We start from the raw sequence: 144,179 nt of genomic DNA on the forward strand, positions 1-144,179 counted from the left end.
CAAACTCTAGTTTCAACCTCCACCATGCAAGCTGAATTTATTGCAGTATATGAAACTGTGTGTGAAGGACTTTGGATCAGGAATTTCTTGATGCAGACCAAAGTGTTAAGTCACATTGTGGCAGGCACACTTGTGATTTATTGTGATAATGAAGCAGCTGTTTTCTTTAGCAAGAACAGTAAAAGATCAAATAATTCTAAACACATTGATTTAAAGTATTACAGTGTTAGAGAAAGGGTTAAGCATGGTGAGATAGCTGTTTTGAGCATTGACACGAATTCACAGCTAGCAGACCCCTTCACCAAGGCCTTGTCAGTAGCAGCATTCCAGAAACATACAGCCAGCATTGGAGTTTTAGCTAATCTAGATGCTTAGGTTCAGTAGAGAGTTAATCCAGTTGGAGCAATTTAAATTTCTAAGGTTTTTTGAGTTCTTGTATTTTTTAGTTGTGATCTTTTGACTTTATTTATCACAACTTATTTGTAATGACAGATTTTATCATTAATAAATTTTGAGGTATTTTCAGATTCTGGTTATTGCTGCAGTTTTTGTTGAATGTTCTGAAAATTATCGATTTTGTGTTTAAAGTTATACTTGCTATCAGATGGCTTAAATCATGTGAAGCATGATGTTAAGGTTCAAGCAATATTTTTAAGCCATCAGTGTTCAGTGAATTTGCTTGAGTTTCTGGTTTTAGAAACATAAAGTAGGACCTAATATATGTTTACTTGTTGATACACATTAACATATATTGTATCACTTCTGGTTGAACATATGTAGATTGCAGAAGCTTGTGTTAGTGGTTTTGAAACTCTGCATTTTTGTTAAAATGTATACTGTTTCTTGCTCTACATAAGTAACTGTGATCTGACCATGTTGGAATGGATTTTCGATTTGAGTTTGTTATCTGGCGCGCACTTCAGTAAGTTAAGTAGGTTTTGATGTTCTCTGGTGCAAATCATCGAGCATGATATGTGTGAGTCCAAGGGGGAGATTGTAAGATCAAATATGGACATAACACATATCATCATAAAGTAATTGATGATTAGCTTAATATCAATCCTAGTTTAACATGGATACAAACAGTAAATCAATACTAGTGACTTAATGAAGTAGTGTATCAATTCATTAAGGATAGTAATCCATTGCTTAGTCGACAAGAAAGGCTACAAGTTGTGATACATTAGGAATCTAATAGTGAAACCTAAACCGACAAGGAATGCTTTAATGGGAAGCTTCTTGAGGTTTAAGTCTCATATATATACAGATGAATTGGTCCCTGATTACTACCACGACTATTGCATAAGTTCTGTCCATTGAGAAGCAAGTTGGTAAGTAACAGAAGACCACATTCAGTGATCGTGTTTAGCAGCTGCATAAGATGGAATCCATGACAGTAATTGCAGAAGGTAAGCCTTGATCCTTTTATGATTGTTGTGCATATGTTGTGAGCATGTAACTATGGTTTTACAATGCGATGCTCGACCACTACAACTTGGACCAAACAGAGAATGACGGCTTTCTTCCAAAAAACAAAAATCTTAGGAAGTGTATTCAACTTTCGCTGTGTTGAACCTATACATAAACTTTTAGATAGACAGGTACAAATTGTGCTATGCGTTTCCTTTGTTTTCCGTTTACTCGTCATCACCATTATTTGTTTCCATCTTTTGTTATTGATGAGATATTGGAGGAAGAGCCTTGATTTGTAGCTGGACACAAATTGAGATCATGCGAATAATCTCCAAATAGCAAATCTGTAATAAAATATAAATATAAACAAAAAGAGAGTAAGATAAAGACAGAGCCTGATTAGACAGAATTATATAGAAGTGTTTTAGATATAAAGAAGAATATCATAAGCATACATTCTTTGGTCTAATTAGGAGAAGTTCAGTGCAATTCAATCCCTACACAGACAAACGATAGTTGTATAACTCAATAGAAGAAGATTATGGCATGCATGGTGTTTTAATTTCCATCACAAATCAATACATTTCCAGCCTTATTGTCGTACATATTTTTTCGGAAAGTTATGTAGGTTCAGAATGAATGGCAAGTTAAGTTATAGTCTTTTCTTTGGAATTATATGTGCCCTGTGTTGCAAACTTGCCATTGCAATATTTGGGGAAATCAGAGATGGGTTTAAAGTATAACTTGGGGCAATATGTACAAAGATGTTAAGGAGGGTGACAACATGCTATGACCGCAAAGATATATAAAAATACCAGCATTAGGCAAGGAGTTGGGGTTTCAGAGGACAGGAGCTCTGGTCGATCTTTTGTGTTTCTAGACAGAAGAGGACTCTCTCTCTCTCTAAAACGTAGTTGTACTGAGAGTTGTCGGGTTTGAGTTCCACCAAGCTAGGTACACAAGTTCTCCTTACATGCCTTAGGTTTAGTGACATTAATCTATCTTGTAACAAGTGGTGTATTAAAGCGCATGCATTCACAACGTACTATTTCTTATCTAATATCATATCATGTTTACGCACAGATATTAATCTATGTTCAGTCTTATTATAGCGCATGCATTCATAACTACCAAACAACGTTAACTATTTCTTAGTGACATTAATCGATCTATGTTCATGCATGCTGATATTGATTTTGGACTAATATAGTTTCGATCACAATTTTCTGTTCTCATTGTCAGTCATATTTGTTTGAAGAGAGTATTTTAAAGTTTCATGGCGTTTTACAGCATGAACTATCTTCATGAAAGGCCATTGGAAGTGCAAGCTTGCAGCCATGACTTGCACACATAAAAGCTATGAATTACACCTTGGTAAATGACACTCAAAATTGTCGCTCAAAGTTTCACCTGTCTTGAATTTATATATTAAAGAACTTTTAGAAAGGAAAGTAAACAAATTAGGTTATGTTCAAATAAACCCTAATTTGTGTTTGGCCCAAACTCTAGGTTACTTGACCTAGTGGTAATAGGGTTTAATTAGAAGAATCTAGAGATTATCTTTCCTTGTATGATTCAGACTCTATGCATTGTAATCCTCTATATAAAGAGACCCCTATTATCAATGAGAACACACAGCAAATTTTTCTCAATTTCAGTTTCTCTACAACAAGTTATTAGCACGAAGCCCTAACCCTGAAACCCCAAATTCGTAGCCTTCAAATTCTAGAAACCACAGCCGCCGACCTTGAAGATCCAAATCCCAGGAAGCCAGAACCGGGCGGTACCACCGTCAGAACCGGCCGGAAAAGACCCAAACCGGCCACCGGAAATACCAAAAGACTCTCTGCCCGGTTCGAAGCTTTTCTCCCAACTTCTGACAACCATACTTCACCACCAGAAACAAATTGTTTCCAGATCCCCGGAACAGGAAAGCACTTCACCGGAACCGGCCTAAAGCTACCTGAACCGTCCATCAGAAACTACCTTGAACCGCCACCTGATCTTCATCCTTGCTTCAGTCAACCCAGAAGCAGACGAAGCCAGGCCCAAAAGCAGAAGGAGCAGCCGAGCCCAAGAAGCAAAGAAGCAGGCCCAAAAGCCCACTGACGTCAGCCTGCCACGTCAGGGCTCACGCAAGCGTCCAGTCAGCAGCCCACGTCAGCACCTCCGGTCAACGTCAGTCAACCCTCCGGTCAACGACCGTTCAACCTTTTTCCGGCCACTTTTTTCTGCCCAACTTTTCCGGTCAAGATTTCTGACAACTTTTCAAGGTAAATCTTTTCTAAAAGTTCCCGTTTTTTGAACTTTTTCAATTTCTTCTTCTTTTTCTCTGGGACTTCCAACATCCCTTCTTCTACCCCCCTTTATTCTTCATAGGGGAGACCAAAAGCCGAACTGTGGGGGTTCGTGCTCACTTCGAGCTTGGAACTTGTAGAGGCCTCCAAACTTAGAGTTTGTTGAGAAGAAAACGATCGACCACATACATCGTCGTTTCGATCTAATCCAAAAACCCCTCTTGGAATCGGATTTTCTTGGAAGCGACTACGCTTAGAAAATCCCTAATTTCTTGGAAGCGACTACGCTCATAAATTTTATAGTTTTTCGTGGTAGCCTTTTTCGCTCCGAAATTAACCCTATTTTCTTGTTGTTTTTCAGGATGAGTAACCTGAACAAGTTCAGCTTCGCTCCACTAGAGACAACACGCGCTAGATACCACAAGTGGGTCCGTGATGTGCGCCAGCATCTTAAGGCTGATGGGATCCTGAGTACGATCCAAGAGCCAAGTCAGGACGTGCGTACTCCTCAACAAGCTGCTGCTTTTGAAGCAAATAGAGCTACAAGAGAGGCTAATGAAGCTAAAGCCATCATTCTCATGACAAAGCACATGAATGACGCGCTCCAAAATGAGTACCTCAATGAGGAAGACCCAAGAAGACTATAGGTAGAACTCGAGCAGCGTTTTGGCAACGTCCGCGATTCCCTGCTTCCAGACTTAGAAGTGAGATGGCATAGCCTCCGCTTCTGTGATTTCAAGTCTGTACTTGACTACAATTCAGAAGCACTTCGTATCAAGTCTATGATGGAATTCTGTGGACAGAACATCACTGATACGATGTTGATCGAGAAGACTCTCTCCACCTTCCCCGTCTCTGTATTGATGATAGCAAAAAACTATCGGATTGATGTCAATGCTAGACGCATCACAAGATTTCATGAGCTAATTGGTGCCTTGAACGTAGCTGAAAAGCACGACAACATACTTGTGAAGAACTATAACTCCAGACCCGCGGGAACCAAGTCAAATTCGGAGTCTAATTATAGTCGCGCCTCCAAGGGAGGACGCAAGGAGCGAAACCCTAAGAGTAGGGATAATTCTGGACGTTCTGGTCCATATTCTTGCCCTAAAGAGGAAGGAAATCACCAAGATAGGCGTGCACGGAACCGTGGAGGCAAACGTGTGAAAAGAGAGAGGCCAAGCCTCCGGTTATGGTGGTAACGCCACCAAAGGCAATAACCGTCTTCAAAACGCTCCCAGAGCGCCTCGATCAAGGGAACCTGACCATAATGATGCTTGTCTCAGATGTAGATCAAATGGACATTGGGCAAAGAAGTGTACTGCATCCCAGAACGTTGCAAACGCATACAAGATGTATCGTGGAGCAAGGGAGGAAAATTACATGGAACAAGAAGATCAAGATGGAGATCTCGATCTAAGGGTGGAAGACTACAAGGATCAAGACCTAGAAACTGGCGATTTTGATTAAGTCTTTTTATTTTCCAAGAGATGTAGGCAATTGCCATATTATTTTTGTAGTAGATGCCAATGCTATTAGTCTTTCTTCAAAGTAAGCGTACTCAATGTGAGTGTGATGTCTAGGAAGGTTTTGAGATAAGTGGTACTTAAGTGAGTCTCGATCCACCGACATCTCTCTACTCACCTGGTCACATTTACATTGGAATTACCGAAAGGAGTTAGACAACTACCATTGTTTTGCATTAACTAGTTTATTGGATTAGATTTCCTTTGGTTAAAGAAACGATGATGTAATTCCGTTTGGCTTATTAATAAAAGTTGAGTTCTTTTCTTTATGACTCTTTTTTAATTATGAGCTTTTCTTTTCAAGGAATGGATGAACTTCAATGTCTTGCGGATAGTGCGACTACGCACACCATTCTACGACATAGGCAATTATTCTTGGAGATGTTGCCTACATATTCATTTGTGACTACGATGGCTGGGCCATCAGGTTTAGTTCAAGGACATGGAATTGCCCAATTCCTTTTGCCTAATGGAACCTTGATTAAAGTCACTGAAGCTCTCTACGCTCCTAAGGCAAATCGAACCTTATTGAGCTTTAAAGATATTAGAGCCAACGGATTCCATGCGGAAACGCATAGTGAGAACGGAATAGAATTCCTTTGCATTACCTCTAATGATTGCGGAAGAAAGCGCATCTTAGAGAAGCTTATGTGTCAATCTAGTGAACTTTATGTCACTACAATTCGACCTATTGAATCCAATAATGTCATAAGAGAAGATCTCTTGGATTCAGACACATATTGGCTTTGGCATGACCGACTAGAACATCCTGATCGTGATATAATGCTCCTTATACTAAAGACTTCTCACGGACATCCATTCTTTAGAGTGAGAAGAAGCAAGAATCGAAAATTGATTCCAGCACTTAGCAAGACCGCAACAATTGCAGCATCTGGCGCTGCAGCCGTCTTGGGGCGCCATAGGGCCGCCCAAGTCTTATGTGATGACGCCATCAATGGCGCCAACCATGAGCATGACGCCATGGTTGTTCCTCCCAATGGCGATGACGCCATAAACAGAAATTCCCATGGCTCGAACGCCATGATGGGAGATGTAGTCACACATTTTGCTTCTAATAGCGCTACAGATGCTCAGGCCCAACCAAAATCTTTCTTGGTTGCTTCTAAGTCCCCTCGCTCTTTCTGCAAAGCCTGTTCATTCGGGAAATTAGGACCGAGACCGTCCTACGCAAAGGATCCCAAAATACTCATTCCGTTCTTATAGAGAATCCAAGGGGATATCTGTGGACCAATTCAACCATCATGCGGACCTTTTAAATACTTTATGGTATTGGTTGATGCGTCGACACGCTGGTCACATGTCGCGCTATTGTCCACTCGAAATGCTGCTTATGCTAAACTCCTCGCCTAGATTATCCGTCTACGGGCTCACTACCTTGACCATCCTATTAAGTCAATTCGACTTGATAATGCTGGGGAGTTTACATCGAAAACATTCGATGACTATTGCATGTCACTGGGGATTGATGTAGAGCATCCAATTCCCCATGTTCATACCCAAAATGGTCTCGCAGAAGCCGCTATCAAACGACTACAGATGATAGCCCGGACATTGGTCATGCGCACCAATCTCCCTGTTTCTGCTTGGGGATATGCAATATTGCATGCAGCGACGCTAATTCGTCTACGACCCACTGCAACCCAATCTTACTCTACGTTACAGCTATTGACTGGGTACGAGCCTGATATCTCGCACTTACGCATTTTTGGGTGTGCCATTTATGTGCCTATTACGCCACCACAGCGTACTAAGATGGGTCCACAACGACGAATGGGCATTTATGTTGGATATGAATCTCCAACGATCGTCCGCTACCTTGAACCCTTGACAGGCGATCTCTTTACCGCTAGATTTGCGGATTGTCACTTTGATGAGACATTCTTCCCATTGTTAGGGGGAGATAAGAACACATATGTTCAACAGGAACGACAGGAACTATCGTGGTCTGTCCCCACTATGTCTCATCTCGATCCCCGTACAGCACAGTCCGAACTTGAAGTGCGAAGAATAATCGAGCTCCAGAACGTAGCAGACACTCTGCCTGATGCGTTTTCTGATGTTGCCAAAGTGACGAGATCACACATACCTGCTGCAAACGTGCCTGCAAGGATCGATGTCCCAAATACTGGACATCACGCCTCTCCTGTGACACCAGGAGATGGCGCCATTGCCCAACATGGCAATGATGTGGCATCTATGGCCGCAGGTCCAGCAAGAAAGCGCGGTAGACCGATTGGTTCAAAGGATACTCGCCCTAGAAAAAGTGCGAATGAGGCACAAACAAATCCTTTGATCATCGATACTCAAAATCCGTCCCATGAGAATGTTCCGGATTATGGTTATGTCCAAGAGACATCATTGGGGGACCCCTCAATGTCAGAACCTATCCCTGAGAACGTAGAGATCTCTGTTAATTACACTAGTGTACATGGGACGTGGGAAAGAAACTCCATCATCATTGATGATGTATTCGCGTATTCAGTGGCCCGTGAGATTATTGAGACCGATGACATCGAACCACGCTCCGTTGATGAATGCCAACGTAGAGCTGATTGGCCAAAGTGGAAAGATGCAATCCAGGCAGAACTTGATTCTCTAGCGAAAAGAAAGGTATTCGGACCAGTTGTGCCAATACCGCCCAACACCAAACCAATTGGTCACAAATGGGTATTCGTTAAAAAGCGTAATGAGAAAAATGAGATTGTAAGGTACAAAGCTCGCCTTGTGGCGCAAGGTTTCTCACAACGCCGTGGAATCGACTACGAGGAGACCTATTCTCCCGTAACGGACGTCATAACGTTACGCTACCTTGTCAGTTTGGTAGTTTCTGAAAAACTGAACATGCAGCTTATGGATGTGGTTACTGCGTATCTATATGGGGATCTAGATACAGAGATATACATGAAGATTCCAGAAGGAATTCAGTTACCCAAATCAAGTGGCTCTAAACCATGGAGCGAGTTTGCGATTAGATTGAAACGCTCACTATATGGATTGAAACAATCCAGACGGATGTGGTATAACCGTCTAGGTGACTACTTGATTGGAAAGGGATATGTCAACTATGCCCATGTGTGTTCATAAAAAGAACAAGTTCCGGATTTGCAATAGTAGCGGTTTATGTCGATGACATGAACATAATTGGCACCCTTAAAGAGTTAAGGGAAACCGCTGAACACTTGAAATCCGAGTTTGAGATGAAAGATCTTGGGAAAACATGGTTTAATTTGCCTCGGTTTAGAACTTGAGCACCGTAGAGATGGTATCCTGATTCATCAATCAGCTAATACCCAAAAGATGCTTAGGCGTTTCAACACTGACAAGATTAAGCCTTCAAGCACCCCAATGGTCGTCCGTAGTCTTGATCCAAGGAAGGATCAATTTCGTCCAAAAGATGACGATGAAGAAGTGCTAGAGGCAGAAGTGCCCTACCTAAGTGCAATAGGCGCATGATTGTACTTAGCACAATGCACAAGACCGGATATCTCATTCGCTGTGAACTTGCTAGCAAGATATAGCTCTGCGCCAACACGTCGCCATTGGACTGGTGTTAAAGATATCTTTCGATACCTAAGTGGTAAGATCGATATGCGCTTGTTCTATCCTTACAGAGAGAAGATGGATTCAGACCCATCAAGTGCCAGGGACGCCACACATGGTGGATTGCGTTCCCTCTCCCCATCCCAAAACGATATAAGTGTTTTGGAAGGTTTTGCTGATGCTGGGTACCTCTCTGACCCACACAAAGGTCGCTCCCAAACTGGTTATGTTTTTACCATGGGAAAGACCGCGATATCTTGGAGGTCTACAAAGCAGACCTTAGTCGCTACCTCTTCGAATCATGCAGAGATTATTGCTCTTCACGAAGCAGTTCGTGAATGTATATGGCTTAGATCTATAGTCACGCATGTTCGAAGCAATTGTGGTTTGAAGTCTACCACAGATGAGCCAACAAACATTTATGAGGATAATGCTGCTTGCATTGAACAAATGAAGCAAGGCTACATCAAAGGTGACAACACCAAGCACATATCGCCTAAATTCTTCTACAATAAGCAACAACAGAAGCTCCTCAAGATCAAAGTGAACCAGGTTTGATCTGAGGACAATGTGGCAGACTTGTTTACTAAGTCATTGCCCAAATCCAAGTTCGAGAAACATGTGGCAAGAATTGGCTTGCGGAAATTATCTGAACTCCCATGATCGTAGTCATCAGGGGGAGGCGTAGACATCAGGGGGAGATGTCTACATGTTCGTCTCGAAACGTGAAGGGTGTGTTGTGCTCTTTTTCCCCTTCGACCGAGGTTATTTTTGTCCCACTAGGTTTTTGTTACTCGGCAAGGTTTTTAACGAGGCAACGAGAGAAGCACCGCATTTGGGCAACACAAAGGGGAGTGTTCAAGTAAACCCTAATTTGTGTTTGGCCCAAACTCTAGGTTACTTGACCTAGTGGTAATAGGGTTTAATTAGAAGAATCTAGAGATTATCTTTCCTTGTATGATTCAGACTCTATGCATTGTAATCCTCTATATAAAGAGGCCCCTATTATCAATGAGAACACACAGCAAATTTCTCTCAATTTCAGTTTCTCTACAACAGGTTATGATTTTTCATTTACTTTGTTTTTCAGTTTATCTATCATCAATTAAGTATATAACAAAATTCATGAGATGTTGGTGGAAACTATGTTCCCTGCTCGGAAAACATACTTTACATTTAGATAATGATAGAGGAACTCAAATTAGGCCAGGCCTAGGCCTAGATCGAGTTTAGATCCTAATCATATGTGACATATTCATGTCAAGCTATTTTGACATGCAAACAATTTGCATAATTAGCTATTTTATGCTTGTATTTTCATTAAAATTTTATACTCCATTATCTCTAAATTTAGTATATTAAAAAAGCCCAAAAGCTTAAACCCAAAACAAGAAAAGCACAAATACAAAACAAATTATGAACAGGCCGCCGAACAAATTAAGCTATGTAAAGCTTTGTTTTTTTTGGTAGATATGTGTATGCAATTATTATCTTCTTTAGTTTTCCTCCAATCATATTACTTTAGCATATAAATTATTCGAGTTTGAGTATGCATATAAACTTTAATCAAATTGGTTCATTATTTTACAAACAAAGTAATTGGTTCATCATTTTACAAACAAAGTACTCCAATTGGGTTATGATTCAATTGAAAAAAAAAAAAAAAAAAAAAAAAATATATATATATATATATAATATACAGATCCTATCCAGAGCGAGGTCTCACTCTGAAATTAAAGTGCGAGGTTGGAGTTTAGGGTCACTTTTCGGTCTCATATCCACATCTCGACCGTTCAGCTTTTAAGTACTAATGTATAGATCGTCTCTGCAAAATTTCAGCCAAATTGATGGTCGTTAAGGCATTGATAACTGCTTTAAAGCTAGTACGGTTCAGGTTGGACAGATTCAATTCGTCCATTGGTTTAAGCGAGGTAGATACCTTAAAGATCATTAATTTGGCTGAAATTTTATAGAGATGATCTATACATTAGTACCTAAAAACTGAACGGTCGAGATGTGGATATGAGACCGAAAAGTGACCATAAACTCCAACCTCGCACTTTAATTTCAGAGCGAGACCTCACTCTGGATAGGATATGTATATATATATATATATATGAATGTGGCAGATTTGCTGGATAATTTACTGCTGAAGTGGCAATCAAGCGACCTCTAAATTAACCTTGAATTATGATTAGCATGTTATTCATAAAATCATGATGTATTAAAGAAATAGCGGTACCTTGAATGATTAGCAACCAAAAGAAATAGGGATAATGACCACTTACCCATAGAATACCAAAATACACCCAATACACTCCACCAACTTATTTTCAACCCCACTCACACAAAAGTTTTCTCTTTTTCTCCCAACTATTCATTTCACTTAATGTTTATCCCATTAGTACCCCTCTCTCTCTAATTCTTGCTTTTACTATTTGTTTCCTATTATTTTATTTTGATGAAACGTGGTGGGCCCATATTGGATTTATTTGTCTAGACTATAATTACAGTTAAAATTCATCCTCTATGCAAAGGTAAACTGCTAAATTTTACTATTCATAATAGCAACGATTGTTGACAGACTTGAATTAAATGTTATCTGTAAGAATACTAGCAAAGAATTGAGAAAAGAAAGAGAAGAACTAAGAAAATTGAAAGACTATAGAGAAGGTCTTAAAAGAGAAACTCCCAATTACTGGGATATCATCTTTAGAATTCAAACAAGAATTTATAAAGTTGAACAGAATATTGAGAACCTATTATATATGTTGAAAGAGGAACAAAAACCTCTTGATTACATGAGCATTGGTTAGATCCGCAAATCACTGGTATTAGAGCTTGCAAAGAGCTTAGTAGGGGAATCCCCAATGGGGACAATGTCTGATTTAATAATAGAGAAATTGAATTATCTATTAAAATCCTCTGATGAAAAATATCAGAACCTGCAGAAAGAATTATCTAGATGTCAAAATCATCTAGAGAAATTACCTGATATACTCCACCAATTAGAAAAATTGGAAAATAAACTGGATTATATCAAAGAACTTCCAAAAACGGAAGAAGAAAAACTAACAAGTGTTAGTAGAAAAATCAATGAACAGCAAAAAACGCTGGATTCTATGAAAAATATACTGAAGGACAAGAAAGTGCCTACAATAAAAACAAAGAAAGCTAATGGATTCAAACCATTAGAAAGACCAGAAAAGAATCCTGTTCCAAACATGATTTTTCTGGAACCATCAACTAGTTATACTAGTATTCGGTATGAAAATCCAAAAGAAACTCGAGATGTCAAAATGATGAGCATCTTCGAGAAAAAGAAAGGAGTACAACTCCTAAATGCTGAAGAATTCGAATATAACGAAATCGAGCATGAGGTAAAAAATGCCTCAATTCCAAAGCTAGATTTCAAGCAAATCTACAAAAGGGGAACGTTTGACCTGATGGATAGCCATCATTTCAAATTACTGGAATTTACAACCCCCTCTACAACAGGAGAAATAGATCTCTTACTGATCACTCCTGCTGAAGTTGTCAGAGCAAGAACAAAAAATTATCAATTTATGCACATTGGAGCAGTCCAAGTTGGCATAAAACTTCTTGCCCGAGAAGGCATAAACTGTTCAGTTCTATGTGTCTTACAAGACAATAGACTAACAGATTTTGAAGCTAGTCTGTTGGGAACCCTTGAAGCATCTTTATGCAATCAAGTGGCGTATTTCAATTGCTTCCCAAATTTCTCAACCAGCTTGAAAGATGCAGCTCACTGTCTAAGACTGAGAGTCAAGACAGATGGCATATTTATGAAAAACGATATGCAAGAACTCGCAATAGTATACAGGATATACTATAAACTGATGAGTACCACAATAGAACCTAAGACAAGGATATCCAATATCCCAGGTCTTACTACTGGATTCCTCACCAGTCAGAAGAACCATTCACAACAGATTCACAAGGTTACTTAGAATGAAGTAACTTTTCCTATCGAATGGAAATTATCTAGTCCGAAAAAACCAGCAGAAAATGCCAAAGCGGCAATATATGAAAGCCGAAAGACTGGAGATATCAGTCTAAAATTCGACGATCACAGGAAAAGTGACGTCTGTCCTGAGAATATCAGGGTAAACAAAAATCTTCTTAGAAGAAGCTACAGCATTAGAGAAGCTAGTGTTAGTGGTACAAAATTCTCCGTTGAAGAATCAACAGAGCCAATCACAGAAGAAGAATTAGAAGCTGATCTGAACAGACTAGTAAATATGCTTAGAGCACAAAAGCTCTATGATCTCTATGATGAAGCAGAATTCTACGAAAATCCTGAGCGATTAGAAAAACTAATCGAAGAAATGAAAAAATTCAAACCAGGAAAGGAAAGAAAACTCCTTCCCTATCAAGATGCAGAAATGGAAGAAGTAGAAAGCTTCAAAACTTTCATCATACGAGAAAAGGGAAAACTGAAACTCCCTGTACAGAAAGCCCCTACGGGGAAAAATGGAGAAAGAAATTCTCAAAGATTTTTCCTAGAGGACAAGATACCCAGAGTACCTATTTCCAACTATGGTATATGGCTAGATTTAGACAAAGCTCTAGACAAGAGAAAAACTCTTGACCAATGGGTAGACAGCCTGATGATGGCCTCTCCTCTTACCCTTGGAAAATTCAAAGCACCGGATCTTCAGATGTACTTTGAAACTACTCTCACTGGAGTAGCAAAAAAGTATTACTTCTCTTTCAAAGAGACAGCCCGAGGAAAAGAATGGCTGGAAGAAATCAAAACTTCGAAATCTCAGTATGATTTTGCAGTACCTCTGTATGATCAGTTCTGTGGAGATCTCTCAAATCTGAGTGAAAAGGCTAAAGAAACAGCCAAATCAAATATCTATGCTCTCAAAATCTGTGACATGAGATATTTTGAAGAATACTTGAATGAATTTCAAGAATATTACTGTACGATTGGTGAACTAGAAAATACTGATCTAGTAAACCTGTTGCACAGAAAACTCCCTGAACCATGGAGAACAGCTGTGAGAGAAAGCATAGCTGAAAAACTAATTGAAAGATTTTCAGTTGGAGGAATTGCCGACAGAATCAGGCAATTACTAAAAGAACAATGCAAAGCCAATCTTAGAGCTAAGATGGCCAAGAAACAACTCAAAGGAGTTGAAAATTTCTGTTACGGAATACTGGATATGCTAACCAACTGGGGATGTCATGAATCCAAGTTCCACATAAAATGAAAAGAAAAATATTACTCGAAAAAATTCAAAAAGAGTAATAAAAGGAAAGATTGGAAATTCAAGAAGAGTTCCAATTTCAAGAAACAACAGGATGAAGATCCTAAAAACAAATTATTCAAGAAAAAGAAGAATCACCATGTAATGCCCCGTACCTTAAAGTTTTTACTAGTTACATTTTACCGTGGTTGACCGAAGAGTGACTTTTTCTTTAGTCCGGTAAATTAGGAAATTTATTTGAGAATATCGTAGTATACAAAAAATCGAGTTCGTGGACACGTAGTTTGTTTAAATCGGAGTTGTATTGGGGAAGTTGTGGTAAAAAGGGGAAGTTACTATTCATAGTTGTTTTTAAAAGAATTTCAATTTTGGGATAGAGGAGAGAGAAGTCAAAGCTGCCAAATCGGGACAGACCCGACCTCCCCCTCCTATTTTCTTCTTCTTTCGCCGTTTTTGGTTTTCCGGCGATTTTGTCGCCGTCCGGCCACCCCAGGACGAACCACTCGGCATGGCATGATCCTCTCCTCCTTCTCTACCTAGTCATGTAAGTTTTTCACCTTGGGTAGCTTTAATTTTTGAGATTCGAAGAGGAATTTCCAGAAATGGGAAATCGGGATTTACTTCGATCTCAGGTTTCCGGCCGGATTTCTTGAGGGTTTTGGTTGTTTGTGAGGTGCTGAACGTGTTCCTAATCTTGTTGCAGCTTTGTACATACATGTACATTTGCAAGCATAATTAGCTATAATGGGCCACGCTCATTGTACCGCTAAAGGTACTAATTCCAACCAAAGGAATGACATACAGATACACCGCCAGGCGGGCTACAACCTCAGCGTCGGATCACCCCCAGATCACCGCCGACGCGCATCAGCCAAAGTAGCATCAGAAGTTTCTGAAACTGGGAACCGAAGCACATCAGTCCCACATCGAAAACAAGGAGGAGGTCAGCCTCCTCCTCACCTATAAAAGATTATCTCCTCTCTCCTCATTAATTACGCATTCAATACTTACCTACTGTTACTTTGTCAACATAAATACATTGACTAACTTAGGCATCGGAGAGTTGAAGACTGCCCGGCGCGGTCTCCTTCTGACGCCCTTTGTATTTTACTTGACAGGTAGCGGAAGCTTTAAGAGCAACACAAGTATCAATCCGCCCACCGGATTAGCGTTAACAAAGGTTCAGCTACCGCCGAACTTTTAGACATTAACATTGGCGCTGTCTGTGGGAATCCTTGAACAAAAGGTCATCCCACCACATCCACCATGACTAACGGTAGCGGAGGAAACGCTGAGGAACGGGCGGACCAGTCCACCATCCCCCAACCCTCCGACCCAACGATAGGCGTTTACCGCGCACTATTTACAACCCCGGCCAACCCCGGCGGCGTGGCAAACCCAAGCAGCAGCCGCCCGCCGGGCCAAGATCTCGTCACTATGTACGAGATAGCACTGGCGGATCTTCATAAGGCAAACAGAGAGCGTGAGGAGGAGCGTAAGGAGAAGGCTGAGGCCCAAAGACAGGTGGCTACGCTCTTGGCACGTTTTGAAGTGCTAAAGAGGACTCTGGAGCCCACCGCCCGCCCAGCACAAAGCGAGCAGTCACGCAGCACCAGGCGTAGTCGACCCGGCACTGGCACATTGGTACCAGGGCCAGTCATACAGATGCAGGTACCGCTGAACCCACCTGAATTGTTGGGAATGGGACCACCACCCATCCCCCAACTAATGATTGAGCAGGAGGCGGAATCACTGCCACATACCAACCGTTCAGAGGCTAGGGCAAGGACTGAGGCCAATCCTCCTGCGCCAAGGCGCAGGCAGGTCCAGCGGAGTACCCGGGCTGACACTGCTGGCGATGCAACCGCCCAGATATTGGAAAGGATGGACCAACTGGAGCAAAGGTTAATCCGGGCGGAGTCGGGCGCCCCAGCGCCAACCCAGAATCCACTTTTCGCTTCCAGACCTGGGCCATTCACCGCTGAGATTCTGCAAGCTATCAGACCAGCGTCTGCAAAAACCCCAAAGATGGCGCATTACGGCGGAATGTCTGATCCCTTTGTCCACATGGACACCTTCAAGAAAGTCACCAACAACAAGGGATTCGATGACGCCACCTTGTGTCACTTGTTCAGCGAGACGTTGGATGGCGAGGCAATGAACTGGTTCTTTGAGTGTCCGCCGGGGTCTGTCAACTCATTCCATGCACTATCACACGCCTTCCTCTCCCGGTTCATCCTATTGTCCGCCGGGCACCACAACACAAGTCAACTGTTCAGCGTCAAGCAGGGGGAGGACGAATCACTGAAGGCCTTCGTCACAAGGTGGCGGGCGGCAGCATCTCAGTGCCGCGACCTAGACAAAACAATGGCATCGGCGGCCTTCAGGAACGGACTTCTCAAGGGGCCATTCCTCTATCACCTCAACTACAATCACCCAAGTGCGGCGTACGACCACATCATGAGTGAGGCGGTCATCCACGCCCAGGCGGAATTCATTACGTATGGAGAAACCCCACCGCCACCAGCAACTCTAACAAAATCATCACATCCATCCCCCAGTCATCAGGAAGCCGCTAACAAGACCCCTTCAACACCGCCACCTGACAAGAAGAGGGAGTGGCAGCAGGGCCACCACCAGAGCAAGCAGCAGAAGGACCAGCATTACAAACAGGGTAACCGCCCAACCCACGGGGATAACCGCAACAAGCAGGCGGAGTCCTCACAGCGGTATGCAGTGTTCACGGTCCTCACGGCCTCATATGAGGACATCTACAATCAGGGCAAGGATCAGATCCCACCGCCACCCCCTCCAAAGTACCCAAAGACGGGCAAACCCAGGAACACCGGCAAATGGTGCAAGTACCACGAGGACAGTGGCCACAATACCAACAGCTGCAATGCTCTCAAACGGCCATCGAGACTCTGTACCGCGACGGCAAGTTGGAGCAGTTCAAGGTACGCCAACCGCCACCTGTGATCGCCAATGTTGAGACTTTGGGCCGCATCAACACCATCGACGGCGGTGCCCCAATCACTGGCATGTCCCACAGGGCAAGGAAGCGCTATGCATGCGCTAATCACCCAAAGGAAGTCTGCAACATCCGTTACGAAAGATCTGCCAAACTCCCAAAGTCAGGTTGGGAACCTATTACCTTCTCAGAGGAGGAGGAGCGCGGAGTCAATTTACCCCATGACGACCCATTCTTGGTCGACGCCATCCTTGGCAGATTTTCAGTAGGGAGAATCTTGGTGGATAGCGGGTCCGCTGTCAATGTCGTCTTCAGTGGTTGCTACGACCATCTCAAGCGGAACAAGAAACTACTCCAGGATCACGAGCCACTGCTCAGCTTCTCCGGTGACGTCACGCAACCGCTGGGGTCAGATTACATGAGACTGGTTATTGGCACTAGTCCATGTATGGCGGAGATACATACGGAATTCATCATTGTCGATTGCTTCAGTTCGTATAACGCCATCATTGGGCGGCCGGCACTCAACAAGCTCAAGTGCATCATTGCCGGATACATGCTTCTCATGAAATTCCCCACACCCAACGGCACGGGCTGTGTGAGAGGAAGTCAACAGTTGGCTCGGGAGTGCTATTCAACGACTATTGCGCGCTCAGCGCGCCGCCATGAGATCCTGACAGTGGGCAACCACGCACCGCCCTCGGATATTTTCGAGGATCCTCGAGATGAGGAGGAAAAATATGTAAAGAAAGAGCCGGTCAACCCGGACACATCGTTGAGAGTTGTCTGCATCTCGGATGAGCACCCTGAGCGGACAGTCCGCATAGGCGCCCAACTAGACCCAGGGGTAGCGGCAGAGCTCACCCAATTCCTGCGTGATAATGCCGCAGTATTTGCATGGTCCTACGCAGACATGCCAGGTATCTCTCCTAAAATTATCACTCATAAGCTGACCATCAAACCATCCTTTTATCCCATCAAACAGAAGCGGAGGGCCTTTGATGAAGAAAAATACCGGGCAATAGGAGAGGAGGTCGCCAAGCTCCAGGGCATTGGATTCATCCGCCAAGTCATTTATCCCCAGTGGATCTCTAATCTGGTTATGGTCAAAAAGCCCAGCGGCAAGTGGCGAATGTGTGTCGACTTCAAAAATCTCAACAAGGCATGCCCAAAAGATAGTTTCCCGCTACCCCGTATCGATCAGCTAGTCGATGCAACCGCCGGACATGAGCTCCTCAGCATGATGGACGCTTTCTCCGGGTATAATCAGATCAAGATGCATCCCGGCGATTAAGAATGCACAACCTTCACCACCGACAAAGGCCTCTACTGCTACAATGTCATGCCTTTCGGTCTGAAGAATGCCGGCGCAACTTATCAGCGGTTGATGAACGCCATGTTCGCTGAACATCTGGGAAAAATTATCGAGGTCTACGTGGACGACATGCTAGTTAAGAGCATAAAGGCCAGCGGACATGTGGCAAACCTCAGAATCATAGTAACTATTCTCCTGGCCTATGGTATGCGCCTCAACCCAGAAAAATGTTTCTTTGCGGTCACAGCCAGCAAATTTCTGGGTTACATCGTCAGCGAGTGAGGCATCGAGGCTAACCCGGACAAGGTACAGGCCATCCTCAACCTGGCGGACCCCAAATATAAGGTGGACGTCCAGTGCCTCCAGGGCAAGTTAACCGCCCTTTCTCGATTCATCTCCAGACTCACCGATAAGTGTGCCCCATTCTTCAAGCTCCTCAAAACAACTCACAAAAAGGTCATCAGCTGGAACCCAGAATGTCAGGCGGCGTTCCAGGGCCTGAAGGAGTACTTGGCGGCAGTCCCTCTCCTTTCTGTCCCTGTGCAGGGATAGACACTGTTCATATACCTAGCGGTCTCAACATCGGCGATAAGCTGTGCCATTGTCAGGCGGGAGGCTCAAGACGAGCTCCCAGTGTTCTACGCCGGTAGGGGCATGAACGGGGCAGAGACAAGATATCCTCCCTTGGAGTAGCTAGTCCTCGCACTCATCTTTGCCGCCAGGCGCCTCCGCCAATACTTTCAGGCTCACACGATCCACGTGTTAACCAATCAACCGCTGAGGCAGGTTATGCAGAACCCTGAACACTCAGGGCGCCTCAGCAAGTGGGCCATTGAGCTCAGCGAGTTTGACATAGAATACAAGCCAAGGACCGCCATGAAAGGCCAGGCGGTGGCGGACTTTATCGCTGAGCTCACCGAGCGTCAGCCAGAACCCGGCACCGAGGCGGAGCCTGGAACAGAAATGGTTACCGCGGAGGAGGCAGCTCCGCTGCACTCAGACTGGAACCTGCATGTGGACGGCTCCGCTAGTGCCAAGGCCAGCGGCGCCGGAGTCATCTTAACAGGACCCGGGGGATTGAACGCGGAATACGCGTTGAAATTCAACTTCAAAGCTTCAAACAATATGGCGGAGTACGAGGCCCTCATTGCCGGCTTGCTCCTCGCCATTGACTCAGGGGCTGACAGCGTCAACATATTCAGCGACTCTCAATTAGTCGTTAACCAGGTCAACGACAGCTTCCAGGCCAAGGACCAGCAGTTATCGCCATATTTGGGGTACGTCAAAACGTTGCTCAAAAAGTTCAAATTTCACACCATCACACAAATCCCTAGGGAAAAGAACGCTAAGGCTGATTCACTGGCGAGACTGGCAACCGCCCAACCACATCAAAGTCCAGCGGACACAAGAGTGGAGTGCCTTGACAAGCCGAGTATCACAAAGACCATGGCGGAGATCTTCAGCATTGCGGTCAGCCCCAGCTGGATGGATGAGATCATTGCATACAAACGCAACGGCACATTGCCGGAGGACAAAGTTCAGGCGCGACAGCTCAAGCGGAGAGCAACCCGCTACAACATCCAGAATGGTAAACTTTACCGCCAAGGATTCACTCATCCCAACCTCCGCTGCCTAACCCCAGAGGAGGGAAAGGCCGTCCTAGCGGAAATCCATGGCGGAGAATGCGGAAACCACTCAGGCGCCAGATCCTTGGCCAACCGCACAATGCGACAGGGCTACTTTTGGCCCACACTTGGCGATGACGCCAGGCGGATTTCGAGATCTTGCCACAAATGCCAACAATTTGCAGATCTCCCACATGCACCGGCAGAGCCGCTGTCAATTATCATCGGCCCATGGATTCACTCCACGTGGGGCCTCGATTTGATGGGAAAGTTCCAAACCGCCAAGGGCCAGTTCAAATACATCATCGTCGCCATCGACTACAACAGCAAGTGGATAGAGGCGGAGCCACTCACGGCAATAACTACCGCCAAGGTAAGTCACTTCCTCTGGAAGAACATCTATTGCCGCTATGGTGTCCCACATACAATCATTACAGACAACGGCACACAGTTCAACAATAAGGAACTCATATCTTTCACCGCCAACCTTGCCACCAAGATGAATTTTGCGTCAGTCGCTCATCCCCAAACCAACGGCCAGGTCGAAGCAGCAAACAAAATAATCAAGAAGCTGCTAAAAAAGAAACTCGACGACGCCAAGGGCTTATGGGCGGAGAAGCTGCCAGAAGTTCTATGGGCTATCCGGACAACTTCAACTTCCGCCATCGGCGAAACACCCTTTTGTATGATGTTCGGAACAGAGGCTGTCCTACCTATTGAAGTAACTCAGCCTACCGCTAGGGTCGAAGGCTACTGCCCAGAGACCAACATCGACGGCGTCAACCTGGATAGGGACCTCCTAGAAGAAAAAAGACACAAGGCCCATTTGCACAACTTGCAAAACAAACAACGGGTATCGTGTTTCTACAACGCCAGGGTCAAGGCCCGGAACCTCCAATTGGGGGACTGGGTAATGAAGGAAGTAATTCCGCCGCCAACAAAACTCCGCCCAACTTGGGAAGGTCCATACAAAATTGTGGAAGTCGTTAGCCCAGGCACCTTCTACTTAATGGACAAGGATGGCGTCACGTCGACCCACCCTTGGAATACCGAACACCTTCGGTATTACTACAAATAGTCATCCGCTACCCAGGAGTATCTTGACTTAGCTAAATTTTTGTTCAATATTTAGCTAAAGGAAGCTACCCAACGGGTACTACCCCACTTTTGTACACGCTGATCAATCAGCTATCAATGAAACGAGGAATTATTCAAACCATTGTTACCAAGTCTAGCACTGAGGGCAACTGGCAACGCCAGCAATCGTCAGCGGACCTCGTCCGCTACGTAGTGCACTTGGACCAATCTTAATTCCTTTAATGTTTCATTGATCAAAAAAAAAAAAAGAATACAAGTCAAGATACTAGCGGTGCAAACACATCATAGCAAACACAACGTCGAAAACTTCATTCCATTTCAAAAAAAAAAAAAAAAAAAAAAAAGGAGAATCTCTGGCGGTCCCAGCTGGCTTCAGGGGTTGCCCTCGGCATCTTCTGCTTCAGTGGGCGGCGGCACGATCGCTCGACTCGTTTGATCGGACACTCGAGCTGTCGGACTGGGGGTCTCTATGGTACCGTCCGCCCGGGTATGCGCCGCCAGGAATCCAGCACGCGATCTGACGGTGTGGGATTGGGGGTCTACTGGGACCTTTCCGTCGGATGTGCACCGCTTTCCCCACTGCCTGAGCGGGCACCTCCCGCTGGGGCAGGCATGACCTCTTTCTCCGGCGGGGCACTCTTGGCCGGCGGCGCATCAGGCTGTGACGCTTTGCGGAAGTAGATGGCGCCCTTCCGCTTCAGCATGTCTATGTTTGCCAAGGCCCCGGCCTTCGCGGACTCGGTCATCGCCTTCGCGTACTCTGCCGACTGCTTGAACGCTTCAACGGCGGCGGCCGCGGCAGTTTCCCCTTTAGCCCTCAGGCGGACAACCTGGCCTTCCAGCCGCTTCAGCTCCATCGCCCTAGCGATAGACTCCCGCTGCACAATGATAAGCTTCTTGTCCTTGGCGTCTATCCGCTCCTCCAGCAAGGCGATGTCCTCCTCCAACTGGGAGACGCGGTCATTCCTCTCCAGGTCCCGCTCGATGGCCACATTAAGCTTACCACGGACATCGGCAAAGTCACATTCCGCCTTGACCAGCCGCCTTTCTGTATCCGCCAGCTTCTCCCTCGCCTCCGCCAGATCCCTCTGGAGGCTTCGAATCTCCTCCCTCAGCTCCCCTTCGACCAGAGGCTGCTTCCTTGCCGCCTCAAACATGTCGTTGAGGCCAGCTGAAATCTGACCAAACGCCGAGCTGTAGGGCGATTGGTCAACCGCGGTTAGGCGTGAGATCCCCGTTAGGCCGCCAAACCCTAGCCTCTCGCACAGGTGGAAGAGGAACTCCCTCTCGCCATCTGTCATGAACTCCGCGTAGGCGGCGAAGGAGTCCAGGTCACTGGTGGCGGGCGCCTCCCCGTCCACTACAGCACCTTTGGGCAGGGCTTGCCGGGCCTTCTTCTGCTGCCGGCCCCTGACAATCTTCACGTCCTCCCCCTCTTCCTCATCGGGGGAGTCTATCTGCCGGCGCTTCCTCTCAAGCACCCTCGTATTGCCGCCAGCAGCCCTCGTCACCCTCGGCGGCGGTTCCTCCCTTGGGGCGGTGACAGTCCCTGCCGGCTGCACGGGCTTTTCTTTCTGGGAACCATGCCTGTTGGCGGGTACCCTCTCCTTCGTAGCAGCAGCTGTGGCGGCCCCTTTTTTGCCGCCTGCTATGGGGACCCCCGCCTGGACGACGAGCAGCCCATCATCGCCAAGGTGAGAGTGGAGCGGCAACTGCCACACCACCGGAACCTCTGACTGGCTCAGCGCCAGTGTCTCGGGGTTCACTACGGTCTGCTGGGCCACCAACCCCTCGGCGTACATTGTCTCCAGGAAATTATCAATCTCCGCGCGGTCCATGGCTTTTTCGAAAGCGTCCCGGCTCGATTTGTTACCTGGCGGCGTTTCTAAAAAAAAAAAAAAACTCAACCAGTCAGTCGGCTACTTAGTACAAAAAAAAGAGAGCAATATGGCGGCAATTTCTTACCAATGGACCGAGTTAATTTCTGATCGACTAGCAACTCCCAGCCAGTCAGAAGTCGGAAGTCCAGCAAGTTGCGGTTCCGCCAACAACCTCTAATCCGTGCCACGCGACACTCCTCCTCGCGCGTTAAGTTGTACCGCAATCCCGCTGCACAAGCACAAACCGATTAGTAAAGGTACATTTGCAAAATATAAACCACGCCAGCTACATTCAGCGGAAACTGGTTGCCAACCTCGAATAGGTTGGAACTCCGACTTAATCCTAAACGTCGGCCCTTCCTCGTTCGCCCTAGCCTGATACTCCCACCCATCCGTGGCGACGCAGAAGGTCCCCCGCTAGTAGGACATTGAATCCCTTAGATTCTCGATCAGCTTGGGTGCTCCCTGGCGGCGGTTCAGGTTCACTTGCCCTCTACAACCCTGGCGCTTCACGTAGACCAACTCGTAGAAGTGAAGCACTTCCGCCACAGTAAGCCCCTCGCACGCGGACAACAGCCACAGTGAGTTCATCGCCAGCATCAACCGCCACATGTTGGGGCAAATCTGACCGAAGGCAAGGCCAAACTCGCACACCAAGATTTGAAGATTGGGCACCAGCGGGAGTGTCACTCCTTGGCGGAATATCGCCTCATGCACCGCCGCAAACCCCGCTGGGAGAATCGACGCCTTTTCATCTACCGTCGACGGCCGTAGTTTCACCGACCCCGGCAACCGGAACGTCTTCTTCATTCGAGTGACGGCGGCGGCATTCATCCGCCCTCCTGCCTCGTCAACGGCGGTGCCATCCTCGAGGAACCACGCCGACTCAGCATCCTCCCCCGCTGTTTCTTCTTCCCCAGCGGAGCCGCTGGCAGCGCTATTGCTCGCCAAACGCTCGTCGCGCCTAGCTTTGGCAGCGGCGGCCTCACCCGCCCTTGAGCTCTCTGGATGTGGACCACGACCCATGGCTACTTCCCAAGGTATGGTCTGTAGCGGCTCTACCTCTAGCGGTTCCGGCAGTGAGGTTCCTGCATGGGCAGACGGACGCAACGAGTCAATAAATATCCTATCCGCCGCGCTGAACGACACGTCAGACCCGGAATCCTCACTGCTCGAAATCTCTATGACGTTAGCCATCCAAAACCCTAAAACCCACACCAGTTAGCACAAACACAGATCTAGCCTATTCTCATATCAGTTATAGCCAAGAACATCAAGAACAATTTACCCAGAAAATGCCAAAATAAGAACAAACACACTCAACCCAGATTCGACCATCTACCTCATCCCTAAACGCCAACTCCTTGCCACCACCATAACCCAACCCCAAGTCTCACTTCACACCTCAGACCACGCCAAATAATAGAAACCATCCCAAACCCAAAAACAACAGACCCATAAAACGGCAGATTCAATGAAACAGGGAAAAGGGGAACCCAGATACCAACCTCGGTGTTGAGGCCTACGGTGTGATGGTGCGCAGCAATCTTGCGAGTGGTGAGATCGTCGTTTCTCCGGGAACGGAATCTCAGGGCTCCGGCAATCTATTCCTTCGGTCTTGGACGAACAGAGCGAGAAGACGACGACTGAGTTTGAAGTTTTTACCAAAGTGTCAAATCTCGCCGAGTTTCCCCCCCTTTTATGTCAACATCAGCGCGTCCTCAGCCGTCCGCTCAAAAACGACATCACACAGCAGCCGTACACGTTTCGCGGATCTCCACTTACTCTCCGGCTTAACCGAGGCGTCGCCTCGGTTACGGAATCCATAATTACTATCATTAATGACGAGAAGACGGCCAGGCTTAGGAGACAAACCTCCGCACGCTAACCCTCTACGGGTTGGACACGTGTTAACCACCACCAGACGAAGCGTCTGGTGGAAGTAACCACTTGCGGTGACTTCCCCAACCGTCCTAAGTCTCCGCTGAGCGAAACCCCGCCAGCGGAACTTCTCCCTTGTCATCTTGCAAGCGGGGCATCTTCCGCTACACACCTCTAGCGGAGCCCCTTATCATCTTGCAGGCTGCGTACTTTGTTCAGCACAGTATCGCTCAATAAAATACCGCCAGGCACGTCTACTGGACGCTGCTTCCTGCTGCAATCAGCGGGGGGATTTCCGCCAGCGGCGGATCCCGAGGCCACGCCTCACTCTGACAACGACCGCCACGCGGCGTTACGGTCAGACGGTCCCTACGGGACACGGGGACTTGTGTCAACAGTCTACGACGGCCCTGATCATGCACGTTGACCCCCGTCACTTGGGTGCTAAAGATTGGGCTCGCTACCCAACACCCTCTGCTCCGCGCAGCTCCCCCTTAACAAACAATTTACAGACCATCCGGATGTCTATCTTAGCCGGGGAGTGGGGGACTCCCTGGGGGGCCTAGCAGGGGCCCACCCGAAAGGGTATAAAGCGTTTGCTCAGTAAAATCCATGGTTGACAACGCACTGACGCTAATTATGCTCTTGCAAGTCTAGCGGAAGAAAACGCTTCAAACCGCCGAACAACTCCCCAACCAAGATTGCCCTCCTTGACTGGGGACTTGGGGGACTTGTACATACATGTACATTTGCAAGCATAATTAGCTATAATGGGCCACGCTCATTGTACCGCTAAAGGTACTAATTCCAACCAAAGGAATGACATACAGTTACACCGCCAGGCGGGCTACAACCTCAGCGTCGGATCACCCCCAGATCACCGCCGAAGCGCCGCCACGCGCCGCGCCAAAGTAGTATCAGAAGCTTTTGAAACTGGGAACCGAAGCACATCAGTTCCACATCGAAAACAAGGAGGAGGTCAGCCTCCTCCTCACCTATAAAAGGTTCTCTCCTCTCTCCTCATTAATTACGCATTCAATACTTACCTACTGTTACTTTGTCAACATAAATACATTGACTAACTTAGGCATCGGAGAGTTGAAGACCGCCCGGCGCGGTCTCCCTCTGACGCCCTTTGTATTTTACTTGACAGTTAGCGGAAGCTTTGAGAGCAACACAAGTATCAATCCGCCCACCGGATTAGCGTTAACAAAGGTTCAGCTACCGCCGAACTTTTAGACATTAACAAGCTTTTTTTGGCCGGTGAAGGAAGAATTGAAGGTGATTGAAGGCGTGAACAGTAGCATGAACAGTAACTGACGAGTTCTTAGTTTTGTTTTGATCTTTCCGGCCAAATTGTTGGGTTTTGTTGGTTGTTGCAGGTACAGAAACTGTTAGGTGTGTTGTGGAGATGAGTTTGAGCTTGTTAGGTTGGCCGGATTTGGGGTTTGGTGTGGTGGCGAGTGTAACCACGCGCCACTGCTGGTGGTGGTGGTGAGGAGGCTCTGCCAGCCCTCCAAAACCCATTAATTGAATCTTTGAGTTATGTTTTAGATTTGAGGATATTTGGGTATTGAGACTTTTTGGAATTTTATGTTGGGTATGGTTGTTTTGAATATTATGGTATAAATTTTATGGGGTAAATCTCTTGGTAAAATGCTATTGGTGAATTATTTTGTTGAGAAATTGAAGTTGAGATTGTGAATTGAAATTAAATTGGTTAAGTTATCGAACGATCCTTGTGAAGATTAGAGATTAAGCGAGGGCGTTGATTAGTTAAGGAATTCTGAATTTGAGAATTTAAATCATAAATGGAAGAGAGGGAATGTTAGAGGAAATTTTGTGAATAACAAGCATTACTTTTCGAGGGAATGAGTTTTGATTCTTAGATTATTTTCTTATTGAGGTTAATTATATACTGCCAATTATTACAGGACGTACTGAGCCCTCGAGCGAGGAGGACACGGGCAGGCAACAGGATTAGCTGCGAGACTCACCTGTGAGTGGACTTTTATTTTATTTAAATGATGCATGCAGCATGACATTAAATTATAACTTGATTACTGTTGAAATAACGAGGTTTTCGTGGAAAGAAATGTGTTTAAAGAAATGATATCGGCTTAGTTATGTATAACTGCTCTGATAGCCATTTTAAATTTGGTGAATGTTAATGCTTGAGAATCTGTTATCGTATTGAAGTTAAGGTGACATTCGTGCTTTCGGAATGTAATATATACACTTGGAATGTATCTATGAGTGTGAGTTTAGTTTTAAGCATGTCCAGGTTGTGAATTGTTGGGTAGCCCATTTTAGGGGAGGTCCTGCCGATTTTTCGGCAAGATTTCACTTAAAGTGGGTCCCACAGGCTCGTATCCGGGTTTCGGGGTGAAACTTGGGTCGGGTTCTGTCACACCATGTCAATCATAAACAACCAAGCAAGAAAGCTTGCAGATGTTGGTTATGCAAAGCAGAAGGGCACTATGCCAACGAATGTCCGAAAAAGGGTAAGAGATCTACTAAAGCTCTGTTTGATGTATACGAGCCTATAGTAGAAACAACAAACATGAAAGGCTACGAAATAGCCTATTCTGATGATGAAGAAGATGACAGGTCAGTTTATTCTGCCTGGTCTGAAGAAGAAGAATCATCTGACTCTGAAACAGATTATGAAGTAGAGTACTTAGAATCTAGACAGATGAATGTTCTAAAAGTCAAAAACTGGGAAGAAAGTAAGACAGAAGCATTAATGTCTTCTTATCAGGTGAACCCTGGTACATTCGTTTGTGACTACTGCTTATGTCACGAAAAGGATGGTCTCCCTATGTTTTGTGAAGAGTCAAAAAAGACTTATCACAAAGAATGCTTCATAGCTGAAGCAAGAAGAAAAACCAAGCATGGCCTTATCAGCCAATTGGTCGAACAAGAATATGAAAAATATTTCTCTGAGCAAAAAGAGAAAGAAGTAGAAACTTTGTTCCAAGAAATCATGGAACCATCTTCCTCAAAAATAAAGGAAGAAGAAATCGATGAACAAAAAATCAATGAAAATATAGAACTGGTTGAACCACCAGTAATTGTTCTAGAAGAAGGTGAATGTAAACCATTCATACCTCAAGAACAAGCTCAAGAAAATGAGCTTCAACAATCGAAAGTCGTCTCTACTAGTAGATACAGCAACTACATAGAGATTGGGCTAAAATTCCCTGATCACAAGAAATATCATCTACATGCATTTGTAGATAATGGATCAGGATTCACTGTTGCAAAGAGATTTGCAATTCCAGAAGAATTCTGGAAGAAGATAAGAAAAGAACTGCTACTGGTGTCACGTTTGACGAAAGTCACCTTACCATGAACAAAGTAGCAAAAAATGTTCATATCACCATTGGTGGAGGAACATTTCTCATCCACAATGTTTGGCAATCTGAAGGCCAAGGATCTGACTTCTTGTTGGGAAATGATTTTATTCTCCAACAGAGATTCATCCAGGATGAAGAAGCGATAGGCTTCAGAAAAGGAGAACGGGTGTTCTGGGCAGACCGACTTACAGAAAGTGTAGTAGGTCCAAATTTTACTAAGCAGTATCAGAGATCGCAACAGAATATTGGTAATCTTACCTACAAGCTCAAATTCGAAACGATACTCCAAATCAAACAACAAGAAGAATTGCTTGTTGAAGAATCTATGGAAGAAGAAGAAACTAGTGAAGATGAAGAAGCTAGTTTTCTCCATGAACACAACCTCAAGCACTTTCAGAATAAGCTTGAGTCCCAGAAAGTTCCAACTCTTGAGAAAATCAAGAAACTACTCGAACAGAATATCGATGTAGACCCTCAGAAGTTTTGGGAAAAAGACCCAGTGGTCTGTGAATTAAGATTACATGACATGAATGCTATCTGTCATGTCAAAGCTATTCCACAGTACAAAGAGGAAGATAAAAAAGAATTCAGAAAAGACATTGAAGATCTCCTGAACAAGAGACTAATTCAACCCTCCAGTAGACTTCATCATACTCCAGCATTCTACGTGAGAAACCACGCATAAAACCTCAGAGGAAAAGCTAGAATGGTGATTGACTACAGAGATGTCAACAAAAAGACTGTCAAAGACGGTTATCAAATTGCTCAAGTACGAGTACTGATCAACCAGCTCAGAGGAGCTAAAGTCTTTTCAAAATTCGATGCAAAGTCGGGTTTTTGGCAAGTGAAGATGCATCCTGAGAGTATTCCTCTCACTGTATTTGGAACACCACCAGGTCATTACGAATGGATGGTAATGCCTTTTGGTCTAAAACAAGCTCCCTCAATTTCCAAAGAAAGATGGACAACATCTTTAAACATGTTGCGGAGTTCTGTGTCGTCTACATTGATGACATCCTTGTCTTCTCCAAAAACAGAGAAGAACACATGAAACACCTCCACGAGGTTGTAAAGCTGATAGTTCAGCATGGAATTATCCTAGGTGAAAAGAAAATTTTCTTTATCCTCGATGAAGTTGATTTCCTAGGAATAAACATCAAGAATGGAGTAATAAAACTCCAACCTCACATCCTTGAGAAGATCTGGAAGTTCCCAGATATAATTCCTGATGCCAAGAGTCTAGAGAGATTCTTAGGAGTCATTAATTATGGGAGAGATTTCATTCCCAAAATCTCAGGATTAACAACAATGTTATCTCCTAAGACAAGTTCCAAAAGAAAATGGAACTTCACAGAAGATGATGAAAAGATTGTGAAGCAGATAAAAAATCTATGCAAAAACCTCCCTCCTCTACAGCAACTAGAGGAAAATGATGATATTATCCTCCAAACAGATGCGAGTGATAATTATTGGTCCGATGTTGTTCTGGCGAAAACGCCTGGAACTAACATTGAAAAGATCTGTAAATTTTGTAGCGGCAACTTCAGCCCTGCAGAGCTAAATTATCCCACAGGGGAAAAAGAAATTTTGACTGTTAAGAAAACAATTTTAAATGCTCCAGCTTTTCTTGGAAACCCTTTACTGTCCGCACCGATTGTGCTAGAGTAAAGAATTTCAAAAATTTTAAACTTGATAAAGCTGCTGATAGAGGAAGATTAGCAAACTGGCAATTATTTCTTAACCAATATGATTATAATGTTGAACTAATTGCAGGAAACAAGAACTATCTTCCAGACGCCTTAACCAGAGAATTGGCAATGTTCAGTAGAAAAGATGACGATGAAGGTCGCAATCCCAGAAGCAGAAGAACTGGGAAAGAACATGAACCCGCTGAGGATCCCAAAGAAAAAATCTTCAAAAAGATTCCTGCTAGGTCCAAAAGGACTAGCCACAACTGATCAATCCGAGGGTAAAGGATTGGCTAGCCCGTCTCAAACGACAGACGATAAAGGCTCATCAAGACCGTTGACGGCTGTTGCTTTGCCAAAAAGCAAACCTACTCCAACTGGAGTAATAAATGTTTTTAATTATGAACTTCAAACATTTGACGCTCCTGTGTTTAGAACTGGCAGGAGGCTAGCTTACCACTAGAAAGCAATTCTGGATAATCTCCTATTTGCATTTCAGGAAAGAAGCAGTGGTCTGATGTTCCCAGCTCTCTTCGCATTAGCTGAAGAACTCTATGAAAATGCTAGACCACAATTTGAAGAAATTCATACACAGCAGAGTGCTGTTCGAAAAGAGAAAATTCACTTCCTCGAAGATCCAGAAAGTGCTAGAGTCCCTATCATAGCACTAAAAGAATCAGATTGGTTTGAAATTCCATAATCTGATAGGAAGTCATAATTCTGAGGCATGTATTCCTCCAACCCTCTTCATCATTGCAGGACCCTATGTTGGAAGATAACTAGTTAATGTTCAGAGTGAGCATCCTCAAGAACACAAGCATTGGCTTGTTGAAAATGGTTTTGTCCATAATCTGTGGACTAAAACGAATGATGATCTCAAAGGCTTACCCCCTATCATTGTCAACACAGTCAAGAATGTCAGAAAAAATGACTGCATGCTGAGACTGAAGTTTAGATCCACTCCACCAGAATGGATTCACAAAAAAAACGGTGAAGTTATATACATTTCTCCATATCATTATGTGAGGATTATTCAAAGAAGATATCTTCAGCCCGCCTGTGTTGGATACAATGGCCAGCCAAATTCAAGCATTCCATGGATGAAGGCCATGTCTCTAGAATATATCAAGAAGATCATCTCTGAAGACACAAAGAATACCTTCCTGGCAGCAGGAGAGAAAACAATTATCACTGCTTACGATTACCCTGACGTCGTCAGCAGTGACCTTTTCCTATCTCTCATAATAAAAGAGATAGACTCGACACTGGCATGCTTATAGTGGGTAGAAAAGCTTGAAACAGACAACCACTACAAGATGTATGTTGATACAGATGTCGAAGACAATGCAACAACTGCTCGAATGGCCCAGGAAGATAACAACTCGTTTGTCCTTGGTCACAATTTAGAAACAGACGAGAACATGTGAAGCAGCAGGTGTAGAAAGCACCGAAAGTACTTTTGGACTTTTCCCAAAAGTTGCTTTTGCTTTTCAAAAAGACAGGTGAAAAACATTTCACCTAAAGGAATCTGCTTTTCCCCGTCCGACCTCCACCAGCAGGAGCACTCAGGAAAGCAGGAAATCACGGAGTTGTTCTGTACATTTTTATGTTTTGAATTCCAGTTTGCGTTCTGCTCCCTATATAAGGAGCTTTAGGTTTCATTTGTAGGGCATCGAATAATCCTTCCATAAAAAATCTCCTCACTTCAAAAAATAGCTTAAGGAACTTGAGCAGAAGAGTCTTCTCTCAAGGAGAATGCCATAGTACCAGTGTGCTTTTCCCTTCTTGAGTGAAGTGTGCTTTCATTACAAGTAAGTACTGTAATCATTCTTATGGATAGCTAAACAGCTTTTTAGCTGTTTACTTGAGAATGAGGCTCTGAATCCTTAGCTTGTAATTATGTTTAAATAAATATTTTCAGTGTGTTCCCCCACTTCATCAAGTCTTAAATTCGCAAGTTATCTTATGTTTCTATCAATTATGTTTGGCCATTATCTTATACTACCTTTAAGTTCAGATTTGCTGTTTCTTATGAACATTTGCCTCAAACTTAGGATAGAAACAAGCAGCAGTGATTCCGCCTGTTAAAGTAACCGTTAGGTGAAAAACTTGGGCATGTTGAAGGCTAGTTTTGTTTTTCTCAGAAGTTTGAACATGTTTTTCTAAGAAAAAGTGAGTTTTGGACCCAAAAGTCAGCATTGGATATACTAGGCACTACTTTAGAAAGGACTACCTTGATAAGTCTTTTCCCCTAAAAGTTGTGTAAATCGGCAAAATACAAGGATGATGGATTGATTGGGCAAAATACCATGAGATTTTGGGCAGACGGGCACAACCCCAAAGAAATAACATTTACCCATAAATCAAAACGAAAATCAATTCTAATGAAGAAATTCTTGGCTTCTTGTTATCCAAACATAAGGTTAGCAAATCGAAGGCATACAAGTCTTTAATTGTAGAAGAAAGAACGTACACTCTCAAACTAGGATGCCCACAACGAGCAACCATGATCTTGGTTGTTGAGACATGTTTTCTTATTATTATTATTATTATTATTTTTTTTTGCGTTAGGGGTAAATTAGGATTTGTGTGGGAAAAAAAGGGTAAATTGGAAACTTGGTGCATGGGAAAAAAAAAGTGGTTCTATTCATATCTCCATATTCGCTATTTAGACCTCTATTAATTATTGCAAAAATTTAATTTCCATTTTATCCTTCTGGAAAATTTAAAAAAAAAAAAAAAAAACCTTTTCAAATTTTACATGATCATCATCTCTTCACTGAAAGACTAGCTTTATGGGGTTGTGGGTTTCTAGTTTGGGGTATATTCAAGTTTGCATCGACTTTTTTGAATGATATCTATTTAATGATTTGTTCATAATCATTCATTCACTACACCAAAAACTGCATCACACAACAGAACAGAAATCATCCGTTGTGTGTTTAAGTAAACTCTATTGTACAACGGTATTAGTGATGTTCTGTTGTGTGAATGTCAATAAAGTGATAACTTTTTTATCAGAACTACATTGCATAACGGAATTAAGTATTGTCCGTCGTCTGAGTCTTAAAAATTTAGCGGCAGATTTCCCTCCACTTTGGAGTCTTCGTTGCCTCTTGAAACACTGAAATTTGGGGTACTAGGTACAACGGATTTCACTATTTCCGTTGTATGATTGAAAAACTGAGCACCAAAGTTTGAGGAAGCTTGCTTGAATGCCTTCCCCTAGATAGGCCTAGTGCAAGCTGTAGAAATTATACAACAGAATTAAGATTTTATGTTGTGTGAACTTGGAACTAGGCGGCAACATTTTGAGCTAAAATGTTGTAGGCGCCATGTTTCGCTCCATGATTTCACATTTTGATTTTTAGTGTGGCACTCAGACAACAGTTGGTGAGGTTTCTGTTGTGTGAGTAACTTTGACAATTTTTTTCTAGGTTTAATTGCCATGCCACATTGTGGTGCAAAGAAAACAAAGAGAGAAGGAAAACAAAACCTAGCACGACATACAAAGACTCTCAACCCTCTCTCTTGAATAGCCTCCCCGAAACGCCTCTCTTTCTCTCTCGTGAAACCTCAATCTCTCTCGTGAATCTCTCAGTCCTCCGCAAAAGCTCTCTGTCTCGTGAAACCTCTCTCGGCCCTTTCTCCCCAGTTTCCAATTCCACACTTAATTTCAACCCTCTAAATCCCTAAATCCTCTACCTTTACAGGGAGCCGACTACAATGACCTCGATTCTCAAGCCGTCCAATGGGGTGAGATGGGAAGACGATGGCAATGAGCAGTAGCGGCGGCGGCATTTCGGGATAGGCAGAGGGCTTGCTTCAACAGTGTTTTGAGAGCTCTCTCTGCGGGAAATTGGGGTTCGAATTTGTGCTCGCTCTTCACTTCTCCAAACCCGCCTTCAACTCCGTCTACCTAATGGATAATTGAAGCTCTGCTTTGCATTACCCTCCTCTCTCTCTATGTCTAAAGATCTAAATCAATTCAAGGCTTCTAAATCTGGTAAGGTCCCTATCTCCAACAAATTTGCTGATTTCGGTTTATTCCCTTTCAAAATCAGTTATTCCATAGTAACTCCTCTCCTTTTCTCCTTGCTGACGACGACCTGAAACAAAACAAACCCAACGAGATCAAGGCGGTTCCTATTGCCAATGGCTTCTTCCACGGAGGGTCTGGTGCCCATGACCAGGGCTTTTCTCACTTCTCATTACGACACCTACAAATTCCTTCCTCTCTCCGATGACATCCCCCGCCTCTCCTCCGAGATTCGATCCCTCACCGCCGATTTGCTCTCCAACTCTCTGGCCACTCCAGGTACTCTAAATTACAACAATTTCTGAAATTCCCGTTCTCATTTCTGTTAAAGTATTGATCTTGAATAGTGAGTGAATCAGTGAGTTTGATTTTATAGGATAAGAGAGATTAGTAGTGGATGAACTAGAGAGTCCTCTGCCGCATAAAGTGGATGAGAGTATGTGGAAGAATCAGGAGCATATGGAAGAGGTAGTCCTTTTACTTGATAGGGGGTGAGCATTGATGTGAATGTTAAACAGCTGGTGTTACCTTACATATTTTTGTTTCTTATTTTTGGTGGTATGAGCAGCTTTAAGAGCCTTCGAGTCCCGAGGATGCTCAGCTTGCTATTGTTTTCACTTGCCTGCATCATAAGTTTAATATGATAGTTCTGTGAATGTGAGTGTGGTGTTTTGAATTTTCGTATTTTTCTGTTTATTGATGGTCCTGTGATAGGAAATTTCTTATCTTTGGAAGCAAAGATTTTAGGGTATTACTGTGTAGCCTAAAGCTTCCAGGTTTGAGTGAGAGTTTATGAGTTTGAGATTTTCAGTAGAGGTTTAGGCTTTAGAGGACTATGTTCTATTGTAATAGAAAAAGGGAAATAATGGGAAAAGAATGCTGGTTCTATTTTTTTGCCGTGAGTGTGGATTGTTGTATAACAACAGCTCGTCTTTGCATGTTTGATTACTTATTTTGTGTAGCTACTAAAATGGTTGTGGAATATAGATCCATAATATATGTTATTCAAACAATTCTTGATTTTTGTTCCAGGTACTCAATCATATTCTCCTTCAATGGTGAATATTGTTACTAGATTCCATGTAGTGTTTGGTATTTATGGAGTTCTTGTTGGGTGTTCTTGGAAAGTGAGCTGTCAAATGGCTTGCCCTTATGGGGAAGAGCCAATTTTTGGTAGACTATCAATTTCTGGTATTGTGATGTGAAAAGAGGGGCTTTTCGCTTTTTCGTTGTTAATTACTTGTATGGCACTTGGGTGATTTACATTGTGCTTGGTTTGTGAGATTTCAGAGTCGTGGAACTCAGCTCAAGGATATTCCGAGCAGTATGTTCTCTAAAGTTTAGTTCTCTAAAGCACTTTTGCACGAGCTCTGGAGGTTCATGTCCCTGTGTAATCTTTCGTATTGAATGGTTTCTCTATTTTTTTCTTTTGAATTGAGCAGGTATGTATTCTATATGTGTTTGAATGAGCTGTATTCTATACTTTTCTTGTACCAAGGATATATGAACTTGTTGGTGTTGATCTTTACTTATCTATTTTTGTGCCTTAATGGCAGAAATCCTTTGTATCTGCTGGTCATCTTCATTGGCTTTTTACTCTTTAAAGCACTATAGGTGTAGCTAGACATCTCGGCTGAATCCGCAATGGCACTGTGAGTGTCAAACTTTGTTCTAATTGTTTAGTGTTCTTGTCCTACCTAATCTATTTGGTTTGCTTACAAGAGGCCGGGTTTCATAGTAGAAGTTAGATATTCAGATTTGGTCAATCATAAGCTATCTAAATATACAAAATTGCATGCTTCCTGCTAATGCTTCACATCAAGTAGGGGTTGGGGGATTTGTCGTCAATGAAAATAATGAGGTATAGTTGCTTCTGTTCTGTTTGCTGCCTTATATGTAACTTTCCTAATTAATATAAATATCCTTCCAAATTGAAAGGATAGCCTAATTCTTATCGCTCCAATTAGATTTGCAATGTTCAAACGGCCAAGCTCTTAGTGACAGGAAGCTAGGACAAGTGATTATCCAACTTTTCGTTCAGGTCATTAGTGGGACTCATAGGCAATAGCCTTGGTACCGATTTCATTAATCAATGTATCAAATATTGATCTTAAGAATAAAATGTATATGTATGAAATTAAAACTACTGGAGGTCAGCAGGTTATCTGTGTGATTGATTCACTCATTTGATGCTAGTATTCTTTTATTTTATTATTTCTCTTCTTAAAAGGATTGGTGTTGCAGATCGTATTCAGGACTCGAGTCTTTTATTGCAATGTTGATTCTTTTGGTAATGTAAGTTTGGAAATCGTAAAGGATGGTTGGAGTCCAGCACTAACGATTACAAAGGTGCTACTAGCAATTCGGTCCATTTTCACAAAACCTGATCCTTGTAAGTTCTTCTATTATACTTTGAGCTTTCTTTGTGGTATTGTTTGTATGCATGTTCTTGTTCTTGGTCTTTGTATAGCAATAGTTTACTTGTAGGACTAAATGTTAGTATTTTGAAGGAACTCATACTGGTGTTAAACATCATCAAAGAAGAAAGCAGCACTCATTTTTTTTTTTTTTGTTTCCTGACTTGATCATTGGTTTAAGATAAAATATATTCCCCAATATCAAACTCGTTTAGCACCAACTCCAAATGATCTGTTGCTCGTACTAAGATAAAACGTGCACTTTTTTTTTAATTTTTTTTAAATATGGTGATTAGTAAGAGATAATGGTCACTGGAAGAAATATTTACCAGATTTTCTCAATATCTTTATAGTTTTGTAATGGTCTGAGCATAGTATGGTGTTCAGTGTTCCTTTTAATATAATATCTGGTGCAAACAAATTGCAGTGCCAACAAGTGCTTAAAGAGCTAGAAGCAAGTATCGGTCAATCTAGCTGGGGGTTTCTATATAGTCATAATTGCACTTACTTTTGATTAGTATATATTTGTTGGATTTGATCATCTGCTACAAGCTTGGCCAAGTGGTTGAGACTTGCTGTGAATATATGGGGACAACATCATTGCTGGTAATAAGGTGGAAGTCTGGGGCACGAGTTCTTGTTGTTGTTGTGGACTAGTGAGCTCACTCTCTCTTTTGAAGGCGGGGTTTATGTGTTTTTTGCTGTTATGCCCCAGAAGGTCACTCTGTTTCTTTCTTCCTTGTATATTATAAATTGTTTAATTCTAAAATGCTTGTATATTATGTACATATTAGTAAGGCATATATTATCCCTTTTGTTTTCATTGCATTTGTTAATTGTGTCAGGAACTATATGGTGGAATGTTGCATAAAGAGTCTTTGGGAGATCGAGCGTGGAGTACCAAGCAATGCAGCAAGCTATATTTTCTTTCATGATCATGTAAAACTTAACCAGGAAACTTAAATGTTTTTTAGTCTATGAGATGTATGAATGCTTTAGCAATGTTCCTTAAATTCAATATTTGATGAATTGATGTATCACAATGATTTTGGTACAAATGTTGATCATTTGATGGTTTGCATTCAATTTGTATTCCAATTGTTCACTATTAATTTATATCCATTCAAAATTTGGGTATTCACACAACGCAGTTATATATATCACACAATGGATTTCAATAAGTTACGTCGTCTAATTTAACTCATTCATAGATATCACACAATGGATTTCAATAAGTAACATCGTCTAGTTTTAAGCTCATACAACAGAAAATACTAGAACACAGTTGTCTTACTTTTAATCACACAACAGCTAAACTACAAAACCGTTGTATGAAAATTCAACCCACAACAGCATAAAAGCAAATTCTGTTGTGTGAACTGATGCGCACAAGTGCTGCGCATGGGTGCGTCCGGCATCTGTCGAGTTCTTGGACAACGGTGTTAAGAAATATACGTCGACTGACTTTGTATCATACAACGGTGAATTCACTGTCGTCTGATTTTTTATCAGACAACATCGAGATAGATGACGGTGAGTCTTCAAATCAGACGACGTTTTTTCACCGTCGTGTGATGCAGTTTTTGGTGTAGTGATTTTTTGTTTTTTGGCGTCTCTCTTTGAATGTGGAATTCAAGAATCAAGTATTCATCACTGTTAATTGGTATTGATTACCGTACCCCTTCGTTTTGATTTTAATCGTAAACCACAAACAACAAAACTGAAAAAAATTGCTTACAGTCTTGCCTCAAAAAATTTCTTCTGGCAACATGAAGTTATCTGATGGTCTAGATATTGATTCAACAACATGAATATTTGTTTGAGATTTTGAGCCCCTTTGTCTACTATGTACAACAAAGATGGGGAAGGGCAAAATTTAAGGGTTAGATCTGACGACCTCGACCTTGGTTGTATAGATGTGGTCGGAGGTGTAGGTAGGAGGTGGAAAGGTTGAAGAAGCGATACATGTATAGACCCAAAAAAATGTATATAAAAAAGGGGTAAAATAAAAAATTTAGTTAATTTTTTTTTGACTAAATACTTGTTATTCCCTGTACTTTGCTCCTGAAAACAGTTCAGTCCCTCACCTTTTAAATTAAACAATTTAGTCATTATTCTCTTTAATTCTTACACAATACGTCCAGAATGACAATTATACCCCTCATTTTTTTTTCTCTCTCTATTTTTAATTTTTCTTTCTTTTTATTTTTCTGCTTCTCTCTCTCAGGTCTTTCTCTATTTCCTCCTAAAAACAAAACCCCTAAAACTCTCTCTCTCTCTCTCTCCCCCTCTCCCTAAAGCTCCAAGGCAAAGACTTCGAGTACAACTCCGTAATCCTCGGCCGGAACTCCAAGAAATCAACGGTGGACGTCGACCTCTCCAGCCTCGGCGACGGCATGAACATCTCCCACTACCATGCGCACATCTTCTATGACCTCACTCGCTGCCGCTTCGCGCTGGAGGTCATCAAGAAGAATGGCTGCCTCGTGGATGGGGTTGTCCACCTCCCCAGAAACCTTCCGGTCAAGCTCGATTCACAGGATCTACTTCCGATTAGGGATAAAGGGTTTTACTTTTTGTTGCTGATAAGGAGTACTCTGGGTGGACCTATTGAGCCCAGGCATTACGCGATGGCGGTCGGGGGCGGTGGTGGTAGTTCTTGTCTAGCTTTCTGTAGAGATGATAATATGATGGATTAATGTTGGTGTAGCAATTGGAATTAGGATAAGTTTGTTTTTTGAATCATATGATGGCGGAGGAGTCGAGGGAGTGGCGGCCGATGGAGGAGTGGGAGTGGGGAAGGGAGCCGATGGGGTTGAGGAAAAGGGTGGACTGAAAAGATGTGGTGGTCTTCTCTCTGTTGTGGGAGTCTCCGGAGGGGCTTTAGACGTAGTAGACTGGGTGGCGGGGGGATCGGGTCGGGGATGATGGTTTGCACTGAAGGTGGAGTATGCCTACACCAACTGTGTGTGTGTGTGTGTGAGAGAGAGAGGTCGAAAACAAAAAAAGAGAGAAAATTAAAAATAGAAAAAGAAAAAAAAGAGGAAGTGAGGGTATAATAGTCATTTTGGACATGTTGTGGACCTATTATGTGAGAATTACAGAGAATAAGGACTATCCAGTTTAATTTAAAAGGTGAGGGACTAAACTGTTTTTCAGGGAAAAGTTTGAGGAGTAACAAATATTTAATCCATTTTTTTTTATATAGAGGTTTATATAGCAAATGTGGAGGTTTGAATAGAACCACCCGGAAAAAAAAAATCAAAAGATGTCCAAATATTAAATAAGGAGGTCTAAATAAAATCATCTAACTTAATTTAGATTTAAAATAAAAAAAATTCTAAAATCTAGAAGGACATGAACATGAAGTTGTTCACTGTCTTATCCAGATCTAAAATGTAAAAGACTGAAATCAACATGAATTTGTCTTTTTAACTAAAATCATTAAAAAATGTAACAACCTTGAATTGAGATGCGTAGGATAGTATTTTTCTCCAATGACATGACAAATAATGAATAATATGTATTTGACACAGTTAGTAATATTCGGGACAAAAATTAAACTTCAAAAATACGTACGTGAATAATTTTATAAGTTTTAGTGAGAAATACTTTGAAAAATTTGACTATAAAATAAGGAAACTACAAATTATAAAATTTGATACTTATGTGCTTAAAAAAAAATGTAATGAAAAATTAGGAACATAAAAATACGGATTGATATTCGTCATTTCTGGTACTTATATGTACTCATATGACTTCTAAAATATAAATTTTGAAGAAAAATTAAGGTGAAACATAGCTTTTCTCAAATATTACCATTTGGATATATAAAACGTCAACACATCTAAGTTATTTAATAAATAAAAAGTGTAAATAATACTATTAATTGTATAATTTTTTTTTTAATTATAACAGTTTAAAATTTGTCCAATACCATTTGGTCGAGTTACATAAGTCTCCCCTTTATAAGTGTAAGGTAGGTCGTGAGTCGAATTCACTACCTCCCACTTACGAAGGGGTGACTATGCCTCTACCCCAAATGGTATTAGGCTATATGAGTTGTTTATTTGATAAAAAAAAAAAGTTTAAAATTCAAAATTAATCTTAAACTTCACTTTTTTAATTAAAAAAATAATTAATTTTTACTTTTTCTAATGTTTGGCATTTTTTTTCAATTGAAAAATTCGGGAATAATACGTATTCGTGAATAATTCGGCTAACTTAAAAAACAATGCGAATTTTTCTGAATATTTAGGAATAATTCGCAAAACGGGTGTTGTTTTGAAAAATTTGTTAATTCGTAATTATTTGTGAATCAACTAACTAGAATTTGACATAACACGCCACATCAATTTAAAACCTTAAATTTTAGATCTATATTTGAGGCTAAGAATCTTTTTTTTTTTTTGAAAGGGTTTTGAAATCCAGCCTAGCTGGGAGGCTCAGCCCCACGCCTGGTTCCATTTATTGAAATAGTAGTAAAATTTTGCATCGGGGGGACATTAAAGAATCATTTTTCTTTATATACATTTTTCTTTATTTTCTTTTCTAATCAATCCGAGAAGCATGTACTTCCTACGGTTACAATTTAAGTATTTACTACTTTATTGATTTTACCAAATTACCATGTAACTATTTACCCCCAACAATTACCATTTTATCACTTGTGCCTAGGGGTGGGTTCGTGAAACCGAAAACCGAAAAAAACCGAGCCGAAAGCCGAACTGAATAAAGCCGAACCGAATAAAACCGCACCGAAGTAGAAAAAACCGAACTGGACAAAAACGACGTCTTTTTACTTCATTTTGACTTTTAAGTCAAAAACCCTAAAGGGGTTCCACAACTTCAGCTTCTCGCCTCTCTTTCTTCTCTCGACCTATAATTTCAGTTTCTCTCTTTCTTCTCTGGCCTCTCGCTCTCTCTTTCTTCTCTTCGTCCATCTTCTCAGTTTTCTCTTCGTCATCGAGAATTCGAGATCGTCAAGGAGATTGCCAAGAGCTGGAAGGGTTGTCAATCCTCTCAGTTTTCTCTTCGTCTCTAGTCTCCGCCGCCGCTCCTGTCATCTAGGCCCTCAAGGAGCCAGATCGTGACCGCAAGGTCTAGAACATCAAGCACAACGACAAGCTGGCAATGAGGACCTGCGCAGGACCGCCGCTTTACCCGCACCTTTATTCTTCTTCATACTCTGCAGATCCAGAGCGTTTCTCTCAAGTACTGTCTCCAACTTTCTCTATATCTGTATATATCTATAGATCTTTCTCCCTCTGTTTGATTCTAATTGATATTAATAGTTTTATAATTCATAAAAACTGAGATGAAGGTGATCGCTGCAGATCCAGCCTTATTGCCGAAGATATCAAGCAGCCCCGGTACGTTTTTCTTTCTATGATTCATTTGCTTATTGTGTGGTTGAACATATGCCCAAAGTTTATGGCTTTATAATCGATTACTGCTATTGATATGTAAATTCATGCTCTGTATTTCTACTTTACCATGTGGGTTTCGAATTTTGAATCTTAACAATAGTGTTTTCTATTCTGTAATTTTGGGTCTCTGCTTTTGATGAATATTTTGTTCAATTTTCTTCTGGGTTTGTTTTGATTTTGTGCTGGTATGAACGTAATGGCAGGGAATTGATGAGCTAAAAGATGTGTTCAAGGAATCTGGGGTTGTAAGGGTGCAGTCTAGAAAGAAAGCAGAGATGTTTTTAGTACGAACAGATGGGTTCTCTTGTACCTGAGAAAAAAGTGGGAATCCTCCCTGGCCTTCACTCATCCAAGTACTCAGCAACAAATGCTTATGTTGAAATCTACACCGAAAACAGTATTAGTGTAAGCCTGGGCATGAACTAATGGAAAAAGCTAAAGAGGTACCATATCACAATCAAGTATTTATTTGAAAATTATATTGTTAACATTTTCATCTGAAACTGGAGACCTGAACAAGATGGTTGCACTGCAATCTTAGTCTTGTCTCATAATTTTTGAGTAGGCTGTTTTGTCCAATAGGGCTTCGTTCTTGCTTTCCAAATATGAATGATTCTGGTTATGTTTGTGGGTTTTGCAGGTGGTGCATACTGGAAGAATTGCTCTAGTGCGTGAGTCAGGAGTTGATTCTAGATATCTCTATGGATCTTCTTTTCCTCCTTAGTTTGACAAGCTGCAAGGGTGAGTGTTAGTGTGTTGTAAATGTGTGCAAGGCAAATATGCATATTTCTTGTACATGCATATCATTAAGAGTACAATTACGACACTACTACAATAAGTTAATCAGACGACGGAGATTTGGAGTTGTGTGATGACCAGCCTCACTGTGGTCTAAACGAGTGTTGTGTGATTGAAAAATCACACAACGGTGAATTCACCGTTGTGCAATATTCATTTCCTCAACAGATATTTAGTTCTGTTGTGCGAATTCGGCGCAGGCATGTGCCTGGCATGGCATGCACGGGGATGCCTAGGCATTGACATGGCCATTCAGACAACAGAAAATGAAATTTAGCCGTTGTTTGAGATTCATAACACACAACAATTATATGGTTTATTTGTTGTCTGAGATTCATAACACACAACAGATAGAATTTTTTCTTTGTTGTCTGAGATAAGTAACAGACAACCCAATGAAATGATATCTGTTGTCTGTTGATTGATTCAGACAACAGGGATAATTTTATTTCTGTTGTGTGTTATGAATCTCACACAACAGAATTTTGTTATTTTCTGTTGTTAGTTGTTAGTTCACACAACAGCTATATTGTCTTAACTGTGGTGTGAATATTGTAATAGAATTGGCTAACATCTAGTAACTGTTGTACGAGAAGCCTTAATTTTGAATCCTTTTACAGTCAGACAACATATTATTCTGCATTGTGTTGTATGACTGAACCTTGGACAACAAGACAAATATTCACAAAAATAATGCTCAATATATTACCATATAAACAGTACTATAATCCATATAATTCAAGTACCATTATTCAGACATCTATACATTCAAGTAACTAGATAATGTACCAAACAATAGCATTCCTAGCTTTACATGAATCAAAAACATTCATATTCTCAATGGCTCTTATCCTTCAGCTCCCTTTGGCTTCAATAAAACCTGGAAGGATCTGCTCCAATTGCTTTATACTTTTTGCAGATTTAGGATCATTAGGAAGGAGATCAGCTTCCTTCATTGCACACAAGGCCCCAGTTTCTTTGCAATATATTTAGAAGAAGTAATCAGCAGAAGAACACCAGACCTCAATCTGTGAATATAAATAAGCTCAGCAAATAGCTCGATGATCTCCTGAGCTGCCATCATATTCTCCGCTCTAATAATATGGTCTACCTGAAATACATATACCAAAAAATTACTAACAACTAAGAACTTGTTCTCACAAGTAAATTAACCCCAATAAAAGTAATAATAAAGTTTTAACAAATATATATATATATATATAGCAAAACCTTTGATCACTACATAGTAACAAATACCCATAGCACTGAACATAAACCAAAAGAAAAGAATAACCAAAATATCACAAACTCATGTAGCCAAAGTCTGTAAGCATTACCTTTGTAATAAATAAAATGTCCACAATGAAAGTCCAATCTTCAAAGAAGAAAAGAAACCTGGAGTGCAATCAACCAAAAGAAAAGCTATGGTACCAGCAGTCAAAATATAACAAGAAACAAAAGACAATTTTGGCTGAATTACTTTTTGATGTTTCATTCACCTTACAAGAAGGAATTATATACAAATTACAATTGTGCCTAATAAGACAAGTACTACTCCTAAGGCAAGTAGTAAATCTAATAATACTACATATATTACAGAATATTACAGATCACATAATATTACAGAATATCTACATAAATAAGGTAAGTATGACTCACGCCAACACTCCCCCTCAAGTTGGCGCATACAGATCACGAATGCCCAACTTGTCAAGTGAGTCATGAAATGCCTTACTCGATACTGCCTTAGTGAGAACATCAGCCAACTGTTCTTCTGAGTGGACAAATGGAAAAGAGATAAGTTTAGCATCAAGCTTCTCTTTAATGAAATGTCTGTCAACCTCAACATGCTTAGTTCTATCATGTTGTACTGGGTTGTGAGCAATATCCACCGCTGCCTTATTATCACAATACAAATCCATGGCTCGTTTGGGTTTAAATCCCAAATCACGAAGTAAATTTCTCAACCAAAGTAACTCACAAACTCCATGAGCCATACCTCTATACTCTGCTTCAGCACTCGACCTAGCCACAACCTTTTGTTTCTTACTTCTCCAAGTAACAAGATTACCACCTACAAAAGTGAAGTAACCAGAAGTGGATTTTCTATCCGTAATACAACCTGCCCAGTCTGCATCAGTATAACCACTAACATCCAGATGATTATGCTTTGAAAACATCAAGCCTTTTCCAGGTGCAGACTTTAAATACCTCAGAATATGGATCACAGCTTCCATATGAGTTTCACTTGGATTATGCATGAATTGACTCACAACACTAACTGCATATGCAATATCTGGCCGAGTATGTGAGAGATAGATTAATCTGCCAACTAACCTCTGATAGCGAGCCTTATCTGTAAGAGTTTGATTAGGGTACTCAGCCAGTTTATGATTCTGCTCAATAGGAGTACCAGCAGGTCTACAACCTAGCATTCCTGTCTCTGTCAACAAGTCAAGCACATATTTTCTCTGACACAAGAAAATTCCTGAACTCCCCCTGGCGACCTCAATCCCCAAAAAATATTTAAGAGCACCAAGATCTTTCATCTCAAACTCTGATGCAAGCAGCTCTTTCAACCTTTCAACCTCCTCTGAATTATCACCAGTAATTATCATATCATCAACATAAATAATCAAGGCAGTTAATTTACCTTCATGGCGTTTCAGAAACAATGTATGATCAGAGTTACTCTGTTTGTACCCAAAACGACGCATAGCTTGAGAGAATCTACCAAACCAAGCTCGTGGTGATTGTTTTAGTCCATACAAGGACTTATTCAACTTACACACAAATCTTCCTCTTGTGCTTGCCTCATATCCTGGTGGTAGATCCATGTAGACTTCTTCAGATAGCTCTCCATGTAAAAAGGCATTCTTCGCATCAAACTGTTGCAAAGGCCAATCTAGATTAGCTGCTAGAGACATCAACACTCGAACAGTATTAATCTTTGCTACTGGAGCAAAGGTCTCCTCATAATCCACGCCATATGTTTGAGTATATCCCTTTGCAACAAGTCTTGCCTTATATCTGTTCACTGAGCCATCTGCATTGTGTTTGATAGTGAACACCCATCTACATCCAACAACTTTCTTTCCTTGTGGAGGTGGCACCAACTCCCAAGTATTACTCTTCTCCAATGCCTCCATCTCTTCATTCATCGCTTGATACCATTTGGGATCCTTGAGAGCATCCTGCACTTTACTGGGAACACATACAGAGGATATTTGATTCACAAATGAAGCATGGGATTTGGATAACCGATGGGTGGATACAAAGTTAGCTATGGCATACTTAGACTTAACATCTAAACTTGGTTCATATTGACGAGGTGGTTTACCACGGGTAGACCTAGGAGGCAAAACATACACACTATCACTATTATTAGAGTTAGAAGAAACACCACTAACCTCAAGATTGGGACGCTCCTCAGGGATTGGTTGACAAAGGTTATCTGTATCTGAGAGGGGTGTAGGAGCTTGGCCTTCTTGGACTGCTAAATTTCGGTCATCGTGTTCTAGTTCTGCTGGCGATCGATTGTCAGGAATGGAAGGATCGATCGTTTTGCTACTGGGAGCTTCTGCCTCGCTGAACGATTGATCGCCAGGAATGGAACGATCGATCGTTTGGCTACTGTCTTCTTCAATCGTTTGGCTACTGTCTTCTTCAATTACCATGTCTGGTGATCGATCGCTGGCATTCTGGTGATCGATCATTTGACCCGAAATTACATGACCATCATCTTCAATTGGCTGAATATTAATCCCACAAGACTTCTCTTCCAAAAAAGTGTGCTTCTCCCCCTGAAGTGAAGGATTGGTGGAAGAAAAATAACATGCATCCTCATAAAAGGTGACATCCATGGTAACATAAACTTTCTGTGTAGGAGGATGAAAACACTTGTAGCCCTTCTGATGAACACCATAGCCCACAAATACACACTTTAATGCCCTGGCATCGACTTTGGACCGTTGATTCTTAGGAACATGGACGAACACAACACACCCAAAGACACGAGCAGGGAGATTAGAAAACAGAACGAAAGACTTTAATATTGGCTCCAAATTGATTTTGAACAAGAGCAAAAAATTCTTGGAAAGCAGAGAAGACTTCATATTTGTGTTGCAACAAAGCGACCCAAGTAAGACGGGTATAATCATCAATAAACAAAACAAACCAATGTTTGCCAGACAAGGTTGACTCACGGGAAGGTCCCCAGACATCAGAATGAATAAGCTCAAAAGGAAAAGAACTCCTAGTAGTACTCAAAGGATAACTAGTACGATGACTTTTAGCTAAGACACATGACTCACAATGCAACTTAGACTCATCAATGCCCATAAACAAGGATGGCATAGATTTCTTCATGACACTAAAGGAAGGATGTCCCAATCTCCGATGTCATAGCCATAATTCTTCAACTTGATTAGTAACCCCAGTCGAAATCAAAGCTGCTTGGACTGCCTTCTCCGGCTTCATTCCGGCAAACATGCAATCCAGATGGAATAGTCGACCCCTCAGATAACCCCTGCCGATTATTTCCCTGGTGAGGAGGTCCTGAAAAATCACATACAAAGGAAAAAATGTTACAGAACACCGAGATTGAGTATTAAGCTGAGGCACAGATATAAGATGATGAGAGAGATCAGGGACATAAAGAACATCATGTAGTGTCAAAGAAGGGGTGAGACGAACAGACCCTATTCCTAAAACAGGAAAAGAATCACCATTGGCATTGACAACAGAGGAAATAGAGGGTGGATTGAGAAAAAGAAAGAAACTACGATCATAGGTCATATGGTCAGATGCTCCAGAATCAATTATCCAAGTATTGCCACCAGTAAAGCCAGAAATTTTTAAAGCAACTCCAATCTTACCATTACCACCGCAACTTACGGATGCGGTATCCTTACCAGCAAAGTTGGTGTGATCTGATTTTGTCACCGCATAGTAATCTTGGTCTTGAACAAGACGACCAGCAGCCTTTCCCTTAGGTTTGTTGTCCTGAGGTCGTGGCCTATCAAAGTAGCCTGCTGGAAAACCAACCAACCTGTAACAGTTTGCTTTGATGTGGCCTGGATTCTTGCAGTAGTTACAAGTCAGACTTGAGGAGAACACGGGGGAAGAAGGAGCTTTCACCATGATGAATATGCAGCGGAAGGAAAAACAACAAAGTACTTGGAAATATAAGAAGGCAACGGTGATGAAAGGATCAAAGGACAACGAACAAATCCAAGCACAAAGAACAAGAGTCAAGGATCAAAGGACAATGAGTCAGAGTCCAGGATCAGATCTCTGCTCTGATACCAAGTCAAAATATAACAAGAAACAAGAGACAATTTTGGCTGAATTACTTTTTGATGTTTCATTCACCTTACAAGAAGGAATTATATACAAATTACAATTGTGCCTAATAAGACAAGTACTACTCCTAAGGCAAGTAGTAAATCTAATAATACTACATATATTACAGAATATTACAGATCATATAATATTACAGAATATCTACATAAATAAGGTAAGTATGACTCACGCCAACACCAGCATATGCAGCAAAGCTAACCAGCAATAAAGCAAAATATAACAAGGCAAAAGCAATATAGAATAATCTTAACCAACCAATTGCTGAAAACTGAACCACCAAAATCAATACCCAAACTTAACAAATTCAACTTGTATAAAACTCTAGTAAGAAAACAAGGGGATCCTACTACAAATAAGCCTATAGAAGCCTACATAAGTTTTAACTGGCAGCACAAGCCCTTAAGACTTATTTCAGATTCAAAGAAGCTCAGACCGAGCAAAAAAAGAAACTAAGGAGCTGCTTCTTCAGTCCAGAACATATTCACAACAAATAAAAGTACTTGAAATTTAAAAAGCATGTTAGAAGTTTATTACTACGTTGTCCGGACTCACCTTCTTTATCCCATATCTGCAAAGGTTTGCTCCTAATTATCCAGAAAAATGCACAGGTTAAGCATCAAAATTACAACAAGTATGATAAACGAAAAATGAAAACACAAGAGCGAAAGACGATGAGGCATACCTAAGGCTGCATGGAATGGAGAGAAACCCAGATTGGAATGTGTTCTTGAACATATTTCACTTGCTTCTAAGTCAAGCTACAATGAAAGCCATTTACACAATGAACCATTTGAATGATAGAGAAAGGTAAAGAAAACTACAGTAACAAGGTAACAAGGTAATAGTTGGATCCAATATCCAGTCCATCTCATTAGAGAGAGAGAGAAAAAAAAAAAGCCATAAAAGGTGTCAAGAAACTGCCTTTGGGGTAAATTGCTACCAACCTAATCAACTATGGGCAACGAAAAGTACTAGACTCCTGTTGCTAGATAGCAAATTCTCTATATGTAAATTCCTATAAAACTATATCATCAATAGTTTTAAAGATAGAACTCAGCACACAAATTTTAATGGCCCATATCAACAATACTCTTATATAGTTAAGTGGCAAAACCATACATTTTTCATTTGTGTTTTCTGCAACGTAAAAGAGTTGTATAAAGTATCAAAGTATCACTGCAACCTAAAGGGCTGAGTGGTACTACAACTGCTTTTGAGAACCTGTATATCATCTAGGCCAAAGTTGCTTCCAAACAAATTTTCTTCTATACATTATATAGCATAAAAGTGAAGAAGAGTAACACTACGCCTTTTCATGCTCAACCCTAAAAGTAAGGCTAATGAGAATAGGGAAAAAGGGCAATTACATGTAACTATTAGCTAAATTGCATGTAACACTACGCCTTTCTTAAGAGTTAAAATGTCATCATAAGTATATAAAAGAGCAGCAAACTTATATTGCAATTCACCAGAAAACAGTAAATGGAAGAAGAAAAAAATTCCTGAAGCTCTTTAAGCAAATGATTGCAGCCAGTGCTTACTCTGAAGCTGATAGTGGGACTCCCAAGAGCTTGCATTTTGCTCAGATCTCTGTGACTAACTCAAAATTGATTTTGGACGAAGAAAATGAAACAAAAATGAGACAATAACAAATACCTGGCTAGGAGTAGATGATTCCACTAACAAATGGATGTGAAAGGTTGGAGAAATACCTGCCCAGCTCAATAGAATGTCGTCCCTCAATCAATGGCCTATTTTGAACAAATCCAATAACACAGCAATACTCTTTGATTCATTACATGAACACCAGCCCAGCAATCCAATTCTTTAACCACAGAGTAAATTATCCTTGTGTATGCATTCTTTGAGATCGGCCAGGTACAAACAAAGCATATCACCTGAAACAATGGAACAAATAGACTGAATTGATTCAAACCCCAAGTTAATTCAGCCAACAGCCCAACAGCAATAAAAAATCAACCAAGTCTTAGATATCCAAAATTCACAAACCAAGAAAGTAGAAATAAAAGACAATGTTCAAAATCATTCAATTCATGCATGATATCATATTAGTACAATGTTTCCAGGCCTATAGAACCCATTACTGCCTTACCCCACGATTTGTAGACCATTGGAATCACCGTCAGCAACTCCTTAAGAGACAAGTTTTTGAAGATTAGACCCAATGCATCGGGTATTAATTCATCCCATTGCCGAAAATCACTTGCCTCACTTGCCACTTCCATTTATTTCACCTTCAGAAAATGAGAGACCAGTAAACACTAATCAATTTCTCAGCTTAGCAGAACCATTACGAATAGAAAAGTCACAATGTTTCTATGAGCATCTCATGTAAAAAGTTTTTCAAATTCATCACAACCTATATATTCAACATGAGCAGAAATAAATCCAAGTTAATTTTCCACTAATCAACAACTGTTGAAGGAAAAACAAAATGGCCTTCAGCATACAAATTAAAAACAAGAAAACTAAGAACATGAACAAGAATTGTAAACACAAAGGAGTAAAATAATAATATAAGACAGAAAAGGCAGAAATAGAAAACACATACCAGCACTGACCACATAAAGAAAACAAACGGATGAAGAAGAACAACTATCTTCGATTCTAACGAAGAAACGAAACAGAGTTGGGGGAGAGAAGAAAAGCCAAGAAATTAGTAGTATGGGAAACAATACGGCAAGAAATCAAACATTAAGAGATCAAATTAAGACCAAAATCTTCTTGTAGATCCAACAAAATCCATATGTGAACAAGAACACCATTTAATGGAATCACAAACAAGGAAAAAATAAGCATAAAGACATAGATTTCAGACCAAATGAGAGCTAAAACAAAATGAGACTTACCAATCAAAGACCAAGATTCAGTACTTTCTGTTCAAAGGGTTCATTGAGTGCATGAACAACTCTCCACAGATCTAGATGAAAGGCCAAAAGCTCCAGTTTCTGTTGGTCATCACTCCTTAACTGGGTTGGTAAATCTCAAATTATATACAAGCCATCACATAGAACAGAACAAAAGCATTTATATCATACCGTATGTTCCGACTATACCTTCTCCTTCGTTCTCTTAGTCTGCAACAAGAAAAAACTATTTCTTAGAAATATGCAACTTTTGAAGATACCAAAACAATTTGAAACAACCAAATCGATTCCAAACTCGATCTCTACAACCCAAATGGTAAAACCCAGAATCCGAATTCCGCAAACATGAACCGCAAAGGGATTGATAGATCAAAAATTAATTACTAGTACTGTGGGACCACCATCAGTGATTCAAACACTCAGAGAGAAAATACTATTCTCACCTGGTGGTTAGATTCAGCAGGGTGAGCGGCGAAGCCAAGAATGAGAGTGAAAGGAGGAAGGAGGAAGCAATGCCTGTAGACGACGGGGGTCTTCTATTTCAAGACACGGACCCAAACGACGCCGCTTTTGGAGTACCGGAACACCAAGTCACTGAGCCAGAGGCACCAATTGAGGCGGAGAAAAACCAAGACCAGGAGGGGGCTCAAGCTGTTGAGGACGGTGACGGCGAGGGAGAAGAGGCCGAGGATGAGAATAAGGAGCGGAGTACTAAGCTTGAAATCGAAGCCATTTGCCGGAAAAGGGTTCGAAAGAGAGATGGGTCTTTCGTCCAGCTTTGTTTGGAATTTTCAATCTATGAAGGAGAGGACTGAGATCGAGATGGGTTTGTACGAGAGATGAGTTTCTAGGTTTAAGAGAGGACTGAGATTTAGTTCAGGGCGAGAGAGAGTTGAGGGTCGAGAGGAGGGCTTTGATTTTTTGTTTTTTCTCTTTTGGACACGAAGTGGCAATTAAACCTAGCTATAAATTCTCAAAGTTATTCACACAACAGAAACCTCACCAACTGTCGTCTGAGTGAAGCATTAAAAATCAAAATGTGAAATCATGGAGGGAAACATGGCGCCTACAACATTTTGGCTTAAAATGTTGCCGCCCAGTTTCAAGTTCACACAACAGAAAATCTTAAATCTGTTGTATAATTTCTACAGCTTGCACTAGGCCTATCTAGGGGAAGACATTCAAGCAAGCTTCCCCAAATTTTGGTGCTTAGTTTTTCAATCACACAACGGAAATAGTAAAACCCGTTGTCCTAGTAGCCCAAATTTCAATGTTTCAAGAGCCAACCAAGACTCCAAAGTGGAGGGAAATCTGCCGCTAAATTTTTTAAGACTCAGACGACGGACAGTACTTAATTCCGTTGTGCAATGTAGTTCTGATAAAAAAGTTAACACTTAGTTGGCATTCACACAACATAATACAACTAAAACCGTTGTATGATATAGCTTACTTAAACACACAACAGATAATTTCTGTTCCGTTGTGTGATTAGTGTTGTGTGATTAACTTTTTGTAGTAGTGCGACTAGCAGATTTATTGTGCTCAAAATTTTGTTGCCGATCAACTTTTGATTAGGTTATTAAAAGTTTGTCATACTATATGGCCTTATGTTTATTTTCATAATAATATTCAACTCCCAACACACATTTGCAACACACTATAAGAGCTAGTCTAGATATATAATTTCTGATCGAGGATCCTTTTCTTTCTAATAATGTTTATTAGGTATTTTAATTTGCCTATTTCAGCTGCTACACCAAGGTGAATTTATCTTTATCTGTAAAAAGTTGCATCCATCAAAGTTTCTAAAGAATAGAATCAATATAAGCACTCAACTCTGCTGTTCATACTTGTTTCATTATCTAATTTTATTTTCTTTGATTCTGCAGTTGAACAAATTTCATGAACTGTTATGATTCGATTGGATGTTTCGATTTAGGTTGATGGAGTCAATCAAGGCATGATGGGCTTCAACAATTGAGCCTTGATCAATATGATATTTTTGTTATCAACTCCCAACACACATTTGCAACACACTATAAGAGCTAGTCTAGATATATAATTTCTGATCGAGGATCCTTTTCTTTCTAATAATGTTTATTAGGTATTTTAATTTGCCTATTTCAGTTGCTACACCAAGGTGAATTTATCTTTATCTGTAAAAAGTTGCATCCATCAAAGTTTCTAAAGAATAGAATCAATATAAGCACTCAACTCTGCTGTTCATACTTGTTTCATTATCTAATTTTATTTTCTTTGATTCTGCAGTTGAACAAATTTCATGAACTGTTATGATTCGATTGGATGTTTCGATTTAGGTTGATGGAGTCAATCAAGGCATGATGGGCTTCAACAATTGAGCCTTGATCAATATGATATTTTTGTTATTGGCACTCTTTGGTGCTGAGCTTGCGAACCATGATATTTTCTTAACCTAATTCTAGGCCTTAGCCAAATAGCCGTTGATATTTGCTAGTTTTATATATGTGCGGCTCCAATGGCCTTCACTCCTAGTTTGTCAGAATAATTTTTGCGAGTAGAAATAATGTGGCCCAATAAACAAGCTTTGTTGTACATATTAAATGATTGTTATTAAAAAAAAAAAAAAAAAAAAACCGAAACAGTGCCGAACCAAACCGAACCGAACCGAAGTCCAATTCGGTTAGGTTTTCAGTTTTGGCCTCAAACCGAACCGTTCGGAACCGAACCCACCCCTACTTGTGCCAACCTTTTTGATAAAAAGATAGTATTCATATGAAAGGAAAGGCCTCATCTGATTCACGGAAAGGAAAGTAATTCCTTTGTCTTTCCCATGGGAAGGGAAATGAAATTTCCTAACAACTTTTGATTCCGATATTTGGTAATGTAAATAAAGTTATTAGAAAAGTTGTTAAAAATTTTGTAAATAATGTAATAAAATAATATGTTGTGAGTGATAAATCCAAGTAAAGAATGGGAGAAAGTGATTCCTTTGAGATCTGGAAGGAATCGAACCACTTTCCCCCTTATTTTCCCTTCCTTCAGGAAACTATTTCCTTTCCTTTTGCATCCCAAACACAGGAAAGGAACAAGCCTGATGCTTCCTTTCTGCGAACCAAACGTGGCCTTAGAGTAATGAATTAGTTACATACAAAAAAAAGAAAAAGTAATGAATTAGTTTAGTCAATAAGTTTGCCAAGTATATTTTACAACTCGTGCCCTTTTAGATATCATTTACAACTTGCCAAGAAATACATTGGCAAATCCTATTACTCAACAAAATCGATGATGTTTAGATTTTAGCTATGTACATATACTCACACAGCTTTATCTCTACTTTTATATAGGGAGGCGCAGACTTCAGTGTTAAAAGCTTCACCAAAAATTGATCTTTCAATATTGTCCATATAGAGAAAAAGTTGGACTAACATAAAAAGACATCAAGGAGGGCTAATACTGTAAAACACTAAAGAAAATGAAAGAAAATATAAATAAGGAAAATGCGGTTGAAAAAAGAAAAAAAGAAGATAAGAGAGTGACGATCTTCAGAAGAAAGAACAACCGTAATGCCGTACGATCTCAAGAGAAATAGAAACTGAGGATGACGTGGGAGTTGATCGGAGTAGATATGGCTTCATTACTATTCACCCTTCTGTCAAATTACAATTCATACAAAAGGAGAACAAGAACACCCAAAGAGGAGCAGACAATAAAACCAGAAGTTAAATCTACAGTACTAAAATTGATAACTTCTGGGCTCGCATTCTATCTTCCTTTGGTCTTTCTCTTAACCAATAAGTACTAAAATCATTATATACTTGCGACTTCTATGTATAATTGTATGGAGACCTCAGACCTGCACATAGCTAGTATGGCCGTTTGGTTGGGTCACATTACACAGCTATATAAACCCATCTAAACAGTTTTGGGCTTAGTAACTAACAGAGGATAGCTTCTATTGTTGATACCTACAGAGAAGACTGATAATTTTGCATATGTGTTCTAACAACCAAGCAATTAAAACATGAAGGTGTTTTACAACTAATCTGAACCATGGTAGTGTATGTGCAGTGTGCTGCAACTACTCTGGCCTCGTGCAAGCGCAATGTTATTGCTTTATAAAAATTTAAGATTCGCGAGTCCGAGAACCTTTCAAAGTATGTGGCTGAAACAAGTAATATCAATTGCCATTAAATTTCCCTTTTGCTGACTAATATACAAAACATCTCTGACAAAGAAATATTAGCAATTCTAACTGTTTCATTTTTTCAATATTTTTGTTGAATATTAGTTATTAGTTTACTAACTATGCATGCATGAGATGTTGGAAGAAATTAACTATGTCCATTGGCAAAAAGTACTAAATTAACAAGATTAGGAACAAGTAAAACCAGCTGGCAAAACATTAAACATTATAAGTTAATTATTGACGACCCAGTATTGTTTTTACAAATATTATAAGTTAATTAAATATTTGGGGCCAAAGTACCAAAATCAACAAAAAATGTCTCACTTACTCTAGCAACAAATTTTTATTCTCACTAACTCAAAATGAAGCAAAATGACAATTTTAGCCTTAATCTAATTAATAAATTACACTTGATGCCACTCTCCTCTCTCCCCAGCACAACTCTCTCTCCCCGATCTCTATCGGTCTCTCTCTCTCTCTCCCCCGACCCCTTCAAAATCCGATTCCGATTCCACCTCCTCGAACAACGCCTCCTCTCTAATTCGAATAAGATCTGGTGAGTCGAGGAGTGCCGCTGGAATTTTGATCCTCCAATCTCCGGTGAGTCGAGGAGCTGCATTAGATGGCTTCAAAGCCTTCCCCGCCGGGGGCGACCGCGACGTTCTTGACCCAAAGCACCAAAATCAATAAAAAATGTCTCACTTACCCTAGCAACAAATTTTTATTCTCACTAACCCAAAATGAAGCAAAATGACAATTTTAGCCTTAATCTAATTAATAAATTACACTTGATGCCACTCTACTCTCTCCCCAGCACAACTCTCTCTCCCCGATCTCTATCGGTCTCTCTTTCTCTCCCCCCTTCAAAATCCTATTCCGGTCTCTCCCCTCCAAATCTGATTCCAATTCCACCTCCTCGAACAGCGCCTCCTCTCTAATTCGAATCAGATCTGGAGAGTCGAGGAGTGCTGCTGGAATTTTGATCCTTCGATCTCCGGTGAGTCGAGGAGCTGCATTAGACGACTTCAAAGCCTTCCCCGCCAGCGGCGACCGCGACGTTGACGCAGTTGACTTCGCAGCTTCACGGCTCTTCTGTTTGTCGTTGGTCTGGCATTCGAGCCTTGCGTCCGGGTTCTGGCGGAGGCCGGAGCCAACCTCGATCACAGGGACGAGCCTCTTTCCCCTCAATTCCATGGCAGCCCACCGTAGAACAATAATCTCCGGCGAGATTTGGGTCCGATTTCGGGAAATTTCGAAGCGAGGATCCCCAGTCTCTTCATGTCCGGCCAACTCGACCATGGGCTAGTGGTGTGGTTTAGATATTCCCCGAACCAGTCTCCTTCTTGAACAATGAGAATATGTTCGGAAGGACAAGAAGGAGAAAGAGAAGTTACAGCCGCCCAAATCATTTTTTTTACATGTGAGAGACGTCGGCGACGAGCACCGGAGGTGCTTCGATCTGGTGGTTTTGGTCCGACACTTAACTTGGGTGCTCAGAGTATTTTCTGGGTGCCCAAATCAGTTTTTTATTTATTTATTTTGAATGTTTATTGGGGAGCAATAGGAGTCTATTAGAGGGCAATAGACATTTTTAAATTGATATAATCTCTTCGTTTTTTTCTTTGAACAAAGTTTTATTTGTCTAAATTTAGGGAGATTAGTTCATATTCTGGCAACCGAAAGTTTTATTGGGGATAATAGACATCTACTGGAGGGTAATAGACGTCTATTGGGGGGCAATAGACGTCTATTGGGGGGCAATAGACGTCTATTGGAAGGCAATAGACGTCTATTGGGGGCAATAAACCTTTCCGGTGAGGTTTTCAAAAAAGTCCGGTGGGCAGCGGCCGGTGACCGGAATTTGGCGAAAGTTGACCGGATTCCGGCGGCAGGTGACTGGAATCCGGCTCCGGTGGCTAATGACCGAGCTCCGGCGAAGTCTCCTATAGTTTCTTTCTCTCTCTCTAAGTAACAAAGGGCCAAAGGGGTAAGAGTAAAATGATATTAAATAAAAAATAAAAAACAAAAAAAAAATCTTAATATGGAGTATTAAGGAAGACCTCCTTAGAGTGTTTTGGGTAAGAGGGAATTTAAAAAACTTAATGGGGCAAGTTGGGAAAAATATCTAAAAATGGGGTAAATAGACAAAAACCCTAAATATTTATTGAATCCACATGTCAAAACATTACTGGGGCATCAAACCAGCTGGCAATCCTAGTTGGTTTGACGGGACACCTAAAAATTTCTCCATAATGATACCAATTATTATACAATATTTATGAAAAAAAAATCTAAAAAAATCATTAATTGTGTCCAACACACCACTAATGGTGAAATACTTATAGGGTCTTAATTGCGTCAATTAATATTGGATTATCAGTTTCTCTATACAAGCATCCAAGATTAGTTTGGTCAACAGTAGCTATTTTCACTTGAATTTTCTATTTTGATTAAAATCTTCTGGTATTTGATCGATAATGTAGCTTATAATATATACATGACAGCACCAGGATTATCATAATCTGTTTATAGCTCTTCACCGTTTTCATATTTGTGGCATTAGAGTAGGTTATCTGAGTTAGAACAGTTTCCAACCGTTGATGATGCATGCAATCCCCTATGGCTCTATCCACTATGTCAAAAAATGCTTCATACCATACCCCTCAGACGACAGAAGACGTTTTTTCTGTTGTCTGATTTTTTTGAACGTCTTCAGACAACAGATTTAACTATTTATGTCGTCTAAATGGTATCAAAATCAACACCAATTCAACTTTTTCAAGTTTGTTATAATTTAGAGAATTCAGACAACAGATTCTGTTGTCTGAGTAAAGGGAAAAGTTTATCGGGACAAAATTTTTTTTTGGTTGAACGTACTAAAACTTAATGTGAACTATTTGCAAAAAAAAAAAAAAAAAAAAAAAACAAACAAACAAACAAACAGCAAATGCCTAGCCTATACCCGAGTTTTCTCAACACTTGGTCAAAAAAACATAAAGTTTCTTTCTCAACCCTAACCACACGACAGCCGACCTCCTCTTCATCACCCTCATCATCCGCCTCCGCTCCCATCCTCCTTCTCCGGCTCTGACGCCGGAGCTCCGCGGAACTCCACACTCCCGATCCTGCTTCTCTCTCTCCTTAGAACTTCCAACCCGTCTCGGAGTGAGGCATCTCTGCCTTTCCGGTCTTTCAAGCCCCACCCAGCCCCCACCGCCGAGCTCCTTGGCCAGCAACCTGCAACTAGCAAACCCGTCTCCCGGTCTCCGATCTCCACCTCCAGCCCTCCAGACTCCCTATCCAGCTTCTCTCCTTTCAACTCTGCAACTAGCAAACCCGTCTCCGGTCTCCAATCTCCGCCTCCAGCCCTCCAGCCTCCAGGTATCTCTCTCTCCCTCTCCATCTTCTTCTCCTCCTGGACAGTCCACTCCTCAGCTCCTCTTCTTCTCTTCTTCTTGACTTCTTATTAATCTGAGCTTCTGATTCTGATTGGTTTCGTGATATGTAAATTGTGTTCGAAAACTTGTGTTGAAGAAGGAGGGTATTATAGCAGCACCAATGGTTGCAGTGACGGTACTGCAGTATCTTCTGCAACTAGTATCGATGATTATGGTCGGACATCTTGATCAGCTCTCGCTATCCAGTGTAGCAATTGCCATTTCTCTCACCAATGTCACTGGTTTCAGCCTTCTTGTAAGTCCTGATTTTTCTTATGTGCGCGCGCGTGTTGCATTACCAGAAGCTAGTTTCTTTTCTTCCATCAACTACACATTTATTTTGTGATGAATATGTTCTACTCATTACCTGGTCAAATTTTGGCTGCACTTGTCAACTTGGTCATATATGTTATATGTCTAATACACACACACACAACATGTCATCGATAGCAGTGAACTCATTTAATAAATGGGTTGGGATGCTAGGAACTTGACCACTATATTTGCACCGTTTTTGTTTTTTTTTCGTTGGTTCTCCTTTTCATGTGTATGCTGTTTTGAAATTTTGGTTAACAAGTTAAATTAGTACAATGGGATCTGATGAATCTGTTGAGTAAGAAACCCGGTGCAAATAGATACATCTCTTTTTAATTAGTCGTAACTCTTAACTAAGATTGACACCTTCATTGGTAGTTAGATAAGCTTTAATGAGCGAGTTTCTTAATTTGTATTCATTTGTGGAGAGCAGTTTGGATTGGCAGGTGGATTGGAAACCTTATGTGGGCAAGCATTTGGAGCAGAGCAATACCAAAAACTTGGAACTTATACTTGTACTGCTATGATATCACTTCTCTTGGTTTGTCCTCCAGTATGTCTCCTATGGATATTCATGGATAAATTTTTACCTTTGGTAGGCCAGGATCCATTGATATCCCTTCAGGCACGCAAATATTCAATGTGGCTTATTCCTGCACTATTTGGTGCTTCAATTATTAAACCGTTAACTCGCTACTTCCAGTCTCAGAGTCTCATTTTCCCAATGGTCCTATCCTCTTTTGCCATTCTTCTCTTCCATATATCTGCCTCATGGGCTCTTGTGTATAAGCTGGAATTTGGAAGTAAAGGTTCAGCAATAGCCTTCAGTTTATCCACTTGGTTATATGTGGTAATGCTGGGTTCCTATGCAAAGTATTCCTCAGTCTTCGAGAAAACCCGTATTACAATTTCAAAAGATTCTATTCTTCATGTTGGAGAGTTCTTTCGCTTGGCTATCCCGTCTGCTGTAATGGTTTGGTGAGTTTTCCTATTTTTTCTGTTTTACATTTTCATATCATTTCCCACTCATCCCACTATATATACACATCTTAATTTTTTGTTGTTGATAAAATTGTAGTCTGAAATGGTGGTCGTGAGAGCTACTTATTTTGCTGTCCGGCCTTCTACCAAATCCTAAACTAGAGACTTCAGTTCTTTCCATATGGTATAATTCAATTTCAGTACCAGAAGAAATAAATTTGTAAGATATTGATATACTGAAACTCACTTTTGTACTTTATGATTGGATAGCCTTACAATCTCTACTTTGCACTTCACTTTATCATATGGATTTGGAGCTGCTGCAAGGTATGTTCTAAACAAGTTCATTTTTTTTTTTAGTGCATTGTTGTTATGTTAGTAATGTCTTATTGAGCCACCAAGTTAGGTGTCTGCAAATACTCGAATCAATTAAAACTAAAACACCAATTATCTTACAGTACTCGGGTATCAAATGAATTAGGAGCTGGTAATCCACAAGCAGCTCGAGTAGCTGTTCAGGCTGCAGTGTTTCTCTCAGTCACTGAAGCGCTTATTGTAAGCACAACTCTCTTTTGCTGTCGTTCTGTTGTGGGAGGTGCTTTCAGCAGTGAGAAGCAGGTAGTGGACTATGTTGCAGTTATGACACCTCTGATTTGCCTCTCAGTTTTTATGGACAGCTTACAAGCAGTACTCTCAGGCATATTTCAGTTAAGAATGATCAACTGCATATAGGCATATTTCAGTTACTGAAAGTTACTGAACCTTATTATGTCCAGTAAATTTGAGAAGCAAATGCAGCAAGTAATATATGTATATATATTACATGATTTCGCAGGATATAGGGGAAGGAGTTCTTGCTTCATGTGGGTCTTATTTTAAGGTGCTTTTGATGCTTGTTTAATATATGCATATATCTACTTTTACGTTACTATGCACTAGACTGGAGTCTTTTAATCATGGTCAAAGGTCTATGTCTAAAATTTCTAGTTCGCTCTCCCTTTCATACGGATAGCCAAATAGAAATATATCTTTCCCTTAAGCTATTCTGTTACATCCATCATTTTTTGTTCTGTTCTATTTGTGCAATCTGAACTTGTTGTATGCTACAATGTGCTGATCATATTTTTTTTTTGCTGTTGGTGCTGTGTAGTGAAAGCTTGGAGTTAGGCTCATTAGGTTAGCATTGGAAGCGGATGATTGGCTTACACACATAAGGATATTGATGTGGTTTGAGCTGAATGGGCAAATCATGTTATGCAGTTCTAACTTTGGTTCTGTTTAAGGTAGATGAGTAGCACTTGGAACTGCTTTTGTGCATTTATATATAACTGATGGAAAGTGTTGATGAACTTAAATTATGCATGCAGTTGCTCTGTCTAGCTACTCTTTCTTTACCTTATAGGATTTTGACTTTGTGCACTAGGTAAATGATCGAGATAAGATGGTTTTTTGGTTCTCTTGATCATAATGTAACTGTTGGCTAGGTTTAGAGTTGGAACTATGGATTGTATTTTGGATGATGTTGATGCAATTAATGAAACGTAGCCATCATTTCAATGCTGATTTTAGTCCAATTTTATGGTTAATTTTGATGATTGTAAATGACTGATGTTAAAATGGTTGAAAGGCAACAGATATATGCAGGTTTATGTTGTATCAAGAAAATACAGCACAATTTATGTTGTATCAAGAAAATAGAAACAACAGAAACAAATGATCATATGTTGTTTCTACCAAGTTCAAACAACAGAAAAGTAGAGTTCAAAGAGCTCTCAGACAACAGAATTATGTGATTGATATGTTGTTTCTACCACGTTCAAACAACAGAAAAGTAGAGTTCAAATAGCTCTCAGTCAACAGAAGTAGGTGTTGATATGTTGTTTCTACCACGTTCAAACAACAGAAAAGTAGAGTTCAAAGAGCTCTCAGACAACAGAAGTAGGTGGTTGATATGTTGTTTCTACCAACTTCAAACAACAAAATTATGTTGTTGCATAGGAAATCAGTCAACATATAACTGTCATTGTTCTTCAAATCAGACGACAGAAGCAACAACTAAGCTTAATATTGGTTCAATCAAACGACAGAAACAACAAAAACGCCGTCATCTTACATTAACTACATCGACATTTATTTTTTGAATCCGTTGATGAAATGAATTTCCAACAACATTAATATGTAGTGGTATGGTGTTTCAGACGACAGATAGACTCCGATTCTTCAATATTAGGTACTTCAGACGACAGAACTTAAACTGAATCTGTCGTCTGAGTAGCTTATAAACGACGGAGAATATCTGTCGTCTGAATGGCTTAGAGACGGCAGCCACTTAGACAACAGATTTTTACTTCATCAGACGACAGATATGGTCTGTCGTCTGAAGCATTTTTTGGCATAGTGATCACTTCATAAGCTTCTAGATCATTTTCTTCTAGGCTATCTGTGTTAGAACAGTTTCCAGCCATACGTACATGTGAGATGCCATGCTAGCTAATGCTCTGCATGCAGTCACTATGGCCAGTCTGATGTAAGGGCGCCCATGCTAATGTACAAACGTTTTAGATGGATTGATGTGAATCATGTCTATTGTTCAATATCATTCTCAGTACAAGTATACAATTATATAGCAGCCTAATTGCTGCTGTTACACAAAGAGAATAAATGGTAATTACAGCAAAACTGATATGCATTTACAACAAGTATACAACTAATCAAAATTGATGCTAGATTCAAAACTGATGCTAGATTGTAGCCACTGCATTATTCTCTCTAATGAAGGTTGGTAAGGAGGCACAAGTTTGGTACGGAGGAGAAGATGACGATGCTTATGAAGTGGTTTTGTGAGAAGATCAGCAGGTTGATCTACCGAAGGGACATAGTTAACACGATGACTACCAAGTGCTACTTTTTCATGGACATGCAAAGTGATAATCTAACTCAATATGTTTTGTAGGGGCATGGAAAACCGGGTTAGATGTCATGTAGGTTGCACTAAGGTTGTCACAGTAAAGCAAGATAGGGAACTGAATATGAGCACCAAGTTTATATAATAAGAAGCCTAACCAGGTGGTTTCGGCACTGGCATGAGCATGGGAGCGATATTCAGATTCCGCACTCGAACGAGCAATGGTAGGCTACTTTTTAGAGCACCATGAGATTAAGTTGCTGCCAAGATAGATGAGGTAGCTAGAGGTGGAGCGACGTGAGTCCGGACAGCCAGCCCAATTTGCATCCGAGTAGGCCGAGAGATGAATAGGTTGTCGTTGAGGAGTGAAAGACAAACCATGATCCAGTGTTCCTTTGATGTAACGAATGATACGTTTGGTAGCAATAAGATGTGGAACACTGGGCTTGCTCATAAATTGGAACACGGGGCTATGTCCGGGCGAGTAATGGTGAGATATTGTAAGGAGTTAACCATCTCGCGGAACACAGTGGGATTGTCAAGTAAAACCCCATCATTGGTCTGAGAAGAGACTTCGTAGCTAGACATGGGTGTGGTAACGGGTTTGCTGAGTAACAGATCATGCTTGACTAGGATGTCATGTGCATACTTGATTTGATTTAGGTGAATTCCGTTGGAATGAGATGTGACCTGTAAACCAAGAAAGTAATGCAAAGGACCAAGATCCATGATATCAAACGCACGATCTAAGGCATCAATGAAGCACTGTAGAATCTGATCATTACTGCCCGTAACCACAATATCATCAACATATAGTAAGAAATATATGTTATGCGAGCCATGCTGATAGATGAACAAAGAAGAATAAGCCTTACTAATACGGAAACCAACTGATAACAGGAACGAGCTGGTCATGCGGTGGACTCTGATACCATGTTGAATATAATTTTCCTTATCATTCTCATTACAAGTATACAATTATATAGCAGCCTAATTGCTGCTGTTATACAAAGAGAATAAATAGTAATTACAGCAAAATAGAAACTGATATGCATTTACAACAAATATACAACTAATCAAAACTTATGCTAGATTTATTCTCAAAAAAAAAAAAAAAAAAAAAAACTGATGCTAGATTGTAGCCACTGCATTATTCTCTCTAACATCTATATATCCTCTCGACCCTTGAAGAATGGCTGAATCATAACTTAAAGTTCACATTAACTTCCACATATATATAGTACCTCTCAAACACAAACCTAGAATTTAGCTTATACGTTTTTCATTTATGCAATCAAAAATCTCGTAGGTTTTTTTGTCTTTCGCTATTTTATTTCTTGTTTATCCATAATTCCATATGTAGATCATAGATCGATGAGATGTTAGAGGAAACTAACTACGTGGCTTAGTTGGAAAAAGTGAATTGGGTACGTTTAATCCATGAAAACCTTCGAGGGACTGCAAATGAAAATTCAAGGACCAAATTGGACAAGTCCAGGTTATTCATAAGAGGAACATATCAGATAATGGTGTATCATTGCTTGGACCGCCTTTCAGATGCTATGCTATTCTACACCGAAGAGACTATGGAGAACCATGTCATGAATAACCATGCTATGCTGAAAATAGCACGCAATTCAAAACCCTTTTTGTTGTCAAGTTGTAGTAGTGAAAGTAAGGGGTCGTTCTACGCCAAGGATCAAGGGTTCACCTTCAATTTATGTAACCTACAAAACAAAGAAAACTAGAATATTAAACTACAGTATGAAACAAATTGAAAAACACAATTTGGGGGGGGGGGGGGTAATTGTTGATTAATTTTGCTGAAAATAAAGTAAGAACAAAAGATGAATCTCAATAAAGTTTGTGAATATGATGATGAGCAGTTAGGAGTTTGTTATCCACCACTAAACACAATCCAAGTTCCAATTTTTCTTCCTATGTTTATTACTAAGTCATGAGAAAGAGATTGACCAAGTCACAAAACTAGAAGCAAGCTAATAAGTACCTTATATTACGTCCCTATAATGTTCTAACAAGAACAAGCGCCGTTATTAGAACCTTTTGAAAACATGCAACATAGAGATCACAAGCGGCTCCTACATTTAGCAAGTTCTAAATTAAGCATTAAGCACATATGGAAGGATGTCAATCTAAGTGTACAAACTAGGACAACAAGCGTGTCTAGTTGCATTCCTCATCTTTGGTACACACCTTGGCGAGAGGCTTTACTACTTCGGTTAAAATCACAAAACTATTAGGTGAATTGCTATTTAACCTAGCACCAATTACATGCATATCCTATATGTTTGCAACCACATAAAACATACATATAAAAGACTCATCTAATCCAGAACCAAAGAACAATCTCATTGACAAAGTAACTAAAACATAGAAATTTATTATGAAACTTGAACCATATATAGTTTAGGGCTTCAAACTAGCCCCTAACACAAAAGTGTTTAGTTACTCATTGTTCTAAGGTAAACACACAGTAACATATTGAAAATAAGAAGACAAAGTCGCAGAAAAGAGAGTGAAGAGACACGGTGGATGTTGCTTGAAGATGGATGTTCACGGTGGTGGCAGATGGCGACTTTGGTAGCTTCTTTTCCTTATGCTTGTATGGAGCTTTGAAAACCAGAGAGCTAGGGGTGTTTTGAGGCGTGAAATCTGCTTCTTATCCTTATGCTTGTATGATATGCTCTGCAATGACGCAAAGAAGCCTCCTATTTTTATGGTTTACAAGCCCCTACACTACTACACAAAAGGCTTCACACGACACCTCTCAGACGACGTAACACTGTTTTCCGTGGTGTGAATAATTTCTCATTATTGAGACGACGGTTGTAAAATTTCCGTCGTCTAATATGAATTCAACCAACGGGTGTTTTTAATGCTGAAATTATGTATTAGTTCAGAAGACGTTTATAAATGGAAGCGTGGTGTGAGGTTAAATTGTCACAGAGGCAACAAGTTTCGCACCAATTGGCACCAGTTAAATTTACTCAGCATGTAGTGTTTATACGACGGTTACTTTAAAACTGTGGTGTGAATCTATAGATTTGCAAGTTAAAAAATGTTCACCGACATTCCCTCCCATATTTCCCTCCATTTGTCTCCCCCAAATTTAGTTCCCTCTCAGCAGGCAATATGAGGTGGGAAAATTGAAAATTTTGAAGCGGCATTCAGACAACGTATATGTGAAAAACCATGTCTGATGTCTTGTACATGCATATGCATCAACTAATTAATAATGCAATGGCCGGCTTCTCCATGTGTCTTAAAGCATGCCCCACTACACAATATATAGCATTCAGACCAAAAATAAAAAAATGCCCCAGCGACACAATTGCTATTTTGCTAGCATTCATTCTACAGCTACCCCGACACAATTGCCAGCATTCTCTTTAAAAAACTCCAGCCTACCTCGACCCCGACTCTCTCTTCGACTCTTCGAGCTACCCACACTCCGAAGCCTGAACCCAAAATCCACCTCCTCGGAAGCCCTGAACCCTAAATCCACAGCCTCCGAAGCCTAGAACTCTAAATCCCCGATTCTCTGGTACTAATCTCCGACTCCGAAGCCCTAATTCCGAGATTTGTCTTCGAATCTGGTAAGTTCTCGTCCTCTCTATTGGGTGTTTGATTTGGGGGTTTCAGGTTTCTCGTCCTCTCGTCCTCGACACTCACTTTTGATTTCGGCCTAATCCCTCAGCCTAATACCTAAATCTAGTTGCTAACCCTAATCCCTCATTCCCTCAGCCTCTATTCGAGATTTCGACTGACCCTGACCCTCAGCCTCTCTTCGACTCACTCCCTCTGTCCCTCAGTTTCAGTCGCCGCCGACCCACCGCAAAGTTCGACGGTTCGGCCTTATCTCTAAGCTAGCTCTAACCTCTCAGTCAGTCATCTCACTCCCTCAGCCTCTCAGTCTCAGTCTTCCTATTCGTAATCTCGAACCGCTGAACCGCCGACCCACAGCTTTGCTTCGACCCACTGTAAGTAAACCTTCTCTCTATACTTCATTGTTGGGATGTTGGTCTCCGACCCATCGATCTCCAGTTAATAGATTTGATTATTTGAAATTTCATCTCACAACTCTCAATCTCCCTCAGTCCCTCATCTGAAATTTCATGAACCCAGTAAGTCAAGTAACCAATTATTTCAATTTTCAACCCAATCTCAGTAACTAACTCTCTGTTTTTGATTAAATAGTCTTAAATCTTACTCTTGGAGAGTTGGTGTCTTGGGGAGAGCGGAGGCCGGAACTCAGGAAGACGAGCAGTCGGAGCAGACAGGAGGAAGGAGGTGAGAAACTGAGAACGTGCGGACTGTGAATATGTGAGTCTTCATTTGAAAATTGAAATTGCTTTGTGGGTTGTGGCTTCTTTGGTTAATTGATTATATATTTATATGCAGCTAAGCAGCTTGATCAGTTTTTTTTAAATTATAATTTATATGCTTGATTGCTTGGCTGCTTCGTTGAAAGACAGAGAGGGATGGAAATTGCTTTGTGGCCTTGTGGCTTGTTTGATTAATGAATAATGATTATATATTTATATGAGTCTGTGTCTCTGTGTATCAGTGTATGAAAGACACAAATGGTCAAATGGAATTGGTCAATTGGATTGGATAATTATGTTTGGTCATGGAAATGTTTGGTCAATTGGATTGGATAAAAATATATATATATATTTCTGCTTGTAGTGCAATGCCATCAGGTTTTTCACCACAATACTCATGGTGCACTGCCCAGCGTTTACGACAGGTTTGTGCTTGGAGCATTGAAGCCTTTTCGATCTTTTGTTATTTTATTTGTTTTAGTACTATATGGGGGCTTAGTGAGATTTATGGGTTTTTGGTGGTTTAGGGCTCGTGAGTTGTTCTACTATTTGAAAGGTGGGCGGGTCGATTATGGTGAAGAACACAGCAAAGCCTGTGGGCATTCCCAGTTTGGCCGTATGTATGAACAAGGTTGGTTCTGTTTTTCCTCATGTTCAATGTTCTGTTGTTTGATGAAAGAGCAAGAAATGAGATTGTTTTCATAATAAACCTCGTATCATAGCAAGTCTCAAGTTTTGGTTGTGGTTGAATTGCAGGGCACTACCCTGAATGGGATGAGGATCATCCTATTCACTTTGTGGGCCATTCCGCCGGAGCTCAGGTCGTCCGTGTTCTGCAGCAAATGCTTGCTGATAAGGTGAGTCCAATTTTGCAGAACCAAATTTTTGGAAAGAGTGAAGGAGCTATGAATTGGTTTAGATTGGTTTTGGACTTAAATGTTTCATTCATTTTGTTTTTAGGCTTTCAAGGGGTATGAGAATACTAACGAGAATTGGGTATTGAGCATCACATCATTGTCCGGAGCGTTCAATGGGACTACAAGAACTTACTTGGATGGAATGCAGTGAGTTTTATTTCTTCAGCTTATTCCTTTTCCTGTAGTTGAATTCTTCAACTTTGTTCATCTCAAAGTCTGACCGATGAAATGCTTAAAAGATATAGTTACCGACTTCACAAAAGAACAAAGTAGAGTATGTCACCTCAGATTTACCGTCTTTTTCTAAAGTAACTCATTCTAACAGATGCAAAAGAAAGAGTAGAATCAAAGCAACCAAAAACTGACATAAAAGCTGTAACTTGCTGATCACTCTCAAGCACTTGAGCATCAAATTTTCGTTAAAGTGATCTAGTGGATTTCTCAGTTTGGGGACTTTGTAGTGTCCTATAAGCAAAACCAATCATATTCTACAAATTGTAGTAAATTTATGTCATTCTCCATATGACTTTTATGTGCTAAAACATTAACTGTGGTTTCCATGTTTCATCAGGCCTGAGGATGGCAAAACCCTAAAGCCCATATGTCTGCTGCAACTATGTCGCATAGGAGTGATTATTTATGACTGGCTAGACATTTCCTGGCTAAAGGAATATTACAACTTTGGGTTTGATCACTATAATATCACATGGAAGAAAGTCGGTGTTTGGGGTCTCATTGATTGCCTCTTGGGAAATTCGGGACCATTCGCTTTTTGGTTGCAATCTTATATTTTTTGATGTGGAAAAATTTCTATACTGTTAGGCATTATTGATCTATTATACAAATTGATTACTGTAGTCAACTATATTTCCATGACTAATATGCATAAACCTTATTCATGCTAGGGTCGGAGAAAACGAAAACTTATGTGCAGCAATATCATGCAAGAAGAAGAAAGCCAATGTTTTCATTCCATTAATTGGAGTAGTTGGTGGACTTGCTATAGGCATCTGACAAGGGTCTGGTCTAATCACTGAGCCTTGATCCTTGTCCACCTCATCTTAGGCCTTTTCGTTTTGAGGCTATGCTATCATGTTTGTAGCATCAATGGTTATATTATTTAGCATGAGAAAAAGAAACAAGGTAATGAGCTCATGGCTGCAAAGTCTGCTGAAGCTCATGGACTGGAAGCTTTGAAGTGCAATAGGCTTGAAATTTATTTTTAGGGCTGACCTGACAATTTTAAGTACATTTTTGGATGTATTTTGCAATGGGGGTTTCTTAGATGTGCTCCATTTGTGTATCAATACTAGCATATATTGTCAAATCCATTTAGGTACATTGTTGTGGATTATAACAATCATATATATATTGGTAAATTACTATTTATTTGGTGATTTTTGATTCTAGCATTGAATATGAATCATTCTAGTAGGACAACAAATGAAAATGTCGTCTGATAAGGATTATAGGGTGGATTCAAACAAATTTTCAACAATTCACACGACGGTTCTTACCGATATCATTGTTGGATGCACACAAAGACGACAAGTATTAGCAAAAACCATCGTCTCAAATGTCACAATACAACGGTTCGAGTTATATCTGTCGTGTGAAGGCACACACACTGAACCGTAGTATGAGTAGAAGTCACACCACGCTAGAATCCTAAAAACCGTGGTATGAGTAGAAGTCACACCACGGCATATTTATGTCGACAGCTTGTCGACAGCATGTCGGCAGATCTGCCGGTCCATCAGACGACGGATTCAGCTGCAAACCGTCGACCCAATGATCGGTATACGACGGTTGAAAACCATCGTCTGACAGCGTTTCATCAGACGACGCCTCGATAGACCACGGAAATGTAAAACGTCAGACGACAGTTTTAAACCGTCGTGTGAAGCCTTTTGTGTAGTAGTGCTAGCTTGTCTCCTCAAAACCGGGTTGAGTTCTCCTTATTCTTCTCCAATTCCACTTGCTTAGCTGCCACACAATCTTCTGAACCTTCCTTAAGTCTTTCTAACTGTCTCTTGATAAGTATAATGCAGCAAAAATCCAATAATATTCGTCCCAAAATCTGCCAAGAATATCTTCAGAAAATGTAGCCTTTAATTCACTTTCCTTAATTTCTCAACTAGGATTGATTTTCCTCTCCATGTTTGACAAGGGTTCCTAGCAGATTCGAAGATGATATTCTGCCACATAATACTTCTGATGTCACTCTTCAAAACAGTGCAAAAACCTTCTAAAAATCTTCTTGAAAAGTGGCCCAACGACGGTCTTGAAAATGCTTCGCAGAAAGACTTGTCAGAAATTCCAGATTTTCCTTATCCTCTGCTCATCTTTCCAGCATCATAAATTATGCATTCCACCACCTTTCTGGATGATTCTTGATTTTGAACTGCTCTAAAACATATATTCTTCAAATCTGGGTAGAGAACTTCATGATTTTCATCCTTTAAGTGCAGTAGAGAAGTCCTTGAAAAAGCTTCCTGAAAAGCTTATGGAAACTGTCTTCTCGAGGTACCAATTTTGAGCATAGCCTCCAGCTTCCTCTTTATCATTTTGGACCAACTCTTTTCCTGTAGTTAGAGCAGAACATATGGTCTTCAAATATTGCTAGGCCTTTCTTCATAACTCCACTCAAAAGTTCTTCAAAACAGCTTCCCAATATGGAAGAAAATAAGGCAGATTCTAATACTCTGTTTTCTGCTTCTCTGCAATTGTTTTGCACAACAACTTTCTCCATCTTCTCTTGATTTTTATGACCAACTGAATGATCAGAATCCATCCTTTGTATCACTACTTCATGTGAAGTGCCTTGATTGCCCCATTGTAGCTCTCTTTTCTCCTTAATTGCTTCTCAAAGTACCTAAGAAAATAACAAAGTTAAATTGATCTTTTTAAGGAATAAACTAAGCAAAAGTATAAAGGTTTGAACTATTTAAGAATGAGAGATTCGAGAGAGATTGATGAGAGAATTGTGTATCATTATGGAGAATAGGAGCCCTATATATAGGGATTACAAAGTACATATTCTAATGTTACAAGGAAAACTATTCCGAATAAGACTAGGAATTCTAGAACATGCTCACCTATTACAATCATGTAACTAATCCTAGTTTGATTAGGCACACATAAGTCGATTTCCTTCAACACTCCCCCTTGTGCCGCTCAAACTTGGTAGTGACGCTTCATCCGTTGCCTCGTTAAAAACCTTGCTCGAGTGAAAAACCTGTTTGGCTCCAGTTTTATTGCAGCTGGTCAACAGTCTCTTTTCTGTGTGCGGGCGTGCCAGCACTGTCGGGTGCGGTCGTCGGGGATGTCCCTTGACCTGACTTCTTTCAAGTGATTGTGGACGAGGAGAGCACCAACCTTGTCGCAGGGGTCTTTGTGCCTCGTGGTGAGGACTTTTGCTTAGTTTCTTCAATATCACACAATCGATACTCGACGTCGTAGATCGAGCAGAGCGAAAATCACCGGGAAGTGGGGAGAACTTGCTAAAGCGTGACTTTAGCTTGGCTGGTTTGCGAGGGCGTTACTCTTGCTTAGCTGGTTCTGTAACCGTTGTGGTCGCGGTACTACAGTTGGCTCTCGAGGAGATTAGGACCGAAGCACGTTGACAGGGAGTTTGGTGGCACTGACAGTCGGCTCCTGAGAAGACTAGGACTGAAGTGTGATCACCGGTAAGAGAAAGATAGGGGTTGCTCTGAGAGGGGTTGCTCTCGAGAGGCTTGGATGATCATAGAGATTCTTTGATGAATTGTGTTGTGAATTGTTACTTGTTGTAGCCTCTATATATAGGCTACCAAGCCATAGTGGTTGTCCTTAAACAAATCATGATGGGTTAACCACTTAAACACTAATGGAATTGTTAGGTTCAAGCACTTAAACACTAATGGAATTGTTAGGTTTAAGCACTTGAACACTAATGGAATTGTTAGGTTTAAGTCACTTTCTGCTCCTTTATTCCTTCAATTATAATTCCAACAAGAACTCAGAATGGGCCTTTGACTTCTTCATATCAAATGATCCACCATGAGTGTAGATCATTCTGGCAAAATTTCAGAGCTTACTTCCATGTGGTTGGGCCGGAAACGCTGCTGGACTCCATACAGGTCCAGTTTTCCAGTTTTGCTTCTGCAGAAAATTAGACTGGTTGTTTGAAGGCTTTCTACTCAAAACTAGCTCTGGAACTCTTCATAAGAAATGATCCTTGGGATGTCTAAAATTAATATGAAAATTTTTAGCTCATTTGGATTTCGTTTGGTTAGTCTGCCGCCCCTCCTTCCTTGTTTAGCTCGGTTTCTCCTAGCCGAAGTAGGAAAATGTGCTAAAGTTGACTTTTCATTTCCATGCTTCCATCATTTCCTTTTCTTGCAGCTAGTATAATCTTCCATAGTAGGCTTTATTTAGCCTCTAAATAATATATTTCGAACTTATCGACAATATATAGCTTGAGCCACTGATTTTGGCTCAATTTCTCCAAGACACGCCTTGTCAGGCAAAAATGCTCATTTTGGGTTCAAACAAAACCCTGTGGGAAAAAAACTAGCTCGAGGAAGAGAAAAAGAGTACAACACGTCCTTCACTCTTCGAGATCGAACATGTAGACATCATAACTCCCCCTGATGTCGATATCTTCCCCTGATTGCTACAATCGTGGGAGTTCGGATAACTTTCTCAATTAGTGAATAGGTCCGCTACATTATCCTCTTATCGGAATTGATTCACTTCAATCTTTAGAAGTGATTGTTGTTGCTGATTATAAAAGAATTTAGGCGATATATGCTTGGTGTTGTCACCTTTGATGAAACCTAACTTCATTTGCTCAATACAAGCTGCATTATCCTCATAGATGCATGTAGGTTCATCTGTGGTAGACTTCAAACCACAACTTCCTCGAATATGTCTAATTATAGACCTTAGCCATATGCATTCGCGCCCAGCTTCATGTAGAGCAATAATCTTTACATGATTTGAAGAAGTAGCAACAAAGGTCTGTTTTGTGGACCTCCAAGACATCGCAGTGCTTCCTATGGTAAAGACATAACCCGCTTGGGAGCAACCTTTGTAAGGGTCAGAGAGGTACCCTTCATCAGCAAAACCCATCAAAACATCATTGCCATTTTGATGGAGGGAAGTGGAAGGACGTCGGCCACCTTGGACGGCGGCGGCAACATGGCCGCCGACAAAGTCTTGGACGGCGGCAACTTGCCTCTTGGGGTCCAATCCCAATTTTCTGTCATTACTTTTCTCTCTATAGGGATAAAATAGGCCCATATCAATCGTACCTCTTAGGTATCGAAAAATTATCTTTACACCAATCCAATGGTGGGGTGTTGGCGCAGAGCTATGTCGAGCTAAAAAGTTCACTACGAATGAGATGTCTGGTCTTGTTCATTGAGCTAAGTATAATAATGCGCCTATTGCACTTAGATAGGGCACTTCGGCCTCTAATAATTCTTCGTCCTCATCCTTTGGACGAAATGGATCTTTTCCAGGCTCAAGACTACGGCCAATCATGGGAGTACTCACAGGCTTTGCTTTATTTTCATTAAAGCGCCTTAGAATTTTCTGAGTATATGCAGACTGATGGATCAAAAGTCCATCACTCTGGTGCTCGAATTCTAAGCCGAGACAAAACTGTGTTTTCCCAAGGTCTTTCATCTCAAATTCGGATTTCAAATATTTAGCAGTTTCCTTTAACTCCTCTAGAGTTCCAATTAGGTTTATGTCATCGACATAAACTGCTACAATTGCAAATCCGGAACTTGTTCTTTTAATGAACAAGCATGGGCATATTTCATTGTTAATATATCACTTCCCAATCAAGTAGTCACTTAGACGGTTATACCACATCCGTCCGGATTGTTTTCATCCATATAGTGAGCCTTTTAATCTTAATGAAAACGCACTCCGTCCGGATTGAAGTCCATCTGGAACCTTCATATATATATATTTCTGAATCTAGATCCCCATAGAGATATGTTGTAACCACATCCATAAGCTGCATGTCAAGTTTTTCAGAAACTACCAAACTGACAAGGTAGTGGAACGTTATAACGTCCATTACTGGAGAGTACGTCTCCTCGTAGTCGATTCCAGGGCGTTGTGAGAAACCTTGCGCCACGAGGCATGCTTTATATCTAACCACCTCATTTTTCTCATTACGCTTTCTAACAAAGACCCATTTATGGCCAACAGGTTTTACATCTGGGGATGTCTGCGTTGTAGGCCCAAATACCTGTCTCTTTGCTAGCGAATCTAATTCAGCCTAGATCACATCTTTCCATTTAGGCCAATCTGCTCTTCGTTGACATTCTTCGACAGAGCGAGGATCGATATCATCATATTTTATAATACCTTTTGCAACATGATATGCAAATGCATCATCAATAGCAATAGAATTTTTGTCCATCATCTCATATACACTAGTGTAATTCATGGAGATCTCTCTATTTTTTGGAATTGGTTCTGACATTGGAGCGTCACCCAATGATGTCTCTTGGACATAACCATAATCCGGAATATTCTTATGAGATGGATTATTCATATCGATGATTAATAATGGATTATTTTGTACCAAACTCGCTTTCTTCCTTGGGCGAGAATCCATCGAACCTATGGGCCTCCCGCCCTTCCTGGCAGGAGCCTTGGGCCTAGCCACAACGTCACCATAGGAGGGGACGTTGGCGCCAGACTCAGGTGCCCTTGAGATGGCGTCATGTCCTCTAATTTTAGGGACATTAATCCTTGCAAGCACGTTTGCAGCAGGTATGTATGATCTCGTCACTTTAGCGATATCAGAAAACGCATCAGGCATCGATTCTGCTACGTTCTGAAGATCGAGAATTCTCTGCACTTCAATTTCAGACTGTGCGGTTCGGGGATCAAGATGAGACAGAGTGGGGACAGACCACGACAATTCATGTTGTTCCTATTGAACATTTATGTTCTTATCTCCCCTTAACGACGGGAAGACTGTCTCATCAAAGTGACAATCCGCAAATCTAGTGGTAAAGAGATTGCCTGTCAAGGTATCTAAGTAGCGGACAATGGTTGGAGAATCATATCCAACATAAATGCCTAATCGTCGTTGATGACCCATTTTGGTGCGCTGTGGTGGCGCAATTGGCACATAAACTGCACACCTAAATATGCGTAAATGTGAGACATCAGGCTCATACCCAATCACCATCTGGGACGCATAAAAGGGTTGAGTGGCAGTAGGCCTCAGACGAATAAGCACAGCTGCATGCAATATTGCATAGCCCCAAGCAGAAATAAGGAGATTGGTGCGCATAAGCAATGCTCCAGCGACCATTTGTAGTCGTTTAATGGTGGCTTCTGCGAGACCATTTCGGGTGTGAACATGAGGAACTTGATGTTCAACATCAATCCCAATGGACAATTAGATTAGTAAGTTTGAAATGATCATATCAACAAACTGTTCAAACAACAGAAAAGCATCTCTCTTTGCTAGGGTTTTCCGAAAAAACTCTCTTGCCTCCGTCCAGCGGCGCGTCAATGGACACTATAGCGGACGGGCCATGTTGCTAGGTGATCGTGGTCCCTTGTATCGGGGTGGCTTTGCTCTTGATCGTTGGGATCGATGGCTGGTGGTAGGGGAGATCAGAGTTGCTGGGGGGTTGTGGTTCAGTACTTGCAGGTGGAAGTTGTGGGTTGGTTGGGCGGCATGTCTGGGGATGAAAAGGGCAGAGAAGATGGGATTTGTGGCGGGTCGAATCCTGGATGGTCAGAGATGGTGGTGGATTGTCGACCCATTCTGGGTTGGCGCTACGAGTCCTCGCCTCGATCTGGGTTGGGTGGACTTCTAGATTGGGGTGTGGGTTGTGGATCTCTGGCAGTGGCGCGACTGGGTTGGTGGATCGTCGGCGATGGTGCGAGACAACCGGTTTAGGGGTGCGCTGACGGTGGCCGTCCGTCGCAGGTGGTGGCACGTCAGGAATGAGGGGACGAAGGTGGGGGCTGTGCAGGAACCGGGCTGGGCCTTGTTTGGTGGCTCTGATTTCTCTGCTACTTGGGCTGGATGTGGGGTTTGGGCTCAATTTTTGGGCCCTGCCCTGGTTGTTTTTTTATTTAATGTTGTTATTTTTTAAAGTTGTTTTGTTGGTAATAAGTCGCTACCAAGGTTTGGTTTGTGGTATTAGCTGTTGTTTCAGTTGTGTTAGGTTTTAGCTTTAGGGTCGTGTGTACTACAGGTTGTGGCAGAGACAATTTTCTCTCTAGCCTTCTAGTCGGTAATTCCTATCTGGTTTTGGGTCAGCAAAAAAGTCTGGTTGTGCCATTGACGAGCATTATTGGCCTTCTAGTGGGTCGTTCCTGTCTGGTTTTGGGTCGGAGGCGATGGCGATTTGGAGTAGTTGTGGATTGACGGTGTTGACAATAGGGTGGTGATGGTTTTGGGTTTCTTTAGTCCCAGGTCTGAATGTCCAACAATCCTTTTGGTCGGGTTTAGGTCACAACAAGTGTTGGCTCGGTTGATCAAAAGCTGGTCAGGAGGACTCTGGTTGGTGAGTTAGTGTTAACACAAGTGAGTTGTCTAGTTTTAGAGTTCTGATTGGCTGGACGAGAGGTGAGATGTCAAGGATTCACTGCTCCTGCGTTTGTTGTCTTTGCCATACAGTTGTAGTGCAAGTTTGAAGTCAGTCATTATAGAGTTCCAGTGTGAAGTCTAGTGGCCATTTCTGTATAAGAGATGTTGCCTAAAACTCGTTGTAAGCTGTTCATTATTAATGAAGTTCTTATTTGATAAAAAAAAAAAACATCAATCCCAATAGACATGCAATATTCATCAAAAAATTTTGATATAAACTCCCCAGCATTGTCCAGTCTTATAGACTTAATAGGATGATCAGGGTGGTGAGCCCTTAACTTAATAATTTGGGCTAGGAATTTAGCAAATGCAGCGTTCCTTGTGGACAAAAGAATGACATGTGACCAACGTGTCGATGCATCAACCAACACCATAAAATATCTAAATGGTCTGCAAGGTGGTTAGATTGGTCCACAAATATCACTTTGGATTCTTTGCAAGAATGGTATATTTTCTTTAGTGTCCTTTGCATAGGATGGTCTCGATCCTAATTTTGCCAAAGAGCAGGCTTTTCAGAACGAATGATGGGCTTTAGAAACAACCGATGAGGATTTTGGTTGAGCCATGAAGTCACAATGGACTTTAGAAGTAGGAATTGGAGTCAGAGGAGCATAGGTGGCGTCAATGCCACCCTTGGGCCGCAGGGGGATGGCGGCGCCGGCCTGTGATGGCCGGTTTTGGGGGGGGGGGGGGGGGGGGGATAGCGCCGTGAGGCGTAGGGGCTCCTTCGTGGTCCAAGATCCGATTTTTACTTCTTTTCATTCAAAAGAATGGATGTCCGTGTGAAGTCTTTAATATACGGATCATCATATCACGACCTGGATGACCCAAACAGTCATAACAAAGCCTATATGTGTTGGAATTCCATAAATCATCTCTCATAACATGATTGGACTCAATGACTCGAATAGTAGTTGCATACAACCCACTAGAACGACACATGTGTTTCTCTAAGACTCTTTTATGTCTGTAGTCATTAGAGGTGATGCAAAGGAACTCTTGTCCATTCTCACATTGTGTTTCCACATGAAAACCATTGGCTCTTATATCTTTGAAGCTCAATAGGGTTCTTCCAGCCCTAGGAGCGTAAAGAGCTTCGGTGACATTTAAATTTGTGCCATTTGGCAACATAAATTGGGCTGGTCGTCTACCATGAATCAATTGAGATGATCCAGCCATTGTAGTCATAGAAGATCGAGTAGGCGTCATCCATAGGAATAATTGCCTATTTTGAAGAATAGTATGTGTAGTTGCATTATCCACGAGGCATTCTAGCTCTCCGGGAAACATACTGAAAAATAATAAAGTTCGAAATTAAAATATGTCCAAGACATTGAATAAAAGAAATCGAGACTTGATTAATAAAATAGTCAATGATTACATCAAAATTTCGTGACCATAATCTAATCCAAAATAAAAATCAAACTTTAGACAAATTGTAGTCACTCAATCCGTTTGGTAACTCCAATTAAGTATGACCAGGAAAGTAGGAAGAGATGTCGGTGGAGTGAGGCTCACTTAAATACCACTAATCGCAACTAGTTTCCTTAGACATCATACTTAATTAGGTGAGCCTAGTGAGAAAGAGTTAATCCAATAAGTCATTTTATTGATTAAGGCATGATTGCCATTATATAATTCTTGGAAAAATAAAGGACTATACTAATCAAAATCTGTAGCATCCTTGTGCAATTCTTTGTCAGATTTGAAGTCTGCTATTGTGAGATTGACGTTGGCATCATCACCATCATCTTCTTCTTCATCGGCAAAATGTGCCTCTTGATCTCTTGCTTCTCTATATGCTTTATAATGTGCAGCCAATTTGTTGCTTGCATTGCATTGTTTGAACCAATGTTCAATAGATCCACATCTATGGCATGCATCATTACGATTTCCTTCCTTGAATTGAGATGCATCTTGTGCATGAGGACGAGACTGACGTCCGTGTTGGACGATGGCGCCACCTCTATGGCCGGCGGCCTTGTGTCCTCCTCTCCCATGTTGGCCTTTTTTGCCACGTGTTCCCGCTCCATTTTGGCGGTTTCTTTCCTTTGTAGGGCTGTTATATGGACCAAAACGTCCGTTTTGTCCCTTAATTTTAGGATTCCACTCCTTGCGCCCTCCTTTGGGTGCATTATTATAATTTGCCTCTTGAACGCTCTTAGTTCCGACAGGCCTTGAATTATAATTCTTCACGAGGATATTATCATGTTTTTCAGCTACAGACATGACATTAATAAGCTGATGAAACCTCGTGATCCGTCCAGCATTGTACTCACCTCTGTATTGCTTTATAATAAAATTGCTGAGACGGGGAAGGTGGAGAGAGTCTTCTCAATTAGCTCTTGCTCCGTGATGGGTTGTCCACAGAACCCCAACATAGTTTTGAGCCGTAGAGCTTCTGAATTATATTCAGCTACAGACTTGAAGTCGGCGAATCGTAGATTGCTCCATTGAACTTTCAAGTCGGGGAGGAGGGAGTCCTTGACATTGCCAAATCGCTCTTCTAGCGCAACCCATAATTCTCTAGCATCCTTGATTGTCATGTACTCCAATCGGAGTGATTTATCCATATGGCGTCTCCTCAAGATGAGAGCGGTGGCATTATTTGTGTAACGCCCCAATTTGCACCTCATCAAATCGAGTACGTTACAGTGCCGCGGACCTCTAAAACATAGACTGAAAATTCGATTTACATTCTAGAAGTTCGCAAGGCATTCGTTTGAAATAAATTTTGACAAGAATTTCGCAATGGAAGCTTTTAAATTCTTTTGAGGTGACAGCCTTTCTAAAACTTTAAATTCAAATGTTCGTCCAGGACTTAACATTGCAAACAACCGAGGAATAAAGGATTTAGCATATAACAAACAAATTGGGACAAGTTCCGAAAATACAATTTTAAGGAACAGGAATAAGATTGGAACCCAGAACCTGACTTCTATTGAAATATGCACACCCAGCTCCATCCGCTCCAATCCCGCTTCCAGTGCACAGTACCTACAACCACACTGTTGTAGGGGTGAGCTTTCGTCCTCGCTACTCAATAGGGGCTTCACCCGACTAGGTTTGAAAACCGACACATAAGATAATAATTTGTGATCCCAGTACGAAAAAGTTAAACCATTTATTTAAAGAACGACAAACTTTAAATATCTTTCGGACTCAAAATCCAATGCACGAAACTCAAAGAAATGCATAATACCTTATGGTCAGTCCCATGGACCAACTACACGGCCTTACCTTAAATAAAATCATCACCAGGTAAGCGTAGTGAGAGTGTCCACTTACGCCATATCACCTAGAAATAGTGCCACACCTCAGAGGATGTTAGACACCATTCCGTCCATACGGCCCCTCTGGAGGTTTAGGGGATCGAAGCCCAAGGAATCGCTATGTTCCACTCACTCTCAAGCCATATCAATAACCAAACCATGCAACTCAAATATGCATAAACATTTAATTCAAAACGGAAAACAACTAACCGGATGAGTCCCGAATCCCCTACCTGGATTCCGATGCTTTAACCTTTTACGTTGTTCGAGATTCACGAACCTTCCGTTCCTCGGGTAACTGGAAATCCTAGATTCTGACATTTTGATAATTAATATCTCATTCAACAATTATATGAAATCTCGACGATTAATAAATCGTCCAACCAACTTTTCCTGGTTTGACCAGGAGTTGACCAATTTGACCACGTTTGACCAATCGAGATAGGTTCAATAATTAACTTAGATTATCGAACATTCACTTGAAATTACGATATCGACCAAACATATATTGAGTGCGCCCGATTACTAAGGCCACCCAATATATATATATAATTTCTTTTATTTATATACTATCATTTCACATCATGCTTATGCCAACCAATGTCATAACAATTCGGAATCTCGACAACAATTAAGTTGGAGCATACTTAGCAATTTCGTCACATAGTAATCGGAATTATTATGGACACCCAACCAACCTCGTTCCATTCTCGACTAAGGTGTGCCCCAAAATACTAAGGACACCCCAGGTCACACTTGACCATTTTCACTCTTCACAACCATTTCATTAATCATAACAAAACTCAGTCCACAATTGCAATAGCAGCAGCAACAGATTCAACAACTCATTCAAACTTACTTCCTAATTCAAACATAAACTCCAAACACCCAGATTAGGACAAACTGACCAACTCGATAAACCAGAGGAACTCCAATTTCAACCGAGCTAAACCAAACTCATTTCAATAACTTCTGATCACACAACAAGAACAAAGCTTTGATTCAAGGTTCATAATTACCTTCGAAAACGATTCCAGCCATACTCAGTTTCCCAAAACACAGCCGAAACTGGTTTGAGGGTGAACTGATAGAGTTTGATGTCCACAGCCCAGCAGCCTTTATGATTTTTGGTCTATGAGTGCAGTCGAGCGGGAAACAAAGCCCAGCCATGCCGGAAAAGCTACCGGCGTCGAAGAACAAGGCGGAGGCGATGACAACCCAGAAACGCAAATCGTCAAAACTCAGTCCAATTGAAAAGCTAATTATACTGGGGTGTAGAGCAAGAAGAGGAGGTGAGGTTTCATACCACAGGCGGTCCAAACGGTGGCCGGAGGCGCCGGAAATTGCAGAGGTTGCCGGTAAAGGTTCGGGCTTCTCGTCGTCGGGTTTTCTTCTCCGTTCAGTGCATGGACGATCCAAGAGCATGAGGATGTAGGCGACGAAGAGGCGAAGAAGATGGTGGTCATCCGTCGTCGATCGGTGGCCGGACGAAGTAGCGCCGGTTGGATCCTGAAGGGGTTTCTGGGTCGCGTCGGGTCAGAGAGCACCGAGCTCTCTCTCCCTCTCGAGTTTTCTGGGCAATCCTCCATCCTTGATCTGATCAGGGGCTATATATATATACCTCAACCTAAATGGTAATCAAGGGCTAGGATTGCACCACTTATTTTCCATTTATTTAATTAATTTCCAAAATCCCAAAACTTCGGAAAGTCACGATAATTAGCTCGAGTATCCGAAAACTTCTCCGAAAATTTCCACGAACTCGTCGTGTCGTGTACTTTATTATCCAACACTTAAATTGAAGATTTCAATTTATGAAAATTTCTGAAAATATTCTCGAGCACTTTGGCAATTGTCGAGATCGCGAAATAATTTCTCGCACGATCAACTAAGCTCGATACATTTTTCCGGGTCTCACAATTTGTAGCTGTACACTCAAATATAAGCGTAGGGTTTGGTGCTTCAATTACGGGTATGATCCCTTTTGAAGTGAGGTGGTTCTCAACGTCCGTGACCCAACTATGATATTCCGAGCCAGTTGAGTCAAGTATAGGAAAGTCAAGCTTCGGCTTCGACATCCTGAAAACAAGAAGAAGAAGGATATTAGTTTCAGAGTTAAAACTTCCACGACAACTAATAAATAATAGGATTTCCGAGCTATGCTACCAAGAAATCAATTCCAAGGAGTTTTGGATTAGACCGAAACAATGATGTTTATATGGTCATAAATCGATGCTTACGGACGCTCTTAGTCTGAAGTCTTACGAACGCTCTTAGTTCGTTAATAGCGTGAATCCCCACGATTCCGCTTTTCAAAGAATCGAACCCACATTGTAAGAAAGGTGAGATGTAGAAGAAGGGAGGTTGCAAGTCCCCGAGAAAAAGAAAGGAGAAATTTAAATTTCGGAAAGCGGGAACTTTAATTTAAATACTTACTTGTTATTTCGTAGCTTGAAAACTTGAGTTCTTGAACTTGGAGTTGATGTAGCTTCGGTGGGAAGGCCTTGGATGTTTTGGTGGTGTGTGGCAGGTGTGTGGATAGCAGCTAGCAATTGCTGCCAAAGATGAGAGTCGAGAGCAGCACTAGGTGGAGCGGAAGCTGCCTTGCGAAGGCGCTGCAAGGGCAGCAGGCGCACGGGCGCGCTGAAGGTGGCAGCAGGCGCACGAGAGTGCAGGGAGGGCTGCTGGAGCAGCAGGCATGCGGCAGAGTTGCAGGGGCAGCAGACGGTAGGGCCAGCTCGAGCTAGGTGCAGCTGTAGTGAAGCTAATGGTGAAGAGGATTTTGGTTTTTGGGTTTTGATTTTTGTGGTTAGGGCTCGTGCTGATAACGTGTTTAAGAATGAGAGATTCGAGAGAGATTGATGAGAGAATTGTGTATCATTATGGAGAATAGGAGCCCTATATATAGGGATTACAAAGTACATGTTCTAATGTTACAAGGAAAACTATTCCGAATAAGACTAGGAATTCTAGAACATTCTCTCCTATTACAATCATGGAACTAATCTTAGTTTGATTAGGCACACAGAAGTCGATTTCCTTCAACATGAACTATAGTTTTGTCGCATTTTATGCTCCTATCAAACCATAACTAGAAGTGATCGGTGTCCGTTATTGAATTTGATTGTTTAATGAAAACTCTATGTAGTGAGCACTCGTTCTGGTTGATGAATGCTTTACTGAGTCTAAGTTTTTAATTATCAACTCATGTAGTGTAGTGAGTACTTGACCTGATAGTTTTTAATCAATGTCGATGCAACAAAATCTCACTTACTTATAGTATCTATCAATACGTTGTTGAGATTAGGCTTGCAAATGTAGCAACTAGCTTCCCACGCTACTTACTGTGTTCGACAATCCATTGATGGCTGTTCATATATTCCTAGTGCTAGTAGCATACAGATATAAGAATTTAAAGATTGCTAACTATGAATTTAGTACCAATGGAAGTTTAATTTTTCTGATTAATAGCAAGTGATCCCTTCTCAATACACAAAATGTCAGCATATATATACACAATAACTTTCGTACAGAACAAAATTTTAATTAAATATATAAGATTTGTGCGCCCAATTATTAGGATTCTTTGAAGACAATATATTGATTATGATTTTTTTTTAACTTTTGGACAGCCAATGACCGGAAGTTATTAGGTAACTATAGGCCCTAGCTAGTGATGTATGTATGTAGAAAAAGTGCCCCGAGTTTCACTATAGCCTGCTTTTTCTTGATTTTACTACTATGAACCAGACACTTTTTCTACCCAGGCACAGTGAGACATCAAAACTGGAGCAAATTGAACCTGCAGGGTTTTGAAGATTTTTGTTGACCATGCAGCACATCAAGCTGACCTAGTTATAGCCAAACTTTTAGATTATAATGTAATTACCAGTCATTAAGATGGATCAAATGTAAGTGGAAAGCGGATGCAGACATTGATGCAAATCAGCTACTGTCATTAAAACAGAGAGTTGAAAATATAATGAGAGAGGGGGGGGGGAGAGAGGACAAATTATAAAGGAGGTTAGCTTTCAGTTTTATGACCGGCCGTAATTGGTCATATTTTGTCATTACATGCATAAGAGTTTCAAATCCACAATTTTTAACATATCAAAGACTAAGAAAGCGTAGACCTTACTTTGATGGCAGTCCATGCTTACCATGGTAATCATAATCCACACCTTCTCTTGTTAAAAAAAAAAAAAAAAATCCACACACCTTCAATATTCAGAACCATTTGAATAGGATTTACGATCTTCTTCACTATGAAGCAAACTTAAAGGAGATAATCAAGAAGAAAATTCTGAATTGGAGTTTTGAAAAGTACAGCCTCTGTCATACTCATTTATGTAGTGAGGATTTCTTTAACCTCTCTGATCCTCATGACGCATTGAGGTTTAGGTTATAGGCCCCAGTACTGATGCATATAAGTAAAAAATGGTCAGTATATCTCTATATAATCTGCTTTTTTTCTTTGGAATTTAGTAATATGGACGAGACACTATATCTAGTTCTTGAACACAGTACGTGGAAGTGTGATTTGGACCTGAATTATTATAGATTGCAGAAGAGAAGAAAGAGCGAGCGAGTTGTTTTTGTATTGTGTTAACAATTATAGAAACCACTTTAGCTGCAAATTATTCCATCTTTCATATAAATTTCAGTTGGAAGATCATATCACTTGTAAAAATTGAGAGAGTGACCACACACGGTTTGAGATAAAGGCCTTCCTCATTTGGTGATGAGAAGAAGAAAATCTTGGCTGTAAAAGTTTAGTTGTTTAAGTTATGACCTTATTTTGTTCATCTTTTGTCATTATATACATGAGTGCTTCCCAAGTCAGTACCTTATATATTTTTCACTCGTCAGAGAGAGTTGTAAAACTTTGATGGCATTAATATCCTCTAAGTAAGAGGTTAATTATTATGGAACTGTAGCTACTGTAGGCCTTTAATTCATTTCAATTATATCAGTAACTCACATAGAGCTGAACAAAGAAACTAGGAGATGAAGATTTCTGGAAATTGGTTCGTACCAAAATAAATTACAAGAAATACATGCTAGTACGTGATTGTTAATAATTAAGCTTTACAATAACTTAAACAGTTCCACTTCCATAACAAACTATTTTCCCTTTTCCTGATGCATCTATAACATGCACCAAGCCAGGACTATCACTCTTGTCTTCTAAATATACTTAATCCTACAGAATTTAAAGGAAAATATACTTGAAAGTACTTCTTGAATACCTCTGTCGCTCAGTCTGTCAATTCCTCGGTACTACTGCAAATCCCAATGTCTACACCAACGTAATGCTGCACTAAAATCCTCCATGGCCTAGACGAAGCTCCAAATCAACTTCTTCATGATTCCTCACACCCATTCTGAAATCATCATCCTCCATTCGCCCAGTTGGGCTGAACCTCAAGCTCAAATTGGCACCCCAGAGTTCTTGGTTCACATGATGACTCATAGAAGACTGTGATGACATTGAATCATCCAGGGAACCATAAAACCTAGCACTAGACTCAGATGGCTGATGATACATCTGATGATAGTTCCTTTGGACATGATGCTCATGATGAGCCAAAACCGGGTAGTACCCAGAAGCTGGTTGAGTGTAAATTGGTGCACTGAACTGAGAAGCAGACATAGATATGTAGTCCTCGTTGGAGCGGTACTGGTTCGAGAGTTGCTTGGCCTTTGCTCTATCCTTGCGGTGAATGTTCATGTGTCCTCCCAAGGCTTGAGCGTTGGTGAAGCCTCGCTTGCAGAATGTGCACTCGTAGCTTCGTTTTGCAGAGCCGGAATTATCATCTCTATCTCTCTCTTCATCACTTGATGTCTCTGGGCTGAGGGGTACTGTCCATGATTCCATATTGCAAGGCTTTGGTTTTGAAGGAAATAAAGAGAGAAAAAAAGTGGCTTAGGGCGGGGTTTATGAGCTAAGGAGAGAAAATCAATTCAAGTGGGAACTATGGGGTAGTGAGATATACCAAGCTAGATGATGAAACTCTAAGACACGTTATGGCAATTGCTCTAGTGGGTTTATATAAAGAGGGGAAGTCAGTTTTTGGCTTTTGCTAATGGAAGACTGTTTCATAGTCTAGCCGGCTCTGAAACTGATGGTCATGTCATTTATTTGTTAATTTAATTTCTTAATTCCTGCCACTAATTAATAATTGGGTTAATTAACATTAGTATGTGGGTATTTGTCATCATCTGTATGTGTCTGTTAAGCGATTTGTGCGGCATACTTCAATATGACTAAATCTAGTTACTAGCTAGCTAGGTTTTCCAGTTTCGAAATAAATTTTCTGTATGCACTTGCAATTAGTATTATGAAACCTTCCACAATGCAAGTTGTATACTGTAAAAAGAAGCTCTCTTAATTAGTTGGGTCTATATGCAAATACATGACAACTTTTTTTTCTCATCTACTATTTTGATAGCTTGTTGACTGGAATGAGACTGTGGTACACTTTGTCAGCTTACTTCCTCCCCAAGACTACCTAAGGCTAGATAATGAGACAAAGGCCGAACTCTAGTTGTAGGTGTAAGGATAAGTTGATCAATCTATACCACGAAAGTTGTAAGCCATGAGATTAAGTCATTTTTGTTAGCAATTAAATTACATTCTTTCATCGGAGAGGGATAATTATGTATCATGAATGATCATGAGTTTTAGTATGATGAAGATGTTGATGGATACAACCATAAACCACTCCAGCCATAATACTATCCACATCAAAATATCACTTTCTTACTGTACACAGACATTAAATTATATATCTTGTTCATTACCTTGAGCAGACAAAATTTAAATCTCATCTGCTAATTAAAACACGAACCACCCCCCCCCCAAACTCATGTGTAGAAACTAATGGGAGAGACGGCCTAATTAGTAATAGTGGCACTTGGTGATTATATTAGATCTTAAGTATTGTTCTTTTATCCATAATCCAATCATTCATAGTTTGAACCTAACAAAAAAGAATTGAAGGTAACTATTTAAGCTCCAACTAAACAACTAGCTCTAGTCTCTGTTATGTGTTAATTAGATATATTATGAGATCAATTAAGATGGCAATGGGGGGAGCAGTTCAAAAGGAATAAATAGACAGTAACCCATTACTTTAAAAATTGGAAAATCACTACCACACCATTTGTCCCCTTGTATAACTACGTAGCAGTTGTTTTAGCTCCTTCTCTTTGGTCTGAGACGGCCACAGATTAAAACACGTTCATGTTTAGAGTGACCTTGACCATGTCTCTCTCTCTAGCTAGTTCTTCAAAAAATGAGATCAGTGCTTACTCGGAGGAGACGGCTATTTTCTTCTTGTTTTATAAGACTCCATGAACCATTCGTCAAAAATCTGGGATTATAATAATAAACGTCAGTGAAAAAGTCAGTGACAAATGGAAAGATAGAAGGCGTCAATTGACAGCAACGTAAGTGCTGTAGTACTACTAGTGCATGCTTAACACTGCCAGTTCAATATTGATTAGTGACTCTAGCTTAAATTATTCGAGATCGAGGGGTTGGTGCAGATACTATATAATCCAGGTTTGTGTCTTTATCTTCCTGGAAATCGAATTTCCATCCCAATCAATTAATATATAGTGGGTTCAAACTTGGCTTGATTATGGTCTAAGCTAGAAAATTTATAAAACCAACTTATTACACAGAAAACTCCAGAAGGTAAGTTAAGTGACTTGAATCGATCTGTTCAAATTTAATGGCTCAAGTCCAACCCGACCCGACGTCCGACTCGTTACTTTTGTCATCTTATGTTTTTGGACAAAATTGTCTTGTCTTAGAAGAATTTTAAAATTGTCATAATTTCTCTCAACATTTCAATCACCAAAATTCTCAATTTGCTTAGACTATATTAAAAGCAACGAGTTTTAGGGATGGATTTGTTGTTCTCAAATTATTTTTGAAAAAGAAAATATGTATCTTTGTGCTAATGGTTACTATCAAACAACAAAATGCACTCTAAATGATTGAGATTTATCGAATTAGTTAGCAAATGAGTTACCACTAGGACACATAGGTAGGGACTTCAACCAATCTCATCCTATATACGGGGCGTTGGTTTTCCTAGATTGTTTGATGGTTCAGAGGATAGGCTTGGTTGCGCTCCTTTTCTCTCTCGATCGGTGACGATGGCGACACTAGGAGGACATTCCAGGGCTCGGTTTGGTTTAAAGGACAAGCTCGGTTGCCCACCTTTTCCCTTGATCAATACTCAATAGTTTCTTCTTCAATGAAAGTATCTCGAGTTCCGGATTTATTTTTTCAGTGCAACAATATTCTTTGAGAATTACATAGGCATGATAACATACTATTGATTTGTAAACTGTAACCACACGGTTAATGATCAATTTTCGGCATGCATATGTGTATGAGAGAGGCCGATAGCAAACGCTAAATTATCATCATCGTTTCAAATGCTACCTCAGTCTTAATTAGGTTGATGAATAATGAATAATACATGTAAGTGCACCATAAACTATTAGCAGTTGAGTCACCAATGACATAACCTACTATACATTGACAGTTAACAACTTCCCATCACCATTATACCGAGCTACCTAGATAGGCTGGTACCATACTACGTCCAATACCCCAAATAGTCTTTTGTTTAAGGCAATGTCTCAAATATAATTACTACTACTACCCCAGTAATGCATATTTATGTCTTATAGTCATGTGAGATATTTTTCTTAGTCTAGATTGTTGTTGAATGCACAAGAAATTGAAGTAAGATAGGTACATGGCATGGAGGGGATCTATAGGTAGGTGATCATGATGATGAAGAAATTGAAGATGTTGATGTGCGCCGACTGAGGACTTCCTTTGAGCCTTGCCCATTTCTTATTGAATCTTATAACTTTCACTAAAACAATCACCTCTGCTTCCATCTTCATACTCCTATTTGCCTCCCTCAGAAAAATCTTGGCTACCTTCACGATATTATTAGAACTCCACGTGTAGGGACCCACCTAAATTTACTTCTATATTTTCTCTTCCCTAGATTTATATTTGATATTGATTTGCCCGTATGCAATATATATAATTAGCTAATTCTATAGGGTTATTAAGCCACCTTATACTGTTTATGTCTTACATAGATGTAATCACTATACCAAACCTTGCAACCTAGCTAGTGTTATACGACAGTTCTTACGTATGCATGGATTCTTACTCGTATGACCTATGAAAACATTTTTCTTCTAATCATTTTCATTTTTATATCATTATCGAGTTAAGGGAGTAATCATTTTCTTTTTACTAACCACATCACACATGGAGGAGGAGGATTCCAACTAATAAGAGATTATTATTTGTTTTCTTCTCACATGATGATAATTTACATCAACGCTTACAAACATATATTTAACTGTTCTAAACAAAAATTGAATTTATTTGTTAATTCGTTATGTAGTATATTATTAAAAAAATAGTTTTCTTAAATACACTAAAAAATAGTGTGAGTTTGGAAGTATTTCACACGATTTATGACAGAGATAGATAGTGGGACCCAGCGCGTTAGTCACACGGACTATGAAAACTGTATATATAGAGCATTAACCCCCCTCTCCCCTTGAGAGAGCACAAAAAAATAATTTGTGTGACCCGTAAGTAAAAACTTTAATTCACACAATGAAAATTGTGTGAGAAAGTCATATATCTTTCACACGGGTTTAAATTTGTGGGTGATTGTTGTTTTGCTAGTAGTGTCACGTTTGAAAGAATTGTTGAAGAAACGGATCATTGAAACAAGTTTGAAAATGTACAATATTAGCACAATTTATTGTCATTGTGTTCATAGCAACGCATTGATGTAGTGATAAGAGCATGACGTTGTGTCCTTAGCTTAGAAAATCGATAACATTCATATAGAGATCGAAATAGTTTGAACCGATCGAGTTAAACTCAATACAGATTGTATAGTAGAGATTGTATATCTCTGTACGTACGGTACGTGATTGTAAATGATAAGAATGGGCACGTGGTGTCTTTAGACCCCCATCATTAATTATCTCCTTACATAACCTTGAAATTATTGATTAGAGGGGTTAATGATTATCAACCAAACCCAACTAATTATGCAAATCACAACAGTAACGAAAATTTGAACTGATTCTCACAAATGCACAATTTCGGAGTAACCTAATTACGTAACATGTAGGCATTCAAAGTTTATTTAAAAATTTGCATACAATGTGGTCTACTTAATTACTTGAGATGTTCTATAATACTCATTCAATTTAAATTGGGCACTAAATTACTTGCACTCGGGATGTGTGTTTTCCTTTTGGAAACTATCGGGGAAAAGAGAAATGAAAAAGACTTTGATCTCCTGATCAGAGTATACGTACAAGACCATCAGCAGTTCAGCACTCTATAGTACTGCAGAAATAACATGCTTGTTTTGAAATTAATGTACTTCCTATTAGTTATGATGGGCAATATTAATATCAATTTTTTTGTTATTTCATTTTCCTTGAGTTGAGTGTTTGGGCGGGGACCCCTGGGTGAGGGGGGTGTGTATGTCTTTGTAACTACGTGGGTGTCCTCCCTGACTGAGTGCTGAGTTTGGCTAAGAGTTTGGAGTATGATAATTTCTGTGCAATAGTTTTGAATGTACTAACCTACAACTTTCATTCCATACAAGGAAAATGCCATCATAGCATTTCACTCCCAGACTTTGTCGGGAACATGCAATCCTTCAGGTTTAGGGAAAAGAACCCAACGACCCACAAACATATCATTGACATAGCTGGAAACCCAGTACTCTTTGTAATCTGCAATCGAAGACATGAATGTATATGCTAGAAATTAGTATCCGAAATCACTTCTCATCACTTTGGTTTTTGTTTTGTTGCAGAAGTACTTATGGCATATTTAGATCGAGTTGTAGGTTTCCCTTTTATCAAACATGTGTGCTTTAATTATTATTATAACAATGATGAAGAGTTGGTCTACTAATTGGTGGATTTCTATGCTTTAGAATGAAACGTGGTGTAAAATTAGAGAATTAGGTTTAGGCAGGTTTGAGTTTAATTAGAACTTGCCTAAGGTCCAGTTTGGCATTGCTGTGCTGTGGCCAAAAGTGCTTTTAGTTCTAGTGTGGCCAGAATTGCTTTTCTTTTTGCTGTGAGGAGAACTAATTAAGTGTTTGGTAAACTGTTTTTCAAAAGTGCTATGAGAATAAAAAATAATTTGTATTGATTTTAAAGATAATGAACACATTTAAAAGTTAATGAACATATTTAAAAGATAATGACATAATCCTTTTGAGATTGTGATAATGAACATTATTAAACATTCATTTTCATCTTTATCTCTTTCTGCTCGAGATCCATACCCAGGAGTCCAGGACCAATCTATTTTCTAGTCACTCCCCAGCGTCCATTTCAATTCATGAGTTACCAATTGCAGATAACTATTAAAATTGCATGATGCAAAATCGCAAAACTTTTACCCACTCAATTAGAGGTGGGAATGTTGGTATTAAAGTTGATATTGCTAAGGCTTTTGATACGCTCAGTTGGGACTTTCTCCTTGAGGTGCTCTATAAATTTGGTTTCTCTCCCTTGTTTATGGGGCTGGATTAAAACTATTCTTCACTCTGCTCGACTGTCGGTACTAGTGAATGGCTCGTCACATGGATTCTTTTCCTGTAGCAAGGGCGTACGGCAGGGGGACCCTCTCTCCCCTCTCCTATTCTATTTAGCTGAAGAGGTTCTGAGCCGTGGTCTCTCTAATCTTTTCTCAACGAGGAATTGAACTTATTTCCACTCCAAGGGGTTGTGCTCCTATTACTCATGTTCTATACGCTGATGACCTTTTTCTATTCTGCCGAGCGAATTACTCTTCTCTTCGGTCTCTGCAACAGTTTCTTGATCTTTATGGGAATGCTTCTGAGCAGTTGGTTAATAAAGAGAAGAGCACCTTTTATTTGGGTCAACCTTATTTGCATTATCGATGACGAGTTAAGCAGGTGTTGGGATTTCGGTCTGGTAAAGCTCCGTTCACCTATTTGGGTGTTCCAATATTTTGAGGTAAGCCTCCGCGAGTTCACCTTTAGGCATTAGCGGATAAAGCTAAGGCTAGGCTCATGGGTTGGAAAGGTAAATTGTTAACTATTGCTAGTCGAGTGCAGCTTGTACAATCGGTGTTTCAGAGTATGCTTTTGCATAGTTTTTCAGTGTATATTTGGCCTACCTCCCTTCTAAAACATCTAGCAGCTTGTGCTCACAACTTTATCTGGTCTGGGGATGTGGCTATGCGCAAATTGGTTACTGTATCATGGCGCCAAGTCTGTTCTCCCAAAGCTGAGGGTGGACTTGGTCTACATGATCCTAAGGCTCTTAATCACGCAACTCTTTTACGTTTTGGTTGGGATGCTCTTTCTTCATACTCTCAATGGGGATCTTTTATTCTCCAAAGGTTTTCTGTTTCCAGATACATGAAGTGGGGTTATTTTACTTCTTCAATTTGGCATGGGTTGAAGTTATCCCTTCCTCTCATCTATCAGCATTCTCGTTGGCTTATTGGTGATGGTACTTCGGTTAGTTTCTAGTCAGACAAATGGCTTGATGTTTCAATATTGGATGAGCTGCATCTTTCACGCTTCGCACCACTTTTAAGCACTCGTGTGTCTTGTTTTATTACTAATCAACAATGGTCCTTGCCACGTCGTTTCTATGATTTGTTCCCGGATTTAGCTTTACGGATTAAAAATGTTCCTCTTCCAATTTACACAGAGTGAGATTCTCTTATCTGGGAGCTTTCTAGCATAGGTGTTCTCTCTTTCTCAGATGGTTATGAGCTAGTACGTCATCACTTCCCCACTTTGGAATGGGCCTCTCACTTATGGAAGCACTTTATCCCACCTCGGTATACTTTGTTAGCTTGGAGGCTATTTCATAATAAGCTTCCAACATATGTGCAGATTCAAAGGTGTGGAGTTTCACTAGCTTCAAAATGCCTTCTTTGTTCTTTGGGGTGTGTGGAGGACTCAACTCATCTATTCTTCACCTGCTCATTCGCTCAGCATGTTTGGCAATGGGTTGCTTGCTATTTTGGCACTTCTCTACCCTCTCAAGGAACTCTTGAGGACTTACGGGTTTCTTTCACTAGTAAGTGTTTCTCCCCACAATTAAAAAATTTGTGGCTTGCAGTGTGTCTTTATTCTTTAATGCAGATATGGAAGACACGTAATAGTCTTGTTTTTGACAATAAATCGCCTTCTCTTAGGCGTGTTTATTGTTCAATCAAGGCTTGGATTAAGTTTGCATCCCCTCACTTTCCTGGTTGTGCTTCGGGGAGGTTGGATTCCAATTTGCTTTTGGAGCTTGGGGTGCAGCCGATGGCTACAATGGTGCGGCCTCCCTGCCTTGTTTTCTGGGTTCCTCCAACGCGTCCATGGATAAAACTCAATACTGATGGTCTTGCCAAAGGCAATCCGGGTCCAGCTGCTTGTGGTGGAATTTTCAGGGGAGAAAATGGTGGTTATATTGGGGGTTATTGTGGTAGGTTGGGTATTGGCAATGCTTTCTATTCGGAGTTGATGGCTGTCATTATTGGGGTTGAATTTGCATATCTGCATGGCTGGCATCATTTGTGGTTGGAGAGTGATTCTACTAGCGTTGTCAATTGTCTTGTGTCATCAACCTTTGTCCCTCCTTGGCCTATGCGAATCCCTTGGAGTAATTGCCTAGCTCGTCTTCGAGTAATGCAACTTCACTGCTCTCATGTTCTCAGGGAGGGTAATGCGGCTGCTGATGGTCTCGCCAAATTGGGTTTAGCTTATCCATCTCTTTCTTGGTTCTTTTTTCCTCCAATGGAGATTCACGGGTTGTTGTTACGTGATGCTTCTGGCGCTTCACATATTCGCCGCAAGTAATGTTTTATTGCACGAACTGTTTCTACATAGTCATCACAGCTGGACACAGATTGATTTCTTTTTACTCTCTCTTTTGGAGGAGTTTTTTTTTTTTTTTTTTTCTTCTTCTTCTGTTATCGCTCTTTCTGGGAAAGGTTTTGGTTTGGTCCCCCTTTCCTCTTTATATATTTTCTTTTATCCTTTATTTTTTTAAATAAATTTAAATGGAGGGATGGGCGGTGGGTTCCCGGTTGTGATGGCCCCCTTTCCTTCGGGGATGTGGGAGGGTGCTTGACGCCCCAAATAGGCTGTTGCAGAGGAGCTAATATCGCATAATCCTCTATTTATATTTAAAAATAAAAAATAAAAAATAATAAAAAAAATTTGCTGGGAAAAGATGGGATAAATTTGCAGATTGTTCAAAAAGGGAGAGAGAGAGAGAGGCAAAAGAAGATGGAGGCACGATCAATTAAATTGCAGATTGCTCAAATTTTCAAGACGAGAAACTGAGAAATTGAAACATAGCGGGGCAGACCTCGGGAAGGCGAGGCGGAGGGAGGAGAAGAGAGAGGTGAAGCTTTCGGTGATGGCGAAGGTAGACCTTGATCGACTTCGAGAGCTCTGAAAGTCTGAATAGCTCGGTCTGGTTCAATGGGGATTTTGAGTTGAAGTGGTGAGGATTGGCTTTGAGATTGGGGTGTTGGAGCTCGCCGGATACGGCGGCTTTTCTTGTCCTCCTCCGTCTTCCTCCATCTTCTTCCCGCGGTCTCTGTGGGTTTGTGTCCAAATTTTTGAAGCTTCAGCAATTTTGCATTCTCTGTGGGTTTAATTTTTGTTTTTCACCTTGTATCTGCATAAGCCATTTTAAAAAGCTACAAGTTGTAGCTTTTGAAAACCTGCTGTTGGGAGAAGCTATAGTGACCAAAAACAGCGTTTTAAGATTTTACCAAACACCTTGGATGAGACCCAAAAGCGCTTTTGGTTCTAAAAGCACCTTAGGAAGCAATGCCAAACTGGGCCTAACTATATAATATATGGACAAAATTATCATCACAATAACTATGTATATTTTGAATATCCCTATGACACTTCTATAACTTTTTACTGTTTATATTTTTTTGTACAAACAAAAGACGATAGGGTAGTGAGATTTTGGTGGAGAGATTGGTTTTCTCCCTAGAATTTTTTTTTTTTTTTTGAATAAAGGGCTGGTGCGGCTGCCCTCAAGCCTTGATTAATGAAACTGTCGAATACAAGGGGGGACATTGAGCCTAAACCCCTGATTACAATAAGCATCTAGAGGATTTTCTGAAATAATATCAGAAATCTCTACAGGAGACTTGTATTCTAACAAGCACCAACTAGCAAAGAGTTCTTTGAAGTTCATAATAAATTATTAAATTGAAATGAATCTGTCCAATTGATTCCTAGTAAGATGTTTTTTTTTGTTTTTAATGTGGTAAGATATTCGAGATTCAAGCGCATCTATAATCGTCAAGTTTTCATCTATCTTCAAAACAACGAAGTACCAATTGATATTTTGTAATTTCGATCACCTCATTGCGTTATCAAATTTCATCTAAAATATCTAGGAACTAGATTATAAGTACAGATGTTAGCCGATATTTCAAATCAATACTATATATATATATATATATACAGATCCAATCCATAGCGGAGTTCCGCTTTGAAAATAACATGTGAAGTTCGAGTTTTAGGTCACTTTTCTGTCGCATATCCACATCTCGACCATTCAGTTTTTAGGAACTAGTGTATAGATCATCTCTGCAAATTTTCAGCCAAATTAATGATCGTTAAGGTATCTAACTCGCTTAAACCAATGGACGGACTGAATCTGTCAACCTGAACCGTACTAGCTTTAAGGCAATTATCAATGCCTTAACGATCATCATTTTAGCTGAAAATTTGTAGAGACGATCTATACACTAGTACCTAAAAACTGAACGGTCGAGATGTGGATATGCGACAGAAAAATGACCCAAAACTCGAACTTCACACGTTAATTTTCAAAGCGGAGCTCCGCTCTGGATTGGATTTGTATATATATATATATATATATATATATCCATATCGATTTTTAGAATCTTATCCAAACTAAAACAGGTTTACTACTATAATACGCTATGCATGATTAGTTAATTGTCTGGTAATTGTGTGGAATGCTGCAATTGCTTGGGTAGCTTTTCAATTGACCTAGCTAGCTAGGTCGGACAAGATCGATGAAGACCATATCTACAGGTTAATTATACCCATTCTTGGGTTTTTTTTTTTTAAAAAAAAATTTAATTTTTTTTATATATAATAATTAGAACGGCATTGGTTAGTAGGACTGCAAATTGAACCGTTTGTGACTTACAGTTAACCTAACAAGTACCACAAACCAACAAGGATAAAAAAGTGAGATTTCCTGGATGGATGAGACTCTCTTTCTCTTCTCTCTCTCTCTCTATCCTTTCAAAAAGAAGACATCAGTCAAACTTCATCAAACACCAAACTGCAACGTAAATGTGCCTGGGCATCATAATTTCCCCAGCTACGAAGAAAAGAAATGTTCAGCCAAGAAAGAAAATAAGGAAGCAAAGAAATGACAACTCTATTTTTCAATTTGAACACCCTTTTAGTCCTGAATAAACTGAAAACTATATATATGTTGTGGGAAATTGAGATACATAGTTCGAGTTGGGATAACATAAAAGGATCATTAATTAACTATTACATCAGCTTAATAAACCATACAATTACCAGTCTTACACCGAAGCAACTCTAGGAGTAGCCTAATCGAAGCTCCAAATCGATGTCATCCCTTGAGTTACAGCCAAGAACACCAATTTCCAAGTCCAATTTCATGCATCCATCTTCTTGAGACTCTGTATTAATCTTCATTTGAGTACTTAAATCCAAAGTTTTGAGGTTTAAAGGAGTGGAAAGGGTACCACCCACAGCCCATTTCATGTTTTCACTATGGCAAGTATCAAATGGTGATGGAAATGTAGGAGGGGGATGAGAAGGTTGTGATATCGAAGAGCTAGTAGTTAACGGTGGGAGCTGCCGAGTTGAAACAGAAGAGAAGGGAGATGATGATGGTAGTGGTGAGGATGCGAAATTAGGGTTAGGGTTAGGTTTGAGGTTGAGATTAAGTATAGTACTGTGAGTGTACTGACCAATAAAATCGGTTGGGGGTGAGCTTCTGAGCCTGGCTCGGTCTTTCCTATGAACATTCATATGGCCACCCAGAGCTTGAGCAGATTTGAATTCTCTCTTGCAGAAGCTACATGTGTAAGACCTCGGAGGCCATGGATACACATTCATATAGTCTTCATCATCTTCAATATTCTTCATCTTCTTGTTGTTGGAATCTCCATCAGTGGCCCTTGTCATGGTAGTAATGTGGTCTTTCACCAAGCTTTTGCAGAAGCCAGTGTTCCTCTGCATTATCTGTGCTTGGATTCAGCTACTGATCAACAACAAAAGGACAGAAATGAAGAAAAAATCATATCGAAGTTAATAAGTTGCTACATGAAATGAATAAGAGAAAGAGAAGGAGTAAAATCAATTAAAGGCAGTGAGTGACCTGATGAGAGAAATGGTGATGATGAAGTATTGGGCTTTGAGTTGAAAGTGAGAGAGAGAGAGAGAGGGGGGGAGAGAGAGATGAAAAAATTAAAGTTGGTTTGGTGTGAAAGGCCATAAGATTTGTAAATGAAAGACTGAGAATCTCATTGGAGGGGTTTGGTTGTACCTCAGGCTCTCATATATGTTTGATGTTTGGTCACTACTTACTAGACGTCCAACCTCAGTCGGGTCAGGGTTATACCTTTATTCCAAATCTGGCTCAAGCTTTATGTGGTTGCTATTGAATCGTATCTAACTAGCATTGTGTATTTGGCTTCGTGAGCTTCGATTCACAATATATGTCTCTGTTGGATTGGTGAATATATTGCAGGAAAAGTTGGAGACACTCGAGTATAATATGAGAATACATGTTTAGGTTCCCAAGGTCACATGAGCTAGCTAGATGTACTATTTCAAAATTAATCATGACATTGCTTCTTCCTTGCAAAATTTCTCTGTTAGATATTTATCATTAATACTGGTCAAGAAATAGATATTCATCATCAGGACTAGCTAGAAATATATAGCTTAGTTATTCGCATCTAGCCAGTTACTTTTTTTTTATATATCCCTTCTTTCTTTGACCTCTTCCTAGTAGCTTGGTGTCTTTTTACTTCTGAAGTTCTGATCATCGAGAGTTCAACATCAGCATTTGGAGGGAGTGTTCAACATCACCATATGGAGGTTAATTAGTACGTAATTTTTTTTTTGTTGACATACAAGTAATAAGAATACATGAATACACTTATACATATAAGAAGTTATTAAGAAATTATTATGAATAATGCTAGGTAAACTACATTATTAGGTTTACACCTAAAAATGACCTTATGTGGAAGCTGATGTAGCATAACATTATTCAATTGATATATGTTGATGATTTTACAATATAAATTTGTATAGTATGAGGAGAATCTAATTAGGGTGTTCTCCCGAATGGAGAATGTATAAATTTATATTCTTTCCTAGTTAGATTCTCCTCATATCTGACTAGAATATAAAATTGATTTATACTTATTTATATATAGGGTGTTGCATGTAAACACCATTTTCAGTTTTTAAAATTGTCTTTGTCACATAAATTGTCTGTATTAGCCTCTCATTGTTTTGAAAAATTTGTTATTGCATTGGGTGTATTATAAATAATTCATATAATAATAAAAAATTAAATAGTAAAAATAATGTATAGGTTTGACATTTAGAGCGTATTAATAACAACTCTATAACTGTATATATTAAAGCACTTTGGACCATGCCAATACTACCATCAATGCCAAAACATAGTTAGTTGCTCTCTCTCTCTCTCTCAAGAGTTAAAGATACACGTTTTTTTTAAAAAAAAAAAAAATTTACACCCTCTTTTCAAATTGATCGTGTTATCCCAAATGTTTCTTAAGCGCAAAAACTAATCCGCTGAGAATTTTTGGACAACCATCAGGGCATTGCAGCCCCTCTCCTGACCTGCTGACCATGTTTATAATTCAACAAGGATACACTTGTTCTAATATCATGTTAAACTCATGATCAAACATTTCATACAACTAGTACATATTCGATCTTAAGACACTCGGATGATGCAGCCCAATGTTAATGAATTTTTCTTGAAAGCAATCATTTTTATTTCACAAATAACTATGTTCATAATTAACAACCAGTTTTAGAATTTGTATTGGGTGAGTAAAAATTGTATCCCAGTAGAATATCACTTGTATGAGTTGTTATATATAGCCAACTCCACTATAAGAAAGGAAATTTTCTCAAGTACATATTATATATGAGCAGTATCCCTCTTCTCATGGGAACTGATTAATTTCTTTTCTTTTTCAAGGTTCATATTCCTTACCTACTGAGCAATTTTTCTTTGACGCATGTTGCACTACCAATTAATCGAGGCTATAAAGCTGAGAAATGGGTAGGTCAAGTTGCTAAACTGCTTGGAGTTAATTTCCCGCCTCAACCTTTTTCCAAATTATATATCACCAATGCATTGGTTTACACACCCTCCATCGATCGTTTCACAAGTTAAGAAGTGCATGCACCCCACCTTCACTCCTTTGCATTTTCTGGAAAAAAAATAGTGACAAATTTTCAGAGAACCCGGATGGCCAAAAGATCCTACCCAAACCTTTTGAGATTGAGTGAAAGACAAGGGGGCCAATGGCGGGAGTCCATCGAATACTGAATATAGTTTCTTCTTTTATTAGGGTCTAAGAGCGGACTCGCAGGGTTTACCCGCAGTGGAACACGTGCTGTGTCTTCTTCCCACTCATTGTCTTCTTCTTTGCAGAGACTGAGATTGATATTTCCGCCAATGAAATCTTTGTCTCTAAAGCCACTTTTCGTTTTTGCAGAGCTAATTGATGGTGATGATTTGGTATAATTACCGTGTTTAAGTCTTATATAGGACAAACAGCTAATCAAAGACCATATAGGTAGGGGGAGGCCATTGGGGGCTTGAGTACCTGTCGGTCACGCCACAACGTTAATGCATGAAATTAAATCGATCACTGGGTTTTCATCTGATTGCTGTCTCATCAAACTTGAAATCCTAGAACAAAAAGAAAGAAAGAAAAGTTTCCGTCACGATCACCGTCAAAAGACTCAAAACTCTGCTAATTAATTAACCGTCACAAAGTAACAATTAGAACGATCGGTTGGTTTACATTAATCACCGATATACTCAGTATCCAACATCCACAGCCGTCACATTCATTGATTGGTACGTTGGTTCACTTAATTTCAAAACCATTTTTGTTCATTTTAATAAATTAAGAGAGTATTTAGGGGGATGTATTGTATATGAAATTAGTGGAACTTTTTAAGAAATCTATGGAATTTAAGGGTGTGTCCTGTAACGTTTATGAAACTATTTTTGTAATACTGGATTGTAGAATGAAAACAGGGAATTAAACTACAAGTTTTTAAGATGTAAATACATGTTCGGCACAAGTATTTCAAAATTTGAAATATTAAAAACATATCTATCACTCAGTTTATATATATATCAAAAAAAAATATATATATATATATATATATATATATAGCACTCAGTTTATACAATCTGAAACTCTATTTTTTTTCTTCAAAGAGAAAAAATCATTTTTAGTTTTTCTTTAGTAATTATGAAAGATTGACTATTTTGTTTGTATTGATCATGAATCCTTTATTGGTTGTTATGAGACAAGAAACAGAGTATTGTGAAGGAGATTGAACAAGAAGAACCAAATCCCTCAATTTTGTTTATAAAATATATCATATAAAATTGCAAGCTCCTGAATCTTTAGTTCAAAAAGATAATTCAATCAAATGTCTCAACCTTAATTGTTAATTCCTCTAGCCCATGAGATAATCCAATTATATTGAAGCATAAAATGCCGAAGCTTTCACCCTAAATCATCCATATAAATTAGATCTGACACATGAAAGAGGGATTTTCTAAATCCTTCATTCTTCTCCACTGCATGATGATATGCAAGTTTCAATTGATTAAAAAAGATGGGGAAGAAGAAAGTTAAAACAGCAGATAAAGTAGATGAGATCATGAGAAGAGAGGATACGTCTTAATGGAAATTGTGGGAGAGAAAGAGAGAAAGATCAAAAAATAGGAGAAGAGTTTGTGGATCTATGTGCTTAAAAGTAAAAAATAAAAATAAATCACTTTCTCTAATTGCAGGGTGGGTTTTTTTTTTTTATTTTTTTATTTTTTTTTATAAGGGTTTGGAACCCAGCCTAACTGGGAGGCTCAGCCCCACGCCCGGTTTATTTATTGAAATTAAAAAATCGTCGGGAGGGACAAATACCCAAAACCCGAGCATACAAAACATCTCAATACAGAGCAAAATACAATGTGGAACTCCAGAAAAGAGCCCAAGAAAACCAAGATTAAGAAAACCTATAACGAAGACAAAAAGATAGATCCTGACCAAAAGAGGAGTATAGAAACGGTGGTAACAAATCCCACCAAACATAGTTATTTGAACTGGCACCATAGTTAGCTAACTTGTCTGCTACTGAGTTACCACTACAAGAGAAAATAGCAAAAGCGAGGAATTTCATTGTGACAACCTAAAATTCGTCGCAAAAGCTTGGCAAATACGAGGAAATTTCAGTTGTCGCACATAATCCCATCGGCGACAACCAATTTGTGGCATAAAGTAGGAATTTGCAAGAAATCGACAGTTGTCGCCCATATAACATTATGCGATACTCAATTCCTCACAAAATAAGTGACAATTTCTACCAATTGTCGATTAATGTTTATGTGACAACTTTAACTTCCTCGCAAAAGATTAATTAGGCGATAACTTCTGTGAATTGTCGCTTAATGTTTATGTGACAACTAGATTTCTGTCACTGAATACTGATTTAATGACAATTTTTGTGAATTGTCGGTTAATGATTATGTGACAACCTTACCTTCCTTGCTAAAAATCACTTTGGCAACAACTTTATCGGGTTGTCGCTTAATGTTTATGTGACAACTTGAATTTCCTTGCTGAAAACTAATTAAGCGACGACTTCTACTAGATGTCGGTTAATGTTTATGCGATAACCTTAACTTCCTCGCTAAAATCCAATTGGGCGACAATTTTTACAGGTTGTCACTTAATGTTTATGTGGCAACTGGAACTTCCTCACCTAAGACCAATTAGGCGACAACTTTTGTGAGTTGTCGGTTAATTTTTATGTGACAATTTTAATTTTCTCACAAAAGGTCAATTGAGCGACAAATTCTATGGTTTGTCAGTTAATGTTTATGTGACAACTGGAACTTCCTCAGTGAAGACTGATTAGGCGACGACTTCTGTGAGTTGTCGGTTAATGTTTATGTGGCAATTTTAATTTTCTTGCAAAACACCAATTATGTGACGACTTTTACAGGTTGTCGCTTAATGTTTATGTGACAACTTGAACTTCCTCGCTGAAAGCCAATTAGGTGACGGCTTCTGTGAGTTGTCGATTAATGTTTATGTGACAACTTTACTTTTCTCGCAAAAAACCAATTAGGCAACGATTTCTATTGGGTGTGCTTAATGATTTTGTGACAACTTGAACTTCCTCGCCGAAAACCAATTAGGCGACGACTTGTAGGAATTTTCGTTTATTGTTTGTGAAAATATATAGTAGAACTTCATCATATATTGTTTGTACTTTCTTGTCGAGGTGAAATTTATCTTTCCTAGTTGAATTATATTACTTAGACAACTTTCATTAGTTAATCTATTCCTTATTGGATTATGATTCTAATCCTAGTCAACTTATATTTGTTATTTACTTCTCTATTTGATACAATAAAATTTCTATAAGTACTTCCAAGATGGAGAAAAATAAATCCATCGAAGCTTATTGATAAATTTTGCCTCCCAGCTTTCTTTGACATCACGGTCCATTTAGCCATGCATTTGCCACGCAAGATTAAACTTGCTGGGCCAATAGGATACCGTTGGATGTGTCCAATTGAGAGGTAATGCATATTATTTGTTTGGACGTACTGTCCATTCTAAACTAACTAACTAGTTTTAATTCGTAGGTTATTGAGAACATATAAAAATTATGTGAACAACAAAGCACACTCTAAAGGTTCTATTGCTGAGGCTCATATCTCACTACTAGCAAAACGGGCAACTCACACAGATTTAAATCTGTGTGAAATACTAGCATTTCACACGGATGTCAGTGTGTAAAGGGCTTTACCTACAGTGCAGCTACGGATTGTTTTTCGGTTGCCTTCGGAGGGGGCGCTAATGCTCTACTCACACTGTTTTGGGAGTCCGTGTGAAATTTTTTGTGGGTCCCACTTGTTTTCCTGATATTTTGATATCCTAATCAGTGTAAAATATATGCCTAACTCACACAGATTTCAGTGTGAAATATATTCCTAACTCACACAGATATCAGTGTGTAAGAGTGGTGCTATTCAAAAAAAAAATTGGTGCTAAATTATTACAGAATAATTTTTTTTTAATATACAATTCCATTAATTAGAATCCAAACAGTAACATAATTCACAACCCAATCAATATTGTACCCACAACTAACTAATGTCATTTCCATCAGAAATTAATACTGGAAACAAAAAATCTCAACCATATATTGATCAATTTACTCCAATTATCTGAGACAAGTTCCCTCTATAAACTTGTCTTTCTTACAGAAAATAAAGAGGAAACCTACTCTTCATTAGCACAATGTCTGCTGCCTCAATTGCAATGTTAGTGCCAGCACCAATTGCCATTCCTACATCTGCCGCCACAAGTGCTGGTGAGTCATTGATGCCATCTCCCACCATCGCCACAGTGTAGCCTGAAGCCTATGAATAAGATATTTGAAGTTTATAACCTGTTAGCATAAGTGCATAACTAACATAAACATGAATGAACTTAAGGACTTCCTCATGTAATAGTCATTGTATGTACCTGCAATTCCTTCACTTTCTCTGCTTTCTGGTGATCAGGTTTCGCTTCGGCTATAACAGTATCAATACCAACTTCATTGGCAATAGAATTTGCAATTCCCCAATTGTCACCTGTCACCATTATGCTTCTAACATTCATTGACTTGAGTATGGTAATTACTTCTTGAGCACCTGGTTTCAGTGGATCAGATATTGCTAGAACTCCAGCCACTTCTCCATCTATGGCTACTAGAATCCCAGTTTGAGCCAGCCCTTCAGCTTCTGCTAGGTAGTCTTCTGCATCGAGTGGAACTGCAATGTTCTGGTCCACCATCAAGCTCTTGTTCCCCACAATTATTTCCCTGCCCTGAACAATAGCCTTCACCCCGTGACCAGTAATGGAGGCAAAGTCATGCGCTTCTGGCCCGGCTGGATTCTCTTCATCTTCTCTGAATTTTTTGGCATACTCAACAATGGCCTTGGCCAAGGGGTGTTCACTGTTAACCTGAAATGTATGCGTCATAAAGAACTGTTAACATACATGCTCAGATGTTGATTTGATTCTGAAAAACATTTCAGTCCATCTAATAAAGCAGATATAGCAATTGCTTACACAGGTTAAAAGCCTACCTCAGCTGCAGCAACAAGTTCATAGAATTCTCGAAGCACTATATTTTTCATGAGTCGTGTGTTAACAACCAGTGGCTTCCCAATTGTAAGAGTCCCTGTCTTGTCGAACACAATGCAGTCCACCTACAACATCAATAATCACATTCATAGGAAGCAAACCCAAATTTTCTGGGAGGGCATGGTCATCAAGGTCCACAACTTGGTGAACCAAATAAAAATATACAGCAGCAGTTATAACTTGAAATGAATATATACAACTCTTCAGACCTTTTAAAAAAAAAAAAATTTCTTTGTCGATGCAACTTCATAATGGGTGAAAATGCAAAAAAGATGAAGCTCTCTAACCTTATGTGCCTGCAGATATCAAATTACATGAAGTAACAATTATTAGCCATTGATTTCCTAGCAAAAGAAAAGGACAAGCTTCCTTCAAATACTCCGCAAATGAGCCAAATAAAGAACATGGCAGCATATTCAATATCCTCCAGAGCCATACAATTCCCAAGTACAAAAACCAATGTTGTCTAACACAAAAAGCTGTCAATTTCTTTACTCAAAAGTGAACTTCCAAATTCAATGCAGAAAGCACCTGTTGATGATATTGAAATTGCAGGCCTGAGGCCAGATAAGTAGACAACTGGCCAACTGCAAATCTTGATGAGGTTGCCGAAGACCCAGTGTCTTGACTTTCAGCAATGCAAGAACCTGCAACACCAACTACACATCACTACTTAACGAATAAGATCATTCAAAACTCAATTGCAACTATCTATCCCCAGAAACATGTCATTATTACCACAAGATACCCAAAATCTCAAAAAGATGACCTGCTTCTGAAACGAATTATGTGAGCAATGTCATTACCTTTATTTTTTTTCAAGCTTTCTCAAACGAATTGTGGCCCTCTGCTTCTGAGGTCTGAGGCCTTCTCCTCATGAATCATGAATCATACAAAGTTACAAACTGCAATTGAAGAAGAAATCAACATTATACGGAAACCAAGTTATCAAACCCATTTCTAACTACCCAATCACTCAATCAGTATCATTACCTTTATTAAAATCAAGTAATCAACATCAACTCATCAACATCAATACACCATGTCACCATCAGTTAATCAGTATCCATACTCCATACTCCATAGGCCAAGCAATTATATCATTTCTGCAAATCTGCAATTTAGCAATTATACCATCAACATCAGTAGGACAGTAGCACCAACCGAAATCGAAACCATTGGCCATTACCCATTTCAATTTTCAAGTTTTCAACTATAAAACTTAAAAACCAACAAGAACTCAGAACTGATATAGACATATAGTGATATAGATTAAATGGAAGACAAGAATCACAACTTCACAAGATCAATCATCAAATGGAAATCAGGAAATCGATTATTTACTAATTAAAACTCAGAACTTCAGAAATCAGAACTAGGGAGAGAGGGATGGTGAGATACCACGGAGACAGCCAGACGGCCCAGACGGGTTGCTGGTGGCGGTGGGGAGCTCGGAGACCGGACTACCGGAGATCGGTTGCTGGTTCCAGGCTTCCAGCCTTGCACTTTTACAGATCGCCGGGTCGCTGAGTCGGACTGCTCTGCGCCTCTGTGCTCCAAGAGTCCAAGTCTCCAGACTCCAAGTCGCGGCGGTAGGAAATTCATACCAACAAGCTCATCCATGGCGGTGTGAGGTGTTGAAGATCGTGGGCAAGCGTCAGAAACAACAGAGACGGAGAGTTGGTGTGGGAGCCTGTGACCACGGGTTTGAAAGGAAAAAGAGGCTGAAAGGGTATTAGGTTTAGTATATTTGTCAAGGGCAGAGTGTGTTTTTTTTTTTTTTTTTTCAGAACAATATAATTTTTTGTTGCCACTGAAATCCGTGTGAGATACATTCAAAACTCTCACTCATATCCGTGTGAGATACACATTTGAAGATTTACACAGAATTCCGTATGCATATCTTTTTCTCACACAGATGTCTGTATCTTCATTTATCACAGATATCTGTGTGAGAAAAAAATTCACACAGATGTCTGTATCAAAATATTTTAGCTACGGACAACCGTCCCTGTACAATTCATATAGCGCAAAAAAAAAAAGATTTTTTAATAAACTAATATTTAATATATACAGAAATATGTGTAAATTAAACTTCACACGGACAACCGTGTGAGTTGATAATAAAATATTTTAATTTTCACACGGAAGTCTGTATCTGATGTTATTTCACACAGACTTCTGTGGCTATTGTTATTCCATAAACTCTTGTGGGCCCAATTTTACTTATTTCACACGGTTTTCTGTATATATTGCCAATACACACTGATATCTGTGGCTTCCCTGAAGATGTGGGAGATGTGAACATTTATTTGACGGGTTGTTTGCAAGCAGTTACCCCAAATTGTACGAAGATGCCAAGGAACAGACAAGGGAACCATGAAGTACTTTAACAGAAGCAAAGAATCCACTTCTAACCACAGATTGTGCCACCCATTTGTCCAAGCTAAGCGCACTGCCTCAATGACAGCTAACATCTCTGCGTCTAGAGCACTAGGCACTGCAACCCTAGCAGAGAAGGCTCCTAGAAATTCTGCCTCACTAGTACGGAAAATCCCACCATAACCTGCAAGAGACGGCCCATGGAAAGATCCATCGGTGTTTACTTTCACCCAATGAATAGGAGGGGGGTGCCATAACACTTGCACAACTCTAGGGGCTGCAGGGCGTAAAGGAGAAAGACCCAGAAGCACAAAAATTGGCAGAGACTGGGGGTTAGAAGAAGGGGTAAAAACCAGAGATGCTGATTCCTTAAAAGACAAGATCAACCTCTGTTTAAAATTCACCTCATTAAAGTCACCTCCATCATGCTTTAATCTGTTACGCTCCATCCAAAAACTCCAAAGGATATTGCAAAAAGAAATATACCAAAGTAGCTTGGAGGAAATAGAGAGGCTAGAAACGAAGTTGCAAGGTGGGTTGTTTTCAGGAAACAAGGAAAACGTCAAAAAGTCATTTCCCATATTTATTCATAGTTTCTGAATTGTTTCCTAAAATTTGTTTTCCTTGTTTTTTAAATTTAATGCACCGAACGCAAATTACATAAGTTTTTGAATTCGTAAAATAAAAAACAGTATCGCAAAATGATACCGAACGGGCCCTAAAAGTCTGGGTGTATTCAATATAGACTTTCAGCAGTCCATGAAAGTCTTGGGGTATTCAATTAGGATTTTTAAAGACTTTATGAATTCCACCAAAATCTAGGGGTATTCAATTAGGACTTTTAAAAATGAATAAAAGTTTAGAGATATTCAAAATTTCATTCATACTTATGGAATTAGAAAATCAAGGATAATTATGGACTTTGTAGTGTTAACTATACATACCAAATTCCAATAATTTTCTAGCCACCAGACCAAAGATTTGAAAAAGTCTATCAAAGAGTTTTTTTTTTTTTTTTTTAAATCTTTCAAAGTTCTCTCTCTGCGCACTAAAGAGGTTGATTATCTATCATCTCTCTTTCTTGTTTCTTCTTATCTTTTCTCTAATCTTTCATGATATCAATAGTTTTTGATACCCAACATGTTCATTGAATGTGATTTTTTTTTTGTTCAATTGTGATACTTGGAATCCTAGTAGCAAAAAAAAATGATTTATGAAACCCTAAGACCCAAATATTGTGGTCTACCCCTAAAACCTTGAATAGTGTTGCTATAAAATACTAGGTTTTGTTTTATTAATTAATTATTCTCATCGATTTGAATTTATATCATGATTCAAGGAAAGCTTGAACAATTGAATTTTGATTGATTGATTATAGATCACGACGTTGATCAATATTTTTATGATATATGTTAATAGGTGAAAACAAAATTGATGAGAATAATTAACCATAAGCATCAAGTGATCTGTATTGTATCTTTAAGTTGATTGGGAGATTATAAATGAGAACAAACTAGCTAGCTAGACAGAGTAATAATCATTCATTTGAGTCAAGTTATACTAGAAGATACTTGACCATTGAAGAGGCAACAAGTTATTATCTTGCTTTGCATTTGGATTGCATTGGCTGTGTTCTTTGTTTTTTATTTTTATTTACTAGAAAATCTATAGAAGTCATTCATAATAAAGTATATAGATTTTCAATAATCAATAAAAAGTCTGTTGCTAAAATCAATAGTTTTAAGAAATCAATAGCAGTCTATCAACTTTTTACCGAGTCTGTGGACTTTTCAAAAAGTCTGTCGATTAAAATAAGTCTGCACAAATCCAAATATAATACACCCCTCTTAATGTACCGACGTGCACTTATATCAATAAGAATGAACGATTGGATAACATTAAATATATTTTTTTGTTATTAAAAAAATTGTCTATAAATATTAACGATTTGAAATCTGCTGGATTTGATGGATCCACTTGCACCGCCGGTGCATAAAAGAATTTTTCCTGAAAGCTCTTTCCTTCTTCTAAAGTTTGTTCTATAGCATTGTAAAAAGTATTATTGGGGGTTGTGTTTAAAGTTTGGACATAAATTATGAGTGTGCATGAAATTAAGCTTACGTACAAAATGGTGCTGCTATTTGTAAAGTAGCAGAATTCCTAGTATATTGAGTACTAATTGTGTTTGATAACATATTTGTGTTTAAAGATTGGCGAGTCAAAAACTAGTATTCATACCCTATTCATTGTGAAGCGGCAAAACAAATGTTGGCACCCATTAATCTCAATTTGTTAACTTGGAAAGAATCATCGATCTTTCAGGATTTTCGAGGAGCATTCTAGTTGCATTTTTACCGGTGAGGAATTGAATTTGTTTGGGTTTGTTGCATGGAGAATTCGGCATGATGGAAAACAATTAATGGTCCACAATTTTGAATCTTATAATCCTTAATGAAATTCTTGAGGTTGATGTTGTTAGGAATATGTTAGAGAGAGTATTAGTGTCATTAGCTTATTTTTCCTAACCACCACAGGTGGTCGAGTTGGTAAGAGCCTCCAGGTGTGGAACCCCCACACCCGGGTTTGAATCACGCCGACGCTTATAAATTCCAGTATATTCTTGGTGGCCAGGGGGGAGAAAGCGTTCTAACAAGATCCCTCGAGTACGGATTAGTTTCTGGGCCTAGGAAGCCTTTGAGGACACCGTGTGATTGCCAAATAAAATAATAATAATAATAATAAATAAAAAAAACTTATTTTTCCTATATAAAGGCTATTTTTGTACTGTTCAGAATTAATAAAAAAAAATTCACAATATAGTCCATGACAATAGAATGAATTCTCTGTCCTTTTTTTTCGTCTCCATCTTCTTCCTTCGTTTTTCTTGTTCAATATACCATGGATTCTTTCAAATGATAATGTAGCCCAAAACAAAACATCTAAATGAGGAGATGAAGGGGAAACTTTAAGCCAATAAACTCAACTCTTAGGCTCATTTACAATGGTTCACCTCCATGCTGCCTAGAACTACGAAGGATTCTCCATAATGTGAAATTAGCTCACACTTCAAAATCGACTAATAAGGTGTTCATAGGTGAATTTCAATGTTGGTTCCACTTCTAGATCAAGGTTCACCAAGCACTGCAACACAACTAGTTTCGAAATATCATTGCAAACAAGAATGTGCATAACTTCTTTCAAAAATATATCTTCGTCATAATCAATGACCAAACAAATTCATATTAGCTTCAAATTTAACGAATCCTCATACTCTGGAGGGATATCTTCAACCTTCACTTAAAATCTAGCCTAATGTACTTCTATTAGCTTTAAAGCCACTCTCAAGTGCAAGAGAATAGGAAATTAAGGAAGGATGTTGAACCCACGAGGATTGACAAATTTTTCCCTAGCTAGGGAAAACTTAAAGGGTAAACTAGAAAAAATGCACACAATTTACAAGTTCACAAAACCAAAGCTCATTACAAGTTGTGGCAAGTGAATGATGTTATGCACAAAAACATAGTGAATTGTTCGTTTGTTTGTTTTAGTGATTGATTGATTGATTGACTAAATGCAAAGAAATTAAACTAAGACTAGTTAAGCTAAGGTTGTAGAAAAGTGGATGGTAATTAGAGTTTGCATTGTCTACCACTAACCTCTCTTGATGCAACAGTGCAATTAAATATATGCAACAGTGCAATTAAATATGAATGATGCTAAACCTATTGTCCAATTACCCTCTTACCATGTAGTTAAGACTATTAAGGCCTAAACTTTTTTTATTGTATTAATTCTAACTGATTAAGTCTATAATTAACAACCTAGAAACAAACTCAATTATCGGTTAATTAAGTCTCAATCATTTTTCTTAAATGCATAAAGCTTAGAGTTTAGGTAACCAAGGAAGCAAACCAATCATATCACTAGGTGATTTTAGTTCACTATCCTCACATGCACGCATGGTGTGCTTCCATGCTCTTAATGTCTAGAGGTGACTAATCTCAAAACACTAATCATGAGATGAAAAATGCATTATACTAATTAAACTAGTCAAATTCAAACACGTTTGGCTAGGGCTTTCAACCCTAACCCCAACAAGTTTATTATTTACTCATAACTAAATAAACAAGTTTCAACATACTTCAATACATCAAGTAATTAAAGAGAGAAAGAGTGCGAAGTGACTAATGATGATGGTGGAAGTGGAGGTGGAGATATGGGTCTCCCATATCATGGTGTGGTGTTGTGGTGGTTGTCTCCTCTTCCTGGCTCTTCAAGCTCTCTAATGTTGTAGAGATGATAAAACCTAGAGTAGCTTGATAGTTTGTAGTGTTGAGGTGGTTGTGGAATTGATGGGTGGTGGAAGTAGATGAGATGGAGTTTCGTGTTTGGATTTAAGGAAGGTGGAGTAGTATAGAGAAGATGGAGCTAAACCTGAAGAGAGGATGGGTGAATGATGAAGAGATCATGAACATGAGGAATTTTATCTTTTAGAAATTTGCTATGGTAAGGAGAAGAGAAATGAACTATTTTGTGCAATGGTTCATCTTTTTAGTCGAAGATACAAACTAACGTCCAAAGAACAAAATAATTGGGGGGAGTTTTGAAACTCAAATTTGAATAAGTGGGGGAAAATTCTCACCACCTTGCTCCTCCATGGCTAGGGTGATGCCCCTCCATGGGTGGGGCACCTCACCAAAGTCTCAAGAAAAGTCGATTTGTGTTTTTCGCCCAATATTCATGTCTTATTATCCTACCTTCAATTTTTCACATTTTAAGCTTTAAATTGATCTTCTTTTTTTCTCATTGCATGGTTTCTTAGAAGAAAAAAGAAATGACTTATATACATATAGGTGAAACATAATAAGGACAAGTTGAACTTCAAGGTTTCGAGACACAATTGTAAAAACAACTTGAGTATATGCTTAAACATGTAACAACTTGGCAAAAAAATTAAACATCTTGATTAGTTATCTTTGAAAGTAAAATACATTTGCTTACATCCTTCGTTTTTGCCAATCTCAGATTTTGTTTGAACTTATTTTAAATTTAAAAATCATGAATAAAGCTTTATGAGCAAGGGTGATTATTATCTACAACACTTCTCCCCCTTTTCCAGCTATTTACTTTAATTCTCTTTTCTTCTATTTCAGTCGAGAATTTGGAGTGTTCTCCCACATAATTTAAAATCTGTACACTGCATAAAGGATGTAGTATCTTCGAATGTTATGCAAGAAGTTTGGCAACTTTATCAACATACTGAACTTGAGAAGTAAACTGCATGGAAAAGACTTGGTATGGTCTATTGCTTTTAGATTCTGGGCAATGTTAAGATTTGGGGCAAATTACTGGTTACACCCTGTACTTTGAGTGCGTCGACAGTTCAGTCCCTAACATCCTAATTTTAACAAATAACTTCTCAGACATTCAAATCTCACACAATTTGGTCCAAAATGACTATCTTACCCCTCTCTCTCTCCCTTTCTCCCTCTCCCTTCTGGCTGGTTATACCCCCTTTTGCTGGTCCAATTGCTCCAACACCTGATCTTCGGCGAACCCCAATTCATGCACCTACACTTGAGTCTCGAACGAGATGAACCCAACCAAAGCATTCTCAAGCAGCAACCCAATTGCCTGTTTCATCGTCGATTTGACATAAGCCATCTTTTCCTCGATCATACACATGTCGAGCACGAAGATTAAGACCGGTCCCAGCAGCGAGTGCGGAGTCAAATCGAAGGGGAGGGAGCTAGTACTAGACGGTGGCGTACTAGGGGTAGAGCTTGCTAAGGAGGTTGGTCTCAAAGATTAGGGAGTAATGGGGAAGGAAGTGGTTGCGCTGGTAGCAGAAGGGGCAGATCCAGATCTTGGCGTTTAAGTAAACGCGCGAGAAGGGGTTGAGGACGGCAGAGAAAGTCTTGCAGCACAGAGGTGCGTAGGGGAGAGTGGGGATGTCGTTGTGGAAGTGGATCGGGGCGATGCAGGTGGCGAGTGGGTGGCCACACGTTCCACGTCATGCAGACTCCATCGATCTCCTCAGAGTCGGTGTTCACCATCTTAGACATTGCTACGATCAGCCACCGTGTTTAGGAAGGAATTTTGTTTTTAGAAGGAGAGAGAGAGAGAGAGAGAGAGAGAGAGAGAGAGAGAGAGAGAGAGAGAGGCAGAAAAAATAATTAAAAAAGTGAGAAGAATTTAAAAAAAAAAGTGAGGGGTAAAATAGTCATTTTGGACCAAATTGTGTGAGATTTGAATGTCTGAGGAGTTATTTGTTAAAATCAGGATGTTAGGGACTGAATTGTCGATGCACCCAAAGTACAGGGTGTGGCCAGTAATTTTTCCTAAGATTTGCTTTGTTTTGTAATTTGTTTCTTGATTTGTTTTCAATGATTGATGTTCTGATTTTGAGGAAACATTTCAAATCCTGATGGTCTGTATATGTTTAGTTTGAGAAAAACCTAGGAATTGAAATGGACAACTAATCAGAAACAATTTTAACAAGCTACCATTGCCCTAACTTTTACTAAATTGTCACGAGACTTTGATAGATCGTTACTTAGGCCCGCAACATGGTTTTTAGGAAAATAAGTTCCATTCATGAATGTTGGTCAATGAGTTCATTTCTGAATGTTGGTCAAGGTTGTTAAGTGCCTATATGATTGTGGAAGCTGATCATGGCATGCATAGTGTGTCAGATTTTTTTTTCTTCCTATAGTTAGCAAGACTAAGGTTAGCTTTCTTTTACGATGATTTTTATTGGGACCTATAAATTTGCTCATTTGATCTCTACTCTTTTGAATTATTGAATTACATATATATCATTTTGTAAAATGACAATTATAGACAATGAATTATAATCAATTAGTATTTTCTTTACAAACCTCTCGACCTAGTTTTAACAATAAATTAAAAGGTTAAGAAAGTGTTGTAGAACTCTTATTAAGTTCCTAGTGTAGACTTCTTTCAAGGTTTGGTTGGAGGATGAGAGTTTTGGGTGGGAGACGGTTTTTTATTTTATTTTTCTATTATTATTATTATTATTATTTTTTTTTTCCTTGTAATTTTTTTTGTGAGCAATTTATGTAACCTTTCATTGATTAGAAGGGTTAGAAACATAGGAATAATTGTCTAACCGTTGGATTTATGATTGTTTGATCAATTTCTGTGTTACAACCGTTTGATTCATGATTTAAAGTTTTTGAAATATATTTTAGGCAATTTTCTTAGGTTTGCATGCGGAAAAAAAAAAAGGAATGGAGGTGTAGTGAGTGACTTAGAGGTATAATGAGTAATTTATTGTTTTGTATGTGAATACTATAATTAAGTTTATTTTAGAAATTTAGAAGGAGGTCTAGCAAGCAAACATTTGTATTCAAAAGCAAAAAGGAGGTGTAGAGAGTATGAGAGGTTAAATGAGCAAATTTGGAGGTCCCAATAGAATCTCTCTTCTTTTACTTCCATTAAGTTGAGAGGCGCGCAAGGCCCTGCATAATCATCATCAACATAAATCCAAGGCGGCCATAAACTACGCATGCATAATTACATTTAGGGTTTGTTGACCTAAAGTTGTTTTGTCTCATCCTCCCGCTAGGGTTTCTTCACAAAAATTTCTTCCTCCGTCCGACGGCGCGTCCCGGTGACGCTGTCGTTGGACGGGCTTGTTTTCAAAAGCCTTTATGGCTGATTGGCTTGGGGTGATGTCCTCAGTCCTAACTCGGATCAAGATGATGGCAAGGAAGTTGGAGGAGTTGGGGTCGCAGTGGTGGTTTGATGGGGTCGACTGGGTTAAGATCTTCACGAAGGCTGAATCGGTGTGGCGTGCAGTGGTGGGCTACGGATGGATCGATCGGCGCCGTCCCCAGCCTCTTCTCTGGATATGCGGTCGTGTGACTGTGGAAGGGAGACGAGGTCTGTGGATGCTCGAGATCACTGTGCAACAAGTGTTAGTATCCCAGATAGGAAGAGTTCGGATATGGTATTTTTTTGGTCTGAGACGGAACGGCGCTGGTTGGGTTGGTTGGTTCGGTGATGGTCCGAGCTCTCGTATGAGAGATGGGCTGGGTAGTCGATTTCGACCTTGGATAGTGGTGCGATGTTGGAGGCACGTCAGGGGAGGCCTTACCGGGGGGAAGAACAGTGCGACGGTGGTGGTAGGTGTGCAGAGGCAACTGTGGGTCTGGGTTATGGGCCGCAGCCTTCTCCTTGCAGTCTTGATTTTTGTTTGGGCTTGGACCAAACTTTTGGGCTCTTGTTTGTTGGTTTTTTCTTTTCAGTGTTGCTTTTATTTTCTAGTAGTTGTTGGCTTTATGCCATTAATAAGTCACTATCAATTTTTGGTAGGACAAGGTAGGCTTTGTCCCGATCTGTGCACCTTGAGTGCCATGTCTGGTCTAGGAAGGCGGCGAGTTCCTTGCATTGTCAAATGGTCGCAGCCTCCTAGTGGCAGGATGAAATTCAGTGTCACCGAATTTATTTTTCGGTGGCAACATAGTGGGAAAGTTGATATTATTGTATTATGGCTCCGCGTAAGCGTTATCTTTTCGGTATGTCGCCAAAATTGTAAAGCAAATGGAGTAGCCAATGATGCACTCTTTGCTAAGTGGTGCGTGTTAGAATACACAGTATTAGTAGGGAATCCTGATATTATTTCGGGATTTTCTCTCAAAGCTTATTGTCATACGGGGTTTAGGCACCATGTCCCCCCCTTGTATTCTATGATTTCATAAATGGTTATGGCTTAAGGGCAGCCAATTTGGCCCTACCTCAAAAAAAGTTGAGAGGCGCTTCCGAATCAATGTCATCAATTTCCATGATTTTAGCTTTCTCTTACCCATAAAAGCGAGCCCTTCCTTTAGCTTTCTCTCTGATTCTTGAGAGTTTTAGCACCAAGAAAATCAACCTCATCAATTTTCCTTACCTAGAAGTGCTCGCTTGTATTTAGTTTCTTAGGTGAAAATAGAAGTAAACAAAAAGAAAAGGGGTCATTACTTTGTCCTGCTACACACTTGTCAGGAAAGATAAATTTTTATTTTCTTATTAATTTTGTTTTTTTTTTTTCCTTGCAACTACCCTTGCATCTTGCTTGAAGTACAAACCAAAGTAATTAAAATTGAGATAGTTTACATATGCAGTTATGCCAATGCAAAAACTCGTTAATTTTGTTTAATGTATTCCGTTTTTGAGTGTTGGTTGAAGCTCTCGGATGCAATAATGAATTGTGGAAGCGGGTTAGTGTTTAACGATCTTTTTGCTTACCAATAAGGTCCAAGACGGAGGCTAGCTTTCTCACACTTCAGTTAAGTTGAGATGCAGTACTAAATTAGGCACCATCAAATATTGCTAGCTTGTTTTCCACTACTCTTCTAAGTCAACTGATTTTCCTTTTTCACCAGTTGTGATCTGTTCACTATATCAAAAAGTAAAAACTTTTGTAATTGGCTTGACAGGATCAAAGCCTAATTCACCCAAAAGTCCACACGAAATTTTTAACATTGCATGGTTTACAAAAGCTACAACATGAATTAATGATTGATCTCACTTCTCACTTCCTCATATATGCTATACAACATGAAAATGGTTCATCACTATGACTTGAGGAGCTACAATTGTTAACACGGTATGAGGAATTGTAATCACATAATTTTGTACCAGTAATAGAGCCACATAGCAAGCAAATAATCTCTGAAAACTAATCTTGAGGCCCTAAATGATCTCAGTCAGTCAATACTACCAGCACTAGTACTTGTGTAAGCACCAGAAATCTGAATCCTCAGAAACTCCAACTCCATCTCCAACTGAAAATTCCTCTCCCTCTCATTTTCCAACTCCACTCTCATCCTCTCAATGACTTGACCCATCTGCTCCTCTCTGCTCAGCATCACCTCCCCAACTTCCTCCCCACGCAACAGACCAATCAGAGTCACCACATTGCTCCTCTGCTCATCCAAACTCCTCATAAACGCCGTCAGCCCACTCACCATGGCCTCCCTATCAACACCCCCAGCATTACTATCCACACCCCCATACCGACTCTGCACACCCACAAGTGAACTCAGATTCGACTCCATTGACTCTCCTGACTCATCTCCTCTCACCAAATGGGCCCCCTCCTCCTCCACAACACGACCTGGTGAACTCAGATACGACTCGTGCGACTCACTTGACAACCTAATGATAGTTTCGCCGCTGAACCGAACCATCTTGCCAACCGACTCGCTACTTGACTCGGTCGGAAACACTGAGTTGCCACCGGAATCGCTGCCTGACTCAGTTGGGAATACTGGGTGAAGATCAAGCCCATCCTCATTGAAATTCCACCCACTAATTCTCCGATTCCTAACCCTCGCCCTCGCCGATTCATCATCATCATCATCATCATCATCTTCATCTTCATCTTCCTCATTCTTGCTCAACACGCCACCCAAAACCCTAAACCTCTCTTCCACACTAGACAGCCCATTCAGCAGATTCTTGGCCAGAAAATCAACCCCTTTACAGTTCTTGAAAAACGAGTGCTTCAGAAGCTTCTCGGCGTTGGGCCTCTTGTTCGGGTCTTGATCCAAACACAGGCCCACCAAGTCCTTGAAGCTCTTCGAGAACTTCTTGCTCTTGTTCTTGTCCGTACCGCCGCGCGTCTCGTAATCCGAGAAGTTGAACCGCTTCGTGATCCGCAGAAGCAGCGACTTCGACGGCGGGAGATGCGACAGCGGCGGCCCGCCGTGGGCCAGCTCGAGGGCGGTGATCCCGAGAGACCAGATGTCGGCTTTGCAGCCGTAGCCGTTGTGCGAGTGCACGACTTCCGGAGCCATCCAGTACGGCGTGCCGGCGACGTCGGTGAGGCGAAACGACGACGTTTTGGAGGAGGAGTTGGAGTTGAGGTAGTTGGGCTCGTAGACCGAGGCGGAGACGCCGAAGTCGGCGAGCTTTACGGAGCCGTCGGAGTCCATGAGGATGTTGCTGGCCTTGATGTCGCGGTGGAGGTGGCCCTGGTCGTGGAGATACGACAGGGCGTTTAGGGTTTCCTTGAGGATGACGGCAATGCAGGGCTCCGACATGCCGTTTGGGAAGGAGGAGGAGATGACGGACTGGATGGAGCCGGCGGACATGAAGGGCATGACGACCCAGAGGCTGCGGTCGACGGTGAAGGAGCAGTGGGCGGAGAGGATGTTGGGGTGGGAGAGAAGCGACATCGTTTTGGTCTCGCGGCGGAAGGCGTCGAAGTCGGAGCGGGAGCGGTCGAGGTCGATGGATTTGATGGCGACCACGGCGGAGTTGACGGAGGGGCAGAGGGCTTTGTAGACGACGGCGCTGACGCCGGAGCCGATCTCGCCGAGGATTTGGTAGGCGGAGGAGTCAAGAGGGAAGTGGAGCTTTCTTGAAGTCGATGTGGGTTCTTCGTGATGAACCGCCATTTTCTTTGGGGTTTTCTTGGAGAAGAAGAGAGAGGTTGGGGTTTTATGAAGGGGAAAAGGGAGTAGGGTTTAAGCGGTAATCTTGTGAAAGGTTGAAAAGGGAAAGAGATAAAGCGGCGGTGAGTAGTGTTTAATCCTATGAAATCTTTGGGGACGATGCATGTGAGTGGCTACTCTGCTTTATAGCTTTTTTGCACGGTGATGTGGCCCGCAGTCTAACTGACACGTGTCATTTTCTCGCTCTAAAACGACTTGATTAGTGTTAAGCCTTAACAGTTAGTGTAACCAACTGGTTTAACCGTAATCTTCATTAGTGTTAATAACTGTTAAGTCATAACAGTTGGTGTAACAAACAAGCTTAATTAGCCGTAATAGAATTACTGAGAGGGCCTGATATGAGTTGGATAATGGGTAAGTTCTTCATTACAAATTCATATTCAACACCCATAAGCATAAAAACATATATATAGATACTCATCAACTTACGAAGGGAACAAGGGATGGGTTTTATTATTATTATTTATTTAACTGAAAAAACTAAAGCAGACTGAAACCGTAACCGTAACCGGACCAGTCACTTTGATATCGGTTATCCGTCTTGTCATATAAATTGCCGGAATCTAACTGAAACGGACGGAGATGGCAACATCAAAATTTGTAATTGATAATTATAATATATCTGGCATTTCGACCAAAGATGCTCCATGTACCAATGTGGGTACAATCCAAATTGATATTGGGTTTAAAGAAGGAAAGAACAAGCCCATTTGTTCCAGGGGGAGTACACTACTGTTTAAACAATGTATATCGATCATAACCTACTGTTAAGCTTACAAAAGTTTAGTTAATTAAAAGGTATGATATAACCTTGCTACTGCAAATAAAAGAACCACAAAGGAAACCATGGTCAAGATGGCCACTGAAGTCTGTGGCGCAAGAAAAAGCGTTGATGTTTGGAAATCAAATACCCCTATATAGGAACGCCTCACTTGTTCGAAGTCCCCAAAATTGTTAATTTGTTGGTAAATCTCAAACCATTTACTTCATGAAAGCATCGAGGATTTTTAGAGTAAGATATAATTGACTTCATCATCCATATTTCTCTCCTTTTTTTTTGAGTAGAATGAAGTCAGCCCTTTATTGAAATTGAAAGATTACAACGATGCGATGCCAAAAGACATAAATAAAGAAAATAAACAAAGCGAAAGAAAAAGATGCAAAAATTGCATCTGAAATACAAATAATTAAAAATACAAGAGCAGCAGCGTCGAAACACATCGCTGATTTTACACTACGGATTGCAGCCGTGTAGTGAATTGAGTATTCGGTAGTTTGACTACCCATACAACCCCGACGCACAAATTGACCAAAATCAATTTGGCGCCGGAATGAGGGCACTCTCCCACCTAAAGATCGAAGCCAGCCAAGGGAGTCAGAACATGGCCATGTTGGCAAACGATCTTTCACGAACAGATACCATAAACTTGGGTCCCAAATCCAATACCAGTAGCGAGCAGGGGCTTCAAGCCATTCCAAATGTTGAACAACACCCCAACGAACAAAGTGGGCCGGAAACCAAGCCCAATAGCTAAATTGGGTAGGAAGCCAAAACCAAAATTGAGAGCGGGTCAAAGCCCAATCGCCCGACCCGCCCGGATCCCAAATCCGGACTCTCTTGCCCCCGGTCCCAGACCCGATACTTGAGGTGCACCACCCAGTTCCATTGCCGGCAAGGCAAACCCGGCACCACCGCAGCCTTAGTAGCATTTGCACCAAGACCACTATGCCGCAACCAAAGCACAACCAGGCAGTTGAGATCCAAGCGAAGGACCTCGTTCCCAGCCTTCCAAAACCTCAGATCTAGCGCCCCCCGAAGAACGCCGCCACCGCCAATCACACCACCACCACGGTCAGCCTCACATCGACACCAACAGCCGACAGACACCAGTTCGTCCACCAGAGTAGAACCTTCAAACAAACCCGTCCACACCAACAACGGGCACAACAAATCACCAGCCCCAACAAGAGGAAACAGAGAGAAAAAAATCAGGCCAAGACCTACAGATTTATCCATGGATAGGAGAAGGTAAAGAGCTACGTCCGCTAGGGACGAAGGCTCACAAACCCTAGCAGAGCTAGGTCAGAGAAAAAAGCGAGTAGATACATAGAAATATCTGTATTTGAATTCATTCGGTTCCATATTTCTCTCCTTGTTTTTTTTTTTTTGAAAGGGGGCTGGTGCGGCTGCCCTCAAGCCTTGATTAATGAAATTGCAGAATACATGGGGGGGACGTAGAGCCTAAACCCCAACTTACAATAAGCATCAAGAGAACAACCCGAAATAATACCAGGAGTCTCCACTAAATCTATGTATTCTAACAAGCACCAACTAGCAAAGAGTGCACAATCGGCTACTCCATTTGCTTCGACAAAGCGGTGACATATTGGAAATATTACTCTATTACGAAGAAGCATCATTACAAATAGCACGGCTTTCCTACTATGTTGCCGCACGGAAACAAATCCGGCGACACTCCATTTCATCCTGCCACTAGGAGGTTGCGTCCATTTGATCAAGTCAACGGCTCGCCGCCTCGCTAGGCCAGACAAGGCACACTGAGTGTGCATACCGGGACCAACCCCACATCGCCCTGCTATAAAGTGACAGGGAATTATTGCTGGCATTATGCCAGTACTTGCTAAATATGAAAAGCAATAAAGCATAAACCAAATAAAGAAAAAACAATTTGGAACCAGAGCCCATGCCCAAGCCCAGGCCCCGGCCCAAATACACTCAGGCCCAAGCCGATGACGCAGACCATATGTGTCAGCCCGCCACCATCTCGCACGAAACGCCTCTGCCGTCCCATCATCGACGGCATACTCGCCGCACGCCGGCCGCGCCTCCTTCCCTCCATCCTCCCCATCACGCCAACAGGCCTCGCCGCTCTTCCAAACCACCCCACTTGCCGGGACTGCAGCAAACAACCCAAACCAGATCGGAGCAATCCGATCCGATCAGAGTGTAGCTGCAGCAGATCTCGCCGCCACCCACTTGTTCCTCCCAGGCGACCCCCGTCCGCGCTCCGATAGAGAATGGATCGACATCAGCGCCACCTGCTTTCCACCTAGCCACCGCCGCCGTTCCTCGACAAGGCCTCCCTGCAAGCTAGATAGCGAAGCCACCACTCCTCCTGCACTTCGACTGGGCTTACTCCAGAACCACCAACTACCGGACACTAGGTCCCATCTGGCCCGTCCGACGACGACGCCGCAAGGGCGTGCCGTCGGACCGGGCATATACTCTCGCAGGAAGACGAGTCGCGCCTCCTAGGGTTTTGAGAGAAAAAAGGGTAAGGATCAAATTGTTTTTTTCCTTGTTTATCTAATGTTGTTATGATGCTCTTATTAATTATGAGGAACTTTTTAAAAATTTTGAAACAGATAAAACAAAGTTGTAAGGGGTTATTTTATTTTATTTTATTTTATATATAATTTTTTTTAATATGTATATCATGACCTAACCAAAAACCAAAGCCGAAATACAATGGTTGGTTTTGGTTCAACCAGTTGTACACATTATTTAGATTGCGTCATCTTCTTTCAACAAAGATGTCGCGATCATGTTGTCAAAATCGGGACATACTTGTTAAGATCTGCATCGAAATATGCTCGTCAACATCTGGATTGAACCATAATTGTCACTTAAACCAATTACATGTTTTGTGGAGTTACTTGTTACCTATATACTATAAGATTTTTTCAACTTTTACTATTTTCAATTAAATTACACATTAATTACATTAATGTAGAAATAGACTAAGGTTGAAAAAAATCAAGTGAAGTATGACGTAATACCCCTAACAAGACTTTGTTATACTTGATCATGGGATTGGATTGTGCTGCAGCCACCCTAGTTTTTTGAAAAAAAAAAATAATAATGAAAGTAACTCTAATAGATATACCAAATTCCTCAAATCATGCCTCTCAACTCAGCTATTACCATTAACTTTAGCAAAGGGGAGACACAAACTTTTTCCTTTCTCTCTGACCTAGCCGCACGCTAGGGTTTACTCTCAATCTTTGGGAGATTAATCTTCCGTCCATTTCCATGGATGTCTTGAGTTGGAATTGCAGGGAAATCTACAACAAAACTACTACAAGGGCTCTAAGGGATTTGATCACACAGAATCAACATCAGATTGTCTTTCTCTGTGAAACAAAATCAGTACTTTAAGGGATTTCAAAGCGCTGCACAAGGATCTAGGGTTTGAGCACTTAAAGGAGGTCTTGAGCGTTGGTCAGGTGGGAGGGCTGGCATTATTCTGGACAGAGGATGTCAATCTGCATGTGCGTACTATCTCTGCGTATCACATCGATGCAGAAATTAGGGGTGCACCTGGTGAACCGTGGTGGAGAATAACAGGGTTCTATGGTCATGCAAGGACAAGAGACCGTGGGAAATCTTGGCAGCTTCTTCGTGATTTGGCTAATTTAGATTCTCTTCCTTGGGTGATAATCGGTGACTTTAATGACAATAGTGAGAAGTGAGGAGGGCCTTTGTGTAGTGAAAGACAAATGAGGGGTTTTCGTGATGCATTGGGATATGGTGATCTTGCTGATCTAGGGTTTAAGGGTGCAAAGATGACCTGGTGGAACTCTAAGACTCAAATACGCTTGGATAGAGCAGTTGGAACCTCTACATGGAGTGACATCTTTGGTTATTCAAGGGTGAAGCACTTGCCGCCCAATGATTCTGACCACGTTCCCATTCTACTACAAGCTAGTTCGGTACCTTTGCCCAAACGTCCTAAGCGGCACATGTTTAAATTTGAGTCCTTTTGGTTGCAGCACCAAGAGTGTGATCCTCTTGTGTTATCTAATTTGAAAACAGAAGATGGAGGTGCTCTTATGTTTGTACTAACAAGAAAGATCATTAATACGAGATGTGCCTTGGAATCTTGGCAGCATGATACCTTTAGACTGCGTCAAAATAAGATGGTGGATATTCGGAGCAGATTGGAAGTGCTTATGAATGAGTCGATGTCTGAGGCAGTTTACAATGAGAAGAAAGATTTAATGATTTCTTTACAGGATATTTTGTCGCAGGAAGAGGCATTTTGGAAGCAACGGGCCAAGCTTACTTGGTTGCAAGAGGGTGATAGAAATTCAAGTTTCTTTCACAAGAAGGCAGCTAATCAGAAGCGCAAAAATAATTTGTTGGGACTGTTTGATCATGAGGGGCAGTGGAAAAGATGATGATGAAGGTATGAAGAATATTGTGACTTCATATTTTTCGAAAATGTTTACTGCCACTGATCTTGATGTTGACGCAATTAATCTGACCTTAGCAGCAATTCAGCCCATGTGTTACTAGTGATATGAATCAAAAGCTATGTGCCCCGTATTTAGAAAAAGAGATCAAGTGTGCTTTATTTCAGATGTACCCGACGAAATCTCCTGGTCCTGATGGTATGCCTCCATTGTTTTTTCAGCATTATTGGGAGGATATTGGAAAAGATGTTATTGAGGCAGTACAAAGCTTTCTGCACACTGGTTATTTGTTAAAACAGATAAATTTTACTCACATTTGTTTGATACTGAAGGTGCAAAATCCAGAGAATATGGCAGACTTACGACCTATTGCACTTTGTAATGTTATTTACAAACTTTGTTCTAAAGTAATTGCAAACAGACTGAAGGTTTTCTTGCCATCTATTATCTCTCTTTTTCAAAGTGCATTTGTGTCTGGGAGACTGATCAAGGATAATATCCTAGTGGCTAATGAAGTAGCTCATTTTGTCCATAACAAAAGGGAAGGTCAAGTTGGGTATATTGATTTGAAGTTGGATTTGAGTAAGGCCTATGATCGTATGGAATGGGTATTTTTACGCAAGGTTTTGGAGAGATTTGGCTTTGCTTATGCATGGATAGATGTTGTTATGCAATGTGTTTGCTCTGTGAGGTACTCTTTTCTGGTTAGAGGGAATCCTAGAGGCCTGATTATTCCAACTAGGGGTTTGAGACAAGGGGATCCGTTATCACCCTATCTGTTTCTTATTGGTGCAGAAGGCTTCTCTGCATTGTCACAACAAAAGCAACGATTGGGGTTATTACCTAGTATTGCTATTTGCTCAGGAGCACCATATGTCAATCATTTGTTATTTACAGACGATAGTATGCTATATGCTCAAACTACTCCGGAAGCTTGTTTTCAGATCAAAGATGTAATACAAACATATGGAAGGGCTTCAGGTCAGGTGGTTAACTTTCATAAAAGCTTTGTTGTGTTTAGTAAGAATGTTGCAGATTGTGAGCAAGATAGAGTGGCTAATTTGTTGGGTGTTGAAGTGGTGGAGTCCTATGAGAGATATTTAGGTCTTCCTACTTACATAGGATGCAAGAAAACAGTTACCTTCCTTTATATAAATGAGCGGTTAGCTGAAAAACTGAAGCATTGGCAAGGCAAGATGTTGAGTGGTGCTGGTAAGGATATTTTGATCAGGGTGGTGGCTCAAGCTCTCCCTAATTATGCTATGAGTGTGTTTCAATTGACATAGAATTTTTGTGAAGATCTTGAGTAGATGTGTGCTAGATTTTGGTGGGGGAGTACAGATGATAAGCGTAAAATACATTGGAAGAAATGGGATGATTTGTGTCATGCCAAGGAAGAGGGTAGCATGGGTTTTCGGAGCTTATCAGAATTTAATTCTTCGATGTTGGCGAAGCAAGAGTGGCGAGTTGTCTCTAAACTGGATACTCTTGTGGTACAATGGTACAAAGCTAGATATTATCCTGATGGTTCTGTTTGGAATGCAGAAGAACATGCTACTCCTTATTCTTGGCGTAACATTTTTTCTACTCGAAATTTATTGATTGAAGGTACTCATTGGCAAATTGGGAATGGAAATAATGTTCTCGTATTGCGGGATTCTTGGATTCCTAATACTATTACTCATAAACCACAGCTGTTGGGACCGGTGCAAGATAATTTGGCCAAGGTGAGTCAGTTGATTATTCCTCCTAATTCTTGGGATGAGCATAAAATTCGTTCCACTTTTATACACTCAGATGCAGAAGCTATTCTAGAAATTCCTTTGAGTGCTAGAAGTCCGGATGATAGATTGACTTGGCATTTGGGGAAACAAGGTATGTTTACTGTCAAATCTGGGTACGGTCATGCTTTCTCTATGCATCTACTCTTTCTCCTTCTGTTGTGAGTAATCAAAGAGTGTGGAAGAACATTTGGCATGCCAAAATCCCTAGCATGGAAAATGTTAATGCTTGGAGAATTTGTCATAATATTCTGCCTACTTTAGACAGATTGACATCAAAGAATGTTATTTTTTTTTTTTTTGAAAAGAAGAATGTTATTTTAGAATCTCAGAGTTGTGTTTTTTGCAATGAGGTGGAGACAATTATTCATCTTACCAGAGATTGTGCTTTCACTAGAGAAGTGTTGTCTACTAATTATTTGCAAATTGCTGGCAGTTGTTTTGGGAGGATTCTGATCAGATGGATGCTCTTAATTGGTTTGAATTTGTGTGTTGTAGTTATCAAAAACAAACTTTGCTCAACTGTTGCATTTTATTTGGGGAATTTGGAAAGAAATTTGATAGGGTATGGGAAAACAAAATCACTTTAGCTCGTGATTTAGCTCCCATGTCTTCTGTCAGACTGAGTAACTTTAAATTTCACAATACAAAATTACATGGTTCTCAGGAAACTAAGAAAATTTTGAAGTGGCAGCGCCCTCCTGTGGGTTGGTTGAAGGTGAATTTTGATGGAGCTTTTAATCCGAGGTTTAGCAAAGCAGCGATTGGTTTCTTAGTTCGTGACTATTAAGGAAATTTTTTGGGAGTGGGGAAGGTAGTTACTCGAGTTTAGTCTGCTGAACGTGTCGAGCTCTTGGCTTGTAAGGAAGCATTTGGTTATGTGACGGAACATGGTCTAACACTACACCAAAAAATGAATCAGACGACAGTTTTTCACTGTCGTCTGATAAGGCACGTTGCTATTGTCTATCTCAATGCCGTCTGATGGGTGAATCAGACAATAGGAGGTAACTGTCGTTTGAGGAAATTTTGCACAATAGCAACGACTTACATGACTATTGTATGAACACCAGAAAAAACAACAGCGATGAGTATCTTAACTCTTGTGCAAATCAATTTCAGACAACAGATGCTAGAAGAGAGAAACTTGTGAAGAACAATCAGAAAACATTGGCTTGTAAATAAACTGTTGTCTGAATGAAGGTTGTACATCATCTGACTAGCTGTTTACTATTGATTGAATTCAAACAAGACGATAGAATAAGCGTGTAGCCATTGTATGTCATTGTTTCATAATATAACATCTTCTAATAAACTGTTGTCTAAAATCAAGTCATACAATAATAGCTTTCCTATTCTCTGTGGTCTTCCTTAACTTCAGACAACAAATTATTTTAATTTTTTGTTGTGTTATATCTAGTTGGACAATTGATTAGGTTTGAAAACTATTGTAGATGGATGGTTCACACAACAGTTGTTTGTTTCTCTTTTTGTTATGTTCATTTGTTAGACAATGGTTTGCTGTTGGTATTGAATTGTCAGCTATAGAAGATAAAAACATACATTCTGCACAATAAAAACAACACATCCACTTATTCCAGAAACGCATCCATTAATTCCAAAAACTATTTCATCCCAACACAGGAATTAACATATCCATTGTTTAGATAGTTTCATATCTGCATTTAAGTGCTACAGACTAGTCTAACAAAAAATGAAAGTACTTGTACAAAATTTGATTGAAGCTTGAGCATCTCTGATCTTCCTAAGTTTTTGGGTAGTCTTGCATCATATACTAACCGAGTTGAGGACTTGAATGAAGTCTTACTAGCATCCTTGTATCTGCAGTAAGATGAAAAATACTAGGTCAGGTGATGTATACTAAAAAGCAAAGGAAATCCCAAGCCCATTATCTCATCTACCACCAGTCTAGCATGCACTAAGAATAAAAGAATGAAGAATAGGTAGCACAAGTACTCTGAGTAAACATTATAGACTAAAGTGATTAAATGATTTGGAGAAGCAAATGAGAAAAACTTAAATAAGCAGAAATTTTGAAAGTTACATGGAATCCCTAAACTAGGAATCTAGGTATGAAAAGTCAAAAGAAGAATAAAACTAGATTTAGGTGTCTTCCTAAACTCTAGCCACGTCAAGCACAAGAACAAGCTAACATAAGACCTTCTTTCAGTCCACACAAGAAACTGAGATAGTTTAACACCCAGAAAAGCACTCAATGTTTTCAGAAAATTATGCTGCAGAAATCCTAATGCATAAACCTAACTTCGTGATGACATAAATCTTTCGTACGAACTCCAAAAAGAGTAAAACTGATTTCTTGAAGGATGGGAATGCCTACTTTTCAAGTACTGGTGCTTTCAAGAAAGATTGGACGTAGAAAACTACTAAAAGAAACCGAAAGAAAAAGACAGTATTGCTGTGTATAGAAATTCCTGCAGCAGACCTGCAACTTTGAAAAATCATAAATAATTCTAGAAAAATGTCTACTACAATTCTGAAACGATCTTTAAGATGTCTACTACAATTTGTAAGAAGATAATAATTTCAAGTTCCCAACCAAACTGTACAGTTTTCAGTAAAAGTGCAACTGGGTCAGAAACTCAGAAACACAAATTCACATTTGCAAAACCTCTTTTCTACCTTGAGTTTTTACCAATGAATCCTAAATAGAAGAGCTGGAACTTAACAAAAACAAACCAAAAGACTCAAAATCAATTGAAAGATATCACCAGTTAGACAAACATAGCAAGGACTTTGGAAAAGAAGGAACTTATGGATCTCTCTGCTCTGCTCTACCAAACCACCCACCTTCATTCCCATATCAATCGATCTCTCTCCAACTTTCAACACCACAGAACACAAACTGGAATTGAAAACAAGATTGTTGTAACTGAATCCTTCTAAAAGCAAGGTAAATTAACAATTAATGGAAGTGCTTCCTAACTGAGGAGATGTCATTTGTGACTAGAGAAACTAGAGAAGAAGTTCAATTATAAAGCACGCACCTGGAGAAACAAGAAACCCCCAAAAGCGAAGACGACGCTACAGCTCCACCTAAAGCACGCACCAGCTAGCTAAAACCAAAACACAACAAACCCAATTCTGATTTCAGCATAGTCAAAACAAGATGAACACCCAACACATAATTGAATATCCAAAACAAATAAAGGTAAACCTTCTCAATGTTCATAATCAATTCTCACTGTATTAATAACCTAACTTAGACAAAAGTGTAATCGCTATCAAACACAACAATGAATGAGAACAAAGAGAGTGGATAGTTTGAAGGAGCTGAATCATTGGACTATAAGATCGACTTAGAAGCAGCTTTAGTTTTATCTGGGCACATTTAGTTTTAGCGACTCTTACGGTAGAAGGCCTTCCTCAAGGGGTTCCCAAGTATCAGTTATGTCGGTGGATCCAATTGTAGTATACTGGTGAAGACCGACAATTCTTCTCTGGAATACAAGTAATAAGACTAACTTGTCAGCCTATTAGATCTAGTGAACATATAACCATCCAGCATAGTGATACACAATGAGACATCTAATCTTAATTAGCTCCACAATCGTCACAGTCTTGTTGATAGCTCTTCCCATAGCCTTGAAAACAATTTTGTTCGAACCCTTGTCCTGCGATACATTGAAGAAATTTATACACACTATTGAAAAGCACCACAGCATAGTAACTAGATGCTATCCATCAGAGAAGCCTATTACAACAACAACTAGCAGCATAATACACATGTATATCCACGAGTTGCCTATATATCATACAATTGCATTTTCGACTTGCATAAGCAATATATCTTACCAACCAATTGCATATATAGATAGCTAGCTAACTAAAAAACAATTATCACAAGTTCAATAACTATTCCGTGTTCCCAAACGGCATTCATCAAAACAAATTCATACATCTGACTAATATCATTACAAAATTCGCCACATATCATAGAAATCCACAAGTTTAAACACTAAAATTTCGAGTCTGCTAAAAAAAATTTAAACATACAAATCAACAGGCACCACTTTTTACTTAAAATGAGAGGCCAAAATTAGATAAGAGACCTGAAGCAGAGTCATGGCGTAAGTGATGTAGTTTCGCATCCTCCCTTGGCTCGTAATCCTAATCTCATTCTCATCAATTGGCGTCTCTGCTCTTGGCTTCTCCACTCTCTTGTACCGATCCATCTTTGTTTTCAAAACACCAAACAAAATCGAACAACATCAGAGCCATGCATCAAAATCGAACCACACAAGCAGCTAAGTAGCAGACTCAGAGACACAAACACACAGGCCGTAGAAAATTTAAACAAAACGCAGGAAAAAGAGAGAGAGAGTGATTCAGAGAAATTTACAGAGGAAAAAGGAGGGAGTGAGAGAATCTGGAGGAGGAAGAAGAAGAAGAAGAGGAGGTTGGATCTGGGAGAAACATACCGTGTTTTAGGTTGAAAAGATGGCCAGAGATCGAGGAGGGTTAAGGAACAGCGATGGCATAGCTTTAGGGGTCGTGTGCGGTGGTTCGGCGATCTCAATCAAGGGCGGGGTGGCTGGGTTTTGTTCTCCATCGCCTAGGCTATCTTTTGGTGGTGGCAATGCCAAAAGTCGACGGCCGGAAGTCGAGCTTTCCGGCGTGACAGAGAGATGGTGAGAGGAAGAAGGGGGGAGCCGGGGAGAGAGATCAGAGAGAGGGGCGTGTGCGGCCGAGAGAGGAAGAAGGAGCAAATGGGCTAGGGTTCTTTCCTTTAAATACTAGTCAATGTGAAATGTAAAATTTGGTGGAATGGAGGGAAATGAAAATTGCAAATTTGGCAAAGTGTTAACTAGCTAGCATATATACTGAATCCTAAAACTCAGACAATATCAATTCAGGTACATTGTCTGAAAGAGAGTGACACAACAGATAACTAACAAACTGTTGTGTGAATTAAAACAATCAGACAACATCTTTTTCAACCATTGTATTAATAGCAATTGCACAACAGAGAAGTAATAACTGTTGTGTGATTAAAAATAATCAGACGACATCTTTTTTCAACCATTGTGTTAATCAACCTTAAACAACCTCAATGTAATAACTGTTGTCTGAATTGATTGATTCAGACAACATAAAAAAAACAACCATTGTCTGATTTACAATTGCACAACAGTAATGTAACAACTGTCGTCTGATTTAAAAATTCAGACTACAGATTTTTTTTTGCTGTTGTCTGATTATTTCAGACGACAGTTAAAATGTTTGCTGTCGTCTGATATGTGTTGTCTGATTCATTTTTTGGTGTAGTGTAAGTCCAGTTATTTTGGAAATTGATTGTTTGGTTTTGAAGCAACAAGTAAGTCAGGAGAAGCTGCAAAATTATTCTATTCTTGGAAGGTTATACGAGGACCTCAGACAAGATTTGAAAGAGGTGAATATAGTCAGAATTATATTAATGCTAGAAGAGAGGCAAACATGCCTGCGCACAAATTGGCAGCTCATGCTGCAGATCTTGATCAAGCTTTCTTTTGGTCTAATATTCCTTCCTTCATTCAAGATGTAATAGAATCTAAGAAATGTATTCTTTAATCTGTTTATTAGTTATCAATAAAGTCTAACACCATTCAACTCAAAAAAAAAAAAAAAAAAAAGGGAGGACACAAACTAGAACAGTCTAGCAGCAATTAACTTATGAGAATCAAAAATCTATGAGGCTCTAATTGTGGATCATGCTTGTAATGTAATTAACCATCAATTAATGTAATTGTTCTAGTCTATGCTTTTGAAGTTTTGAGCAACTAACTTATGGGAATCAAGAACCTGATGAGGCTTTAATTATGGATCATGCTTCTAATGTAATCTACCATCAATTAATGTAACCGTTGTAATTTCTCCTTTGAAGTTTGATTAGCCAAAATTGAAAGTGAGCAATACACAAGAATTCCTACCCATTTCATTAATATATGTATTAGAACAGCAAAAGAAAAAAGAAGAACTTGAGGAAGAACTTGAGGGCGCATAAGGTTAATTAGCCCCCATGCATTGATTTTTTTTTATTCCGTCCCTGATTTGATGTTTAGGTTACCTCCAATATCTCATATTCCTAACCAAAAGGTGAAAAACATAACTAAATTATCTCTCCAAAGAAGAAAATAAACATCCTCCATCTCCTATCTCTATGTAAGTGGTAATTTTATGGTACGGTATAATGGTATATGAACAATATTGATATGAATGAGACTAGCTAGCTGGCATCCATACATGACTAGGAAATTCACAATTGCTTTATGCATAAAAATGGAACATGCAAGAGTACTATAGTAACTCTAATATATATATTTTTTCTTTTATTCTTGGAAATAACCTTCAGTGAACAAATAAAATGTGGCGACAAAAGTCAGACTAGTGTGACTTTGATATATTAAATGTTACCAATACATTCTCCCCCAAAAAGTTGAAGAAAGAAGTTAAATAACCTATATTATTGACTCTGAAAAAATAAGGGCAAGTTAAATAACCTTGCTACATGAAAATAATTGAACCCAAAACACAGAAAATGATTGAAGCTGTAGCAGACAATAGGGTGATTGATGGTGGAATGCGACCATTGTCTTTCCTTAATAGCATTCCTTCTATAATAGGGTAATTGACGACCACCGCATAAAATGGTATGAAGACTTGTATAAACAACTTCTCCAACTCCCCCAGAAAGATCACTCTGGCAATGCCCACAAAAAGGGAGGCCATGTTCAAGATAACCAATGATGCTAATGGAACAAGAAAAAGTGATGAGGTTTGGAAATCAAATACCCCCGCGTTGTAACGCTTGAGTTGCTCAACGTCATCAACTTTATTTGATATAGAGAAACTTGCTTCCCTCAAGCCAAATTTCTTTATAAAAGCATCAAGAGTACCATATAAGTGAGATGTAACTGCATTCATCATCCATATTCTTTGTTCGTAGACCCAATGTTGTAACGATGCGCCAGTTGTCAGGACCTCGTATAATTGTCTCGAAATAGATGACAAGAATACAAAAGAAAATATCCAAAAATACGAATTTGAAACCTGCGGAAACATTAGGAAAACAACGAACGTGTTAGAAAATTCATTTAAGGATATTTAGTCATCTACTTTCGACCCCTAAAATGCAACCACTCTAACTCCATGAGCACTGCTCGAACCCTCTTGAGTAATATCCCAACTCTTTAGTAGTGCTCGAACCCATTTGAGTGGTAAAATATCTATAGTTTATGTAAGTCTTCAAATATTATAATGCGTCTATTTTTAAAAGGTCCTCTAAATAAAAGAACATAAATATTTACCTCAGGGTACAGGGAAATGCCGTTGACTAGGCAAAGCTGAGGTATAGTTGCAAGGCACCAGAGTGAGAAGAACTGGCAAATAGGCGAAATTGCGAACAATAAATAGCACATACGTTGAAGGAAAGATATTTGAGAAAGGTCATATATAAGAGGGCAGTATTTGGAGATGGCAATATCAATCACCGCTGAACTCCATCTTGTCCCTTGGACCAAAAAGTCATTTAAATTAGTGAAGCCTCTGCCCAAGAAGTGAGGCCTTGGTGGATTGCAATACACTGAATTCCAACCCTTGCAATGCAAGCTAGCGAACGTAGTCAAAAAATCTTCCGCTACAGACGCGTATAAGAAACCAGCCTGCCATAGATTAGAGAAACCGACCGATCTGTTAATTGTACTTCTTTGATAAAAGGTTTTGTCAGCTTTCATCAGTTGTTGGACTTACCTCTTCACCCCATTTGGTGCCATCTTCATAGGTACAGGAGGCTAGTTGTTGGGTCTCAGCTAGCTGTGCCATTTTCATATTAGGATTGTAATTTCCAAGCAGGGATGTTATGAACTCATTTGATGGACCAACAGATTGTCTAAGTTCCATAAGATCCTTATGATCTACACAAAATTTTGTCAAGCAACGGAGAGTGAGTAATATAGAACACAAAACCAATTATGCACTCAAATTAAAAAGATAATCACTTGTACGATATCGGAAAAACTTCACATTGCAATATTGCATAAGTTGCACCCTTCATATAACGGAAAGTAACAACACAGTTTGGTTATTGACCAAGAAAACAATGGTGTGATTGATATTTATTGAGTGGCTTGCGGTTGTTGAACAAGGATAATGGCTGATTTGTACACAATCCATTAATATACATACCCGCCTTTAGGGATTTTCCATACAAGGATAACCTCTTGATGTAATAGCCAGTACCGCACATGGCTGGCCCTTGAAGTCCATCCAAACCTTGCCATAGCACCTAAACGTTCAACACCAACTCACTAGTCAAAGATTAAAGATATATATATGGGGTTTTGGACGATTGATAAATAATAAATGCATATGTTTGTCTGAGGTATAGTTTTGTTTTTGTATCCATACCTTAAAGATCGATCTATACTGACTGTCGTAGATGTCTTTCTTGCTGATGTTGTGGAATTTCTGAGGGAATTGAACAAATGCTAGCGTAGGTGAGAGCTTGGGATCAAGGTGGAAACACATTGCTTGCCGAGCTGAACTTGGATCATTGCAATTCGTGTCACAGTCAAGCCCTAATATGAAGGGAGAATTACTTATCACACCGGATACCCGAAGCTGCAAATTGTGTTTTGCGTTCATATCAAGCTAGGAATTTAACATAAATACGAATATGTTATATATATATATATATATAAGAGGAAAGGGAGAGATGTGCATACAAGAACATTGATAGCTCCAGCCTTGAAATGATGGGCATGAGAAGGTCTTTTCTCGCGAGAGACATAAACAAGGAGAGGCATGTTTTTTGCCTCATTTTCTTCAAATGCATGATTACTAGAACTTTCTTGTATCACCTGCATGCAATACCTCCAAATTATATCATATCATGGATTTCTGTTTTTTTTTTTTTTTGAAAGTGGAATGGATACTTTTGACATGTTATGTGGAAGGTTCAATTTTACTTTTCAATTAGCACTATTCAATATGAGTAGATGACAGTTAGTTATGAAATTCTCTGGAAGAATAGTGAAGGAAATTTGAACCATTGGAATGTTAAGTGGGTACTTAGGTAAGTGTCAGTATTAAATTTAATTGAAGTACAATATGGGAAAAATATTAATGGAACCATAATTAATGAATATTTACTGATAATTAAAGTTAATTTATGTATGGCAGAATGTTTATTTATTATTGCTTCTCTCTTATAATACCTCAATGACTGCAGAATGATCTCCACGCTTACTGCTCCCAGTGTCACCATGCCTTGCGTATTCTCTTACTCTTTCCTTAAACACCTCATATTTTTCCTGCAACCGAATTAAGCAACCCTATTACCTCTAGTATTCACTAAATTGCATGTCTGTCACAAAATTAATTCGGATCATGTTTATAACCTGAACAATTTGCCTCTCTTGTACGAAATCAGTACCCCCAAAATCACCATCTTCATTCTCATCCTCTGCTGCTGAGAAATAGGCTTTTGGAGACCTGCGCTTGATCTTATACCTCTTACAAAATGGAATCCACCGCTTTGCAAACGTCCAAGCCTCTCTCATACCATTCAGAGTCACATCAGCACCGGCATCATCTGACAAATATACGTGAAGCTTCTCGGGTGGATAGTCGAGTGCCATGGCTGATATTACAGTGTTCATCACCGCCACGGTTGGCTCCAGATCAGGATCAGCGGTGCAAATGAACACGTCGATTGCAGGAAGTTTGTCATCTTCCGGCAATCTCTCCGGGAACACAGTTCGAGAGACGGGCCTCCACCGATATGCCTGGGTTAGAAGCCATTCTAAGGAAAAGAGGAGCTCGGCCGCAAAGACAATAAGAGATGGTAAGATGGGTGTTTTGGTGTCCTGGAAGAAGAAAGAGGCTCGATAGTAAAGCAAGAATGATAAAGCGACGGAGTGTATGACTGTATACGTTCGATTGATGAAAATTGTGAGCCTGTTGACATGGCAGAGATGCATGGGGGCATTAGAAGTCTGATCCATAGCTTCTCTAACTAATTTTTGTGGTTTGAGCAGCTTGGTGTCTACCTCTCATATCCGCTCCTTATAAAGGAGCATCGTGAGTGGATATGGAAACATGTGTCAAACATTTGTCTTGAAAGTCCACAAAACAAGCCAGCGAATCAACTTTTTTATCAGGATATTTATCATTTAAAAGTAAAATATGATTGTCTTGGATATTGATCATTTAATTTACTTGATACTTTAATTTACTTGGGATAGTCGATTACGTCTCATATGATCTTCAACCTCTCTCTGACATTTCTATCCAAAAAGACTGTGGTACAGCACTAAAATTTTAAAGACTTTTTTAATTGGCAGTTTCAACGAATACAATTCGTTGTCATTGTATGCGTGGTGCCCAAACCTGAAGCCTTGAATAGTCAACTACTTTGCGAAGTGTCACGAGCCGCACTTAAGAGTTGTGCTATCGTGACATATTGTAAAGGAGATGCCGAGAGGGGCGAACCTTGAGGCAAGAGATGCCGAGAGGGGCGAACCTTGAGGTAAGGAGATGCCGAGAGGAGTAAGCCTTGGGACAAGGAGAAGTCAAGAGGGGCGAGCTTGAAGCTAAAGTGAAGACGAGTGGCATTGTCGTAATTAAGTGAAAGTTCTGGTTCGACGTACTTCAGCTCGGAATTTGGGAAAACTCTGAACACGAGAAATGTCCGGGACGTCGAAAAGAGTTCAATGCACTTGACGGCATGTCATTTGGATTTTCTATGAATTAGTTATGGACAATTAGTCTCCTCGGCTATTTTGATGTTTCCTCCTGCCAAGTTCATGTAAGTAAGATATGCTCTATAGGGGGAGACATGGTGTCAAGCTCTCCACCACCCCCGGTGCTGGCCTTCATGGGGCACTAAGTGAGCTTCTCCCGGGCACCCGTGGGGGCCTAGGGGACCGGGCATGTGTCGTCAGAAAGGGGCGGCATATGTTTCCACGAGTCAGGAAGTCTCGTGGACGGTATTGGCCGAAAGGCTGATATTGCGGGTCGACGTCGGGGACGAGGTTTGGATGAGGGTGATCCTTATGCCATCGGCGTTAGACAAACATGTGGGCTTACGGAAGATGTGTCGGGACCTCGTGGTGCTCATTGGCCACAGAGCAAGCGACGTGGGCATGTGTTAGGGTTCGACCTTGCCCAAAGCAAAGTGATGCCAGCAAGCACGGGAGGGGCGACCCCGTGCTAGACTGAAGGAAGCTTAAGAGGGGCATCAAGGATGAGTTGCTCACTCGAGCGGCGTGCCAACAAGCAAGACGGCATGCCCTCTTGAGGATTGCCCTACGGGCTGGAATATGCCTTGGAGCCATGACAGTCATCAAGAAGAGAACATGGTAGCCTTGTTAGATGGAAAAGGCCACAAGGCCTCGATGGCTTGTCAGGTTGGTACTCAAGGCTTGAGTAGACAGGCAAGTGTTACCCATGAGCCGAGTGGGCTGTCTAGGTGATGCCCATGAGGCGAAGTATGAGGGCATGTGTTGCCCAAGAGCCAAGTGGGTTGCACGAGGGATACTCACGAGGCAAGATACGACGGCAGGTGGTGTCCATGGGCCGAGTGAGTTGCACAAGTGATGCTCATGAAGTGCAGGATGAAAACAAGTGTTGCCTATGGGTTCATTGGGTTGTGCCAGTGATGCCACAAGACGAAGTAAGCGGGCACGTGCTGTCAAGTAAGGTGCGTAAGTGATGCGCACAAGGTCAAAGTACGCGGGCATGGGTTGCCCTTGAGCTGAAGACTGAGTGGGTCGCATGAGTGGCGCCCATGAGGTGAAATATGCAAGACATGTGTTGTCTTGGAGCTGAGCGGGTGGTGCGAGAGATGCCCGCGAAGTGAGGAAGGTGTGCAAGCTACTAAGGAATGACTCAAGGAAGAAATGTGAATGCCAACTTAGTCTCGGTACACGGTCATGCTACTTGCTATCGACGTGCGGGATGCACGCGGGTCAGTAATAGGCTGGCGCAAGCCAAGATGACATGAAAGCCTATCGGTTGGGCGAGTGTCTTGGAAGACAACCACGACACAAGGAAGCGATCGGTTAGTTACAAGATGTGAGACTCCTGTGTGAGTATCTTTCGTTGGTAAACCTCAACAAGTAAGAGGATGATGTCGAAGGGGGTCAAGTTGACAAGAGAAGCACACAGAAAGAAAAAGAAAAATGGAGTATCAAGGAAGTAAGGAAGATAGGCTGGCCTCGATTTTGAGGAACCTTGGCGCCTCACGGGCTAATTCCGCTGCGTATAAAGTCGGCCCGTGACAGTTGGTATCAGAGCCAGGTTGGTTCATTCGTGTGGAATGGCCTTCCATGGTAGGAGTGAAGACCGGGATCTCTTCCCGAGTGTTACAAAGGGGATACCAATTGGACAACGGTGAAGAAAGCCAAACAAGCTATTTGAAGCAGATGCGTTGAGCAATTGGGCGTGAGTTGCAGCCGTACTCCATCAATTTGAAGTTGAAGAAAGGGCCGAGAAGTGCCCAAATGTTGAGAAAAGGAGCAAGCTGGGTGTCGGAAGAAGGAAACAAGGGTCATATCAAGTCGTTGACACTTGTGATGGACTAGTGCAGTGTCCAATGAAGAGTCAAAGGAGCAAATTAGTTGATAGAGACGCATTCTCCTTGAGATTGTAAGCCGCGGGAGGAGCGCTTTTCTCAAAGGAAGTTGTAAGCCGTCATTCTCCTCGAGACTATAAGCCGCCAAGAGAGCGCATTTCTTGAAGGATCCTTGAGATCGTAAGCCGCGAGAGGAGCGCATTTCGCCAAGGAAGCTAAAGTACTTAACAGTTGTTCCGGAGATGGTCGAGTTCATGTAAGCCACAACAGTTAGCATGAGTTGTCAGCTATCATATCAAGAGAAAGTGAGTTAAGTAACCTTCCTTCTGGTTTCAAGTGAGCTTATGCAATGACCAAAGTGGGTCGAGCAAGTGAAGATCAAAGGCCATGATGGCCAAGTATGCAAGAAGGCATATGATAAAGGCAGGAGAAAGCCTTGTTGAGATGTGGATAGAGTTAATTCCACAGTGAGATTGAAGATTGAAGACCTTGAATGGACATGCGGGATGATCACAAGTAAAAATGGAGTGTATTGTGCTTAATTGATTAAAGTCTTTTGTCCGAAAGGGACACACCCTCACCGGCCGGAATTTGTAAGCAGGGTGCCGTAGAAATGCGGGGAGCCAGAAAGCCTCGTCCAGAGGAACGCACTCCCATCAAAGATTGTGAAAAATGCTGCATGGACATTGAAAGGAAGAATTACGAGGTGTAACCTGGATGATATTGTTCAAACAGGTTCCAAACGAGAATGTCGAAGAAAAGTGGGGGAGTCCACCAAGGCCATGAGGGCCACAAGAAGTGAGGAAGAGAAGCAGACTCTGAGCAACTACGGGAGTGCAAGGAGGTCTGAAGCCAAGATGGTTCAAGGCGGTAGACGACCCACAGTATGCAACCGAGAGAGTGCAGGGTGTCTAGCCAAAGATGAGTTTGAAAGGAGTGGAAAAGAGAAGCTGGAAGTCAGAGAGAGTGGAACCAGCATGTTAAGGGAAGAAGGTAAGAACACGTGCGGTGGTGGAATATTTACTCTAGATGGCTGATGCAGAAGTTGAAGCACGCGAGCAGCATATCTGTTGTCTCTGGCCAAGTTCATCAATGGGTGCGGGAAGGTTGTGACATAATCCATTTTCCAAGTTCATGGGTGAGCGAGAGAAGGTCGTCATGTGAAGTGATTCCAAGAATGGAGGGGCAGTAGTCAGTGAATGAAGTATCTGTGTTTGCAAGCCTATAGAGCGTCTGGAAGAAAAGAAGGAGTGCACGTCAATGAGGGCATTGACATTATAAGTGGGGGAGGGTGTCACGAGCCGCACTTAAGAGTTGTGCTATCGTGACATATTGTAAAGGAGATGCCGAGAGGGGCGAACCTTGAGGCAAGAGATGCCGAGAGGGGCGAGCCTTGAGGTAAGGAGATGCCGAGAGGAGTAAGCCTTGGGACAAGGAGAAGTCAAGAGGGGCGAGCCTTGGAAGCCCAAGGACGAGCTTGAAGCTAAAGTGAAGACGAGTGGCATTGTCGTAATTAAGTGGAAGTTCTGGTTCGACGTACTTCGGCTCGGAATTTGGGAAAACTCTGAACACGAGAAATGTCCGGGACGTCGAAAAGAGTTCAATGCACTTGACGGCATGTCATTTGGATTTTCTATGAATTAGTTATGGACAATTAGTCTCCTCGGCTATTTTGATGTTTCCTCCTGCCAAGTTCATGTAAGTAAGATATGCTCTATAGGGGGAGACATGGTGTCAAGCTCTCCACCACCCCCGGTGCTGGCCTTCATGGGGCACTAAGTGAGCTTCTCCCGGGCACCCGTGGGGGCCTAGGGGACCGGGCATGTGTCGTCAGAAAGGGGCGGCATATGTTTCCACGAGTCAGGAAGTCTCGTGGACGGTATTGGCCGAAAGGCTGATATTGCGGGTCGACGTCGGGGACGAGGTTCGGATGAGGGTGATCCTTATGCCATCGGCGTTAGACAAACATGTGGGCTTACGGAAGATGTGTCGGGACCTCGTGGTGCTCATTGGCCACAGAGCAAGCGACGTGGGCATGTGTTAGGGTTCGACCTTGCCCAAAGCAAAGTGATGCCAGCAAGCACGGGAGGGGCGACCCCGTGCTAGACTGAAGGAAGCTTAAGAGGGGCATCAAGGATGAGTTGCTCACTCGAGCGGCGTGCCAACAAGCAAGACGGCATGCCCTCTTGAGGATTGCCCTACGGGCTGGAATATGCCTTGGAGCCATGACAGTCATCAAGAAGAGAACATGGTAGCCTTGTTAGATGGAAAAGGCCACAAGGCCTCGATGGCTTGTCAGGTTGGTACTCAAGGCTTGAGTAGACAGGCAAGTGTTACCCATGAGCCGAGTGGGCTGTCTAGGTGATGCCCATGAGGCGAAGTATGAGGGCATGTGTTGCCCAAGAGCCAAGTGGGTTGCACGAGGGATACTCACGAGGCAAGATACGACGGCAGGTGGTGTCCATGGGCCGAGTGAGTTGCACAAGTGATGCTCATGAAGTGCAGGATGAAAACAAGTGTTGCCTATGGGTTCATTGGGTTGTGCCAGTGATGCCACAAGACGAAGTAAGCGGGCACGTGCTGTCAAGTAAGGTGCGTAAGTGATGCGCACAAGGTCAAAGTACGCGGGCATGGGTTGCCCTTGAGCTGAAGACTGAGTGGGTCGCATGAGTGGCGCCCATGAGGTGAAATATGCAAGACATGTGTTGTCTTGGAGCTGAGCGGGTGGTGCGAGAGATGCCCGCGAAGTGAGGAAGGTGTGCAAGCTACTAAGGAATGACTCAAGGAAGAAATGTGAATGCCAACTTAGTCTCGGTACACGGTCATGCTACTTGCTATCGACGTGCGGGATGCACGCGGGTCAGTAATAGGCTGGCGCAAGCCAAGATGACATGAAAGCCTATCGGTTGGGCGAGTGTCTTGGAAGACAACCACGACACAAGGAAGCGATCGGTTAGTTACAAGATGTGAGACTCCTGTGTGAGTATCTTTCGTTGGTAAACCTCAACAAGTAAGAGGATGATGTCGAAGGGGGTCAAGTTGACAAGAGAAGCACACAGAAAGAAAAAGAAAAATGGAGTATCAAGGAAGTAAGGAAGATAGGCTGGCCTCGGTTTTGAGGAACCTTGGCGCCTCACGGGCTAATTCCACTGCGTATAAAGTCGGCCCGTGACACGAAGCAAGTTAAAATTGTTGAAGCTGGTTTCCCAGAATTTACACATGCAAATACAACAAAATGGAATATTCTATTTTGCATCGACGTGCGAGGCACTTTAATATAAAAAAAAAAAAAAACAGGAGAGAGCCATCCGATATTATAAATGAATTATTGTAAAAAATATTTTTTAGTACATGCAAATTATTTAATCTAAAATAGTATCTGAAGTATTGCTGGGTTACTAAATATAGTACCTATGTTAATTTTTACGTTAAAGTTGTCTATGTGGCATGTATTTTTTGAATAAAAACTCCAAATGGTATCCAAACTACAACAAAATGTAATTTTTGGAACCTATAATTTTTTTTTTTACCTCAAATGGTACCTCAAATATATATTGATCACAAATTTAAGATAAAACTCCAAATACATATTTGAGATACCATTTGGGGCAAAAAAAATTTATAGATACCAAAAAATACATTTTGCAATAGGGTACCATTTGGAGCTTTTATCAAAAGAAATACATGCCATGTAGGCGACTTTAAAGGAAAAGTTAATGTAGGTACTATATTTGGTAACGACTCAATACTTCAGGTACCATTTGGGGTAAAAATAAATTTTGTAGGTACCAAAAAATATCTTTCACAATAATTCAGGTACTATTTGTAGTTTTTACTCTTATAAATGAACAACTCAGTATGAGCATCACATAAGATCTAGAGTTATATCTCACCATAGGTCTCACATGAAATAAACTGACCACTCCATCTGGTCATAAATACCAGCTCAAAGGTAAATACTTGAGACCCCTCATGTATGACACCTACGAGGATCAAACTCACCAGGTAGGCCTATGTATCAACACGGATCAGACACATCATGTTGAATTACTCCAAATGCATATTTAATAAACAGTGACAGACTAGTGCACTAATTGTTCTGAGGCTTTTCACCTCAGAGACTCCTCTTTTCCCTGCTTGCTTATCATGGGATCAGATACACCCATTCTTCAAAGGACTCAAGGGATTCTAGCCTATACTTATTTGACTCCACAATGAGACATCACCACTTTAACAACAAAAACTACCATAACTGGTGAGTAAGAAGATAGGTTACAACAAATTAATGCCCATGCCATGTGATGGAAAAATTACATATTTGTTAGACCATAATTTACATATAAATGCATTCTCCTAAATATTGAATTTAACTTGTTTTTGAGTCTATTTTAGTTTTCACTAAATCATTTTCTTATTTATCTAGGAATATTGCAAGAGTGAAGGAAACATTCATTTTGGGCTTTGAAGTGGAGAATTGGAGCTAGGAAGAATGACCGTCAAATGTGGAGCAAAATATTAAATTTCAAATTCCGGCGAACCACCACAAATGGCGGTCCACCACAACTCATGGTGGTGCCATGTATTTTCAGGCTATATTCATGGAGGAGAAAGGAGGAGGAGTAACATTGTACCTATTCCATTATATTCATTCATCATCATTTTGTCACAACCAAATCCAAACCTTTTGGTTCAAAATCAACTCCCTTCATTTTCCCTCTTTTCCACACCATCTCAACTCTCCATATTACCCAAAAGTCCACCATCATCATCACCCAAAAATCTTACATGTTTTAGAGTGTAATCACCATCTTTTCTCCATCATTACCCACTCTAACCTACACAATCACTCCCATACTCTTTTCCCTTGTTCTAGGGATCTATCACGACTCTCATACTCCACCCCTTTACTCAATTCAAGAACCTAGCTGCTATCCTGGCTTCTAGTAATTATTTTACACCTCTCTCTTTTCCTATTTAAGGACTTCATCTACCTACAAGCAAACCAATCACCCATACCACCCCATTACATATTGTTTCTCTCTCTATCTCCTCCAAAAAACCTCCATATCCACCTCTCAAAATCCAAACCCATAATATCCATACTTCTCAACCTCCAACACCATCAGCACAACTACATCACCACCACCACCACTCCACCACTACCACTCAAAGTTGGCCAAATGAGCTCATATCTTCATCACCATTCCATTCATCATCACCATAAAGAAGTTCATCATCCATCCATTCCATCATCAAGGAGGATTCAAGGAGCATTGAAGGACAAAAACGAAGGAGAAGCTACCCATTGATTATTCAAGCTTCAACTAGTTCATTCTTTCCTTAACTCTTTAAATTTAGGGAAAATTACTGCCTACTCCCTGTACTTTGAGGGCGTCAACAGTTCAGTCCATACTATCTTAATTTTAACAAATTACTCCTCAGACATTCAAATTTCACACAATGTGGTCTAAAATAATTATTTTACCCCTCACTTTTTAAAAAATATCTCTCTCTCTCTCTCTCTCTCTCTCTCTCATCCTTCAAACCCAAGGCCTCTGAGCCTAGCACGCTGCACCGGATCCTTCGTTGGCTGATGACGGCGTCGGTGGCGGCGTTTCGTTGAGCGCCTCAGCAACCCCAACAACGCCCGACCCCCGTTCCAAACCCGACTCCTCCGAGCCCTATGAGCTCCACGACAGAGGCTCGGAGCCTTGCACTACGTACCCACCGGAGCCTCCTTAACGTAAGTCGTGTGATGTTAGGAACTGGAACACTCTCTCCGAGCTCTTCAACATCGACAACCACCGCAAGGGCTTGCCTTGAAGGTTCGAGATCGATTCCAGCAGCCAAGGTTTCTAAGAAGAAAAGAAACATTCTCCTTTTCTTACACACACACACACACACACACACACACACAGGGCCCTTCCAATAAGGGATCCCTTTTTTTGGTCTTTTATAGGGATAGACATTAGATATACTTTTTGATTATATTTCGGAATCTCAACCGTTCATTTTTTAGGTTCTAATGTGTAGATCACTTCTGCAAATTTTCAGCCAAATCGGTGATCGTTAAGGCATCCAAAACGACAATTTACACGAACAGACCAAATCTGTCGAACCAGAACTGTTCGTGTTTATAATGGTAAATTACAGTTTTGGATGCCTTAACGATCATCAAATTGGCTGAAAATTTACAGAAGTAATCTATACATTAGAACCTAAAAACTGAACAGTTGAGATGTGAAAATATGATCGAAAAGTTGGTCTAATGCCCTATCCCTAGAAAAGACCAAAAAAAGGAATCCCTCACTAGAAGGGCCTAGGGGTCGTCAATGGGCAGGCCCTGCCCAAAATTAATGGGCTCGGGCCGGGC

General features: G+C 40.4%; 7 protein-coding genes, 4 long non-coding RNA genes and 1 pseudogene across 12 annotated transcripts; 6 read left to right on the top strand and 6 right to left on the bottom strand.

Moving 5' to 3' along the window:
- The first annotated feature begins 14,419 nt into the window (after positions 1–14,419).
- LOC133712550 (uncharacterized) lies at positions 14,420–26,474 on the top strand. The gene is made up of 2 exons (XR_009847470.1): positions 14,420–14,578; positions 26,055–26,474. It is a non-coding gene; the product is annotated as an uncharacterized LOC133712550 (long non-coding RNA).
- A 14,670-nt stretch (positions 26,475–41,144) lies between these two features.
- On the top strand, positions 41,145–52,797 carry LOC133710991 (uncharacterized). Of its 2 annotated transcripts, XR_009846995.1 has the most exons (5): positions 41,145–41,521; positions 41,644–41,679; positions 41,940–42,179; positions 42,377–42,477; positions 52,676–52,797. It is a non-coding gene; the product is annotated as an uncharacterized LOC133710991 (long non-coding RNA). The 2 variants fall into 2 exon arrangements; XR_009846994.1 differs by lacking the exon at positions 52,676–52,797 and having other exon boundaries at positions 41,148–41,521; positions 42,377–42,555.
- A 2,021-nt stretch (positions 52,798–54,818) lies between these two features.
- On the top strand, positions 54,819–60,419 carry LOC133711857 (protein DETOXIFICATION 8-like; annotated as a pseudogene).
- Positions 60,420–60,503: 84 nt separating this feature from the next.
- Positions 60,504–61,064, top strand: LOC133708267 (uncharacterized). The gene is made up of 2 exons (XR_009845697.1): positions 60,504–60,567; positions 60,838–61,064. It is a non-coding gene; the product is annotated as an uncharacterized LOC133708267 (long non-coding RNA).
- Positions 61,065–67,306: 6,242 nt separating this feature from the next.
- LOC133711858 (uncharacterized) lies at positions 67,307–68,869 on the top strand. The gene is made up of 6 exons (XM_062137940.1): positions 67,307–67,363; positions 67,466–67,569; positions 67,695–67,795; positions 67,899–68,002; positions 68,427–68,630; positions 68,761–68,869. The coding sequence occupies exons 2-6, from the start codon at positions 67,557–67,559 to the stop codon at positions 68,867–68,869; spliced, it is 531 nt and encodes a 176-aa protein (XP_061993924.1). The 5' UTR covers positions 67,307–67,363; positions 67,466–67,556.
- A 10,364-nt stretch (positions 68,870–79,233) lies between these two features.
- On the bottom strand, positions 79,234–81,328 carry LOC133712167 (uncharacterized). The gene is made up of 4 exons (XR_009847212.1): positions 81,057–81,328; positions 80,770–80,930; positions 79,984–80,064; positions 79,234–79,486 (listed from the first exon to the last, which is right to left on the bottom strand). It is a non-coding gene; the product is annotated as an uncharacterized LOC133712167 (long non-coding RNA).
- Positions 81,329–84,704: 3,376 nt separating this feature from the next.
- On the bottom strand, positions 84,705–85,754 carry LOC133707733 (transcriptional regulator TAC1-like). Its single transcript, XM_062133215.1, has one exon. The coding sequence runs from the start codon at positions 85,626–85,628 to the stop codon at positions 85,071–85,073; it is 558 nt and encodes a 185-aa protein (XP_061989199.1). The 5' UTR covers positions 85,629–85,754; the 3' UTR covers positions 84,705–85,070.
- A 10,665-nt stretch (positions 85,755–96,419) lies between these two features.
- Positions 96,420–97,157, bottom strand: LOC133708138 (transcriptional regulator SUPERMAN-like). The gene has a single exon (XM_062133595.1). The coding sequence runs from the start codon at positions 97,102–97,104 to the stop codon at positions 96,436–96,438; it is 669 nt and encodes a 222-aa protein (XP_061989579.1). The 5' UTR covers positions 97,105–97,157; the 3' UTR covers positions 96,420–96,435.
- Positions 97,158–103,348: 6,191 nt separating this feature from the next.
- Positions 103,349–105,186, bottom strand: LOC133710360 (probable copper-transporting ATPase HMA5). The gene is made up of 6 exons (XM_062136410.1): positions 105,173–105,186; positions 104,898–105,013; positions 104,654–104,662; positions 104,309–104,431; positions 103,701–104,183; positions 103,349–103,594 (listed from the first exon to the last, which is right to left on the bottom strand). The coding sequence occupies exons 4-6, from the start codon at positions 104,357–104,359 to the stop codon at positions 103,433–103,435; spliced, it is 696 nt and encodes a 231-aa protein (XP_061992394.1). The 5' UTR covers positions 104,360–104,431; positions 104,654–104,662; positions 104,898–105,013; positions 105,173–105,186; the 3' UTR covers positions 103,349–103,432.
- An 11,033-nt stretch (positions 105,187–116,219) lies between these two features.
- On the bottom strand, positions 116,220–118,206 carry LOC133710909 (serine/threonine-protein kinase BLUS1). Its single transcript, XM_062137050.1, has one exon. It carries the CDS (start codon positions 118,157–118,159, stop codon positions 116,465–116,467), a length of 1,695 nt encoding a protein of 564 aa, XP_061993034.1. The 5' UTR covers positions 118,160–118,206; the 3' UTR covers positions 116,220–116,464.
- A 6,537-nt stretch (positions 118,207–124,743) lies between these two features.
- LOC133711859 (uncharacterized mitochondrial protein AtMg00310-like) lies at positions 124,744–125,804 on the top strand. The gene is made up of 2 exons (XM_062137942.1): positions 124,744–125,308; positions 125,713–125,804. Exons 1-2 carry the CDS (start codon positions 124,744–124,746, stop codon positions 125,802–125,804), a joined length of 657 nt encoding a protein of 218 aa, XP_061993926.1.
- Positions 125,805–131,530: 5,726 nt separating this feature from the next.
- Positions 131,531–135,285, bottom strand: LOC133712741 (cellulose synthase-like protein G2). The gene is made up of 8 exons (XM_062138841.1): positions 134,631–135,285; positions 134,448–134,543; positions 133,956–134,090; positions 133,639–133,851; positions 133,417–133,516; positions 132,982–133,145; positions 132,540–132,893; positions 131,531–132,282 (listed from the first exon to the last, which is right to left on the bottom strand). The coding sequence occupies exons 1-8, from the start codon at positions 135,234–135,236 to the stop codon at positions 131,737–131,739; spliced, it is 2,214 nt and encodes a 737-aa protein (XP_061994825.1). The 5' UTR covers positions 135,237–135,285; the 3' UTR covers positions 131,531–131,736.
- Between the last annotated feature and the right edge of the window lie 8,894 nt (positions 135,286–144,179).

This window comes from Rosa rugosa, chromosome 5 (genome assembly GCF_958449725.1).
Source record: "Rosa rugosa chromosome 5, drRosRugo1.1, whole genome shotgun sequence".
NCBI lineage: Eukaryota > Viridiplantae > Streptophyta > Magnoliopsida > Rosales > Rosaceae > Rosa > Rosa rugosa.

Excerpts from the sequence above, each read along its gene's own strand:
- LOC133712741 (XM_062138841.1), bottom strand. The coding sequence starts at position 135,236 with ATGGATCAGACTTCTAATGCCCCCATGCATCTCTGCCATGTCAACAGG. Across the intron at positions 134,544-134,630 it reads AAGAGAGGCAAATTGTTCAG|GAAAAATATGAGGTGTTTAA; the intron begins GTTATAAACATG and ends ATTCGGTTGCAG. Across the intron at positions 133,852-133,955 it reads CTGGAGCTATCAATGTTCTT|CTTCGGGTATCCGGTGTGAT; the intron begins GTATGCACATCT and ends CACAATTTGCAG.
- LOC133710909 (XM_062137050.1), bottom strand. The coding sequence starts at position 118,159 with ATGGCGGTTCATCACGAAGAACCCACATCGACTTCAAGAAAGCTCCAC.
- LOC133711858 (XM_062137940.1), top strand. Across the intron at positions 67,796-67,898 it reads AGCAAATGCTTGCTGATAAG|GCTTTCAAGGGGTATGAGAA; the intron begins GTGAGTCCAATT and ends TTTTGTTTTTAG. Across the intron at positions 68,003-68,426 it reads ACTTACTTGGATGGAATGCA|GCCTGAGGATGGCAAAACCC; the intron begins GTGAGTTTTATT and ends ATGTTTCATCAG.
- LOC133710360 (XM_062136410.1), bottom strand. The coding sequence starts at position 104,359 with ATGAAAAATATAGTGCTTCGAGAATTCTATGAACTTGTTGCTGCAGCT. Across the intron at positions 104,184-104,308 it reads AACTTGTTGCTGCAGCTGAG|GTTAACAGTGAACACCCCTT; the intron begins GTAGGCTTTTAA and ends CATACATTTCAG. Across the intron at positions 103,595-103,700 it reads AGAAAGTGAAGGAATTGCAG|GCTTCAGGCTACACTGTGGC; the intron begins GTACATACAATG and ends TCTTATTCATAG.
- LOC133711859 (XM_062137942.1), top strand. The coding sequence starts at position 124,744 with ATGTGTGCTAGATTTTGGTGGGGGAGTACAGATGATAAGCGTAAAATA. Across the intron at positions 125,309-125,712 it reads TTGGCATTTGGGGAAACAAG|TTATCAAAAACAAACTTTGC; the intron begins GTATGTTTACTG and ends TGTGTGTTGTAG.
- LOC133708138 (XM_062133595.1), bottom strand. The coding sequence starts at position 97,104 with ATGCAGAGGAACACTGGCTTCTGCAAAAGCTTGGTGAAAGACCACATT.
- LOC133707733 (XM_062133215.1), bottom strand. The coding sequence starts at position 85,628 with ATGGAATCATGGACAGTACCCCTCAGCCCAGAGACATCAAGTGATGAA.